Below are 126161 nucleotides of genomic sequence, written 5' to 3'. Positions count from 1 at the left end.
TGGAATTTATGGTGAGGAGAAAGCATGATGAAGGTGATAGGTAAATGTAAATAAATCTTCTGCTCTACCAACATTACTTTTGACTAAATCTATTTCTTCTTCCCTGTGTAGAAGCTGAATAGGTGAATCCTGCACAGTAGTGCAGTCTAAGATATGAGCAGCCCAACATTGTAAGGAGAACATTGGCATTTTCCATTGACAGCTTGAATCAAATAATTAAGAAGCAGTTTGCCATTTGGTCCAGTGCACGAGTTAAAATTGAAACAGTAATGATTTGGAGTTGATTATTCTGTTGAATTCCTTGGTGCGTCAGCAGGGTGCTACAGGTCGTACCTCCCTGGTTCAGCACCCTCAGGACCTCATCAATCCCAAACTAGGGAATTTGCTGGACCATGGGAGGTCAATGGTGGTCTCTCTGCTGCCATTGGTTGTGCAGCTCCACTCCAGCAGCAGCAGAGGGGTGGGCATTGATGGGAGCAAGGATTGCAGGGGAGGGAGGACGCGCTCAGGGGAAAAGCCAAAGAGGCTGTGAAGTCCTGTGGCTTGGGGCTTGGACTGAAGCTCCACAGGAGTGCACCAAGACCCACAGCTGTGGAGCTGCACTCTTGACCCCCTCACCAGGGAGCACCATTGTTGCCCCTTCTCTTCCTCTGAGCACCTCTCCTGTCCCTGTATCTCTCTCTCCCTCCCAGAGCTTGAGGTCCACAAACGAGCTATTTGTGGTGCTCCAGATGCTCTGGGAGAGCAGGGGAAGAGTTGCTGAGCACAGGACCCCTGGCTTTTATCTGTGAGTGCTCACATCCCAGTGCACCCAGAGGGATGCCAGACCACAGACGCTGCCAGACAACAGAAGTCCAGACCACACAGTTCAAATCTGCAGTGGACCAGAAAAATGTACTTCTGACAAAATGTATTTGTTTATTCATCTGGGAACTGCCAACAGCTCACTGTATATTAGAGAAGCGGGCATGGTCCCTGGCTGAAGGATTTTATAATCTAGGTTTAAAGGAAAAAAAAACAACCAACTCAAACCCAAATTATTCTGGTCTAGGATCTGAGTACCTCACAGGACTAGCTCCTCAGAGGATTGTCAGGTCCTTGGCATGCTCATATAGGTGTCCAAAAGCTTTCTAGTTTAGGGGGGCTAACTTTGGTAGATCTCACAGAAGCTATGTTTGGATTCAAATAAAGAGAAGATGATCACAGAAGTTATGCACAAGCAGGACAACAATATACACGAACAAGCTATAATTGCCAGTGGCCTTTGAATTAACTACAGGACGGACATAATCCAGAACTTTCTTGTCTAGCAACATCTGTAATCCAGCACGATATTAGTTAGCTGAATGACAATTTATCATGGGTGTGGCCAAATTTCTCCTGACCCCATAAAATTTGTTTACAGCCACCAGTCCTGACTCTCAGTGTTCTTTGTTTTCTTTAGCTGTAATTTACCCATGAGTGTCTTTTAAGAGCCCAATAAGCAGTGGAAGTATTGGTAATGCTTCTAGACAAAAGTGACATCTTTCATTTGAATATTCAGTTTGCCAGTTGCCATGCCATTGCTTTTGGAAGTTGTAACTTATGACACTTCTAGCCCCTTTCAACCTGAACAATCCACAGCAGTTTTACAAACAAAAACTACTTCATTTGGCAATAAAGTGCAGTCAACAATGGGGTAAAACAGCCACTAACACCACCACTATATAACAGCTTAGGAAGGAAAGAAAAGGACTCTGTAACAAATGCAATTTACACTGTGAATTTACAGAGAGTAGACCAAAAGTGGCTTCCCAAGATGGAATTTACTCAGAGCACAAGAGCTAATATCCCTACTGAAGCAGAACATATAAGAGGTCTTTAATGACCACAGATACTAGTTTTACTTCTGCAAAGGCATTTTTTCTCCTAATGGTACACTGGAACATTGCTTCACTGAACTGCCATACCTCTGCCTGCTGCAATCTGAGTTTTCGACAGACATCTGTCTTCCAAGCACTGACCCAGTCCCATCCTACTTAGCCTGGGAGAGCTGACAAGATCACAGTCTGAAGTGTGAACTTTTATTTCCACTATGCCCAATTTCCATTTTCTTCTCTGAAAGCCTTGAATAGGCAACACTCAGTTATTTGTACTGTAGGCTGACAAGCCTCTGCAGTGGTTTGGGAATCCAGTGTGCTAGGCGCTGCACAAACACCAAACAAAAAGACAGTCCCTGCTCCAGAGAAATTAGTTTGTGTGGCCCAGAGAGTAATTTAATAAAATCTCAGTTGCTGTCACTTGCATGTTCCCTCAGAAGAGATTTCAGTGCTGCCCAGCTCAGTAGCAGAGCACCCGCAGCTACGTTTGTGTTTCTCCTGGTCGTGCACTTTCACACATGCCTCAGCACACATCACAAAACTTATTCTGTGCATGGATGGAAAAAACCTGTTTATGGATGGAAAAGATTAGAGGGCACATTGGTCACTTGTGTGGGAGATCAGTGAACTCCTCACTCCCACTTTTTAGGGTAAACCCTCTTGGATAAATTTAGCAATTTGATTGGGGTGGCTTCTGAACAGTCTTTTGGGTCTCCCTTTCCACCCCGTCTGGGAAGTCTATGATCTTTATGCTGTTGTTCCTTTTAAACTGTTTCCTGAAATAAATTTGTCCTGCTTCGTTCCACCTTTGGTCTAACACCTTCTACTAGGATTTTTCTGCTAAAAGCACCCGTGTCCTTTAAAGTGACTATTCTCTTTTCCATCTCAGTAACTCTGTCCCTTAAATTTGAGGGGTCAGTTTTGTTTGTTTCATCTTCCGACATTCTCTGCAGCTCTTGCAGCATTCTTATTACATATATATATATATATATATATATATATATATATATATACATATATGTTTTGGCTGAGATCATTAACGGTGTTTAGGTTTCTGCAATGCCTTCTGTACCCCGATGCAGTTATTCAGGTTTTCCTTTTTTAAGAATCCCAGTCAAGTGGCTAGAAGAATAGGCACAGAGATTTCTGGTTTTCATTTAGTATTTTCTATATTAGATGCTTTCAGCTCTGGTGACTAAGTAACCATGAAATCCTAACAGCCATTCAATGTATAGACTATATATAATACTGGGCCACATCGCCACAACTGTACATGGGTACAGCATCATGCATAATATATTGGCTTCAGGTCAATGGAATTGCTTACAAGCTAAAAAGGTAAGCATGTGCTTGGGTTTTATTTTGTGTCTCTGTTGATTTTAAGGATGAAGTACATGTTCGGTATAAGAAGCCAATAGGATACAAAGTAACACATCCTGACTCACAAACGTGTGAAGAGGCTGGGCTTCTGTTTACAGTACCAGAGGTTCAAACCAGTGAAAGTGCTGGTAGCAGAAGTGAAAATTAACTTACCTTGGTACATGGGGATTCTCCGTTATTTGAAGTCTATGAATGAAGATTGAACCTGAATGATCCTCAACAGTTTTACAAACAAAAACTACTTCATTCAGCAATGAAGTGCAGTGAACAATGGAGGTAAAACAGCAAGAGACTAACAGCAACATTTTGGAATGAAGACTAAAAGACATACTCTAGCTCAGCCAGAGGTTATCAGCTAGCTGTTAGAACTACTGAGTGAGGATCCATGCCCTGTGTTATGCAGGTCAGGCTAGATATTCATAATGGTCCATTCTGTACTTAAAATCTATGGAAGACCAATTCCTGGATCAAAGCATGAGTTTACCATTGCAACACCTTAGAGATCTCATGAATTTCTCACTTGCACACCCACATTTCCTTTACATAAGAGAAAATATCTTCCTATGCCACATGAAATTCTTCCGCTGCATCAGCTTTATGCAGAAGATACCACATGAAGAAATGGCTCTCATATCAGTACATTAGTATTTTAATAAGAGGACACAAAAGCTTTACCACCTCCAAAGCATTCAATCTCTTTGCACAGCTAATGACAAACTAAAGTCTATTTTTAAAAAGATTTTGTAGTTCCATGTACTGAGGAAAAATCACGTAGCAAATACAGCCCTGGCTCAGCTGGTACCTTATGAGTCAGGCCATTATGGTTCTATAACATTTGACCTAGAATTTCCCACATTGAGACACTGCCAGACAATATGCACTGAATTCTTTCCTCATTCCCATTCTGTCAGCACACATCAGTCTCAGGAGCACAGACAATTATCCCTAGAGTCCTAAGAGTCCATGGATATCCACAGATATCTGCAGTCATGGACGTGGATGCAGATATCCACACCATGGCTTATTTTTACAGATATGGACACAGATGAAGATTTTGTATGAGAAATCCGCAAATTTGCAGATACCCACTTTATACGATGGGTATTCACATCTTTAGATGTGAACGTGGATATCCACAGATCATTTTTGCAGACACACGTGCGGGTACCAATTTTGTAGCTATGGATTTATTCCTATAATTTAAAGTTGTTGAAATATTATTTTAGAGATTGATAGATCATAAGGATTCCTTAAAAAAACCCATAGTTGTCCTGATTCTTCACTCTACTGATGTTCTCCCTAACTTATGTACCTGTGGATGATCAAATTATCTATAAATATACCTAAACTTCTAATCTTGCTAAATTCTTGGCTTCAGTGGTACCTGTGGTAATGAGTTCCACAGGTTACGAGTGTATTGTAGCCAAAAAGCATATCCTTTTCTCAGTTTTAAATGTGTTGTCCTTTAATTAATATCCCCTTATTTTTGTACTTTGAGAAAGGGAAAACAGGAATGCATGGTCCATCTTCTCTGTTCCTTTATTACTTTGAAAGAAATGTTGAACTAAGTTGCGGAAAACTTTATACCACTTACAGAGAACCCCTTTTCCCACACTTACCAAACCTAATTTTAAGCTTTGTTCTATGTTAATTTTGACGGTCACCTTGCTTTGGATATTGTTCACTCATCAACAAAATTTAGGATCACTCTTTTGGGTGCTGGATTTGCGGACAGCAATGGTTTCTTGACCTGCTCGCACTGAAGTGTACAGGAATAATCTCATTGAGTTGAACTGGGCCCTGATCAAGTCAGGTATGATGATGAACTATTTGATAGGTTCAAATGGCCCAGGATGATTTTGTAATTAATGTATGTTTCACACTAACCTATCATTTCAGTTTTGTTTAGACTATATCCAGGTAGTGTCCACATTTTGCTGCTTCATGCACAAGATTTCCAAATCCTTCCTACCTGCTCTAGCCAAACTATGAAAGTGGTACTCATCTTACTTTTTGGAAACCCTGATATCCTCCTACATGACCTCAATACGGAAAATCTGCCCTTAACTGCATTCAAAATTCTGCTGCTACTATCGTTTCCACTCTTGCTGTACTAACCCTTCTTCCAACTTTTCCACTGACTCGCCCTCTTTTAGTGCATCACACTGTTGTGCCAAGAGGGCATTGCTGGACCCCAGTGGCCCCTCCCAGGCCTCCCTCATACCCCATGACCAGGCCTGAAGCTGGGGCAGGGAGTTTTCTTTGTGCGGGTTCACCACAACAGAGGCGAGCTGGAGGGAACAGGGGGCGCAGCCCGCCCCGCCTCCCCCCCCCCGGGTTTGGGGCACACACCCACCTGGGAGGCCCCTGGAGGCAGCTAAGCCGTGGAGCCCCTGGTACTACCGTGGCCGGGTAACCTGGGGCGGGACGAGGCGAGGCAAGGCGAGGGGGCAGGCCCGTGCCTGACCCACCCCTGCTCCGGGGGTGCGTGGCTGCAGCCCAGCTTGGCTTGCAGCGGAGAGTGGGGGGGATTCCCAGCTGCGTGTCGGCTCCCGGGCCGCGGCGGGGACACCCCCCTCGCCTCCCGCCCAGCTCCGAGCCGCTCCCGGGGGCTCTTGCCCGGCCTGTAGGGCGGGGCGGGGGCACCTCACGTGGCTGCGGGCGGCAGGCAGCTCCCGCGGCTCCCCGGCCCCAGCTTTGCCGACGGACCCGCGGGCGGAGAAGGCGGGAAAGGGGGATCCGACCCGCTCTTCCCTGGGAGCGCCTGGCAGGGTCCAGCCGCGGCGGGGGTGGCGCTCAGCTTGCCCCGTGTCCAGCTTGGTGCACCCCCAGCTCCCTCCACCCACCCGGGGCGTTTAGCCTATAGCAGCAGGGACCGCGCCCCCAGGGGCGCTCTCCCACGGGGATCGTGGCCCCGGCAGCGCCCCGCCCGCCGCCCCGTGCGGGGAGCAGCTGTAGCAGGCACCGCGGCGCTTTCCTGGCCACCGAGCACCTGCTCGTCGCGGCACAACTCAGCTGAGGCTCTGAAGCGCCGCCCCGCTCCCTGACCCATTTCCCACAGCCCGGAGCCCGCGCCGGGCTTTTCTCCCAGCGCCGGGGAGTCTCCGCCGCTTTGCAGGCGCCAGGTCCAGCCCTCTCCGCCCTGCACGCACATGCCCCGACCGCTCCCAGCGCACCTCCGGCGGGGAGCCACGCGGCAGCCGCCGCGGCCCACGTGGAAGGCAACCGCCCGGAGCCCGCTGGCGGGGAGCCCCCCGGGGCTGCTCGTCGGGCTCTTGTGAGGGGAGCCGCGTGGGATTTCCTCACTGTCTCCTCCCCTCCCCGCATCCCCTCTCCCGGGCAGAGGCGCCGGCCGGGATCTGCTTTGGCTTTTCTGGAAACTTTTTTTCCTGGGGTGCTCGTGCAGCTCCTCCCCCAGGGGGCGCCGCGAGGCGACTCCTCAGCCCGCAGCGCCTGCGAAGGAGAGCGGTCGCATGAGCTGCATGGTGAGCCGCCATGAGACCCGACGACATTAACCCCAGGACGGGACTGGTGGTGGCCTTGGTCAGCGTCTTCCTCGTGTTCGGCTTCATGTTTACCGTCTCGGGGATGAAAGGGGAGACGCTGGGGGACATCCCCCTCCTGGCGATTGGGCCTGCGATTTGCTTGCCGGGCATAGCAGCCATTGCGCTGACGAGGAAAACGGACGGCTGCACCAAGTGGCCTGAGAACATGCGTCCCTGCTGCCGGAAGACGAAGGACAAGGAGGTGGTGGAGCTGCTCCGCACGCCTTCGGATCTGGAGTCGGGCAAGGGCAGCTGCCACGAGATAGCCCCGAGGGCACACCTGCAGGAGAGGAAAGGGCTGAAGGGAGAGGACTCCGTGTCCATCTGCACCACCACCACAGCCACCACCGCCACGGGAGAGGGCAAGAGCCTGATCAGAAAGGTGGACCAGGAGGAGATGCTGAGATACCTGGAGACCTGTTACCCGGAGATGCCGGGGAACGTGTTCGTGGGAGAGGCTCCCACCTACAGTGCCTTGGAGAAGAAGAGTTCTACTCCTCCCTGGGACGGCGTTGCCTGCCCTGACACGGAAGACAACATATTTGTGGCTCCAAAAGACAGCATCATTGTCTGCTCTTACAAGGAGAACAGCCCTTACGACAGATACTGTTGTTATATAAACCCTACTGGAGTCGGCTTGGACCATGAGACTATAGTTTGAATGATGCACCTTTTATATTTCTCTGTATTTCTACAGACTCTGCATCTTTCTGCTCTTGATAGGGAAAAGTATCTGATTGCTCTGCATGGAACACTCCTCACACTATTACAAATTTAATCTGGTATGTGACTGATGCTCAAACCTTTTGTGCCTGAAATACTTTCTGTAAGTAAATAAGCATGTTTAAGGCTAAAGACCTCATTTTTCTTTGCAGAAATCAATTTTGATTCTTTTTTTAAAATGTCAGTGCTGAATATGTTGTCCAGACAGCCCTCTTCCACTCCCCAGACTCCAGCTCCTAGACAAGTTGGCAAGATGAAAGCATTGACTGTCAGCTAAAATCAAGGCAAGAATCAAAAGTCTGGAGCTGGCTGTGTACAACAACATGCAATAGGGATGAGTGGCTCTTGCAAATAGTGTTACTCCTGTTAGTTTTGAAGGAATTGATAGAGGTCAACCTGCAGTTAAATTAGTTGTCTGCGTGATGTTAAGCTGTTAGAAAAGCTTTTCAGTTCAGTCACTCTAGACTCAGGTGGGCAAAAGCAGGAAGCCAAAGTCTGACTTCAATTTCTGCTCTTTGCAGAGTTTTTACATGACCTTAGGAGATCAAAGAGCAGTGCTGTAAGCTCTTACGTTTTAAGCCTCCTGAGTTCAGAAAATGAGGAGTAGGGTAAAGAGATTTTCCAAGGGCAGATACATCAACTGTCATATCAAAGGTACAAATGTTAGGGAATTTGCTTTGTTCTAATTGCTTAATGGGTCCACCAAATCTTTCTAATATATTTCCCAGTTACAACTGTACTTCACACCCTGATAGTAATAAAAATCATTGTAGAGACTTTGCAACAGCCATCATTGGATTAGGGGTTTTAAAAAATATATGCAACAACCTCTGAAATCCCTTGAGATTTCAGACCTGATCCAACTCTCAGTGAAGTCAACAGACTTTTATTGGGTGTAACAGGAGCTGGATCGGATTCTTAGTAAAATGTCATTTTCACAGACCTTTTCAACAACTCCAGATATTTGTCTATAATGACATTTTATTCAAGATTATGAAAGCCATATTTAAGGTGGGAGAAACCAGAGAAATGTGATTGGCCAGATTTTTTCACAACAATCCTGTGTGTTTGGTTAACTAGTTCACTGATTACAGATGCATGATACCTGAGTGATGCAAAAACATGGGTAACTCTTCAGAGCCTGTGTATATATGTAATACAAATTACATTAACATGCTACAGATTACACATAATCTAACATGTATATGACCGTATGAGATAGTATAGATGCTCTGTAATATATATGTATTCTCTACAGCCAGTCTGAGGGTTAAACTGTTAGAAAAAATGTTTGTTAAAGCATAGACTAATTTGTTAGCATTTCACAGACAAAGCCATTTTTCCATAACTAAACTATCACAGCTTTGAAAAGCCTTTCTGTGTCAGAAGACTTAATAACAGTCCTTACTTTAGTTAGTTTTAATAAACCATAATTTGCACCAGACAGTCTTATTGAACTATCAGTGCAAAAAAGAATCCACCCCTGGCTAACGGCAGCCTGGGAATACGCTGCAGAAACTGCTGTGGAATTTTCCACTGGCAGATTGAAAGCGGAACAACTCCTCATTATGTCTGTGCAATTATTTGGAAAATAAAGGAAAACCTCAGGTACCCTCAGGGTCCATCCATTTGAAAACTGCTCTCAAATTGTTACAGACAAGCAGCTCAAAGGAGTTTGCCAAAGGGATTGGGGAAGATTTCACAGCGTGGGCATTCTCTGCTTGTGTGTGACACTCAACAAATACTATTGTTTATTTTATGTGCTCCTTTATGTACTGATTTTTCACACAGTGCTCACTGCTGTGGCATCAGGGTGTCATTTCAACAAATAAAACAAATGCAGGTTAGTCTCAATCAGCAACAGTCAGTTAATTTTAATACAGTATAGGCCTTTCAGCTCTGTTGTGCAGTTCAGGGTCTCGTATTTGCAAAACTCAAGCTTTTGCAGGCCATCAGAGCAAATGAGTCCCACAGAGAGAGGTTCTCAACTGAAAATGTTCAACTTCCACCCCTGGACTGGGATTATCACCAAGAATAGCTCAAGAGAGCATAATCACCATATCAGGATCCTGCAAGGTGCTGTGCACCTCCTGGATGGTCCTGAAAGCCAGTTCCTGCTCCCAGAGAAGTCAAGGGCTAAAATCGAATTGATTCCCATGGTGCAGAATAAGGCCTTTGCAGTGCCTTCAGCCCCTTTCGTTAGGAGTTGAGAATGTTCAGTATAGTGCCACAGTTGCTTAGCACCACTTGAGATCGGGCCATTGGCATAAAGGAAACCTCTCAGGTAAGGGAGTCCTGAATCAATCAGTGCTGTTGAGAGTACACTGTAAATAACCCCTTACGTTGTGTTTGATGGCAAACCTCCCATGCAGAGCATGGATTGGGGCAGTTCTGTCCACATGTATGAGGAAGAAATTGACTGGTTCTTTGCTTAGGCTGAAAAGGTGCAGAAGCACACATCTTAAAAGTAGTAGAGAGGTCTCTTATAAGGCAAGTAATAAATTCTCGTGGCAAATGGCAAGATTAATACAATATGCAACGCAATCAAGCAATCCTGAGCTGTGCGCAATACACACCTTTCTTACTGTTTGACTTCAGGCTTTTGCTTTTTGTTAATGAAAGCAGATTTTTATGGCGGTATAAACTGCCCACAATTTTAAAAAATTAAATGTTAAGAACAGTGAAGATTATGAGTAGAATCCTGGCTCCAATGAAGTCCATGGGTCCAGGATTTTACATACTAAGTTTTCATATGCTTAAAAGCATTGTAGGTAATTCAGTTCTTGGCCTCTCTATTGAGACTATTAGCACAGTTTTGCTGGTGAGTTTATTTTAAATATGGACATTTATCTATCAAGCAACCATATTATGGTGGCAGTCTGTATGATCAGCTTTGACTTTGGCATAAGCAGGAGCAGTTCCATTGATTTTAATGGAGTTGGTCCTGGTCATCATAGGGCTGAATTTGATTCATGGGCACTACAAACTTGGCTGTGACTCATTATGTTGGTCATTACCTAGTTTGGAGTGTTGCTTTATTTTATAGTGGTTAGTAGGTTTATTTGTTTGTAGCATTTTTATCCACACAGATTACATTACAAAAAGGAACACATGCAATTTATTTAACAGAAAACCAGGAAACTTTCTCAACCACTCGGGTCCTCTATTAATTTTCTGGTCTCTGCTCAAGTGAATTTGAATCTTCACCTCATCATCCTCTAGAAAGGAAATAGGGAAAAAACATACAATGTGCGGCATGATCCTAAGAAGTGCTGAGTGCCCTCCACTCCTAGTTGACTTCAGTGGTGACAATGCTGAGTCCTGCTCAGGACTAGGTCCATACAACTGATTTGAGATTTTTAGAAATATGATGCTTTCCCAATGGCACATTTTCCCTTTCCACTTGAGATTTTTGCCTTTGCTTGCTAGTATAATTGCTTCTCCTTCCCTCATTCCATGCCTTTCTTTTGAACAGTCTTAATTGGCTTATTTACATTGAGCCAATTTCTGACAGTTGTGATTATGTTGAGTGGCACCTTACTCTGTGAACTGTCCTACTGTTTAGATCATGGGTGTCCAACCTTTTGGCTTGCCTGGGCCGCATTGAGTGAAGAGGTATTGTCTTGGGCCGCACATAAAATATATAATATAGTTAATGTATATAAATCACATAATAATGTTAAAAGTTTACAATCTTGTGGGGCCGCATTACTAGCTGTCCAGGGCCGCGGGTTGGACACGCCTGGTTTAGATGGTATTCACAGAATAAGGGACTACTTGATGTCAGGGTGCAGAATCTGTCCCTACATCACCAGCTGGTGAAATTAAATCATCACTCTGGTTCAGACTGTCACTCCTTTGAGCTTGGGCACCTAGTTTATGTTTATGTGAAGCATCATTTACAGCAATGCACCTATGGTCATTTGAATCACAAATTATAACTAACAATCAAAACAAATAAATAATGATCAGTAATTAAGTTACTTCGGGTTTGATTTTCAAAGTGGTCATAACCAAGCCTCAGTAGGTCATTGAATTTCTGAGGTATTACTACTGAGGACCATATGTTAGACATTGAGCCTCTTCAGTAATCATTGAAGTCACCTCCACACCTACGTATTAAGCTTGAACCATGTGGTGTTAGTAGAAACCATTGGTTTAAAGTGGCCCAGCTTTGCCTCCCCAGCTGTAAAGGGCTTCTGCAAGTTGCTAACATCAGTGCTATTAAAAGAAGTGTTTACCTGCCAGTGTAATAGAACTGTTTATAGAAAGTATTGTCTCAGATCTCTGTGTGGGGCTTTAGCTATATGCCTCACATTTCTAATCTGAGTCCAATCTGCATGGAGCTCCCATGGAGATGACTGTGTGTTCTGTTGATGTTTGTTACTCGTCTTTCCTATGGGATTACAAAGCACAGGCTGTTGCTTTCCACATGCGTTTTCAACAAGTGCAAAAATCCAGTCCAGGATTCCTTTATGATATTCACAGGCAATGTGTTTTTCTAGTGATGCCTGAGGTTACCCTGTCAGCCCCTAGATTGCAGAGGAGACAGAACTATGTTGCCTTTACCAGTCAAGTATATTCTAGGTCCGATTTTTTAAAAGTGCTCGGAAGGTAGCACACTAAGGAGCAAGCTCTGAAGGTTGTGGGTATTGAGCCTGATTCTGCTGTCAGATGCACGCATAGGCCTTTATGTCTGAGTGGAGTCCCATTGTCCCTAGGGATGTTCCATAAAAGCCATAAGGATGTATACCAGCGCATCTGTTTTTAAGACCAGGTGAGGTGTGTAAAATGCAACACAGTGACACTGGCATTAGAGATGGACTCAGGTAAAACCACCCTGCCCTGTTAGAACCAGTGGTGAAATACAGGTCTCCCTGGAGTCAATGAGAAGACTACTGTTTTTTCCAATGGGGCTAAGATTTCCCTCAAGATTTTCTAAAGGGCTTAGCACCCAGCAGCTCCCATGAAAAACAATCCTCTTATTGCCCCATGAGGACCCTGGAAGCTGCTGAATGATTTGGAAAGCCAGGGCACTTGATTTAGGGACCTGACTGGGAACTGGGCTCTTTGAAAATGTGGTCTTTAATGTACTGTCCATGTGTGCCAAAGGTGGAGTAAGGGCCCACATCCATACACTAAGGCTGCGTCTACACTTGCATTCCTCTTTTGAAATAGGTGAGCAAATGAGGTGAATAGGAAATGTAAAGGGGGTACAAGGAGGCCCCCACACCCCCTTTCTGCCGCCTTCCCCCACTTCTCTTGCACTCTGGGTGTCCCACATTTACCTACAACCCCCTGCTCTCCCAACACTTCTGGAGTGCTATGAGTTGGCTGGTTGGCGTTCCCTCCCTGCTCATCCTCTTCCCTCCCAGAGCGGATTGGTGGCATTCAAGCTCTGAGAGGGAGGGGGAGGAGCAGGGACAGGGCACAAATCAGCTGCCGAAGTGCTGGGAGGGATGGGCAGCAGCAGGGGATGCTGGGAAGTGAGGAAGATGCAGAGGAGCCAAGGAAGAGGCTGGACAGGGATTCGATATTGTAAACTGAGAGTAAATGTTTCTGTATTTTATGATTTGAAGTTGATGGTCATTCTAGATGAATAATTAAAGCACTTCTGCTTGTTTTGAAATACCCAGCATGCCATGTATTAATGTATTTAATCTTATTCTTGGGACCATGGTTAGTGCATATGCTTGATTTCAATCTTGCAGCCCACGAACACGAAGCAGGGCCATGCATGCGGCCTACACTAGCCTGAGATGCCCATCACTGGTCTACAAACCCCAAACTCTGCCAGAGGAGAAGTGCATTTGAATCCTTGGTTTCAACCTAGGGACCAAAACTCATGCTGGGAGTGTCACTACAGGCCACTTGCACAGGGAAAAGAAAGGGGAGATTCTGAGGCAAGGACTAATAGTGACTCGGAAGTTACTGAGGAGGGAGAGCATGAGTGGGGGTGATTGGGTTGAAAATGTGACATTCTACGTTTCACGAAATTGCTGAAGATCATGCTATAAAATCACCCGGCTCCAATCCTGCCAACATTTATAAACTTGGATAGTTTCACACAGACACATTAAGTAGTTCTATTTAGGATTGGTTGTAACAGTGAAAATTTTCCACACCAAAATAAATAAATAAATACCCAAAAAAAGAGTTTTTGTATTGCTTAAAAAATCAGTTTTCTATTGCACACCACACAAACCTCGTTTTATTTCTATTGAGTTAAATGGGGCAGTACACAGGAGTAGTTACTGCGGAAAAACTCTGTAATTCTCTCATGTGCTTCACCAAACAGATAATCCAGATAACATCTCTGACGCAAAATGACTCAAACCCCCAGAAAGTATAGCTATAAGGTTTGATTCAGCTGCCATGCAAATCAATGGCTACTGTCCCACTGGCTGTAGGGTTGCAAGATGAGAGGAGGACAAAGGGAGGATAATTGCACTGGGATCCAAGGTCATGTTAGCAAGTTACTTGGGGTTGGCGGGTGTGGGAGTATTCCATGGATTCAATCAATGTGGGTTTGAGACTTGACAATCATGATAACAATATCGTTCCCTGGGCGGGCAGGGAACTAGGTGACAATGCAATTTTGGCCAAATCCATTAAATGTAGTTATCAAGTGTTGTCAATGAATCCCATATAGCTACCAAATCATCTGAGAACCTTGTAACTCGTATTTCTCATCATACTGTACACCCTTTTCCCAGGGACAAATATACACATCCACAAGAGCCATGTGCATAAATGACACTAATCAAGACCCATCATCACAACTGACACTAATCAGACCCTTTCGGGATGTCTCCCTTGTCATTCAGTGAGCTATGGAAAATGGTCACAGCAGAGGTGGTCCATGCAAGACAGGGTTAAAAGCCATTGGCATGGCAACAGAAGGATGCTTGCAGTGGTGTGGTATGAGATCTTCTTCTTCTGTGAGTAAACAGCCCAATCCAAAGCCCTCTGATGTTAGTAGCAGTGTTTCCATAACTTCATGAAGTTTTGACCCAAACCCCAAAATATGCCCTCAATAGCCACCGTTGCCAGTCCAACAATTTTCCTAAGCACTGTCACCCAAACATTTTACAAAACTAATGTTGCCACAGCTGGTTTACATTTAGAATGACCTGGACTCAGAAAATGTTCATTATAATGTCCTTTAATCCTAGCAGTATACATGAATATAAAGTTGATGAGTAACACTCACAACTTTTACGAAATAGACACAGTGAGTAGTAACAAAATAACATTTCCTGACAAGCCTGTGATGTGTCCCTCTCAAACATTTTGAATGCTGATTTCAACATGAAAAATAATTGTTAATGCGAGCGTAATGCCCAATATATAATGCATGATGCGGTGATGTAGAGCAAACTGTTTCAGGAACATAGGTGGTATTAAGATCAGTGGGATTTGTCTGAACAGCAGAGGAACTCAATGTGTTAAGATGTTACAGGTTGAACCTCTCTAGTCCAGCACTCTCAGGTCTGGCACCATCTGTAATCCAGAATGATTTTAGTTAGCCAGATGACCTCTTATCATGAGTATGGCCAAGATTCTTGTGGTGCCATCAAGTTTGTTTACAGCCACCAGTCCTGGCTCTGTGTTTGGTGCTGTTATTTAGCTGTAATTTACCCCTAAATGTTTTCTAAGAGCCCAGTAAGCAGTGGAAGTGTTGATAATGCTGCTAGACAATATTGACCTGCAATAGTCCAGCAAATTCTATTGTTCGGCACCAGTCAGGTTGTGTGCCAGACTAGAGAAGTTCAACCGTACCATGATGTGCTTGGCTTGGCCTTTTAGTGTACTGGTGGTTATATTATACAGTTTGGAACATATACAGATTTAACATTTAAAGTTTAGCTAAAAGGAAAAATATACTTTAAAACAAGAATTGTCAGACTGCATATCGTAATCTCACTCAGTTAAGTCAGTTGCTATTACTATTGCATGTGCTTTCCAATTGCATAAGAATTTTAGTATTAGCAATACCTTTTAATTTCAGTGATCATGCAATACATGTTTAATTTAGGTATTTGCTAATTCCAAGGGGGCATGAGCCAGTAAATTACACAGAAATCTATATTGATTTATACTGGTTTCAGTATACTTATGTCAGGATTTTGCACTTGTGAATCTATGTTGATTTGGAATACATTTTAGTTACACCAGGGAACCTTTTCAAAGGTAGATTAGCCCTAACCTAGAGAAAATTTGATGCCATTTTAACTAAATCTGTAGTCTGGAATAAAAAGAGAAATGGTAGAGCCGAAGCAGCACACAACACAGATAGGACAGCACACTTTGCATTCAGAGAAAATAACCTGTTGGAGAACTTGAATGAGAAGTCAATCACATAAACCCATCTACCTCAGCAAACCACATATATTTAAAGAGAGAGTTTTCTCGTAAGCCTTGTCTACAGTTACAGAGCTGCAGTGACGCAGTTATGCCACTGTAGCCTTAAGTAAAGACACTGCTTATGACAATGGGAAAGCTTCCATTATTGGCTTAGGTACTCCACCTCCTCGAGAGGTTGTAACTATGTTGATGGGAGGAAAACTCCTCTCAGTGTAACCTCCTCTCAGGGGTTATATCAGTATAATTCGGTCACTTGGGGTGTAGATTTTGGCCCAAGACTGTCATATCAATATTCCAGAGAACTCTTATAGCTGTCCTAGGACATGATCTGTTTAAACATTCTTTCTCCTGTTTAATAACCCTTAGCTTTTTTCATCCCTAGCTCTCAAAGTACTGTACAAAGGAGGTAAGTGTCATCTGTGTTTTACAGATGGGCGCGAGGACCTGATGGGTGAACTGACTTGGCCACTCAGATGACTAAGGACGGAAACCAGACACACACACCCCACGTTCTTTTAGTCTGAAGCTTTATCCACTAGATGAGATTGTCTCCTCCCACTCTACCTTCCCTTCAGTTCTAGCAAAATCCACCCTTCAATGCCTCCATTCAAAGCATTACACAAAGTAATCCCACGCATCTTATCACCTCCATGCCACTAAATAGCACTGCTTCCCTTTCTCCTTCTCACCACATGAAGATTTGATCTGCTAGCACCTCCAGCCTGCTGCTTGGGCCAAGTCTGATAATGGGGGCCATTTGTGGGGCTTTCCCACTCTAAAAACCTAAGTGACAGCTGTACAGCTCTGAGCCCCATCTCTGGGTAGCTGGTGACACAGAAGAATCCATTTAATTCCATATGTATCCATACATTTGTCATCACCAGTGATTTGTGTTACTTCTTTATTTATGTTCCCATCAGTAAGGGAGAGGACTATGATTAATGACTGTCCACGCACTCAGAAAGGCTGAGAGGGAGCAGCTGCTATATTTTTTTGCTTTGCCTCTAGGCATGCCATGACAGTGAAAGCGTTCAGATACCTCCAGCCTTTCTGGATCCCATGAGAAGTTTGCCAAGTAGATCTAAGAGACTGAGAACAAGGAGAAACTGGAACAACTTTAAACATCCCCCCAGGCCCTTTAAGCTGGGCTGGAGAGAGGGTCATTGGGCAAGACTCCTGGAATCAAATTAAAAGTATTTTCATCAGGGTCTTGAGAGGTTGTGGTGGTGATGGGTGCTCTCTTCTGGATGGCTGCATTCTGCTTTCCTTCTAGCCAGTATGTCACCATGTCTCCTTTCCCCTAAGGAGGAAAATAAGCCAAGGTGTAATCATAATACCACCTAGTTCTTATACAGTGCTCTTCATCAGTGTATCTCAGAGTGCCAGTATCAATACCCGAGTCTACAGAAAAAGAAACTGAGACAGAGCGACAAAGTGACTTGTTAAGATCACCTGAGTCCCAGCCCAGTGCTCAAGGCACTATTACATTCGTATTATTATTTACTGCATCTATTAATGATGGAATAACACTTCCTCTCTGAGGAAGTTTCATTAGTTTTAATTAGGGGTGTCTCAACACTAAAAACATATCAAGCGGGGCGGGGGGGCGTGTGTGCCGTGATCACTATCTTTCCTCCTGACCCACTTCACTGATGATCTAGAGTATGGGTTGGGCTTCGTTGTGTTTTGCCATATCTCATTACTGAGGTCAGAGCCTTAGCTAAAGTTCTGAGGCCAGACCTGTATCCTGGTTGTGAGACACGGTTACACACATGGATACACATCCCCACACTACAAATTGTAACTGTGTTGTCACTGGATCAGTGGAAAATTGTGTGGTAACTTGGTCCCAGGATTCAGTTGTTCCTGTGTGCTTCAGAGAATGGCTGTGGAAATGAATTGCTTTTGCAAAGCAAAACTGTGGGACACTTCAGCATTTACCGGGCAGGGTAATTAGCCAGACAAACACAGACCCACAAGGAAAAAATGGGTTCTAGATTTCACACCCTTCAAAGCCCAGGGCCAAGGGTTTCGACACCCTTTTCAGAGTGAGAGAAGCTTCCATCAACCTTTAGTTTTCTGTCTGGCTTCAGATACTTCCAAAATGTTGTGATTATTTGGTTCCATTTTCACTACGAAGAGAAAATCCCACTGAGAATGAAATGTGATCCACCAGGATTAACCGATTCCAAAGACAAAGTTTGCGTTCCTTTATTATCACTATTTTCAAGTCTAAAGTTTGATTTTAAGCAGGCAGGCAGGCAGGGCAGCTTGCCAAGCAGTGAATCTGAGTGTGGATCCCATGTTTGGACCCTGGCTCCCAGAGTTGGCTAGGCCTGGGACCAGCTCATATCACCACTGAGCAAACTCCTCTGAGTGGTCCCTTCATGGAATGATGCTATCCAGGCTTCTTCAGCTGGAGACATGGGTTAGACTCGGTCAAGCTGTCATCTGTGAGAGGAAGGCCTGAAGGGTTAACACCATGGCTTTCCAGACAACAGTTCACACTTTCCCCCTCAGAAAAGCTGATCACAAACACTGCATATTTACCTTGACTTGCAAATTCCCACGACACACTAATAGATACTCTCCAATCTGCTCCAGCAGCTGGTATGTGTTTGAACTGCATTGTATTTTGAGAGCTGGAAAGGGGGAAAATTGGCATTTATTGAAACCATTTACCCACTGAAGACTTAGCCAGCAGTGAATACTGACTAAACTTCCACCTGCCCATCAAGCTGTGTCATTATTCTGGAACGACATGGAGCGCTTCTCATTTCTTGGCTGTCACTACCATGATATTTGAAATACTCACAGATGAACCAAAAGGTCCTTGGTCTCTTTGTAAGTCATCTCAGGACACATACGTGACTGTCAACAAACACTTCACATCACATCCTGTATCCAATATTATTTTTCTGCTCTTTATATCTGCCTGGCTGGAGTTGCTTGACAAGTGACCCTTTCATCTCCCGGAGAAGAAATCCATATGGAGTTTTAGCTAGTGGCCATTGAACCTCCCCAGCCTTCTTTGCACACTCACTTTTGAACAAAGGCTAAAGTTAAGAGAAATTTCGTCCTATCCACTGTCTCCAGGCTTGTAAATAAGTAAAAGGAGGGTGGAGGGAAGGTGCCATTTCCTGTTTAAATACTTCGACTGAGTTATTCTGGCAACATGATCTTTTCTTTAACCAAGGAAGGATTTATATTCATACAAAATGCTTATCGTCCCACCCAGTGCAGGAGCCCGGGAGCCAGAACTTGGGTTCAAGTCCCGTTTCTACCATTAATTCTTTGCATGATATGGGACAAGACACTTAGTTTCCCAATTTACCTATTTGTAAAAAGGGGGGTGTTTTGTCAGCTGGGTGGGATTTTCCCACTGAAATAATATTTGTACAAAAAGAAAAGCAGTTTCCTTAAGATTATTATTTCCCACTGTATTTAGATTCAGAAATCTCAGAATGTTTCATTTAGATTGAAAACAGCTGAAATAAAATGTTTCCATAATTTCCCTAGGAAAAATTTTCCAAACACTTTTTCCCACTAAATGTTTTGATATTTTGACATTTTGTCCTGATGAGGGACAAATCTTATGTCCACAAAGGATGAAAATTGTGGATGTTACTTAAATGCTTCCAGCCTATCACTTTGATATCCTCTCAGTTAGTTACCTAAAGAGTGAAAAGCTATTTGAAATCCTCAGAGGGATATTCTGAAAGAAGCAAGGAAAGAGATGAGGTGCTGATTAGCCTTCCACAAGCAGGTGACAGTCATACATGACTGAAGAGAAGATGAAATGTGAGGGATGGAAGAAAAGATTTGGGACTGATTAGCATAAAAGTGGTAGCTAAGGCTATGATAGCCAATCAGTTCACTCAAGGAGAGTGTAAAGGGAGAAGAAGAAGCGAGCAGAGTAGGAGACTGTCAGAAGGCTAATGAGGTCTGAGAGGAATCACTGAGGGCATAAATTGTTCTACAGTCTTCAAACTAGTGCTGATGAGTGAAAGGAAAGAACTTGTCTTGACTCTGAGATCCACAGGTGGCGTTCGCAAGGCCAGCAGTTAGGAGGTTATCAAGACACACTTTCAGTTTGCAAAGTGGACAAATTGGATATGGAATCAGTAAGGCACAAGGGAGTATTTTGATAATTTTGAGAGTCACCATTTGTAGTGGAGCAGCCCTTTAAAATGTAATGAACATTTGCCTTGTTTTCGTGCATATGAAAAGCATCGTAACCGCATCCAACAAAACTATGTAACCTTCTTTCTCTCACGGATTAGAGGAACAAACACAAACCTAAAAAAACCAAAAAGCCCAGATTTGGCTCATTCAGTGTTTTCTGCCCTCTGGAGCTAGAATCAAATTAGGTTTCAGATCCTGGGCCTTTAATTCTCAGCTCAGTTAAAGATAAAGGTTGGTAGCCAAATTCAGGACTCTATCAGCCCCTGGGAGGAGCTGAAGAAGAAGAACTCTCACCAAAGATTAGCTCATGAAGATTTCTCCCTACTCCATCGGCTGGACAGTAGGGTTTGCTTTCCCATGCCACAGAGTGTCCCCACCTGGAGGTGCAAAGCCAGTGCAGCCAGACTGTCAAACCTTCAGCAATCACTAGCCATCTCCCAGACTCCCTATTTAAGGGGAAGTTGCACTGAAGAGGGTGGGCCATGGAACATATGACAGCGCTGCTGTGAGCTCTGCTCAGTGCTGGGAAGGAGGGGGAGCAATGAACATTGCCTACTAATCTCATGTCTTTCCAGGGCCTGATTACAGCCTGCACCATCTCCAGCAAGGAACTCTGGATCCTTAGAGACCCCCCTCTTGGGACTGGAGGAAGAGGAGAGGCTGTCACACAGTGGGGTGTCCCCTTTTTCAGAAGCGGGGAAAGCCAGGCATGTGGGTTTCCCTCTGTGTGTGGATCTTGGATGCACAATGGAGCCCTGAAGTCAAGAGCCTCCTGAGGTTGGGAGTGGCACCCACGTAAACCAGGGCAGCTCTTTGCTTCCTTCACAATGCATTAAAATGCACTAAGCATTGCCTCAGCATGTGGCTTTTCTTTACCTTCACTGGTGGACTCCATCCTGGAAGCAGTGTTGACAGTGTCTCCAAACAAGCAGTACCGGGGCATTTTGGTTCCAACGACTCCAGCTACAACTGGCCCTGTTGAAGGAAAGAAAGCCCAATATTCTGGGAAATGTATTTAACTCACACTCAGAATGGGCCTCAGCCTTATGCAGGGCCCAATACCACACACAGCTCTGGTCCAGTCTCCCAACTTTCCCATGCCATGATAAGGCATTAAAAAATCCAATACTATCTACCCCCTGGATTTAACATGTTGTGCTTCATCTCCATGACTGACTTTCAGGGCTATGTAGGTGAGTCACTAGAAGCCCAAGTGCTCCATAAGCAAGGGACGGCTGGGATGGAGGGACCAGAGGCAGGCAGGTGGTGCTATGGATACCACAGAGGGGTATGGAAGGGAGATGGGCAGAGAACTAGATGGGTCTGTGATGGGATGTCGGCCCCCATGCCTCCATGTAAGAGGTTTAAAAAGGCCTAGGAAGGCTGCCTGCGGAAGTGGCCAATAGGAGACACGCTGTGAGGAACAGCCAATCTAGCCTCAGCAGGCTCATAAAAAGGACTGCAGGGCACAGCAGGGTGAATAAGTACCTGGAGCTCAAGGAGCAGAAATTGTGCTCCTAGCTAGAGGAAGGATCGCAGTACCTTGTGTGGAGCAGTGCCTCAAGGCTTTGAAGAAAGAACAAAGCAGTGGTGGGGGCCCAGGAAAGAGAACCAGGAAAGCATAGCAGTTATAAGGGGAGCTAAGGAGAGGTAGCGTATGGCTGCTATCAACAGGGCTCCTGGCCCTAGGGGTAGTGGGTGGGTCTTGGTCCTGCTCACTCATCACTGGGAAAGTTGCTCGATTACAGACTGACATTACCCCCTGAAAGGAAGAAACGTGGGTGATGACACGGCTGGATGGCCGAGTAATGAAGAGGTCTCTGCAGTACTCAGACTGAGACAATGATGGGAGAGACACCAGAAGACAGCATACTGGTTGACAGAGCTAATCCCTTTGAGGAGACCCCTCTGCGGTAAGTGGACCCATAACAGGATCTCCACAAGAGCTGTTCACACTAAGCTCCACAAAAGATAACTTAGGCTGGCCCTGAACACACTAAACCTCTGGAAGAGCAAGAGCAGGAACCATGCTCATGAACTGCTGACAGTAGCAGAAGAGCTTTCTATTCCTGATTATCTCCGTTGGATCTTAGCCTTGGTTCTGAGATTCTAGCCCATTCTGCTTCAAAATGAGAAGGGTTTGCTCTGTTGTTGAGATAACAAGGGCTAATAGTTTTGTTAGGCCACACTCTACAGCGCTGAGCACAACAGCATCTATGCTGGTCTAATCCAGACTCCGTATCACCAGCGAAATCTGCAGATGAGTGGGAAAATCAGATGGAGGCGAATGTGGGGGCTGAGCCAGGAATGTGAGAAAAGGCTCTCTGGGGTCACAAACAACTAAATGGGGCCAACAGAATTACCGTCCCCAACCTCCATTAGCATGAGCTTTCTTTCTCCTTTGTTGAGACACAGGTGGGCTCAGCTCCTCCCAAGCTGGCTGCTGGGGCGCTCTTTGCAAAACCTCTGTGTCAGAGGGATGGCGAGGGCCATTTAAAACTCAGCAGTTGCCACTCAGAAGTATTGGCCTTGTCATAGGATCTTGGAGTCTAAGGATAAGGTGATACTGCAGCTACCTGGGTCTGTGAACGTTAAATGGGATGCTCAGCCCACATCTGAAAATTCAGCTCACGTTACACAGACAAGATGCTATTATGAACCTCTGCCAGAGGGCAGCACATACACATACCTGAGTGGATTCCTGCTCGTATCTTCAGCTGGGTGTTGGGTTTGTGCGGAATCCTGAACGTCTTGCACACAGCCACCAGGTCTAGAGCCATACTTGCTATTTCACTGGCATGATGAATACCATTCTCTCTGGGCAGCCCTGACACTACCATGTCTCAAAACAAAAATCCAACCATGTCACTCTTCATCAGGAGTCACTTTAAAAAGGCATTTACTAAATGGATGCTTGCCTTATCTAACACCTGTTTGCTTTTCACTAACTGGGGTAGCTCTATAAGTCTAGGGCAAAGACATCAAGTAACAAACCCAGAAAAGGAAACACAGCACAATATTTCAAGGGATTAATTTCTAGAACTGTGCAAAACTTTGGACTTCCTTGTTACCCTCCCCCATACTCAAGGAGTCTGGAGAAGGTACACAGGGGCCTCAAGGAAAGTATCAGCTCTTTTACCTTTGGGCAGGCATCACCAAAAAATGGCAAGTAACCCCAAATCCTCCACGAATCCTCTCCCTTTCCTTCTGAAGCTGGCTTCTACACTGAGCAGCAAGGGCAGAGATAGATTATATATTGGCTCTGTGGCTAGGGAATCCATTCAAGCACTCTAGAAACCAAATGCTGGGTAAGATCCTGAAGCATTTGTTGCAAAAATAGTCTTTAATTGGTGGCCACCACCAGCAAACCTACAAAAAAAGAATGGGTGGTATCCCCTTTAAAGAACTAAGAGGGAGCTCCAAACAGGGTGAGACAGGGGATAAGGCCATCCATGCAATAAGATTTGGGAGAGGGTGTATTGGGCAGAAAGTGTGGGATGGGGTGGCTTGTTGGTACTGATTCATTCTGGATTGTCACATTTCTGCAAAGCACAAGCCAGAAGTGAACCACCCACCATTGGTCTGTTATTAGCCTCTCAGACTGGATCCTGCAGGTCATAGAGATCAAACATGGCTGGGTTTGTTCTTCTCCTCCCGCTTCTCTCCCTTCCTCAGGTTTAATGGAATACTATGGACATATGGAGTGACGGGGCTAGGGGGTGGGGAATTGAAACTGCACCTCCAAGGCTGTTAGGAATCTCCACCCTCAAAATGTAATTACTATGGTCCTGAATGTCCCAAATAGTCTTCTTATGCTTTGAACCCTTCTTTTCCTAAGCATCCCACTTGCTCACAGCACAGATGACTTACAGGCATCTCCTATCGTCTCCACCTTGTAGACGTCATAGTTGTCTATGATTTCATCGAAGGTGGTATAGAGTTTGTTTAAAAAGTCCACCACTTGGTAAGGTGTGCTAGTGCTGGATAGCTGAGTGAAGCCAACAATGTCACTGGAAGGCACAACAAGAGAACACGCATGGTCCAGTCAGATGTTTGGCATGTGCTGGTAAGACGTAGGCATAATGGCACGTCTTCCCAAGCTGCTCTGTTTTCTCAGCAGCAAGTTTTGACTCCTCCATCTCTGCTCCCTGGCTGGAAATATTCCTCTTTAAAATATTTCCTTAGTCTGAGAAGAGATCCTCCCCATACAAAAGACTGGACAGAACTAAGTCAGCTTCACTTTCCAATGGAGTAGACTTTTTTTTTATGTACAGCCAGCCTTTGTGGACAAAAAGTATTTGTGGATAAAAACTATGCACACAGGGGAAAGTGGACAGAATATCCTTCCTCTGTCATGTACTGAGCAGCTAGCTCTCTAAATCGTTTGCCGGCAACTCACCCTTGTACCTTTTACCACGTTGTTCAACACCAAAAGCCAAATAAAGTCTGTACATATATTTGATATGTTTTTTTTTTCATCATAGGGGCCAATCGTGAAATCTTTACTTAGTCCTACCTTGCACAATAAGTATTCTCTTTTAAATTCAAGAAGTGAGGTAGTCTGTGGTGTTAGGGTTGCAGTCATGATAGTTTCACTTTCTACTTCATTTATTTTACATAAAAATGTCAATTTCAGGACCTTTCACAGAAATTCACAAATTTGCCATGAGGAAAATGTTGCCGGTTTTTCCATCATGAATCACAGTTTTCATAGAAATTATGTGCCCAGAACAGAGGTTTGATCCATTGCATGTTAACAGCATTCCTTCTCACAGCAGAAAATTAGCAAACCTCATTATGGCCTCACTGAAATAAAAAGTTTAATGTTTGTCTTTTATAGACATTATTTGCTTCTTTCTAAAAGTGACTTGATTGCAATTTGTTTTGTGCTGATATATTATATTACTATATCCCATTCCCACTTACCTGAAAAAGATGGTGGCATTTACATAACTTTGGGCTTGTGCAGGTTTCCCTTGCCTCAGATCATCTGCTACTTGCTTTGGTAACATACCTATTTTGAAGCACAATGCAAGATTGTCAACTATTATGGGGAGGGATATGTGAAAAGGGGGGTAAAATCACCTGAACCTGATTTTTTTCTCCACTAGGATAAAGAAAGAAGAAAAATTCTTTTTGCATGTAAATTGCTTCATCACTGGGAAGGAACATAGGGAAAAAATCTGATTTCACAACCTGGTAAATCCCAAACAACTGTGGAAATCAATGAAGTGACAGCAATCTGACACCAGTGTAACTGAAGTCAGGGCTTGCCCCTGTGTGATGCTTGTTGTGAATTCTATTTGTTCTTACAACTGGTGTTATTACCAGAGAGAGGGACCTAATCATTCCAAGCTTCCCAGCTGGCCCATGGATTTATACAGGACTGGCAGGAAGCAGGGGGCTAAACATTACAAAACCAGAAGAAGTCCAGATGTAATCAGGCCCATCAATGATTCTTTCTTTTTGTTGAATAGTAACAGAGAGGAAGCCGTGCTAGTCTATACACTATCAAAACAAAAAGCTTTTTCTTTTTGTTGTGTCTGTCTGTTCTCTCACTCCCATCCTCTTAATGCAGTTCTACAGTGCACAGTCTATCAGGCAGCCCAGCTGCTCCAGGAGTTCCCCGGAATCCTCCAGCATGCTTACAAATGCACAAGAAGACATTCTCTGCAAAAGAAGAAGTTCTCAGACCACTGAGGAAGCTGAAATATTAGTTAGTAAATGTAAAAGTGTTTGTTTTTTATGGCGAGGGGAATGTTGAAATGATACGTTTCATTAAATATATGAATGATATAAATGAGCAGTAATAACTGAAATTTAGCTTTGTTAGTGGCAAAAATGGAAGAAACTACCTTTTTATAGGCCATCCTTTAGTATAGTTCCTCTGTGCAAGATTCAGTAGACAGGGTTGATATACTGAATCTTTCATGGAGGAAATATATTAAAGAATGGACTATAAAAAGGTACAGTAGTTTCCTCCATTTTGGCCACAAGGGAAGCTAAATTTCAGTTATTACTGTCCAAAATACCCTGTATTTTCTGTAATATGATTGACTTACTGTATAATAAACGATCGGTCTTCTGCTTTTCATGCGTTAAGTCCTGAGTTCGTTCTGCAACTACTACTTCCAGATGTTTGCTGTACTTCTCCATCTAAGCAGGACAAAGAGATTGTTCTTATGTTCTTATCCCTTCAGTAAGGTGTTAATGTCTAGAAACAGCAGGAAGCTCAACATTTGGCTAGTTCTGGTTTGGTAACTGTTAGATGGGCATTTGTCATAAGTCGATCTAGATTAGGTTTTTTTCTTACAGAATGTCTACATTAAACTCTGTCCTTAGGCACATTTGTGGCTGCCACAGGAAGCCAGTAAGAGCTCATCCTCCTGAAGGCAGAATTTGCCCCACTGCTTTTTAAAGTCTACATAATCATTGGGAACCAAGTCCTGGATATCAGTGCCTGGTACCAGCTTCAGAGCTGTGTGCTCTGCAGGGACTGTATAAATAGCTAAGCTTCAGGCCCCTACCAGCTGATCACAGAACTGCAATAAAGCATGATGTGGCTTATGGGCCACTGGCCTCTGCCAGAAGCACGGAATGAACTATAGGGAGTGGATCACTTGATGATAACCTGTTTTGATCACTCCGTCTGCAGCACTTGGCACTGACCATGGTCAGAATACAGGATACTGGGCTAGATGGACCTTTGGTTTGATCCAGTGTGGCTCTTCTTATCTTCCCTGAGAGTGGAATAGATGGTGGAGCCACTAACCCCATTCCCACCACCAAAGCCCTGCAGTAAAATTCCAGATGCCTCTGCAGAGCTGTGCCCTTGATCTATAGTAAACTGGGCTGCAGCTGGGGAGCTGTGCACTTGAGGAGGGAGGACAAGTTCTACCCATTTTGTTGTGTTATTTTTTTAATTCAACCTAAACAAATCTGAGAAAGTTTTGACCTGAAGAAAAGGGGCTAGAATGGAACCTAGGACTCAAAGTTAACAGCAGCTTTCACAATAGCTCAAGCTACAGCTAATTCTACTAGAGGTCAGTGTATGATGGCTATTCTTGGGAAACAATTGGTGTGACATTAAAGGACAAGACCAGTCTAAGTGCTGAGAAGGGAGAGCTGGCAGTAGGTTTAGGTGGGTATGTCAACTCCTGCCTGGGCGGTTTTCTGGTTTGATTAATCATCTCTTAAGCTCACCAGAGTCATCATCATGTCGACTGGACTAACTTTGTTAGGATTCATCTTGTACAACAATTTCTTGACTTGCTCAAATGTCGGCCTTTGGGTTGGGTTGGTTTTCCTGCACCTCCTGATTAGCTAAAACAGGGAAAGGGAGAGAGAAAACATGCAGCCCATAATAAATCAAGGTATAAATAGGTTTTCTGTGGAGCGTTATGTCTTCGACCATTTGTGAACTTGGGGCCAGGTCTTTAGCTGGCATAAAATAGCATAATTACATTGAAGTCTCCGGAGTGACACTGATTTACACTGACTGAGAATCTGGCCCATGTAATACAATTGGTAAATTAATGTACTAGTGGGAAAAGCACTGGAATGTTGCTTGGTTTCCTCTGTCAAATACTTTTTTAAAACTTTGGGCCTGATTCTTCTTTACACTAAGACTACATCACACTGCTGGAATGGTAGAAAGTGGCTTCAGGGCTTAGCTGTTCACTGACATTGTACTGGTTTAACTTGGCTCAGTTTAAAAATTGGTGTTGTTATATCAACGTGAAAGCCAGCAATGCTCCCACTCATCTTTTGCATCTGTGTGTGGATTTTTTTCCAACCATGTGCAGAATATATTTTAGATGTATTGAAGCATGTGCAAATGTGCACCACCAGGAGAAAGAAAAAACTTAACTGGGCACTCTGCTAATCAACTGAGCAGCATATGAATTTCTCCTTACTGACCGCACAACCGCCCAGCTTTAGGGAACATTGAAACTCAGTGGCTGAAACAAAATAGGAAGAAGGGTACTTTCAAAAATGGGGTTTATTTTCAAAAGAGCCCCATCTACAATGCTTTTTTTCGTTCAAAAGAATCTCTTCTGAAAAGAGATTATGCAAATGAAGCATAACATATGTAAATCAGTGCCTCATTGCATTTTTTATTTCCCTCATTTCTATTTCCCTCATTTGCATTCCTCTTTCAAAAGAGGAATGCAAGTGTAGACACAGCCAGTGTAGACAGTTTTATTTCAATTTAAGGGTAGCTTGCTGTAAGTTAAGTTGGCAAGCTAAATTGATCTTTGATGCTCTCAAAGTGAAATAAGAGTGCCTGCACATACACTTGAACCAGTTTAACTAAATTGGTTTAAAGACTCACTTTTTGTAAACTGGCATAATTGTGTGTGCCAGTCAGCACTTAGCGTTCATGAGAATCAGAACTTTAATCTCATTTAAAAAGCAGACATTAACTGAGACATACCTTAATTTACTAACAACTGGTTTTCAAAAGCTCACAGGAGAGCTCCACTGATATGTCGATGAACTTGACACTTGATAACAAAATCAAAAGCTATTATATCCCAATGCCTGAATACTGAAAACATAACAGCCCTGAAACTTTTGAGGGGCAAACTGAAAATCTCCAGTGGACAGAATAATGGCTCCTTCATTGGCCTGGTCACACCGAATGCTTACATTCACATTGTCACATTTCTCAGAGGTGTGAAAAATCCAAACCCTGGAGAGAGAGAATCATTCTGCAGTAATCACTGCTCAGTTGATGAAAGAATTCTTCCACCGAGCAAACTATCACTTACTGGGAGGTGGATTAACCACGGTGACGGGAGAATCCCTCACATTACTGATGTGACCGTGTACAATGGAGCACTGCAGCAGTACCACCGAAGCATCGTAAGTGCAGACGTACGTGTAATGGCTTTTTCTATGCTGGCCAATGACTGACAAAGTTTTTGTCATTCACAGGTGCTTAAATTCCCCCTTATGTCCCACAAAAAAACAAGTTTTGCTGCAGCATGTGCTGCCCTCTCTCCTCAACAAACACCACTTTTAAGTGACAGAAATATTTTATCAACAAAAGTGCCATCAAACAGTATTTACATTGTCCAACTTTCAGCAGCATTAAATCAGTATAGTGTAGATCAGTGTTTCTTAAACTTTTTGACCATTTCTACACATGCCACTTTCAAAGAAAGTGACATGCTAATGAACGGCCCAAATATGCTAATGAGACACAGATGCAAATTCCCTGCACCTCATTAGCATAAAGTCATATGATTTGGAGTCTGGAAGACGTTCTTCCAGACTCCAAAATGCCATTTAGAAGCGCGGCCCCTGGGAGGGTCTTCCGGAAGGAAGTCCTTCTTCTGGAGGCCCCTTCTTCCTGAAAACTTTTGGGGAGAAGGGGCCTCCGGAAGAAGGACTTCCGTCTGGAAGAAACCCTGGGGCCACGCTTCTGAATGGCATTTTGAAGTCAGGAAGAACGTCCTCCAGACTCCAAATCATGTGACCTTATGCTAATGAGGCACAGGGAATTTGCATCTGCACCTCATTAGCATATTTCGGGCCATTTATTAGCATGCCACTTTGAAAGTGGCATGTGTTGAAATGGCATTTGGGACCACACAACACCAGACAGTAATATTTTTTATGTGGAACACTTATGAAAATAACTCATCACAAGCCAGACGTGTATTGGCTGACATCAAGCAGCCAACTGCTAGTGTAACCACCACACTGGCATAGCGCATGCGCCACACATTGTTGCTAGCTGCTACACTCCTATGTAGATAGGAGAAGTCGATTAGAGGAGTGGGGAGGCTAGCGCAATGTTAGTCAACCCTGCTGTGTTGCCAGACTACAGTCTCTCTCCTGAGATGTAGAAATAAAATTATGTTTCGGTATTTTCCATTACAGTTACCATCATAAACTGGCTATTTATTGTAAAAGTTTGAATTATTTTTCCAAACGCTAGCAGCACACCTGCAAGTTGTCATGGAACACCTGTGTTCCATGGAACATAGTTTTATAAACACTGGTATAGACAGAGTCTAAAGCTAGAGAACACTTTATAGTGCTTGGCTTAAGAAGTCTTAGAGGGGTGGCCATGTTAGTCTGTAACTTCAAAACCAGCAAGCAGTCCTGTGGTACCTGAGAGACTAACAAATTTATTAGCTCATGAGCTGTCATGGGTAAAACCCACTTAATCAGATGGGTGGGTTTTACCCATGAAAATTCATGACCTGATAACCTTGTTCTTCTCTAAGGTGCCACAAGACTGCTAGTTACTTAAAAAGTGTAACCCTGCCTTTGCATTACCTGGGTTTTTAACTTAAAGGAAAGGCCTATGTTCCTGAAAGAAATATGGCACCAAAATCATTGTCATGTGCCTGTAATCTTCAATTCACCTGAATAAAAACTTCTGCATGAGAGACTATATCACCTTATTTACCTCCACGTAGTCTGTAGGACATGGGCAGGAATTCTCAGACTTTCCTGAAATTAATTCTGTCAGAGGTAGACAGGAGGAATGTTCCACTGAACGAGAATCATCCTTCTAGAAAACATCGTTGGAAGAAGAGAACAGGAAGGGGAGCAGCAGAGGAACGAAATCAATGTTAATTATGCAAATTACTGAATACAGCAATCAATGAAAGAGAGAATAACTGGAAAGTTTCTCATCCACCATGCTGAAAATACACTACTCTTGTAATATGTTTGGGGCATATTTTTGCCTGTCACTTCCTGTACAGAACCCTTCTGTTGTCCTCTCCCTTGGAAATGTTCCAGCTCAGGGCTTTCATGTCTGAGTACGGAAGAGGCCTACATCTCTCACGCTAGCCCAGACGGCTGTCTGCAAGCTCTCACTCAGCTGACACGATCTGAGCTCAAGCTAGATGCAAGGAGAGCAGCTCTTGAAATGACTGAAAACCTCAGACACTGCAAGTTCCACAGCCCCTTAGGAACAGTATTGCCAACTTCCTCCTCGCACAGAGCCAAACACCCTAGCCCCACTTCTTCTCCAGGGCCCTGCCTTTGCCCCACCCATTCTCTGAGGCCCCACCCCTGCTCACTCAATCCTGCCTCAGTTGCTTGCACTCCCCACCCTCACTCATGTGTTCGTTTTCACTGGGCTGGCTCAGGGAACTGGGGTGTGGGATGGGGTGAGAGCTCCAGCTTGGGATGCAAGCTCTAAGGTGGGGCCAGAAATGAGGAGCCCAAGGTGCAGGAGGGGACTCCAGTCTGAGGCAGTAGGTTGGGATGAAAGAGGGGGTGCGGGCTTGGGTGTGGGGTCAGGTGTGAGGGGCTTGAGGTGTATGAGGGGGCTCCAGGATGAGGGGTGGAGACAAGGGGTTCAGTGTATGGCAGGAGGCTGCAGGTGGAGACAGAGAGTTGGGGTGGGAGGGGGTGGGAAGTCCCAATGGAGGTGTGGATTCTGGGCTGGGCCCAGAACTCAAAGTTTCAGAGCGCAGGAGGGGGCTGGGCTGTGGCGGGGGTTGGAATGTGTACGTGTGTGTGAGGCCTCTGGGCAGGGTGCAGTCTCTAGGGAGGAGCTGGGGTTGAGGACTTTGGGGTGGAGGAAGGTGTTCTGGGCTGGGACTGAGGGGTTGCGTGGGTCAGCTGGGGCAGGTCACTGAGGTGCAAAGGGGGTGAGGTTTGGCTGAGGGAACAGGCTCTGGGATGGGACTGGGCATGACAGGTTTGGGGTGCATGAGGGGCTCTAGGCTGGGACCGAAGGATCCAAAATATGGGAGGGGTGTCAGCGTGGGAAGGGGGATCTCAGGAGTTCAGGTTCCAGCAGTTCTTACCTCAAACAACTCCCAGAAGCAGCAGCATGTTCCCCCTCTGGCTCCTACCTGTAGGTCTGCCTTGAGGCTCTGGCACTGCCCTGTCCCCAGGGGACACCCCTGCAGCTCCCATTGGCCATGGGTACCAGCCAGAGGGAGCTACAGAGCTGGCACTGGGGCCAGCGACAGTATGCGGTATCCCCGGTTGCCCCTACGTGTAGGAGCCAGAGGAAGGCCATGCCACTGCTTTCAGGAGCCATGATGGGTTGAGAACTTACCTCAGCCCTGCTACACTGCTGAATGGACTTCAAAAGACTCAGTCAGTGGTGCTGACTGGCACTGCCAGAGGCCCTTGCAAACCCCTGGCAAACCGACTGATGATGCTGGAAGGACCACACTGGGCCACTGCAATATCATTGTATGGAGCCAGAGTTGTGACATGAGTGCTTTTTAGGTCACCTTACATTGGTTTTGATGCACATCCTTTATGCCAACAGTTTGACAAAGATCATTTACCTCGAGATTTATGTACAAACAACTACTTCTCCATGGATAGGGATTCAACTGGTTCCCTGCCCCGATTTGTATCCCATCAAGGCACTTTGTAGGGTCAGGGTCTATACTGCAGGAGGACTGGAAACTGAGCAGGCCAAAGGAGGGCTGCGCAGCACCAGGGTAAGGCTGGGAGGGACATACCTCATCCCCACTTCAGCCCCACACAGCACACCCAGAAAAAAGAAAAGAGCAGAAACTGTAGTATTTTTTTCCACTGCATTTCTCCCGGGGACCCCAGGGGCTGGTGCTGCCAGGAGGAATCTTAAATTGGTAGCATGGCTCCACTGGAACAGGATTTAAACCAGTGTCACTGAAATCAAGATCTATCCCTGAGTAAGCACTGAAGATTTTGGCCCTTGACAGGCATATACCTCATTGCGAACACAGTACTGTGAGACCAGTCCTGATCCAGCTGAAGTCAGCGGGAGTTCTGAGAATACTTTCAATGGCAGCGGCATCACAATTAAGAGGAACTTCACAAAGAGCTCTTCAACTTACCGGCACAGGATCACTCCTCGTTGCGATCTCCAGTAAAATGATGGAATAACTGTAACAGTAGAGATAAACAACCATACTGACTGTATTGCATACGGAGCCATTTGTAGAACTGGACAACATTTTTTGCACATTTTCTCCCTCACTCCCCATTGATTGATTCAGTGATTGCAGTCTCTGCTCCATCCATATTTGGGTCAAATTCTCAACTTAATCAGCGGACCTTTCGGATGGCTAAGGACTGGCAGACTGAGCCCGTGGTGTTTTGGCCAGTGGTGCATGTTCGCACGGTGGGATGGCTTAGCAGCTGCTCTGAATGACAAACTCCAGTTTCTTGGCAGGATAGATGCCAAGCACCAGTGAACCTGGGCTAGAGGGGCAGACCTTGCAATACTGCAGGTGCCATCTCATTTGCAGGACTTTCCTGCTGGATTGCTTCGGCATTCTGGTGCTACAAACCTCATTCTGATTTCACCCAAGGTAAAGTTATCCACAGTGTAGCAAAGACAGACTTCACAGGTACTTGGGGTTGCCAGGCTATACTATAACAGGCACCTCAGTAATCCGTTAAGTTCACTGGTGTGTTCAGCTGCCTAAGACACAAGTAAGGTACCAACTGACACTGTTTTAAGGGAAAGCTGTGGCAAGACGTGTCAAATTGAAGGCAAAGTAGCCTACAATGGAGCACTTTGTCTCTAATGAGTGCAGCAAGCTGAATGCATATAAAATTAAGCTGGCATTACTGGGAAACATGACGCTTTTTGGATGTGAGGCAGTGGCAAAACAAGATGCATGAGACACTCCTGCCCCACGCCTGCTTGCAGGGTGCGCTGGAAGTGTGGGTGCAATGAAGCTGTAGTGAGGCTTTGCGCAGAAACAGAACGGCATTGCTTCAGTCATCGGAAGGCCAGGCCATTTGGGGCCAGATCTGTGAAAGTATTCCGGCACCTAAAAACGCAGACAGGCACCTGGCAAGATTTTCAAAACCACCCACTGAAGTTAAAACTGTCTGGAAATGGCGACAAGCCGTTAGCAGAGACCTGATGGGCCTCAGGATAAGACGATCATGATTCTGTGTAAGCACTATGCAGGAATCCATGACATATGAACTAACAAGTATCTGAACTGAATTTTTCCTGTTTGCTGGGTGTTTGACAATAAGATGGGGAGAAATTAAGTGAAATTATTTTCTCATAGCAAGATGGGGTAGACTTCCCCACCTGGCCATGCAGAAGCTCAGTTAGGCCAGGTGGATCAGCTAATTAGGTTGCAAATGGGGGAGCTTGAGCTGGAAACATCTAATTAGAGAGAACCTCACCGGTGAGGGACAGGCGGGTTGTCTACCAAAGACAATCAGAAGCAATGGAGGCCCCAGAGATAAGTCTATAGCTATTCCTTGGGAGAAGTGTTTTAGCCTAGAGAGATCAATTGCCTGAAATGACTCCCTGGAAGGAGTGAGTGAAGAAACTGGCAAATCCAGAAGAGAGTGGAGGGCTGGGGACAGAGGACAGATCTTGGCTGCTGAGCAGAGGGTCTCTGAGCTGGAAGATGGAGTGGAGGTTGGATCCAGATTCCTTCACATACTGTTGTGGGTGTGGCTTTGTAAAGCAGAAGACAGTTACAGCAGGAACCTTACAATCATAGGGCTGGAAGGGAACTCAGGAGGCCATCTAGTCCAGCCCCATGCTTCAAGCAGGATCTACCACAACTAAGTCATCCCAGCCAGGACCTTGTCAAGCCAGGTCTTAAAAACCTCTAGAGATGGAGAATCTACCACCTCTCTAGGCAACGCATTCCAGTGCTTCATCACCCTCCTGGTGAAGTAGTTTTTCCTAATAACCAACCTACTCCTCTCCTTCTGTAACTTCAAGCCATTGCTCCTTGTTCTGCCATCTGCCACGACCAAGAACAGTTTCTCTCCATCCTCTTCAGAGCTCCCCTTCAGGAAGTTGAAGACTGCTATTAAATCACCCCCCAGTCTTCTCTTCTGTAAACTAGAGAAGCCCAACCCCCTCAGTCCTTCTTCATAGGTCAAAACCTTGACATGCCTTCCTTCTGCCTGCCCATGCCACTCCTTCCACTCCCCCATAGCCCCACAATGTGAAATGAAACCACAGTAGTGTCCTGCCCAGAGGTGTGAATAAGGAAAAGGATGCCCTAGTTCCTGTAGCAAGAGAGTGTCTGTAGATAAGATTGGGAATAACTACTAGAAGTGTTGTCTGTCTGACCAAGCTGAGCCCTGGAACCACCAAGAGACAGTGCTAAGCAGAGGTGAGGCACCCTACCTGTCCCTCACAGGTGAGGTTCTCTCTGTCACAGTTAGCAACTAATTCTAAAAATGTCCCCAAACCACTATCTGAAGGCAAATGTCTGGTCAGGGCCTTCCTGGGCCAGATTAAACTGTGCCCTAGAGGTCAGAGGTTGTTTTAGAATTGTCTGTCTCCTTAGAATACAGTTTTTTAATTAACAAATAGCATGAATGCATTTCTTCCACAGGTAAAGTGCTTTGGTGTCTTACACATTCCTTGTTGCTCCAATGTCTGGCTGGGTCGGAAGAGATGGAAATGCAACAGCAGACTGCTGCATACTGAAGGTGTCATAGCCTGTATTCTGTCACTAGTCCTAATTATTTATAATTTGTGTTCCAGTAGTACCTAAAACCCCCAGTCTAGATCAGGGCTCCATTGTCCTAAGCATTTAAAAAACTACGTACGAGACAATCCCTTCCACAAAGATCTCAGTCTAAGAAGACTGTGTCCCAAAATTGGATACAGAAGAGGGGATGAATGACCTGCTCAAGGTTACACAGGAATTTTGTGATAGAACAAGGTAGTAAACCAGTTTCTAATTCCATGCCTTATCCACAGCTCCATTCTTGTGTCTTGCAATCTTTCTAGGAAACTGCGGACATGCTTGAATAGAAGGAGGGGCAGATTAAAATCTGGAATGACAGCATCCTCTGGGTCACTGAGTGATTGCAAAGTACTGCCCTCTGGGCTTGTTCAGAAAGAAAGGCACAGAATCACTCAAGCACATTCTTTTCCTCTGTGTGGCTGCTTTTTCTCTCTATACAAAATGCATCTATCCAGTGTATTCAGCAAAAATACTCTGTTCTGACCACATATGGAAATATATTATGGATGCGTTTTGCTGACACACTGGAAAACTGCTCCTATTTTAACTCTTAGTACATTGCCATTAGTTACGTCATATTTTTTTTCAAAAAGGAAAACACAAAGGAGGAAGTGATATTTTTTAAAGAAAAAACATAGACTAAGGGCTAGTTCTTTTATTTCACTTACACTGATGCAAATCCAGAGACGATCCATAAAAGCAAGAGGAGTTGCTCTGAATTAACAGTAGCATTAGTTAGTTGAGAATTTGGCTTCCTATCTTGAAAGGGCAGATCCGTGCATCTAAATTATTCTCTAAATACAAATTGATCAATTTTTAATCAGACTCCACCAAGTTCACCCCAGTATCATTTTGGAATTTAGTCAAATTATTATTGAAGACAGTTTGATTACTGGGGGATGGGCGTGAGGGGAAAGAGGGAGGGAGAGGGAGAGGGAGGGGGCGAGAGGGGGAGCGGGGAGAGAGAGGGAGAGAGAGAGAGAGAGGGAAAAATGTATCATCACCTGTACACATCTGCCATGGATGTGGGAACAAAGTCCTTCAATGAATGGGCCTCAGGAGCCAAGTAAATCTGTACTAAATGCTGTTGATATGTCCCAGCAACTTCACAAAAATCCTCTCTTCTGTAGGATTGTAATCCATAGTCTTTTGTGGAAAGAAGAAGGGAACAAGTGCTCAGTAAGGATTATGTATCAGAGGGGTAGCCGTGTTAGTCTGGATCTGTAACAGCAACGAAGGGTCCTGTGGCACCTTATAGACTAACAGAAAAGTTTTGAGCATGAGCTTTCGTGAGCACAGACTCACTTCATCAGATGTTGGTCTTGGAAATCTGCAGGGCCAGGTATAAATAAGCCAGAGCAAGGGTGGGGATAACAAGGTTAGCTCAGTCAGCAGGGGTGAGGCTTACTACCAGCAGTTGATCTGGAAGTGTGAACACCAAGGGAGGCGAAGCTGCTTTTGTATTTAGCCAGCCATTCGCAGTCTTTGTTTAAGCCAGAGCTAAGGGCGTCGAATCTGCAAATTCGAGGCCCTCAGCTCAGGCTTAAACAAAGACTGCGAATGGCTGGCTAAATACAAAAGCAGCTTCCCCTCTCTTGAGCCGTGTCTACACGTGCACACTACTTCGAAGTAGTGGCACTAACTTCGAAATAGCGCCCGTCACGGCTACACGCGTCGGGCGCTATTTCGAAGTTAACTTCGGTGTTAGGCGGCGAGACGTCGAAGTCGCTAACCCCATGAGGGGATAGGAATAGCGCCCTACTTCGACGTTCAACGTCGAAGTAGGGACTGTGTAGTCGTTGCGCGTCCCGCAACTTCGAAATAGCGGGGTCCGCCATGGCGGCCATCAGCTGAGGGGTTGAGAGATGCTCTCTCTCCAGCCCCTGCGGGGCTCTATGGTCACCATGGGCAGCAGCCCTTAGCCCAGGGCTTCTGGCTGCTGCTGCGGCAGCTGGGGATCCATGCTGCAGGCACAGGGTCTGCAACCAGTTGTCGGCTCTGTGTATCTTGTGTTGTTTAGTGCAACTGTGTCTGGGAGGGGCCCTTTAAGGGAGCGGCTTGCTGTTGAGTACACCCTGTGACCCTGTCTGCAGCTGTTCCTGGCACCCTTATTTCGATGTGTGCTACTTTGGCGTGTAGACGTTCCCTCGCAGCGCCTATTTCGATGTGGTGCCGTGCAACGTCGAAGTTGAACATCGACGTTGCCAGCCCTGGAGGACGTGTAGACGTTACTCATCGAAATAGCCTATTTCGATGTTGCTACATCGAAATAAGCTATTTTGATGTTGGCTTCACGTGTAGACGTAGCCTTGGTGTTCACACCTCCAGATCAACTGCTGGTAGTAAGCCTCACTCCTGCTGACTGAGCTAACCTTGTTATCCCCACCCTTGCTCTGGTTTATTTATACCTGGCCCTGCAGATTTCCAAGACCAGCATCTGATGAAGTGAGTCTGTGCTCACGAAAGCTCATTCTCAAAACTTTTCTGTTAGTCTGTAAGGTGCCACAGTACCCTTCGTTGCTGTTACAGTAAGGATTATGGTCACTCCTGAAATTCTTCCATGATTAAGTAGCAATATGAAGGGTTTAAAGGAATGTGCTCTGTAATGGGAGATGGGATTTGCTTTAAAAAACAGCACCCTGTTGCTCTGACTTGTACACCAATAGGGTTGTGGATATTGGAACTGTAGCCTGAACATTGGGTGAGATTGTCTGCTGAGGTATGGCTGCATCTTGCTACCCCTTTGGTGGTTTCTGGCCCAGCCTATCCAGCCACAGTAGGATCATGGCAATGCAACCAAACGCCAGCATACCTGCTTCTTTTCTGCACCACCCACCTCCCTGTTGCCCGCATAGGGGTGTACCCTAAGAAAAAGGGGTGTACCTGAGACACCCTTCAGCTGTGAGGGTCTCCAGCTGTAGTTTCAGTGCCATGGAGTATGTAGATGCCTGTGTAAGTGTGAGCAGCTCTCAGGCTCCTCCAGTGTATGCTGGGGCCTGGCCACAGCAGTGGGGGGAGTGTAAAAGGGACATTTCCATCAGCTTTGCACCCCATCTTCCAGCCTGCATTGTATGAAGCTCATCTGGACCCCAATATCTGACTCAGCATCTGGGTGCTGTAGTATGTTCAGAGAACATCAGGATAAAAATTCTCTGATTTCTATCTCCTAGGTCTAGATGAGTGATTCCCAGCCTGGGGTCTGTGGACCCTTAAGGGTCTGCGAGAGTATCGCAGGGGGTCTATGGGGAAAAAAAAGGTAAATACAAATGAGCATAGAAAATAAGTTTTAAATGAGCTGCAAAGTTACAATGAATTATTATTTTTAAATGAAATATCTTCCAATAATGTTGTTAATTGCTTTCCAAAAACCTATGGTGTGGTTTTCTTATTCATTTAATGAAGTGTACATAGCTGCTAGAATTGGCTTTGATGGAAGTCTGAGAGCAGTTTGATGGGTGATTGTGGGGTCTGCGAATGGTTTTGGAGGGTGAGTGGGGGTCAGTTCTAGTGAAAACATTGGGAACCACTGGTCTAGATGTCACTGAAATTTGGTGAGGGAGGTTAAGGGATTAGGTCTGGGGGTTTGGTACAGAGCAGTCTCTGACTGGGACATCCGATGATCCCATTCTTTGGACCGGAAGCCAAGCTCTTTACCCAGCTGTGAATGGGCACTGTGATTGTCTACAAGGAGGGTTTGCCTTACACTAAAGGATGGCACCAGCTGAAGGATTCCCAGAGAATGTCTGGGACTCTGTTAGGTCCGATGACTGACTCCATCGGATTGGTGCAATCGTGACACATGTTAAATTGGAGGCTAGACAAGGTAATATAATGGAATCTTTGCTCTAGCATAGTTTACTTTTAATGAAGACTGCTGTATTTAGCATTTCCACCTGAAAGGTTGGCTCACAGTCCTGCTAGAGCAGTGACGGGCATGACATCCACCTATATTAGCTAGCCACGTTTCAAATTATCATCTCTCTTCCTTACCTGAAATTTTACAGACCCAGCGGTCATCTATCACACAGTTGTTAGACTTTAAGTGCCCGTGATAAATTTTGTGCTGGTGAAGATAAGCCATTCCTTGGGCAATGTCTCCAGCAAAGGAAAACCTGAAAGGAACAAATTCATGATCAATAAGTTAGCATTCTACTGAACCCAACGGTTGGGAAGGGATTAATTCAAAAACTGTTGAAATCAGTGAAATGACTCCCACAGCCTTAAATGGATCAGTCCCCAGGGACTCAATCCTGCAAAGTGCGGAGGACTTCTGTGAGTTGTTGAATGCCCTCATTTCCCATGCAGTTGAATGGGTGTTGAGGGATCTGGGTCTCTTATAGGAACTCACAACTTCTTGTGGGAGTTCAAAGCTGTGTCTACACGTGCACGCTACTTCGAAGTAGCGGCACTAACTTCGAAATAGCGCCTGTAGCGGCTACACGCGTCGGGCGCTATTTCGAAGTTAACTTCGACGTTAGGCGGCGAGACGTCGAAGTCGCTAACCTCATGAGGGGATCGGAATAGCGCCCTACTTCGACGTTCAACATCGAAGTAGGGACCGTGTAGACGATCCGCATCCCGCAACGTCGAAATTGCCGGGTCCTCCATGGCGGCCATCAGCTGGGGGGTTGAGAGATGCTCTCTCTCCAGCCCCTGCGGGGCTCTATGGTCACCGTGGGCAGCAGCCCTTAGCCCAGGGCTTCTGGCTGCTGCTGCGGCAGCTGGGGATCCATGCTGCAGGCACAGGGTCTGCAACCAGTTGTCGGCTCTGTGTATCTTGTGTTGTTTAGTGCGACTGTGTCTGGGAGGGGCCCTTTAAGGGAGTGGCTTGCTGTTGAGTCCGCCCTGTGACCCTGTCTGCAGCTGTGCCTGGCACCCTTATTTCGATGTGTGCTACTTTGGCGTGTAGACGTACCCTCGCAGCGCCTATTTCGATGTGGTGCCGCGCAACGTCGAAGTTGAACATCGACATTGCCAGCCCTGGAGGACGTGTAGACGTTATTCATCGAAATAGCCTATTTCGATGTTGCTACATGGAAATAAGCTATTTCGATGTTGGCTTCACGTGTAGACGTAGCCCAACTCAGGTTAGGATTGAACCATGTGTGGATATTTACTGTATCATTCAAGTACTTGACTTTCTTAGTTTGTGTGGCTTGTCAACTTGGACCACTTTTTCCTCTGCTGTTGCCTAGAAGCAAGGTGAACATAAGACAGATAAAAGAGAGAAAATTTGCAGGTGTACAGGAAGAAGCTGTTGCCAGCTCTGTGTACTTTTGCTTTTAGGGATAGCTCTAATGATGGACTTTTCAATGTATTAATCTATTCCCTGTTGAACTACCACAAATGCAGCTATGCTGCTTTCTTATTCATCTAGAATTGGAACATCAAAGTGTGCTAAGTACAGATGGCAGCTGTGAAATAAAGAGGTTATATGGGAACCGAGGTTTTAATAAGGTGTTGCAGCATACTGGAGAGCGATGAAAGGGTTTGGCTGTGACATGGGTGGTGTTAAATTCAGGGGCATCAGAATGACCATGGGACAGGTCAAATCAGAAACTTAAATCGTCTCTTAACCAATGGGTGTCTTTCTTTTGCCTTGGTTCTGAGACGTACGGTATCCTCTGAGCTACATCACAGCACTGTCACATCTGCCAATGATTTTATACATAATTAATATCCCTCTTCAAATAAAGCATCACTGGCGAACCTATGTGTATCTTAGGTCACTGGTTTTTACCTGAAGCCCCAGTTGAGAGGAATGTCTTCATTAAGCAGCACATCCCTCAGGCTGCCTTTGGGACAGTATTCGGTCACAATGGCAACATTTGGCACTTCTGTACAGCCGCCGATGAATTTGCAGAGGTTGGGATGATCAAGTTCTCTGTGGAAATGAAGGGGAATCATGCCCTTTCTAAGTCTCCCCTCTACAGTTTTCAGAACTGGGAAGTCAGGGTGTAAGGGAGTGGAGAGAGGAGGGCCCGGCATCCCCTGGGCTAAGGAGGACTCTGGGCCCAGCTAGCCCCACCCTTCTTCCCCTGCAACCAATGCCAGGCGAGGGGGGAGAAGAAAAGTAAGGAGCCTGGCTCAGTTTGGAGCTGACTAGCAAGGACGTGGGACCCTGGAGTAGCTGTCTAAGGACATGAACCAGAATCTGTCTGTGCTGCAGTGAAGGGCACAAGTGAGCACCCACCCTCCCCCCTTTGGGAAAAGGGGGAACTACCAAGAAGCTCCAAGTAAGGGGAATCTGGACTTTAGGGGCCACGCCTGAAACTGAAGGACTTTACTAGAGAGTGGTCCAGAGTTCCTGGAGCAGAAGTACAGTGCAGGGGAGTGGCAAGGGGGCCAGCGCCCTGCTCCTTCCATCCACTTACTCAATGGCCTAGCCAGTAGGCTATTCAGCCACCAGCAACCTGGCCACACAGAGCTTTTTCACTGGATTTAAAAGAAAAGCAAAACAGGCATTGAAACATGCCCAACCAGGTTCAAAGTAGTGTATTTTCAGCAGTGTTTGAGAGAGAAAAACATGAAGACAAGTAACAAGGAGGCAGGTTCCGATCTCCATTGCACTGGTGTAAACATGGAGTGGTACCCAATGTGCAGGTTTCATTGTGTACCTCACTTGCTTTACTTCCTTGCGTATGGATTTGGACAGGGTGAACGTCTTCTTCCTTATTTTCTTGATGGCGACTATTCTACCATCACTGCAACACAAGAAAAAGACTCTTTTAAGTGCTGGTGTGTATGAAATATTCTCTATAAAGGGTCTTTGATTTGCTGGGAAGGGTGCACAGGTGTGGATTTTATTTAAATCTGGATGTGAACCGGGGCCTGAATTTCATAATGAGACCCTTCGTCAGCAATAGGCTGTGCCAGAGCACCCTTGAACTTAAAGCACCCTGGAACTGTGGGAATGTAGAAAATAAAATCTCAAAGATCATTTAAAGTTTTAGGGCTGTCAAACAATTGAAAAAATTGTGGTTAAAACTTAATCACAATTAATCGCATGGCAAAACAATAACAGAATACCATTTACTTTAAATATTTTGGATGTTTTCTATATTTTCAAATATATTGATTTTAGTTACAACATAGAAAACAAAGTGTACAGTGCTCACTTTATACTTTTGATTACAAATACTTGTACTGTAAAAAAATGTATTTTTCAATTCATATCATTCAAGTCCTGTAGTGCAGCTTCTTTATCATGAAAGTTGAATGTACAAATATAGAATTTTGTATAAATTATAACTGCATTCAGAAACAAAAGAATGTAAAACTTTAATGTTTACAAGTTCACTCAGTCCTACTTCTTGTTCAGCCAATCACTCAAACAAACACGTTTGTTTACATTTGCAGGAGATAATGCTGCCTCCTTCCTGTTTACCATGTCACCTGAAAGTGAGAATAGGCATTCACATGGCACTGATTCTCTGGCATTGTAAGATATTTATGTGTCAGGTGCACTAAAGAATCCTATATCCCTTCTTGCTTAAACCACCATTCCAGAGGACATGAGTCTCTGCTGCTGATGGGTTCTACCTGATAAGAATCCATGGAGACTGATGCATGTTTATTTTCATCATCTGAGTCAGATGCATCAGCAGAAGGTTGGGTTTCTTCTTCGGTGGTTTGGGTGCTGTAGTTTCCTCATCAGAATGTTTCTGTTTTAAGGCCTTTGAAAACATGCTCCACAGCTCATCCTTCTTAGATTTTGCGTGGTACTTCAGATTGGTCGAATGATGTAGATAGCTTTAGTAATCTTACATTGGTACCTTCTTTGTGCTTTGTTAAATCTGCTGTAACGTGTTTAAAATGACCATGTTCTGGATTATTGTCTGTGTCTGCTATAACATGAAATACATGAAAAAAGCATGTAAAACAGGAGACATACAATACTCCCTCAAGGAGCTCTGTTACAAATTTTATTAATGCATTATTTTTAAAGAGTATCATCAGCATAGAAGCATGCCCTCTGGAAGGGTGACTGAAGCATGAGGAGGCACATGAATGTTTAGCATATTTGGCAGTTGATGCCTTGCAATGCTGGCTACAAAAGTGCTGGGCGAACACCTGTTCTCACTTTCTGGTGATGTTGTAAATTAGAAGCAGCATTAGTATCTCCTGTCAATGTAAACAAGCTTGTTTGTCTTAGCAATGGGCAGGACAAGAATTAGGACCGAGTAGATTGCAGGCATTTTGGTTCTGAGTGCAGTTTACAATTTTTAGGTAACCAAAAAAACTCTACATTTGTAATTTACACTATCACAGTAAAGAGATTGCACTTCAGCACTTGTAAATATACTATTTCTTTTGTTGATCTTTTTTACAGTTCACATGTGTAATAAAAATAATAATATAAAGTGAGCACCATAAACTTTGTATTCTGTCTTGTAATTGAAATAAAAATTGAAGCTGTAGAAAAACATCCAAAAATATTAAATAATTTTTAGTTGGTATTCTACTGATGAACCATGATGAATATTTTCTGAGTTAATAGAGGGACTTAACTGTGCTTAATCAATAACCCTAGTCAGTTTATCCCTGGGTACTAGAAGGTTTCCCATTTTCGCTCAGAGGAGTGAAGTCTGTTTTCTGCAAGGAGCGCCAGACAATTATGGAGTAGATGGAAGTGGAGTGGGGTAGAGAAAAGAACCAGTGGAGGCACAGAAAGCTGCATACCCCTAACAAAAGGGTGAGACAAAGTAACAGCTGATTCCTTGAAAGCTGTCACTTTCCCTCCCTCTCACCCTTAGCAATTTCAAATGAAGTCAGCGGGGGAGTAGCTCATGTGTACAGGGCTGCAGTTTAAGGCAGCAACCTGCCAGTCCAAAGCCGTCGGTGGATTCTTGCCTCCTTGCAGGGCACAGCCTTCCAGTGAGTCAGAGTACTGGGGCTGGGGAGTCTCTGTGGAAAGGGGATGACCTGCTAAAGTAGGAGAAGCAAAACACAAGACGGAAGGTTAAAGGAAATAAGGAGAGAACAGAAAAGAAAAAGGAGTGAGAAAGAGAAACTGCTTCACAAAGGACAGATGGCAGCACCTCTTCTGGGGCGTGATGGGATTTTGCGGAGAGGGTTGCAGTGTGCACCAGTCTGGTGGGAGCTGGTGCTCTTCCAGAAAGAGTTTATTCGTGCTGGGTGTACCTATTGGTTATGAGTATGGGTAGGACACTACCAGCTAGCGATGCATTCCCGAGCAGAGATCTAGAGAGGAAATGTGCCCTGGTGTCTGGTCTGGTGAGCTGCTTACAAGGAACAAGTGGTACAGGACATCACACCCTACATCAAAGAACGTACTTGTTTTTTACTTCAACATTAGAGATGGGCCTGACTCAAAACCCTACCTCCATAGAAATGAACATTGTGGATGTTCAGGAGCGGGGCTGAGTTGGCAGTCCCATCCCACAAGCACTGAAATCTCAGGAAGGGAAGGAAAAGGGACATTCAAAGATAGTCTCAGACACGCATTGGTATTTTCTATCTTCAGCCGGCTTGTGCTCGGAGGGCCAAGCTAGTCCCCGCCTTTCCTAGCCCTGACCCAAGCTGAGGAAAACTAGCCTTTCCATTTAATTCCAGCAGCTAATACAGCAAGAGATGCAAGTCCCCCCTTCGTGCAGGTGTATACGACACACAACATAATACAGAGGCTGACGGATATATAAGCCTACTATATCCCTGTCTGGGTGAAGCGTTGTTTCCTGGACACGTTGACAGCTGCTGTGCAAGAACTCAGCGTGGTGATACAGCTGGCGTTGGAGTCGCTGGGGGCATGGCTCATACTGATGATGCTGCCCATTGCAGTCCGGAGCCTGGGATCTAAATAAAGCAAGACATTGGGATACACATTACACACAGGTGCACATGGAGAAGACTCCCAAATCGTATAAACTCAGGAAGCTCAGCTGCCCAGGGCACCAGGCTCATTTGGGCTTGCAGTGCTGCTGCTTTAATTTAGGGTTCAACTGTTAAAATGTAACTGGGTGACTGTGGCTGACAGCCTTAGGTATTGGTCTCTGCTACTAACATCAGTCAGCGCCTCTGCCTTCAAAATTATCAGCTCTCAATGGAACAATTTCAAACTCAGTGAGTGTCAATTTATGCAAAGGGGCAAATCCAAAGAAGAAAGGTAAAGTGAAACCTCCCAACTCCAGGTTATTTTTTAGGACTCTTGGAAGAATTCAACGTGATTCTCATGGGAAGTGAGTCTGACATTAAAAGGAACGTAAAGCAGAGCAGCAATGCAGCTGATTGAAAGAACTGGAATAGCCAAGTTTTTCACATCTTTTTGAGGGGGTCGGGAGATGAAGGGAGGGGTGCATGTTTTTATCAGCTCAAGACAAAAAAACTACATAGGATGTGGATTAAACTGACACAGAGAGGATACTATGCTGAATAGAGCTGCCGTGAGAGCTAGAGAGAGGGATTATAAGTATGAATTCTGCCCTTCGCTACTTGAATCTAGAAATGGAAGAGACCTGTTAGATTTCCAGTCATTTCTATGCCAATGGAGGAATGTTCTCTCATGTATCTTTACTAGCATTCTATTATGTTTCATTTTAAATGTGCCCATGTGATAGGTGATTATTCCTTTGCCTGATAGATCAGTCACAAAGGCTATGTCTACGCTATCCGGCTACTTCAAAGCAGCCAGCACAATGTCGAAATAGCACCCATCGCATCTACACGTGCCTGGTGCTATTTCAACATTGAAATCAATGTTAAGCTGTGAGATGTCGAAATCGCTATTCCCATCAGAAGATGGGAATAGCGCCCTACTTCGAAGTTGAACGTCAAAGTAGGGTGTGTGTAGGCGATCTGCGTCCTGCTACTTCGAAATAGCGGAGTCCTCCATGGCGGCAATCAGCTGAGGGGTTGAGACATGCTGTCCAGCCCCTGCGGGGCTCTATGGTCTCTGCACTCAGCAGCTCTTAAAGCTGCAGGGACCCAGAAACCCTGTAGCAGGAAGCTGGCAGCGTGCACACAGCAGCCCTGCCATGTGGTGTCCCTGAAGTGCCAGAGGGACATCATGGCAGCCAGCCAGCCTCACAAGCACCCCCAGAGCTCCCCCTCCGGGCCATCCCAGGGCTCCCAGGCCTCCAGCCAGCAGGGTAGGAAGCGGGGCCCCTCCTGGACAGACCCTGAGCTCCGAGACCTGCCGGGGGTCTGGGGGGAGGAGGAGGTGCTGCATGTCATGGGGAGCAAGCGGCGGAACGTGGAGGCATTCGCCCAGCTGGCCGAGGGCCCGGCTGCCCGGGGTCACCCTGCCTGCACTCCTGACCACGTCAGGAGCAAGGTCAAGGAGTTGTGGCAGGGTTACGCCTGGGCCCGGGACTCGGCCAGCCGGTTTGGTGCTGCCCCCGCTGGTTGCCCCTATTACTGGGAGCTCAGGGCTATCCTGGGCCCCTGGGGCACCTCCTCCCCCCCAGCCACCCTTGACACCACGGCCAATGAGCACCAGCCGGCCTCGGAGACTGGGTCAGGACCGGAGGCCAGCCCTGCCCCCCCAAGCCTACAGCCGGGACCCTCCACCCCAGCCACGGAGTGGTCCAGTGAGGAGGGGGAGCTGGTGCTGGACATGCCGTCCCGCAGCTCCAGCCGGGTGTCTGCCTCATGGGCATCTCCGGAGCCTGGCAGTGCACCGTCAGGTATGCACCCCCCAGGGCACAGACCCCCTGAGCATGGGGCGGGGGCACCACTTGACCGAGGGCCCCCCACATCCCCACAACACCCCAGCCTGATGTGGCCCGGGCAATCCACAGCACAGGGACAGTGCCACAGCCACCAGTGCCCAGCAGCACCTCCACCCATGGACAGTGCTGTGTCCCACCCCCCGGTGGGAGGGGAGGGGGAGGACCACTGGAGGGAGACACCCACAGGATCACCGCACACACCAATGGGGGATGGATGGGGCGGGGACACAGGCCCTTGGGGGGACGGCGGGGGTGGGCCACCTGTCAAGGCTGGGTACTCATGTCCTCCCTTCCCCCTTTCCCCCTATTTCTGCAGCCACACCATCCATCGTCCCCGACAGCCCTCCCAGACCACTGGAGCACCAGCTGTCAGGGACACCGCCTGCCCCAGTCCGGGTCCACTCCCGGGGACGACACCACCACACCACCACCACCTACGACCCGGAGGTGGCTGCCTCCCTCCGGCGCCAGGTGGACCTCATGGAGCAGAGGCTCCAATTCGAGGAGCGGGAGGCCGCCTGGCGCCGGGAGGCCTGGCGCGAGTTCATGGCCACCTTTAACCGGGTGGCCAATACCCTTGAGGAGCTGGTGGCCCGTCTGCCTCCCCCCAGTGTCCTCCATCCTGCCCTCCCCACTGCCCCGCCCGCTGATGTCCCACCCGCTGTCATCCCGCCTGCTGCCCCACCCACCAGCTCCTCAGAGCAGGAGCCACCCGGGGCCATGGACCCACCTCGGCCATACCTCCCCGTGCTCCTGGCCCCGAGCCAGCCTCGCCGGGGACTCTAGCTGAGAGGGGGACCGGCCAGCCGGACGCAGCGGTGGTCGCGCCCTTCCACCCCCACCCCAGAATGATGGGCTGATGGGTAGCCTGCCCCCATCTCCCCCCTGTAAATAGTTGTCCCCACCCTTGTATATAGTTATTTATAGTTGACCCCCCCGTTAGAGTTTGTAGAGATGTCCCCACTTGTACATGTTATTATTTTCATTAATCTGTTCTTTTTGCTAATATTATTATTAATTTGCCAAAAAGAGGTGACATTTTTGTTTTTCTTGTAAATAATGACAGTTTTATTTTTCCCAAAACTTGTGTCCCATGTGCTTTTGGTGAGGGTGAGGTGTGTGTGCTGGGGCAGGGTGCAGGGATGGCTGGGGGGGGGTGTCACTCACTGGGCCCCCTGGTGAAAGTACTCCCTTAGGGCCTCCCAGACCTGGACACTGTCCTGGTGGGCCTGGCGGCTCAGGACAGCGGCTGGCCGGGGGTAGGCTGTTGCGGCCTCCTGTGCCCAGCCCTGCACGAAGGCCTCCCCCTTGCTTTCCACCAGGTTGTGAAGTGTGCAGCAGGCCCCCACAACCTGGGGGATGTTTGGGAGGCTCAGATACAGGCGTGCCAGGAGGCAACGCCAGAGGCCTTTCAGGCACCCGAAGGCTCGCTCGACCACTTGTCGGGCATGGTTGAGGCAGGCATTGTAGCGCTACTGGCTGTCAGAGAGGTGGCCTGTATAGGGCCGCATAAGCCAGGGCTGGAGGGGGTATGCCGCATCCACCACAAGGCAGAGGGGTACGGTGGTGGTATCCCCCAGAGGAATCTCCCTTTGGGGGATGTAGGTCCCTGCTTGCAGTCGGCGGCATAGTCCCGAATTCCAGAAAACGCGGGCGTCGTGCGTAGAGCCAGGCCAGCCCCCGTAGATGTCCTGGAAGCGGCCACAGCTGTCGACCATGGCCTGCAGGACCACAGAGTGGTAGCCCTTCCTGTTGACATAGCGGCCACCACTGTGATCTGGGGCACGGATGGGGATGTGGGTCCCATCAAGGGCTCCGAAGCAGTTGGGGAATCCCATGGCGGCGAATCCCTCGACGGCCATATCCAGGTCTCCAACTCGGACAACCCTCTTCAGCAGCAGGGCATTGAGTGAACGCACCACCTGTGGGGAGGGAACACGGGTGCCTGTGAGGGTTTGCAGAGTGTGACCCCCTCACCCAGGCCCCCCTCCTGAGGCCCCCCTCACCCAAGCCCCTCTCCTGAGGCCCTCTTCACCCAGGCCCTGCTCACCCAGGCCCCCCTCCGCAGCAGGGAGTTCAGCCCCAGGCCTCCTTACCTCCATGAGGACAGCCCCGACTGTGGCCTTTCCCACTCCAAACTGCTGTCCCACGGAGCGGTAGCTGTCTGGAGTGGCCAGCTTCCAGACAGCTATTGCAACCCTCTTCTTGACAGGGAGGGCGCGCCGCATGCGGATGTCCTGGTGCCTGAGTGCAGGGCTGAGCCACTGGCAGAGCTCCATGAAGGTCTGCCGGCTCATGCGGAAGTTCCACAGCCACTGGTCATCATTCCATTCCCCCATATCCAGGTGCTCCCACCACTCGGTGCTGGAGGGGTAGCTCCGGAGTCGGCGGGGCACCCAGCGGGGGAGGGCGAGGAGGGCCCGATGGTCGGGGGCGTCTCCTGGTGCTCCTGGGGAGGGCTCCCATTCCAGAAGCTGCTGGGCGGCTGCCCAGGCAGCATCTAGAAGGGCGCCTGCTCTGCGGGAGACAGCTTGTAGGGCTTCCAGCTACTGCTGGAGGTTCATGTCTGTGGGCTCGAGGTCGGTGAGGCTTGTCTCACCAACGCAGGGCTACTCATGCAGTGCAGGCCAAGTATGTCTGGCAGGGGCCCTTTAAGGGAGCGGCTTGCAGCTGTCCCGGAAGGGCTAGTGTGCTCTGTGACCCAGTTCGTGGGCTTTCCTGGCCCCTTATTTCGAAATAGGGGGCTTGTGTGTGTGGACGCTCCGCGTTTCCCTCTGGGGTGGCTCTTTTTGATGTTCCCCAGCGCTACTTCGATGTTGAACATTGACGTTTGCCAGCCCTGGAGGAAGTGTAGACGATAATCGTCAAAGTGGCCTATTTCGAAGTTCTTACTTCCAAATCGGCTACTTCGACATTGTGTCCTAGTGTAGACATAGCCAAAGTGTTTCCTGGGATTCAGGCTAAATATTCCCTTCCTTGGTTTCATTCCATTATTGTAACAGACGTTAACTTTCTCTTGCCTTGAAGTTTGCACTCTTCAAATTGGACTGTTAAATGTCTGGCCTCACTTAGCTGACAGTTAACCCTTCTCTTGATATCTCTTTCACTCATAAAATTTCAAAAAAAAAAAAAAAAAAAAGAGTCAGGCTATCCTGCCACTTAATCACTTTTTTTTAATCTTCTCTCAACTTCATCTTGTGCTAGTCTTTCTGGTAAAGGATGACACGGAAATGTGCTCTGAATCCCAGCTGAGGTCCCCTCAGAGCTGGAGAGAGAGAGAGAGATTATTATACAGAGGCATAATGCCTTGGAAGAGGGACCTGTCAACTCAGAACTGCGCTGGCGCTTTGTAGCTACTGGTACTATATCCCACAGCAAACTCAGGCCTTTTCACTTCATTTGCTGGAGGGCACTTTCAGCATCGTTGCCCCCTCCCTCCAGGTTTTCCTCTACAACTGATTACCAGTGTTCCATGCTGGCCCTCTTCTGAGCAGAGTCTAATTTTGCTGTTTGCTGTCCATGCTTCCAATCACTTGGTCCCTTTGCATTGTTTCTCTGCTCTCTATGGAATTCATAACAACCCTTCCCAGTCTGGCACCAGCTGTGAATCTCATTGAGGAGTTATTTTGCAATACTCATTTTAAAATAGTAATTCTGTCTCAGGAAGATTTTGTTTCCTTTCCCCTCCCTCTACATACAAATGCTCTTGGCTGCTTTTAATCAAATCAGACTCTTTATTAACGTGACCATGAGTGTATTCTATTGCATTGCTTAGAAATGAATACACCCTTCCAAATATCCATGCTATAGTAGTGCAATAATATCTTACCCTATTCAGCTGAAACATAGAGATATGCACATCTCATGGAGTTGGAAGGGACCTTGAGAGGTCATGGAGTCCAATCCCCTGCACGCACAGCAGGATTTATCACCATCCCTGGCCTTTTTTTAAAAAAAAAAAATTTAACCTGGCCTACACCCTTGGAAGGCTGCCTTGGGGATTTAGCTCACAACCCTAGGTTTATAAGGCTGGTACTCTAACCACTCAGCTATTGCACCTCCTGCTTATTTGTATTGAACATAATAATATATATTTAAAGCAGATTGACGTTTTTAGCAATCCTCTGTGGAGGCAGGACTACAAATACAGAGGCAGATTCTCTGCTAGTGTTAATCAATGTAGGGGCAGTGACTTTAGTGGAGTGAGATTGATCTACACTGGTTGATGATCTGGCTTCTTTATTTCTCCAAAATATGAGAGCAATAAATGACATGGTGATTTACATGCTGGACAGCTAATGTACACACTTTGCAGTAGTGATCCCATGTTAAGTGATGTCCAAGTGTAAAACAGAGCAATCATGGTTTTACACATTAGTTAAACTGAAGAAAACTCAAGTCATGATGAATTACTCCAGGTATGTGTAACACACAGTGGGACAAATTAAGCGCTCACTTACATCTGTGCAAATGCAAAGTAACTCCACTGGAGTCACTTATAAAAAGCATGCTAGATCATAAATTGACGAGGGCCACTAACATCTGTTGTGCCCATTTTCACATATTTCCAGAGGGAATTTATGAGTTTTTGATCTATCTCTTTGTCTTTTATTTGTAAATCACCATGAATTACAAGGGAAATGTCCACCCCCAACACATATTTTTGCAAACCCTGACACTTAGGTGTGGCCTACCCCACTCCCTATGTTGGTACAATTTATGTTGCTCAGGCAAGTGAATAAGCCACCGCCTTGAATGACACGAATTATACCACCTACGTGCCAGTGTGCACAGTGCTCTCATAGGCTGAGTTTACACTCACCCCCACAACACTTCTGGAAAGGGCATTGTAATGAGCAGAGTAGAAGATGCTACTGGGGCATGGATTAAAATATCTCACACTCATTAGCATATCCCTGCGAGATCTCATTCTGGAAGATCCCCTTCCGGAAGCAAAGCTGCTGTGTAGATGGAGCTTCTTCCGAAGGACATGGGAATCCTCCTGAAGGAAATCTCCCTTCCGGAAGACCCTTTTTCTGGAAACCTGTCTTTCGGAAGGAGCCCCGTCTACGAGGCAGCTATGCTTCCGGAAAGGATCTTCCGGAAGCAAGATCTCACGGGGCTATGCTAATGAGATGCAAGATATTTTAATCTGTGCCTCATTAGCAACTTCCATTCCTCTCATTACCATGCCCTTCTGGAAGGAGGGGCGAGTGTAGACATGGCCATATGGGCTTAGGGTATGTCTGCAGTTACCTGAAGATCAACCCCAGTCAGCATTGATCTTCTGGGGTTCAATTTTAGCACACCTAATGGGATGCGCTAAATCAAACCATTACGGCTCAACAGTCAACCCTGGTACACTTCATTCTCATGAGGAGCAGAGGAGCTTGATGGGAGAGTTTCTCCCATTGACTCCCCTCTGTGAGGACAGCTTGATAAGTCAATCTTAGATACGTCGATTTCAGCTACACAATTGTCATAGCTAGGACTGACTTTCAGGTCTAGCACAGACTGCCCTTAGAGTAGCTCCACTAGAAATGCTGAAAGAGGTGGAGCAACTGTGTAAACCTTCTAATGTAATAAAGTGAAAATAACGCCCTCAAAGGAGATGCCAGTGGTCAGCTCCCAGGTGCTGTGCAACAGGCCCCTCTCAAAGATAGATCCTCTTCCTTCAGGAATATGGGCATATTTCTGTGTGTGGTTCATTCACAAAACAGGATGGACACTGATGATAACAGCATCAAAAGTACAGTACTTACACACCTTGCTTGATGCAGGCGAAGTCTATAATCCAGCTTTCATCCCAAAACATCTTTTGTTTCTGATACTGAAACCACTGCAGAAAGCATAACAAGCCAAATTCACTCCTGGGTCAACCCCAATGGCTTCAGTGGAGTTGCCCTAGAGGTGAGTATAGCCAATAAATGATTAGTTATGTGGAAATTTTCAAATATAAAATCTATAGGTGTGTGAAAAAACCGCTTCACTGTAGCCTCCTTCTCTTACTGACAGATTGAGAAGTAACAGATATGGATCTAACACCAAAATACAAACATCCGGTGTTATGTAAATGAATACCATTCCCCCTCAGATAAGCAGCAGTGACTGGTGACAGGGTCCAGATCAGCAAATTAGATGGCACATTACTAGACAAAGTACTGTGGGATTCATAACATTAGATGGGACACTGTCACTATTTTGTAACTAAGGTACATTTCTAATAGCTGACGTACCAAAACATTGTCAAGTACAATAAACCCATTGTATACAAGCACATGCTTGGCCTGTCGATTAGATGTGAAGATTAGTGATGTTAAAATAACACAAGGCAATTTAATGGCCAGCAATTTGCCCTCCAATAATATCTTCAACATTACATGGTGGATGATGAAAAGTAACAAAACCCCAACTAACACTAGAATTTTTGTGACATTCTTGGGAAGTGTGGCAGCATTTTGGGAATGCTCTGGCCTGATTCCAATCCCAGAAAATCAGTGGGAATCTTTCCACTTATTTCAATGGACTTGGGCTTATTTTAGTGTGCAAGGACCATGATCAAATGAAAATTAGGGTACTGATTCAATACCCACTGAAATAAATGGGATTCTTTCACTGACTGGAATGAGGGCTGGATCAGACCATATGGTCTTGCTGTAAAGTGGATAAAAGTGACCTTTCCTGTTCTACTTGTAAAAACAAGCTTATACAATAAGAACCTTGACTAAGCAACAAACAGCAGAGAATGCTCGGTAGATCCTTAGCATGCCTGTCAACAAAGAAAGAAAAACAACACAGGCCCTGCAAAACAAAGAATGCCTGAAACAATAGGTAAATTTGGTTTATTCTGCAGGACTCACAGCTAATAAATGCATAGGTGAGAAGAGGGCCAGCTGTTTCCCTAACTAGTATATCGACTTTGAAGTTCTCCACTGAAATCTAGTTGCAGGCTGGGGGGTCAGTCAAGCTCCTGTCTTGTGAAGGAAAGGGAAACAGAGGCTGAAGTGGTCTGATATGGATTATATGTTGGAAGATCTTCCAAAAAAAGAAAACGTTTAAGTAGCAAATTGATAGTGAATCAACATAAGGGGTGAGATCCTTCTGCTGGACCTGAGCAGCGTTTATCTCCAACACCTGGAGAAATAGCCCACTGTAGTTTGTCTTAGGAAATCTCTAGATGCTCATCTAGTTGCAATAGTTCCAGGGTCCATCAATTTTCCCTCTAATTTTGTCCATCTGTGTACAGAATAAATTTTGTTATGTGCACCAAGGCATACGCACCACTAGAAACACACGCTGCTGGCTGTTGGTGCTCTGCTAATCCTATGCATCTGAATCTGAATCTCTCTGAATCTGAATCTCTCCTAGGTGGCCACCCAAGCACTCAGCTTACGAGAAACACTGGGTCCAATCCTGTTCTGTGTAGTGACCCTCTCACTGTGATAAGAGTTTTGTCTAAGAAAGGCAGGCAGGGTCCAGTTTACTTTATGTTAATACAATTAATATTGGAACATGTACTGCAATTTAACAGCTGTATAACTGATGCTTTTCTATTATTTAATTCATTACATTGGGGTGTTTTCTCTCAGAAAGTGAAATATTCAAGTGCCTACGAGAGACTCTGTTTATATAGAACAACAATTTCCTTCCATGGAAATGCTCTTCAGAGAAGCAGTGATAACCTTCCAGTTCCTATCCAGAATCTCTCAACACTCTCCTGAGCAATTTCTCTCTTTTCTCAAAAAAAAAAAAAGGTTTTGCGTTGTAACTTGAAAGGTAAAAGGCCAGGGCTGTAGCCATCTGAAGCAGGAAGATAATTCCATAGTTTTATCCAGTGCTTTTTTTGTGCTGGTACTTAATGGTACTAAGTACTGGCACTTCTGCAGCCCCAGCCATGGGATTGGTTGGAAGAAGATGGCAGGCAGCACTGGTTTTGTGTAATTATGTGGTCTTCAGCAGGGTATTTTTTCCCAGGGCTGTGACTTTAGATTTATCCTCCCAAGAGCACAGCGAAGGAGGTACTTATTATCCCTGATTTACATCTAGGGAATTGAGGCACACAGACACTGTGACTTGCTTAAGAAGAACATGGTAGAATGAAGAACTCAATCCCAACCTAGTGCTTTTGCCATAAGACCATGCTCCTTCCCCAGAGTAAGAGTATCCTCATTTCATTCCTTCACAGTTAATGAGGGATGTGGGGTACAGGGCAGATTAGGCTGAGCACTCCATGGGCTGCGTCTACACGTGCACGCTACTTTGAAGTAGCGGCACCAACTTCGAAATAGCGCCCGTCACGTCTACACGCGTCGGGCGCTATTTCGAAGTTAACTTCGACGTTAGGCGGCGAGACGTCGAAGTCGCTAACCTCATGAGGAGATAGGAATAGCGCCCTACTTCGACGTTCAACGTCGAAGTAGGGACAGTGTAGACGATCCGCGTCCTGCAACGTCGAAATTGCCGGGTCCTCCATGGCGGCCATCAGCTGGGGGGTTGAGAGACGCTCTCTCCAGCCCCTCAGCTCACTGGTGGCCGCGTGGAGCGGCCCCTTAAAGGTCCCCTCCCCCGCCCTGACTGCAGGAGGCTGAGGCAACGTGCAGGCTCCTGCCTGCACCCGCGGCGAGCCTGCACAGCCCTCAGCCCCTGACACCGGCCATGGCTGCCCAGCAGCCCCCCCAGCGCCCCCAGGGGACCCCCCCCAAGGGCAGCCAGAGCAGCCAGGGCAGCCAGAGGGCCACGCAGTCTGGGAAGCGGCAGCGGGGCCCCTCTTGGATGGAGGCCGAGATGCGGGACCTGCTGGGGCTCTGGAGCGAGGACGAGGTGCTCCAGGTAATGGGGAGCAAGAGGCGGAATGCGGATGCGTTCGCTCAGCTGGCCGACGGCCTGGCTGCCCGGGGTCACCCTGCCCGCACTCCTGACCACGTCCGCAGTAAGGTCAAGGAGCTGCGGCAGGGTTACGCCCGGGCCCGGGATGCGGCCAGCCGATCTGGGGCCGCCCCCGTCACTTGCCCCTTTTACAGGGAGCTCAGGGACATCCTGGGCTCCCAGCACACCTCCTCCCCTCCGGCCACCCTTGACACCTCGGCTGACGAGCCTGAGCAGGCCCTGCAGCCGGACTCCGCCCCGGAGGCAAGCCCCGCACCCCGGGGGCCCCCCCCGGAGGCCATCCCCGGGACATCGCGGCAGGAGGAGGAGGAGGAGGAGGAGGGGGGCTCCTCCTCCGCAGAATCCAGCCTGCAGATCCTCCTCCTGCCATCCCGGAGCAGCAGCAGGGCCTCCGACCCCCGGGGATCTCCGGACCGTGGGAGCGGACCCACAGGTAGGTACCCCTCTCTGGTGGACACCCCGGGGCTTGAGGGGCGGGGGGAACAGAGATGTGTCCAGGGCCCCCCACACGCTCACATGGCCATGGCCCCAAGGACACCAGGCCCATGGCCCTCACAGCACTGCAGCCATCAGCCCCTGCCCCCCGCCACCCTGCATGACAGTGCCATGCCCCATCCCCGGGCCAGGGGGGAGCAGAACCTCGAGGGGCCCCCGGGCGGAGGGGGTGGGACACCCCGCAGCAGCAGCAGCATGTGATGGAGTTGGGGGAGTGCCAAAGGAAGACTCAGGCTACATATGAGCCACAAGAGCCGAAGAGCTCCCAGGGCCAAAGGAGGATCCTGGCGCTACAGCTGGCAGGTGACACCTCTGCCCTGAGCAAACAGGAGGGAGGAGCCGAGCTGGCTTGGAATTGGGGGGCGAGGGCGGGGGCCACAGGTAGAGGCTAGGGGAAGGGAGAGCTCGTAGGCAGCCAGCCAGAGGAGGGGGAAAGCTGCATCCCAGAGGGGCACCCCTTGGGGTCTTCTTCCCACGACGGGTTGGAAGGACTGTCTCTTCCGACAGCTGGTGCTGTCACTCCTGCCAGAAACTGGCCATCTGTGGCCTAAGAAACCTCTCCTGCTCTCAGACCCTGCGGGGTGAAGTGAGAATCGCTCCCACCAGGGGATGGGGTGCAGGGCAGGGGGACCCCTGAACCCCATCCATCACAGCAGCATCTCCCGGGGACAGGGATGGGGAACCTGCAGCACAGGGCGGGGGGGACCAAGGCCACGGCTTGGGGCCCACACTAACGCCTGTCTCCATTCTTCTTTCCCCCCTCCTCTCCTGTGTCCTGCACCTGCACCTGCACCATCCGAAGGACCGGAAGAGAGCGCCGGCGAGGCCTCGGTTGTCCCGGAGAGCCCTCCGGGACCCTCGCTCCAGGGCAGCCCCTCGGCCGAGGAACGACCGGCCCCGCGGAGGGCCAGACGGCGGACCCCGCGCCTGCTACCGGCGGCGGCCACGGACCCCCAGCTGCTGGCCATCCTCCGCCGGCAGCTGGAGGTGTCGGAGCAGCACCTCCGGCTGCAGGAGCAGGCGCTGGCCTGGCGCAGGGAGGCATGGGGGGCCTATATGGAGACCATCAACCGGCTGGTTGACTACCTGGCCCCCCATGCCGCGCCGGCCGAGCCACCGCCTGCCATGCCCGCTCCTGCAGCCCCACCACCAGCTGCTCCAGCTGTCGCCGGGCCGTCCGCCGTCGCCCCACCACCTCCCCGCGAGGGCCACCGCGCCGAGGGACCCCTGGAGCCACCCGAGACTCGCCGGCGCCACTACCTTCCGGTGGAGCCCGCTCCCACCCAGCCGCGGACCAGACTGCAGGCCCGGCGGAGCTCCTGGCCAGGCACGCCCAGTGCTGGGCTGTAGGGGCGAGGGGCCCGGGACGTGGCCCCCACCTTGTTGGACATACTTTTGTTGGACTGCTTTATTTTGGTGCCCCTGTTTGCCCCGTCCCCCCTCTGTAAATAGTTCGCCCCGTTCTCCTCCCTGCTTTGCTTTTTTGTTGATGGTGCACACTTTTTTGTTTGCTTTGTGGTTGTATTGTTTTATTTGTGCCCATCTTGATTTGCTTGAACGTTTGTCCCTCCTTCTTTTTGGTTTCTGTGTCAGATATTTATTTTAAAAAAAAAAAAAAAAAATTCGTTAAGACAAAAAAAACGTTTACGTTCTCCCACAAGTTCGTGCTGTCATTTCTCCTGGACAAGTGGGGGGGGGCGCGGTGGGGTGCTCCATGGTGTTGGCGTTGGGGCAGGAGTGTGGGGGAGGAAGGGGCGGGCAGTAGGGGGCCTGGCCAGAGTTCACCTCGCGGCCTGTTGCTCGAAGTGGGCCCGCAGGGCCTCCCGGACCCGGGTCCCCTCGGGGTCCACCTGCCAACTGGGGGCAGCAGGTGGCTGCACATGTGCCCTGGCGGCCTCGGCGGCCCAGCCCTGAAGAAAGGTCTCCCCCTTGCTCTCCACGAGGTTGTGCAGGGCGCAGCAGGCACCCACAATCTGGGGGATGTTGTTGGGGCTGGCATCCAGGCGGGTCAGGAGACATCGCCAGCGTCCCTTGAGGCGGCCAAATGAGCGCTCCACCACCTGGCGCGCACGGTTCAGGCGCTCGTTGAAGCGCTCCTGGCTGGCGGAGAGGTGGCCCGTGTAGGGGCGCATGAGCCACGGCCGGAGGGGGTAGGCCGCATCCGCGAGGATGCAGAAGGGCATGGTGGTGTCCCCCAGAGGGATCTCCCGCTGGGGGATGTAGGTCCCCGCCTCCAGCCGGCGGCACAGGCCCGAGTTCCGGAAAACCCGGGCGTCGTGGGTGCTGCCAGGCCAGCCCACGTAAATGTCCTGGAACCGTCCATGGCTGTCCACCAAGGCCTGCAGGACGACTGAATGGTAGCCCTTCCGATTGAGGTATTGGCCGCCACTGTGGTCCGGGGCGCGGATGGGGATGTGAGTCCCATCCAGAGCCCCGAAGCAGTTGGGGAAGCCCAGGGTGGCAAAGGCGGCGACAGTGGCCTGTGGGTCCCCCAGCCTCACGAGCCTGTGCAGGAGCATGGAGTTGATGGCACGCACGACCTGCAGAGAAAGCACATGGGACAGCCCCAGTGAGGGGTGAGCAGGGTGTGCGTGGCCCTGCCCTGCCCTGGCCCCCCTGCCCTGCCCTGCCCTGGCCCCCCTGCCCTGCTCTGCCCTGCCCTGCCCTGCTCTGGCCCCCCTGCCCTGGCCTGCCCTGGCCCCCCTGCCCTGCCCTGGCCACCCTGCCCTGCCCTGCTCTGGCCCCCCTGCCCTGCCCTGCCCTGCCCTGCCCTGCCGTGCTCTGGCCCCCCTGCCCTGGCCTGCCCTGGCCCCCCTGCCCTGCCCTGGCCCCCCTGCCCTGCCCTGCTCTGCCCTGCCCTGCCCTGCTCTGGCCCCCCTGCCCTGCCCTGCCCTGCCCTGCCCTGCCCTGCCCTGGCCCCCCTGCCCTGCCCTGCCCTGCCCTACCCTGCCCTGCTCTGGCCCCCGTGCCCTGGCCTGGCCTCCCCCTGTGGGTTCTCTTACCTCCATGAAGACAGCCCCGACGGTGGCCTTTCCGACACCAAACTGCTGGCCCACGGATCGGTAGCTGTCCGGAGTGGCCAGCTTCCAGACAGCGATGCTGACCCGTTTCTCCACAGGGAGGGCACGCCGCGTGGCAGTGTCCCGGTGCCTGAGTGCGGGGGTGAGCCACTGGCACAGCTCCAGGAATGTCTGCCGGGTCATCCTGAAGTTCCGGAGCCAGTGGTCGTCGTCCCACTCCCCAAGCACCAGCCGCTCCCACCAGTCGGTGCTGGTGGGGTAGCTCCACAGCCGCCGGCGTGTGAGGCGGGGGGTGGAGCGGGGTGCTGCAGGGGTAGGGGCTGAGCCCTGCTGCCCTGGGGGCATCTCCTCCCCTGGGGCAAGAAGGTGCTCAGCTGCCCCCAACATGGCATGAGCCAGGGCAAGCCCTGCTCCTGCCGGGAGGGCTGGGTGGACCTCTAGCTGCTGCTGCTGCTGCTGCTGCTGGGGGTCCATGACTGCGGCGCTCGGGGTCTGTGTGCCTATATGGCTCCTCAGACCGCGTGCTGTGCAGGCTGAGTGTATGTGGGAGGGGCCCTTTAAGGGAGCGGCTAGCTGTTGCCCCGGAAGCGCTAGTCCGCCCATTGACCCTGTCTGCAGCTGTGCCTGGCATCCCTATTTCGATGTGTGCTACTTTGACGTGTAGACGTTCCCTCGCTGCGCCTATTTCGATGTTGGGCTGAGCAACGTCGAAGTTGAACATCGACGTTGCCGGCCCTGGAGGACGTGTAGACGTTATTCATCGAAATAGACTATTTCGATGTCGCAACATCAAAATAAGCTATTTCGATGTTGGCTGCACGTGTAGACATAGCCCATGTGTCAACCACGGCAGTGTGACTCCAGGAGAGAAGTGATCCCTGCCATAACACAGAGTCAATGCACCTCCAGGGCTGTTGGTTAAAACCAAACAAGTTATTCATGATGTACACAGTCAAAACCGTGCCTATCCGTGTGACAATATTTCCCTGGCTCCAGCTTTCCATAACGTTCAGAAATTAATGTATGTACCTTCAGACACAGAGGAATCTATATGAATGCAAACAACAGAAGTACCTATTCTCAAGAAATACAGTAAAAGAATGAGTAAAAATAATACATCATCTTATATTTATCTGGCACTTTTTACCCAAAGGATCCCAGAGCATTTGCCTTAGATTGATCCACACACACACACACACACACACAAGCCTTTCTGTATTCCCCCAGTAAGTGACTCTGTTATAATAACTACTGTACTACTAAATCCCATGAATTGAAAAATGTCTGGATCTTCTAAGTGGAGGAGAGATCTCAGGTAGTCTTAGGATATACAGACAGGCAGTCATTACGGGGAAGCTTTCAGCCCTTTGTGGGCTATTCTCCAGCAACATGGGGCTGCTCTACCCTATGCCAGAGCTGGTGTGGAATTGCATCCAGAATCAAAAAGCAAATTTTCCTCCCATTTCTGTTCTACTCCTTAGATCCACCCAGAGGATATGGGGTGTAGCAGAGAACCTGTTCTTATGCTTGCCCAGAGCTGTGTTGTAACCAATAGAACAATCGAGAAACAGATGTGAACTAAAAGAAGAGAAAGGAAATTTCATTTGACACTCACCACTATCGTTAGGATGAAGCCGGCACAAACTACACATATTGGTAAAGCAATTGCCAGCCTGGTGTTGGCTGTCAGTGGACATTCTCCACAGTCAGCTGGACATTTGGAGCAGCCTTCTTCTTCTTCACAAACATCATCTCCGCAGACTGGGCAAAAAGGGATATAGAGAGCAAAATACTCAAAAACAGCTCCAGCCACACACAGAAGTCAATTCAATAGTGAATACATATGGGTCCTAAGCACTGGGTCCCCAGGGGAGGCACAGAATAGATGAATGAACAGGTTTTGAGGGCTTCAGAGATCTTTGTCCTGCATTTGAAAGTTGATTTTAATTGCAATTTAGGGACTCTGAAATCACACTGACCTGAGTGGACAGTGGACATCAGTGCTGTGGTCTTGTTGCTTGGTTGCTACTTTTGTTGGTTTATTTGCCTGTTTAGACTGTAAGCTCTTGAAAGCAGGGACTGTTTCTTACTCTGCATACTCAGCTCAGTCTCTGAGAGCCCCAGGAGTTAGGCGACTGCACAGCCGCCTTTGCCTCCTTTCCTCTCAATCAGCAGGATTGGTATTGGAGATTATGAACAACTTCAGGCAAAATGAGCACACCAGCCCCATGCCTGGCAGCATTTCAAATGAAAGACCACGAAAACTCAGCACCTATATCAGATATAATGTAAGATACATGGAAGTTTCTCTGTTTGAGAATCCTAGCACCAGCAATGATTGCAAAGCTCAAAGTACCCTTGAAAGACAAGAACAATATGTAAGAGATGTTCAAAGAGATGAAAGTGAGGTAATGGCTGTCTACCTTGCGTTGTGGGCAATAAGGCCAATGACAAACAGTAACTTCAGACAATAATTGTTTTTTTCTCATCTCATTTACTGAAATATAATCCGCAGTGGGAATTTCCTTAGCTACTTCCTAGTGAAAGCCAATGGTGTGTATCTCTCTCTTGTACATCTTCACTATACGAATGTGGTACTTCAGATTCTCAAGCAAAGAGGTGACTTAGTGCCATTGAGCTGAGCGAAAGCACAGATCACTTTATGATCCAAAATAGTTTGGAAAAAAAATTGGTAATAATTCTTCCTGCATTAGTTCTAGTCCATTGTAATTTGTGTTCTCATACCAGGCCCATTGCAGAGTTCTCTGAATGCTCAACAGTCACGTTAAGAGCACTGCACTGGACAGTGGTTTTGAGGTTTACATGAACAGTAGCACCAAGTTCAAAGATCACTTGTATTTGCACCTTAACTGTCATGCCTCAGGCTAGGCTGCTTCCTGTCTGATGATGAACGTCCATCTGCCGGAAAGTGACCTTGTGGTAGAACAATTTCACATCCGTCTAACATCACAGAAGCCTTGTCATGCCTGAAGCTGCTCACTCTGGTATTGGATTTCAGCAGTTTGACCACACGCAGCCTTTTATAGTTCTCACATCCTGCACAGGCAACCAGAAGCTAGAAATCCTTCAGAGATTTCAAGTAGCTTGATAAAGAATTGTAGAGACAGTTGATGGGATGCATTTACTTGCAGAAGGGCCAAGATTGCTTTTGTTGTTTTAGGCTATCAATCTAATACAAAGGGCAGTGTAGTTCCTGTTTAGTATATGAGGAGTCTTTATTTCATACCATACCTACTGCTGGGAGCACAGTGGTTTTGGTTTCCAGAGCAACTTGCATTTTCCCAACCCTGATGTGTGCGATGAGAGAGGTCACACCCACATGAAACAAAACCACCTGCCAAACAAACAACCATTGCTTTAAATCTTCATGCATTGGACTTTTTCAACAGCAATAATCTAATCTCCTTTCTTGTGGATTTACTATTTCACCTTCTTCCTATTTCCAGGCAATGGAGATCTCATAATTTTACCATCAACACTTGAGACAAGGTGATGAATTGTCTCCAAGACTCATTAGGTGCTGTTACCAGAATAGGTTCTAAATGACCACTAAAGATCTGTCTCTCCATGAGGGAGTCTGCAACTCCACCCAACCCCACTGCTATATCTGCAGTTCTGTTGAACAGGTCAGCCTCTTCAAGAGTCTGTATTCTTCCATGGCTTTTAGGCTGCAAATAGCCTCAGCCATTTCCATATATGTTTTAGATACATACTGGCAACCCTCATGGAGCCACCATGAAGTGAGCTGAACAGAAGTCTCCAAAGGACTGGATTCTACAAGATGCTAAGTGCACTCAATTCCCAGTATAGGCAGGTGGGAGCTGAAAACACTCAGCACCTCACAGTATCAGGTCTTTATTCTGCAGCCTTTGTATTCACATAACTCTGAATGAAAAAAGTGGGAGGATTTCCTACATAAGGACTGCAGAACCTGGCCTGTTACTACAGGTCTGGAACATAATATGTTGTAAATGTACTATACCTTGGCAGTCCAGTTTGTCTGACTCATTTTGCCAGCTGTAGATAAGGTGTGAGTAAATATCTGGCCGTCATCCGGAATCCATGGACCACATATTCCACCTTTCTCCTTTACCAAATAGATCAGTTATTTCAATAGACAATAAAACAGGGAAAATTCCAGTCCTTAATAATCTTAAACTTAATTCTTTTGTGGGGCCTTGTGCTTTACTCCTATAACCTAGCAAAGTATTATTCATTATGACAATGCTGACAGTATGATGCTCAATCATAAATGACACTCTTATGTGCTAAAAATAAAACACGAACAAAAGAAAGGAGCACATAGACTGATAACCAAGTTTAAAATTCCACAGAACTCTCATTCCCTTAAAGGCCATGAACCATAGTCTGTCCTCATCTCATTTGGACACACAAACCTGACTCTATTGAAGTGAATGAAGTTATTCTGAATTGACTTCACTGCAACTAAAAGTAGAATTTTGCTCACAATTGTGTATTCTCTTCAGGGTGGATTCACTGCAGCTCTACTTTATATGTGGGAAGGGACTTTATTTGGGCAAATATGGAATATGACATTTCTTTCCTGAAAGTTCCTATTTTTAGAGTGTTTCTCATTAAAATTGCATAGACTTTAATTTCCCAGCAGCTGCAGCCGTAGAGGATTATAATGGTGGATGGAGGATTTTTGAATGGCTTAGTCCTCATTGCTAAATTTCAGATATTTTTCAGGAATTTCTCTTCACGCACTTTAGAATACAGTAGGCAAAAAAGAAATGGATTGTTCTTGCTCGCTGAGGTAAAGCATAAAAGTTGACAGCTCCTGCTTTTCATGGAAAGCTCTTTATGTATAACCATCTATTCAGGATCACAAGCCCACTTTCCTGCAGCAGTTGTGCTCTGCAAGGTCTATGTTGCAGAGGCTTGTCTTGTCTAAGCAAGCAACTCAAAAATAGTTCAAACGGTAAAAGCAAGAGGCCGGATGGCACCTTTGTGCTAGACTCCCACCCAGATCTCACCTGGCTCATGAGGATTTGGGTGTAGAATACCCCCACATGAGTGTACCCTCTCTCTCCCCATGGAGACATGGGTGTGGGAGTGATTCTGAGGGTGATGGAAGCCAACAGGGCAGACTGCAGGAGGAGAAGGCACACTGGCAGCATGCTTATTGCGCTCTGCAGAGCCCAGCCAAAAGGTTACATGGCCCCAGCCTGGATGATATTTCTGTAGCTCTCTTCTTTCAAGAGGAAGCTCTGAGGTCAGCTGCAGTCTGGGGAATCCCTAGCACTGGGGTTCCAATAGCACTGTGCTAGCAAGGAGCTGGGCCGCAGCTGCTGCGGAGGCACTGGGATGTGGATGCAGCAGGGTGAAATGAACATAATTTATGGGCTCGACGTGTGTTTTCCTCTGTCAAGCAGTCTCTCCTACTGCAAGAATATATTACAAATCTCAGGAGGGGAATGTTGGAGACCTTCCTGTCCTTCTGGTCTGGTGGGCACAAACAGACCCTCTGTAAATACTCATAAAGTAAACTGGCCTCACATATCATTCTGGAGGCACCATTTTAAATAAGTTCAGTGGTCAAAATGCAGAACAGACCTTCCCCTTCTGCAGTTTAGCATAAACACGCCCAATGACTTCAGTTAGGACAGGGTTTTACAGTCCTGGGCGTTTGGGTACAAATACTCTAATGCAGTCCGGTAAACATGGATGGATTCTGCTTGCAATGCAGAGTCAGCCATTGGGAGCTTACGGTCTGGCCTCTGAATGTTCTTTCTGCCTGAATCAAATACTTCATCTAGGGCCCCAGCCCTGCATGTCACTGAATAATTCCCATTGACTTTAAAGGAAACTGCTGGATCCCCAGAACTTCTTTTGTTTTGGTCTCAAGTAGCCATCTCCAAAGCCCCCTTCATTGGCTTTCGTGAGTTCTGGACCAGGCCTTAAGAGGGTGGCCTTAGTTTAGGCACCCATTGTTTACTGTCTTGACCCTGGCTATGAAAGAGTCTCCTCTAGCACACAGAACACACTCGCCAATTGTACTAACCATAAAGGCCAAAGGGCAGGAGTGGATGTTGGCATGATGAACGCAGCAGTTCTCACCGTTTGCATCTTTCCAGCTGGAAGGGCACTCTTGCTCCTCACAGAACTTCTTGGCTGCGGCAGCATTGCTAACCATTTTTAAAGACAAAAAGATGATTTTATATTCATCTCTCATGCAAAAAAAAATTAAGGGGTATGTAGTGTGTGTAATCCTGTTCTTTATGTGGCACAGCCACAGACAGGAGCAGGTACACTGCTCTTTCTTTGTACTGTTTTCCTCTGTGTGGAAATAGCCCCACAGCCATGGATCACTGCTGACAATTGAACTATCATCTCGTCCCAGGCAGGAAAAAGTCTGGCAGCTAGTTGTCCTCCAGCAGCTGCCAACACCTGAGTCTGGCCCTCCAACCTCACTACATCACCACATAGGGGATCTTGGTTGCATTGGTGCATGCAACTCCTGGTGATGGAACCAGGGTGGCTACATCCCTGGCCACTTTCATCCACACCTTATTGCATGTGTGTAAGTGATTTCCTGAGTGACTACAGGGGATCACACATTTTATAGCTGTATCCAAATTAACCATGGATCACTGTTATGGTACGTATATGTAAAATTTCTACTATGTGAAAGTGTGATCTCAAGTCATTCCGATCTAGAAGTGGACTTTGTGAGTTGAGCTGGGAACTGATTTGAGGCCTTTGAAACTCTGAGGTGTAAAAGTTTCAGAAAAGACAGACAAAAAGGGATTCCCCTCCAAAAAAGTCAACAGTTTTTCCCATCTCATTTGCCCATTTCTACTCTCAATCACTGACACATCTCAAATGAGTGATTATCTCTCTGAACTTCAGGACGCTCCATTATAAACATTCTTTACTTCAAAACCATTTGACGTATTTCTTTCAAACTTAGCTATGACTGAGACTTAAAATCTGAAATCTTTATACAGTGTATTGTTACTGTATTCAAACCTATAGGAAAAATTGCGAATTATATTAACTGACAAGTAATTTGTAGTGTTATAAAAGGAGAATACATTTTAAGGGAGAGAGTTAAGCTTGACCTACAGCCAACTTTTCAAGAATGTCTTAAGGCCACATTTATGAAAGAGTTTAGGCACCTAAGAATGCAGTTGGGTGGCTAGTGGGATTCATAAAAGCACTGAAGCAGGAGAGGCACCTAAGTCACCTAGCTCCTCATAGGAGTTAGGCATCAGGCCTGCATAGCCACTTTTGAAAATCCCACTAGCCACCTATCTGCATCTTCAGGCCTGTAATTACCTTTGAAAATATGTCCCATGGGCACTTTTAACCTTTAATCCCTGAACTCTAAGCTCTCCATTCAGCAAAGCACGTAAGTACGTACCTCATTCTGGACCCAATCCAACGCTCCTGGAAGTCGATGGAATGACTCCTGTGAACTACAATGAACTTGGGACCAGGCACTTTAAGCAAGGCAGAACCCCCTGATGCTAATGCGGCTACTTTCCCGCTTGAAGAGAGCCACATATTTAAACACCTTGTTGGACTGGGGCCTCAGGTGTCTCTCTTTGAGTGTTCAATACCTGTATGTATTATTGATATAGCCAGAGTTGAATTTTCAAGCATTCTTAAATCATTTACTAACTAGGGAAGTATATCCTAGACAGGGCCATGATAAGGTAGGTGCATAGCTGATTGGAAAACCATTCCCAGAGAGTAGTTATCAGTGGGTCACATGCTGGAGGGGCATAGAATCACAGAATCATAGAACACTAGAACTGGAAGGGACCTCAAGAGGTCATTGAGTACAGTTCCCTGCCCTCTTGGCACAACCAAACACCATCTAGACCACCTCCAAAAGATGTCTATCTAACCTGCTGTTAAATATCTCCAGCGATGGAGATTCTACAACCTCCCGAGGTAACTTATTCTCGTGTTTAATCACCCTGACAGTTGGGCAGTTTTTCCTAATGTCTAATCTAAACCTCCTTTGCTCCTCGTCCTATCCTCAGAGACCAAGGAGAACAATTTTTCTCCCTCCTCCTTGTAACCCTCTTTGAGGTACTTGAAAACTGCTATCATGTCCCCTCTAAGTCTTCTCTTTTCTAAGCTAAACAAGCCCAGTTCTTTCAGTCTTCCCTCATAGCTTATGTTCTCTAGACCTTGGATCATTCTTGTTGCTCTTCTCTTGACCTTCTCCAATTTCTGCACATCTTTCTTTAAATGTGGTGTCCAGAACTGGACACAATACTCCAACTGAGGCCTAATGAGCGCTGAGTAGAGTGAAAGAATGACTTCTTGTGTCTTGCTTGCAACACTCCTGTTAATACATCCCACAATCTTATTTGCCTTTTTTGCAAAAGCATCACACTGTTGACTGATATTTAGCTCATGGTCCACTATGGCCCTTAAATCCCTTGCCACAGTACTCCTTCCTAGACAGTCACTTCCCATTCTATATGTATGAAGCTGATTGTTTCTTCCTACATGGAGTACTTTGCATTTGTCCTTATTAAACTTCATCCGGTTTACCTCAGACCATTTCTTCAGTTTGTCCAGATCAATTTGAATTATGACCCTATCCTTCAAAGCAGTTGCAACCCCTCCCAGCTTGGTATCATCTGCAAACTTAACATGTGGAGTCCTGCAGCCATCAGTTCTGGGTCCACTTCTGTTCAATATCTTCATCAGTGATTTAAAAATAGCATAAAGAATATGCTTCTGAAGTTTGAGGATAATGCCAAGTTAGAAGGGGTTACCAAGTGCCTCAGAGGCTAGCATTATAATTCAAAATTATCTGGACAACCCAGAGAAATGGTCTGAGGTAAACAGGATGACATTCAATATGTACAAATGCAAAACACACCAGTCATGAAGGAACAGTCATTTTTAACACATACAAATCACTGCCAAGGAAGGAGTAGTGTGGAAAGGGATCTGGGGGTCACAGTGGACCAGAAGCTAAACATGAGTCAACAGTATAACACTGTTACAAAGCAAAAAAGAAAAGAAAAGAAAACATAGTTCCAGAAGCTATTAGCGGGTGTGCTGTAAGTAAGACATAAGAAGTAATTCTGCTCTATGCTGAGTAGGCCTCCACTGGAGTACTGTGTCCAGCTGGGGCAACATTTTCGGGAAAGATGTGGACTAACCGGAGAAAGTCCAGAGAAGAAAAACAAAAATGATTAACTCTGTAGAAAACATGGCCTATAAGGGCAGACTGGGGGAAAAAACTGAATTTATTTAGACTGGAAAAAAGAAGACTGAGGGGGAACATACTTGTTTTCTAGTACGTGAAAGGTTACAAGGAGGAGGGAGAAAAAATGTTCTTCTTAACCTCTGAGGATAGGACAAAAAGCAATGGACTTACGTTGCAGCAAGTTAGGTTTAGGCTGGACATTAGAAAAAAGTTCTTAACTGTCATGGTCGTTGAGCACCAGAACAAATTACCTAGTGAGGTTGTGGAAACTCCATCACTGGAGAGTTGTAAGAGTAGGTTAGACAAATATCTGTCAGGGATGGTCTAGATGATAGTCCTACCAGCAGATGGGACTAGATGACCTCTTGAGGTTCTTCCTAGTGCTATGATTCAATGATTTAGGAATACAAATCCCATTAGAAAGGCTGTAGCAATAATTCTACTTTCAGCTATTGGAGAAAGTTTATTTTGTGGCTATGTCATCACAATGCTATAATTTGTTGCTATGACATTATAGCTGTAAATATTTTGGGGGAAATGTAAGAATAGTTTATCTATTACTGAAGTTGATGCAAAATCCCTCAGTACACAAATGAATGAAATATGTCATGATAAAGCCACCTTTACTGTCAAAATTCCAGCCCACCTAACAATCATGACTGGCAGGTTTAAACATTAAAGAAAATATAACAAATAAAAAGAATTCTATCTGAAGAACAACTCTCACAAACTGAATCTTTGAAAAAGGACATCTTGGAGAATAAAGGAACATTTTCTGTGTATCTGATTTTTTTTCATTTATCATCTTTTTAAATGCATCAAAGACGTAAAAACAACATAGATGATGGTGAGATGAGAGTTGCTGATCCAGGGGTGGGCTGCTGCTTTGCTTGTATCACAATACATGAGTGGGACCTAAATATGCATCTCAGTGATCTAATGTGGCAAGATGATCGGCTTTTATATTTGTCATTACAGTGGCATCACGTTAATCCCTTGGTTTTGCTTTATTATACCCAGTTACATTTGTAAACATTTCTGTAAGCGTTCTGAGATAGGCACACTAGAACAATTTCTGGACCCATGAAAGTCTGTCTTTGGTTTCAACTTCCAGGCCAGATTCCATACTGTGTGCAATGTGCATTAAAAATACTATTGTTATTACTCATATTGGGATCAATAGGCTACAGCCAAGTGTGGTCACAGTGTGCTGGACAGGGAACAAACCTATCCGTCGCCCAGTGCGCTCAGAATGTAAATGGTAAGACACAACAGTGGTTTGAAACAAGCAGGCTGGGTTGAGGATGGGGGAGATGAGTAACCAAGATAATAGTAAGTGTGCCACCCAACTGTTCAGCAGCAGCAATTGCTGTTATCATTGCAAATTATTATTTGTGGTACTGTAGCATGTGCAAGCCCCAGTCATGGGCCGAGCCCCTGCTGCGCAAGCACAGGATAAAAAGGTGGTTCCTGCTCCAGAAGACTTACAGTCAGGCCCGCAGATGGGCTGGGGAGTGGGAGGGAGGCAAAGTAGGCAGCTGCCCCTAGGCCCAGCCATTTAAAAGGACCTGGGGCTCCCAGCCATTGCTGCCACAGTGGCTGGAGTCCTGGGCTCTTTAAATCATCGCCAGAACCCCGAGAGGCACACATAGAACGGCGCTGAATGGCTGCTGAGGCCCCACCCCTTTCGGGGGCCCAGAACCACCCCCACCCCCACCCCCACCCCCACCTTGCCCAGGGCCCGACAAAGTCTGTCATCAGCCCTGCTTACAGTGTAAGTATAAAACAAGAAACAAGGGATGGAACAGAGAGTCTGATGGGGAAGTGCTAGTGAACAATCAGACAACATTGGTCAACATGATCACCAGTGATATTAATACAGTGGTCTAAACATTGGCCAGGACTGGAATCCACTTATACCTTGTCTATACACAAACTTGCATCAGACTGGCTCGATCAGTTCACTTAAATTGATGCAAAACCGAATGTAGACACTTCTGCTTCAGCTGAAGGTGGCCCATGTTGATTCAGCCCAAAGCAGAAAGGAGCTGATGTAAACTGAACCAACATAAGCCGTTCCAAAACCAAGCCAAGAGTGTGTTCATTCAAACTTGCACTGATTTAACTAAACTGAATTAAATTGGCTTAGTTAAATTGGTGCAAGACTGTGTGTAGACAAGACAGTAGCTTCCCAGAGAGAGAGACAGAGGGAGAGAGGAGTGGATTCTGTGTAACTTGAAGTCTTTAAGCCACGACTTGAGGACTTCAGTAACTCAGCCAGCAGTTACAGATCTAATGAAGGAGAGGTAGGTGAGGGTCTGTGGTTTGCAGAGTGCAGGAAGACAGACTAGGTGATCACGATGGCCCCTTCTGACCTTAAAGTCTGAGTCTATGAGACTTAAAAATATGTATGTTGTAGTAATGTCCTGCACCTAGCCAGAGAGCAGCAGGGAAATTGCCAAAGGCGGGGGAAATGCTTCCAGAGCCTGTGACAGTCACAGTATTGAAAACATCTGCATATAAAGGAGTATACAGGTCACTACGTTTCTCTGAAAACGATGAGGGCCTCCAGCAGAGGCGGTACCTGTGAGAGAGGATTCCGTTCTGCACAGCATAGTGGTAAAAGCGATCTGAAGCAAAGACGGCGTAGGTGACATTGAAGAACTCCCCACTCACAGCCTTTTCGGGAGGTCTCTGGACCCAGGCCATCTCAAGACCTAGAAATAATGTGCAGTTCTGGGTCACTATGTTTGATTTAACCTACTGTAGCTGCATGCTGCTGGACAAATCGGTCTGGAGCAGAAATTCAATTGAAATGGAGATGTTTTCACAAATGTTCCTGCTACCGCTGCTGGCCAAATCATTCCCCCTAGTATAGTATACAGGCGGGTCCAAGATAGCACCTAACAGAGAGGAAGTGTTTTTTGATTTTTTTTGTCTACAGTATTTAAGCTAACTAATGAAAGAACTTGGAAATTTAGGACAAACCCTACTTGCTTTGCTCAGCAAGGGCTAATCTTATTCTGACTTGTACCAATTTCACTCCAGTGTAATACGGCTGACTTCAGGAACATTATTCCTGATTCACACTGTTTTCCTGCTAGGCACAGTTATTTATATCAAGCTGTACATAAAGTCTATCTTTTTCTAAAGATTTCATTGAACAAAGCAGTGGGAATCATTAGTTCTCATAGAACCAGTCCCTGAAAACCCTTAAGCACATGAATAGTCCCAGCTTCCACAAGTAGTCATCTTAAACAGGATTACTCACACAAGTAAGGGTTTCTATTCTGTAGTGACTTCCTTTCCATTGTACTTAGATGTACAGGTTGAACCTCTCTCATCTGGCACCCTTGGGACCTGCCTGGTGCTGGATGAGAGACTTTGCCAGACCACAGGAGGTCAAAGTTGTCTAGAACATTATCAACACTTCCACTGCTTACTGGGCTCTTAGAAGCTATTTGGGATAAATTACAGCTAAATAACAGCACAGAACACCGAGAGCCAGGACTGGTGCCTGTAAACAAACTTTATGGCACCACAGGAAACTTGGCCACAGCCGTAAGTGGTTGTTTAGCCTCCTAAAATCATGCCAGATTATGGATGTTGCCAGAGAAGAGAATTCCAGGTTAGAGAGATTCAACCTGTAATTAGAACTTCTTTCCTATTACACTGGAGTTTTCTTTTATTACAATATTCTTTACTTGACCACTGTTGGTGATTTAAGTGATTTGTTTCAGCACAGAATTCCCTTTTTTATATAAAAAGGGGCATTTTCAAAAGAAACAACCCTTTTGGGGCAACAGACTAGAGGAACAATCATAACAAATAATTAATAATCAATATGATAGAAGAGAAAAAAATCCTAAACTGTATATAATATTCTAGCCATAGGTGAAAGGAAGCTGGTGAGCCTTTGTGCGCAGCTCTGGCTATAGCTGGCTAAACCACATCAAAAGCCAGCAGGAAAGTACTTAAAGGGCTGGCAGAGACCCAGGTTCCATTAGGACAGGACCTCTAAGAAATTTTAAGTTACTTTCACCCCTGATTCTATCCAGATTTTACAAGTAATTGGCAGGTAAAATAATTGCTTAGCTTGAGAGCACTTCATGGCAGCTATGTGAGAGGTCAAAATAATTTTTGCAGATTAAAAGGCTTTTTTTTTCTTGAAAAAGATTCACCACAGCAGCAAAGCTCTGTGTTTAATACTATTCCCACATAAATGCATTTCCACACCAAAGAAGATGGTTTTGTTCATGATTTATAGCAGTAAGAGACATAACATTCTGCCTCTAGCCCGGTTTTCATCACATCTAGAAGCTGTTAAAGGCATTTTACGTAAACTGTACAAAACTGAACGCTCATTCTCATATTGGTTACAAGAGCACAGATTAGTGTAATAGCTTTATTCATGAGGGTAGCAGGAAACAACCTGTCAACTTTCCCCACTCCCTCATCTATTCTTTATTTCCTTTTACATTCATTTTACATTTTGGTTCACTGTTTCAAAAAACTTGAGTTGCATTACACTTATTTGAATCATGGGTAACAGATGGTATATACAACAGGGGAGAGATCATCCAGGTGATAGTATTTGAACTTCACCATTGGATTTGAATTTTGAGGCAATGTTAACACTATCATGTAATATTCTGAGCCTGAACATACAGTCCATGCACAGACTTCTATGGGAGTTTTACCAGCACATAGCTTGTAGGATTGGGTCCCATAATTTCTCTTTAAAGCAGTATGTCAAAAGTTGTTGCATTTCATCCTAACCTTTTCCAACATGCATAAAACTATTTATTTGCAGACCTCAAACAAATTGCCTTTCCATTTCTGATTCTTTTGCACCGGAAACTCATATTTCAAAGTATTATACATATATGTGCAAGATCTGAGAGTCTTTATTTGTGCCTATTGAATAGAAGTGGAGGGCTATGGCATCAAAGCATGAAAACGAATATGGAGAATTAGTTGGCTTAGTGTTTAAATGAAGTGTGCCCCCCACCATCCAACCTGGAACAGGAATTGCAGAATTGAAACGAGTACTAAATACAATCTGGCTGCAATGAGGGGCTGACTGTTTGCTTTGTTTTGATTAGGCTGCTTTAGATTTTTCTAATGCTACACAAAATTACTTGCTTGAAGACAATGATTTCATCTTTTTTAATCATCTGAATTATGTTGTCTTTAGAACAGATGAGCTCCAGACAAATATTTATTCTGAAGTGTATATGTGCTGGCCAGTGCCTTTGACTTAATTCATCTGGAAAGAGACGTTGCTGCTGATTCAAATACTTTCTGCTAGGTTTGAGACCTGAGATATATTAGGAATTATTCTGATTGACTTTTCAAGATCTTATCTGTTTTCTTGCATGCAGAGACGATCTTCCCTAAGCAGGTATGGGGAACCACTTACCTCCACAGTCCAGCATGTTATACTCATCTGGTTTCTCCAGGGGCCAGCAATCATAGTCGCTGTTATCCAGATCATGCCATCCCTCCACTAATATGACCTGCGATGGAAAAAAAACACCCCAAAAAGCCTGAAACACATGGGGAGGGGCATTGACTACAAATTACGTACCGAGAAAACAAAAAGCAAACCACAAATACTTTTCCTTGTCACACCAACTTTCTGAACAAAAATCACAGCCAGGAATAACCTAAATGCTCAGAAACTAGAGGATAGGTTCATTACATTCGCACATATATCCCCGGAAATTATTTCTAAAACAAAAAGAGGAATTCTGCTAATCCAGCTGTGTGTTTGGATTAAACAGAGCTCATTTTATGAATGCTTTTTAGATGTCGCTGTCCAGCCAAACCCTCTTTTCTTTTCCTTTCCTTTTAATTTTTAAGACTTTTTAATAATCTCCTTTTTTCTTAAGGGCATTTTTATACAAAAATATAATATATGTTTGAATGTCAAAAACATGTTTAACTATAAATTTGATTAATAGTCCTTTAGTAATGCATACTATGTACTAGTAAAAGTAAACTATAGTAATCACAACAAACAGTACACAAAGTATATAGCAGAGAAAGCAGCAGGATATGTTATACGATATATTTTATATAGTGAAATCGATTAGAAAAATTTATTCTGCTTTATTTCTAGGTATTAGTAAAGGAATATGATAAATAGCAGAGTACGTTAGAGGAACACGTTCTAAGTATTGGAAGTACAGCACAAAATAGAAGAGGATATATTCTTCTTATATCTTCTGTTATAGTCAACATATTAGTAAAACAATGACCAGCATATAGTCTTCTAATGCATTCTCTGTTTAGTGTTCCACTCGATTGATAGCATTGAATGCAACACAGCCTCCTGATTTTCCTATTCATTACAGAACAGAATGCTTTCTGCTAATCGATTCTGCCATTAGTATCCTGTATGCAAGTGGAGGAGAGTAGAGCCAATTGTTCCTAGGCATTTTACACCTATTATTATTGTTCTCTCTATTAGTGAAAGAGACTGTGTTAGGACCAATCAGTAACTAAGAACTATTAGTCACAACAGCACTGTAACAAAATATTATTAATCTCTTGACTATTTGCTGACTCTAGGAGCAGGAGTTATGCAGTTTACCTACCAATAAACTGAGGAGGCTTCGGAGCCCAGGGGCAGGTGTTTTGGCAGCTCCCATGGTCCCAAATAGCCATCAAGCCCAGTTAGCCTCAGGACTGCTGCTGCTGTTGCAGCTCAGCTGGGTTCTCCCCTTCCCACAGGTTTCTAGCCAGCCAGGTGTTTATCAGGGGTCTAGCTGCTGCAGCTATTTGTCTTCCCTCCCTCTTCCCTTTGTGGGTGGGAATCTCCCCCTCCTCCATGGCAGGGCGGCTTGGCAGCCAACCTCCAAAAGCCCAGGTGCTGGGGGGGGAATGGTTTCTCCTTCTCTCAGAACTGGACAAGAATAGGAGTGTGAGGTTTTTAGTCCCTAACCCCTGTTGCTCCTGATTGTCAGGTCTTCTCTGTTCCCTGCTAGGAAATTTCCCAGGGGGCAGATAAAACCATTGCAGGCAAATTCAGGCTGGGGCTGGGGTAAGATGGGTTCATCGATTTTAAGCGCGGAAGGGAATATTCTGATCTGCTCAGACTTGCTGCATAACACAAGCCACAGAATTCCACCCAAGCACCCCTGCCTTCAGCCCAGCCACTTGCGTCTGATTGGCAGCACACTGCCTCTGCACATCCAGGACGTGGTCTGTTGGTTTGGTAGGCTTAGGCCAGGGGTTGGCAACCCGGAGAGCCATTTTTTTTTCAAATTCGGTGAAAAACTCAGTCCTTCAAGAGCAGCAATGCGTTGAGACAGTCCTTAATAAATAACATCAAACCATACTTTTGTAACCCCTATTTTAAGAACAGCACACGCTGAGCCCACAATGTACTGCACATATCAAAGGAGGAGTTAGCGTTTCAAGATCTCATATCATTCGCAGTTTAGATATGAGCTGTTCATTGCTGGGCTTTTGGACGTTCACCGACATACCAAAACTAATCAGGAGGGTTTTCTCTTATTTTTACTTTGCAATTATAGCATCAGGAGCCACAAAGAAGACCTACAAGAGCCTCATGTGGCTCCGGAGTGGCAGGTTTCTTCGGTTAAAAGCTTGCACCTCCTGCACTTTGTTTTATGCTGCGTTTCACTGTAAATCTGGATTGCAAGCCCAATAGGTCAGGGTGAAATTAAGTCCTAAAAGCCAGTGGTGCACAAAGTCTGCGGGTGGGGAAGCATAACATTTTGTAAAGGGGGAGCAGCAATGTCCTGCTCCCTGCATTTCCCGCAGTTGCCATGTTATTACCAAGGGACAAAGCCAGCCCTGAGGGAGGGAGCGCAGGTGACACATGGGCCCCACCCACTCTCACTTGCAATGGGACACTCCCCCTGTGAGCCGGGGATGCACATGTGCTGCTGTCACTACCTTCCTGCAGCCCAGCTCCCACCCCACTCCTGCCCCATGCATGGGCACAGCCCGGTGCACAGCCCACCCCTGTGAGTCCTGCAGCTGCCATTTGCTGGGCCGTGGGGCAGCCTCCTCCGCCCCCTTCCCCACTCTGCCAGGCTGCACTCGGGTAACCTGTGGGGTGCCAGTGGTACTTTGCCTGCCCCTGCCTGTGCTGCCACTGCTGCTGCTCTAGGGACCCCTACTCCCCCAGCACAGCAGCAAGCTGGAGGACGGTGTGCAGGGTGGGGCGAGAAGAAGCTCCTTTAACCTGGCTCCCCAGCATTGGGCTGTTATGTTTCACTGAGACTTCTAAAATCTCACCCCAGACCAATGATCCCACTAATCTTTTCCATCCCTTCCCCACCCCCATGGCCCCCCCCGCCTCCCTCGCCGCCACGCTGGCCTCCTTGCCTCCCGGCCCACCCCGCGGCCTCCACCGCCACGGCGGGAACACAGCGCATCACGTCTGGGAGACAGTCACTCACTTCCAGGGCCATCCAGGGGGACCCTGCTAAGTGCAGGGACGAAAGGAGGGGCCTGGCATAAAAAGTTTGCTCACCCCTGCTCTAAGCGTTGGAAAGTCTTACAAGGAAATGTGCATGGGCACAATCTCACAGTTCACATTCATACTTGATGTTGGGAATCAAAAAGAACTTGAGAGAAATCTCGAAAACGTACCTCAGATATAGCTTTATTTATCCCTTTATAAACAAAACAGAGAGACTTGTATTCAGTAGGATTGTTTAGTCAATGCATTTTGCTCCTTATTCTATTGCAAGTTATCTGTAGACGAGCCTGATTTTTACTAACTTATTCAGGTTGTTTGTCACTCAAAGCTGATTGATTTTCTGGTGTGAATCAGCAGGGAACCGCTGACTTCATTTAGTGACACAGGTCACTACAATACCCTATTGTAATATACTCACTTAGCTTGGTCTCTATAAAGAGCGGCTGAATGATTCAATAGAAAAAGAAGCTCCGTTGACTTCAATGGAATTTCACCAATTCACACAAACTGGCTTGTAGGCTGACATATTTATGTCTATGGGTTGTTTGCAAACTGCTTGGGGTGTCTTTGGGTGTTAACTGTATATTATTTGCTGTGTGTGTAGCTGACCATTTAAGTAAGCCACATAGCTTTGCTTCAGTTTCCTAACTGGTTAACTAACTTTTAGGATCCCACAGAGAGTAATTACAGAGATTTCCAGACTCACGTATGAGGAAGTCCAGTTTAAATCTTTGTATGAGCACATTCATATCAGTATTCATGAGATTCTGAATATTTTAGTAAACAAAACAATGTGGACACAAATATTTGCAAAAAAAACAATAAAAAGAGTTATAAATATCCATAAAGGATGTTTGTGTTCTTTACTGAAATAAATGTTTGTAAATATTAGACTGTGTTTCCCCACCAATACACCCAGACCAAAATTCCTGATGTGAATCCTCCATCCTAAACATTGGGTATGTTTGGTCTGATATACAAGCTTCCGAGATGACTCCTGTGTTGATAATAAGCTGAAAATCAGTAAGAGCTGGGCAGCATTAAAAAAGAGGGTTTCCCACACTTACTGTGAGGGTTTAAAGCACATGTAACTGTTTGGTGAAGACGGATGGCTCATGAAACAGGTAGCTGAGAACTTCCTTTTCCAGAGTCATACGCAGGATGGTCAAGAGTAATTTTTAATGTATGAGGAAAATAAATTTCTGGATTTAATAACAAAAAAGGCACCATTAAGAAACCCAAGAGGAAGTAGCCTATATTCCTGTTAGCTATATCCTAGCTGGCCCTGTCACAGGATATATAAATCCTGCACTAGCATGGAAGACATAAAGGAGTTACTTTGTCTTGGAGTGGCCTCACCCTCCTGCACCTGCTAATCCAGCCAGGACTAGAGGAGGAATTAAAAGGAGGGACCCCCCCACCCAGATGGGCACAACCCTAGGCACAACCCTAGCCCTGAAGAGAGGGCTGACCACTGGTATTGCTCCTACCCTTGCAGAATCCAGTGTAGTTCTCCTATGTTAGAAGAGGGATAAAGGGTGAGACTGTGGTGGGAGTAATTATGGCTCTCTTAAGGGATTCTTCCATGGTCCTCCCATTCTTCCCTACCTAAGATAATTCCTTGCCAACACTGTCCCAGTTTCCTTAGTGCATTGCTCAGTTTATTGCACTGTAACTTCCGAGCAACACTTCTGGGAAATACGTTCCTCACCCACTGGGGTGCCTGGGTGGACAGACACCCTGTGGCAGAAGCCAACACTTCAGTATTGAAAAATAAGAATACAACCGAGCCTTTGGATTCTGATAAGTGAACAGCTATGCCACCTTATTTGTTACCCTGGATGGATGGCCTGCAGTGAATGCCTGGATATGTACACTGGCTCGAGGGGGCTTCTGGATTGGACCACCTCACCCTGGTCCATGGAGCTGGCAAATGAAGTGTCCTCGCTGAACTCTCAGAGCACTCTGGGGACGTCCACAGTCACATGCTGGATCTGAAGTGATGCCAGATCTGGAGGTGGCAGTTGCTGTCTCGGAAGTAAAGGGCCGGATGATTGAGAACCTCTAGCCTTTGAAAAGAGCAGCCAAGTCCTAGATGCGTCTGCTGAGGAGGGCTCTAAAGACCACCATTCCATGAGGTCCTTTCCCTCAGGAGAGGATTTTCTCTACTTTTCCTACTTTTTCTTCTCCAGTCTATCTACCCCACCTCCCCTTCCATGGGAACGTCACTCATAATGATTGTATTAATCATACTCATGCTCACTTCACTTGACAGTAGGGTTGGATGGGCCACCCAGCCTATACCTTGCCCCAAATAACCCAAAAAAGAAATCCTGATGGGGTTTCATAAAAGGAGTCCTCTGAAGAAAGAGAGGCTGATAACATGCAGAAAGCTGCCTACAAGTTTTATCCATGCTCCCTTTTCCGTTTTTTTTTTTTTTTTGTCTAACCTTGTTTGCTGACCCCTGGTTGCTCCATTGTTTAACCCAGGACTCTGAGAAGAAGACTCACCCAATGTATGTGGTCCCTCTAGCTCCTCAAGGCTCCTCCCTCTGGCTCCACCACAGCCACAGCCTTGCTTGTGTGGCCCACAAGACTCCCCGTAAAAATGCTGATCCCTGGATTCAAACATATTTAGAAAATGTGGAAAGTGTCGCACATAATTTCTTACCTGTCTCCTCGCTCTAGGCAGGATAAAGTCCCTGGATAGAAAACAGATAAGCTTAAGCTGTAATTAGAGAAAATTATTTTGACAGAACACTTAAAAAGAAAGACAGAAATAACTTAACAGATTGAAGGGGACCATTTGAGAGAGAAAAAGGCAGGAACACGGGAAGAGGCACGCAATAAAGCAAAACAAAAAGCAGTCAAGTAGCTCTTTAAAGACTAGCAAAATGCTTTATTAAGTGAGCTTTTGTGGGACAGACCCACTTCTTCAGACCATGGTCTGGCTATGGTCTGAAGAAGTGGGTCTGTCCCACGAAAGCTCACCTAATAAACCATTTTGCTAGTCTTTAAAGTGCTGCTTGACTGCTTTTTGTTCTGATCGTGTATAGACTAGCACGGCTTCCTCTTTGTTACTAGCCAATAAAGCAAGGGTGACTTGATAATCAATATTAACAAAAGGATTAACTGATGTGTTTTAACACATATGTTGTCTTTCCTTGGAAGGTCTCTCTTGGAGGATTTAGTTGAAATAAGACATGCTAGGCTGGTACATTCAAGTTCCAGAACATTTGCAATTCATTTAGTTTGCAGCTCGCCTGGTTACAGTTGCGTATAAAAGAAAGTGGAATTACAGTCTTTGGATTGTTCTGATACTCCCGCCTAGTGGTTTTAGAGCAGAACGACAGCACACAGAAAAGCAAAGATTGGAGCTTCCTGCTGCTGCTGCAAAGAGGACTGCAAATGGAATGATTAGAACAGGGTTGTCCAAAAGAAATTTAACAATCGCTACAAGCCCCGCCTCCTCACAGAGAGGCGTGCAAGCTGTCCCGTGACCCCGAGCGAGTAGCAGGAGCAGCCGCCTCTGCCGCCGCCATGACATGCTTGTCCCACCACGTGGTGGGGCGCGTGGGCCAAGGGGCAGCGAGCGCTCCACATGTGTGGCGCTAACCAGCCGCTTCGCCACCCCACGCGGTGCAGTTGGCCACATGTGGCGAACAGAGAGCGTATTGGACACCACGGCATTACAACCTCAGCTGGAAGTGGTAAGAGCCATCCCGCTGGACCACTGCGGGATTCAGCCAGGTTGCACTTAGCAGCTGTATGGCGTACATCGTGGAGAGGCCGGATGGCCCAAAGCATTGGGCACTGCACTGGTATTTAGGAGACAAGGTCACATTTTCAGTCAGCTAAGTGATTTAGGAGCCCATCGAAAGTCAGTGGAACTTAGGAGCCTGGATGTCTTAAGTCCCTTTTGAAAGCAGGAGTGAGAATCCTAAATCATGTTAAATTATTTCGGAATTTTTGCCCCAAAACTCTATTCCTGACTGGCGTGAGTCCGTGCAGTTCTTTGTGCCTCTCTTCCTCTCCCCCCTCCACCCCCTTCTCTGTCCTGTTGATTTAGGTTGCAAACTGCTCAGGAATTTCTCTCAGTGGAGGACAACACCTGGCGCAATGGAGCTCTTGGTTGGGGCCTCCAGATACAGTTGAAACAAAAATAACGCTGAGAGCTAGATTAACAAATGTGGTTAGGTTTCTCACAGGTGTCTCGGTAGATTCAGTTCTAAAAGACTCTGTAGATTGGGACATATGAGCCGTGTCTACACGTGCATGCTACTTCGAAGTAGCGGCACTAACTTCGAAATAGCGCCCGTCATGGCTACACGTGTTGGGCGCTATTTCGAAGTTGAAATCGACGTTAGGTGGCGAGACGTCGAAGCCGCTAGCCCCATGAGGGGATGGGAATAGCACCCTACTTCGAAGTTGAACGTCGAAGTAGGGCACGTGTAGACGATCCACGTCCCGCAACATCGCAATAGCGGGGTCCGCCATGGCGGCCATCAGCTGAGGGGTTGAGAGACACTCTCTCTCCAGCCCCTGCGGGGCTCTATGGTCATCATGGGCAGCAGCCCTTAGCCCAGGGCTTCTGGCTGCTGCTGCTGCAGCTGGGGATCCATGCTGCATGCACAGGGTCTGCAATGAGTTGTCGGCTCTGTGGATCTTGTGTTGTTTAGTGCAACTGTGTCTGGGAGGGGCCCTTTAAGGGAGCGGCTTGCTGTTGAGTCCGCCCTGTGACCCTGTCTGCAGCTGTGCCTGGCACCCTTATTTCGATGTGTGCTACTTTGGCGTGTAGACGTTCCCCTGCAGTGCCTACTTCGATGTAGTGCTGCCCAACTTCGATGTTGAACATCGACATTGCCAGCCCTGGAGGATGTGTAGACGTTATTCATCGAAATAGGCTACTTCGAAGTAGGCTTCACATGTAGATGTAGCTATGGTGTAATAAGTGGATAAATCAGGTCTTGGTCCTACCAAGTACTAAGTGCCCTCATTCGGCAGCAGGTGCTGAATTACTCACAGGATCAAGCACCAAGAATACTGGGGGGTAGTGAGCATGCTTATGCCCCTCGTAAAAAGCACTTGGCCCCAGCTCCACAACAGGACTTTAATCCCCACTTTAAATCTAAAATCCAGGTGCCAATGAGATCATCAAGACACCTCAGCTGCCATCTCACTCTGGCAGCATCTACACTTTGCTATAAAGGTCCCCTCCAAGTCTGTATTTCTGTTGAGTGGCAAGGACATCACACCTCAGTCAAGTCACCACTCCTGGAAGCACCCAGCCCTTGGCCAGACACCCCTCCACTCTGCACCCAAACCCCCCACCTGACCCCTCACTCCCTCCTGCAGCCCAATATGCTCCCCCAGCCTGCAGCCCTCTCCTGCACCAAACTCTGTTCCCAGAGCCAAGAACGCCATTTTGGGAGGGTAGTGTGGGGCAGCTGTGTGTACTGGAACACCATCTGCTCTTCTTTCCGGTCCCTTGACTGTCAGGGAGTGAGAGGAAAGTACATGGCTTGTGTGAATGGCTCCTCTGCCCCCACCTCTCACCAGCCAGGAACAGGAGGCTTGTGCACCAGCCGTGTACTTTTCCCTCACTCCCTGTCAGTCAGGGAATGGGAAGAAGAGCAAGCAGCATCCCACTATGCACGGCTGCTGTCCGCCCCTCCCCGCCTCCCTTTGCTCAGAGGCCAGTTTATTCCATTGCCTATTTAGTTTACTCAGCTCAGGATGTGTTTATCTGTTGTATACCTGCAATCTTTCCGCATGTGCACAAATAGCTTTGCGTGTGACATGGGTCTCCAAACATTTTGGTGAAAGACAAAAGAAATAAATGGCTCTTCTTCTCTGAAAGGTTGGCAACCCTTGCGGTAGGCTCAGACGCCCCCCGCCCCCACCATCTAGCATATGACTTTAGTGTTTCCCATTCTTTGGCCCTCATTTCACTCCGTGCATTTAGTCCTGGGGGAAATCTGCAATGGTACTAGGGCTCCAAACGCAGCAATTGCAAAATTCCCTCTGGACTCCATTGTACACTAAGCGAGACTGTGTGCCATTGGGTGGCAGGGTACCTAAAAGTGAGGCCTAGTGATACTCTGTCCTACATCTGCAACACTTGGGTCTTTGTGCGGATTTGGCCTTGAACAATTAAACTTGCTGCTTATTTAAGTCTCTCACACGCGTGTGTGGGCAGATGCCTCGGGGAAGTATAAGGCCAGAAGCAAACTTAGCCAAAAATAAAAGCAAACCCACCAAGGCTCCCAGTTGTTCCAAGAGATCTGAAATCTTGGTTTTAGCTGATTAATATTTGATGACAGTTGAACTCAACTGTAGCAGAAGGAACTGAGTACTTAATCAAGCTTGCAAACAGTACATGTTTTACACGAAGGCATAAAGCTGACAGGCAATAAGCCAGCATGGCAGCTCCAAAAAAGGGCTTATGAAGAGATAATTAAGGAAGTTCAAGATTTTGTGGGAAACCTGAACTAAGCAAAAACAAAGCAAAAATGGTAAAGATACAGTACTGGCTCCCAAGATATCATGTATATGTATTTATGTATATCGTGTATAGTTACAAACATTCAGACTTGGACTTGCAGTGGTATGCTTCACCAACAACTAAGACCAATAACATAATAATAGCTAGCTCTGGTCCAACTTTTCAGCCCGTTATCCTCAAGTGCTTTACAAAAAAGGTAAACAGTATTATCCCCATTTTACAGATGCAGAACAGGACACAGAGAGTTGAAACAACTTGCCCAAGGTTACCCAGAAATCCAGTGGCAGAGCCAGTTGTAACTGAGATCAGTGCTCCGATGTGCTAGGCACTGTTGAACATATGATAGGTGGCAGCCCAAGCCCTGAAAAGGTCACAGTCAAAGTACCCAGGATAAACCAAAGGGTAGGAGAATAAGATCCCACAGTGTGTTTGTGGCAGAGCCATAAATGGAGCCCAGATCTTTTGAACCCAATCTAGTGTCTTAACCACAAGACTATTCTTCCTCTTCATGTCCAGTTTCATAACTCAGATTCCGTCCTGGTGGTCTGGTGGCTCTTTGCTCATGTACATGAGATAAATGTGTGGCCTAAATTATTCCCTCACTCACACTGCAAAACTGTGAACACAGCTGGTACCATCTGGCATCCTTGTAGGTAGTCTTAGCCAGGCACTGAACTTGCCCAGGATACTGATACCCTGTGTCAACTGGTTTCTCATGTGAGTGAGGGAGGCATTGTGTGGACGTTTGTTGTGCCACTACAGAGGAGGACTTAACTCTCCAGGGTGGTCAATGCGCTCCTTTGACGTGGCATTTTATTCACTAAAAATTTTAGAAAAAACACTCCACGAGACTCAGAGTATTAATTTATAGTGCGAGACGCTGAGGACCTTTCCTGCATATTCTTCTTCCATAGGGAGCACACCGTTTTGGACATTTTTGCCTGTCAGGATTACCAGATTAATCTCTGGCATGGAAAGAATGGATTCCAGGCTTTTCATGGCTTAGCACAGGGGTTCCCAATCTTTTCAGCATCACACCCCTCTTTTGATTTTTGAGAAACCCTCACGTGCCCCCCACCTCTGTTTTTAACCACAGGCCAGCCACCTCAGCCGCCTGTCAACTGCCTGCCTGACCCCTCCCCTGCCCCAAAGCCAGGCATCACCAGCCCCTCATCTAAACACATCCTCCTCCTTCCCCCTCAACCCACACTCACGCACCTTCGCAGGAGGCAGCTAGCTCCACATGGGCCTTTGCCAACTGCCTGCTTTTTATAGCAGCTGAGAGCTGGAAGCAAGGGCCAGCTCTTTCTTGGGGTGGGAAAATGACTGGTGGGGGGTTGGGTTTCCTCGCACCCCCCCTTGGAATTTCTTCACTCCCCCCCCAGTTTGGGAAGCCATGGTTTAGCAAGAAATCATTGTGTTTTTTGTCATTTTGGGGCTCTTGACATATTGTCAATGGGTGCGATGGCCAATGAATATTAAACTAACCTCTCTGAGAACATTGACAGCCTAACCCCTGGGCTCAGTGTGAAGCTAATAAATAGCAAGAATGCTCACAGGGCCAGGCATGAGGCAGAAGGCATGGGGTGGCATGAAAAGGGGAATGGGCATTGTTGTTACCAATCTGGTGTAAGATGTGTCTGCCCCATTATGCTGGTGCTGTAAAGAATGAGGCAGAAAAGTAAATGAATACTCACCGAGGACCCTGTATTAAGGTGAAGACCTTCAGCTCCCACCAAACCCATGAGCAATTTACCTTTGAGTGGGGACTTTTGAAAATCCTCAATGGCTGTGGTACGCTCTAGCAATAAGCCAGTGTTAATTTTAAATCCACCTGCTTGTCCAAAGCCCTGAATGAAGAGCGGCATCTAGGACCAAATATCTAATAGCTAATCACTGACACAGGAAAAGTAGCAGCAACGAAGGGTCCTGTGGCACCTTATAGACTAACAGAAAAGTTTAGAGCATGAGCTTTCGTGAGTTAACTCACTTCTTCAGATGCTGGTCCTGGAAATCTGCAAGGCCAGGTATAAATAGGCCAGAGCATACCTGGCCTTGCAGATTTCCAGGACCAGCATCTGAAGAAGTGAGTTAACTCACGAAAGCTCATGCTCTAAACTTTTCTGTTAGTCTATAAGGTGCCACAGGACCCTTTGTTGCTGCTACAGATCCAAACTAACACGGCTACCCCTCTGATACTTGACACAGGAAAAGTTTCTGGAATCGTCTCGCATATGAAAAATTCCCATTTGGAAAAAACAATTTTCTGAATTAAAAATTGGAATCCAGACTTCTGACAAGACTCACGGTTAAAAAATTAACATTCGTCTTTGTACTAGCAAAAGGTACCTAAATGACTAAACTTGATTAGAAGGGTCACACTGACTTATAGATATCCCAGTCCAGAACCTACATGTGAAATACATCCAAGTGGTATCTCATAACTAAGGCAAATCCTTTTGTTAAATTGTAGAAAACCACATAGTGTATTGAGGGGGGAAAAGGTCAATAAACCCACCAGTGGCTTAGAAAAGATATTTCTAGATACTACATCTATGAAGTTTAGATCTCTATTCAAACACTCCCAAATGTTGGCTGGTGTTAGGTACAGTGCAAAGTTTTAGTTCAATTTACTTAATTATGGGTTTAACTTCAGAGAAGGATTTCTCCTTTTCCCCCAAAGATCAGATAAAGGAACGTCCAACCTCAGTCTCCAAATCCCTGCTCTCTTTTAAACGGCTTGTAACCTTGACTAAAACGCATTACAAGGATCTCAGTAGGTTTGGCAATTTCTTCTGGAGAGTCTGTTGCTTTCACATCAGTTCCTTGGGTTTCAAAGGGATGCGAAGGCAGAAAAAGGCAAATACTGGAGGAGCCAGAAGCCTGGACAGGGCTGCTGGGCTGGTGGCCAGGGCCAGGAGTGGAGCTGGGAGTGTGGCAGGGTGGTCAGAATTGAACTCCCCTTGGCCAGCAAACTTCCTCAGTTGGGAGCTGGATACTGAAGAAGAGAGTTATACATGGAGGAGGAGAATTGCCCACATGGGAGCAGGTTTAGGATCTGATCCTACAAGCTACTCTGTGCAGCCAGATTCTTATGGCCACATGCAACCACCTTGAAACGAATGGGGCTCTTGAGAAGTGCAGATGCCTATCCATGGAGAGCAACTTGAAGGTACAGAGCCATCACCGTACTAACGCTGAAGCAGGGGAACTGGAACCAGCTGATGCAAATGGGTACAGTGCCCTTGATTTGGGTGGAGTTACGCTTATTTCCACCAGCTGACAATTTCAATCTGCTTCTGTTTCTGAAACCTACAGAACTATACTGTGTAAATAGCAGAGAAGAAAGAGCTCTACACTCTTCTCGTAGCTCTTTGCTCTATAGTCTGTCTCTTGAACAATCCCTTTAGCATTCATCTAGCCTATCTACAGTGGTCATTTAGATTTGGACAGGTGTCCACAGGGTGCTCATCAGAAGCTTCTGCCCTTCATCTGTCCCAGGTTTCTGGGGGTACTGCTTTCTAATGGCTTTTCTTTTCCTTCAGCCTTACTATGATTATAGCCAGAGCTGTATCTGGTATACATCTGTGCTGTTCCATTGACTTCAGAGGTACTATGCTGATTGACTCCCACGGAGGATGTGACTGATTGGTTTACTCTTTGGTTTTGTCAACACCTATTTACCTGCAATGCTTCCTACACCCTTGTGCATTAGACAGCCCCAAAAGCCGAAATCGCCTATTTTGAAATAAATATGAAATAAGACACGCAATTTATATATCACAATTTGCGTATCTCATTTTGTGTTTAGGATGCCTTGTAGACACAGCCTCTGCGGCCTGGATATTGCTGGAGCACAGCCCACTTTGGCCATACCATTTCCCCGATGCCCCCACTTAAGCCAGTGCTTGAGCACAAATGCTCTTTGCTGCAACACTTACTGATGTGCAGCGAATTTCCCTTTCAATTAAGAGTGGTGCACGAAGAAGGGTGTGCTTTGCTGATGCATCTATTAAAGCACCAAGCAGTCACTCAGTTTACTGCTGCTTTCCTTACAGCCTTAGAGTTGCATTCCTTTTCTCTGCAGGTGAGGCAGGATGGTATGAACCAAGCCCTGGATACTGAAGAAGCAGTTGGAGGGCTTCCCTAGATTTACTGGCTTTGAGCTGAAGGACGCAGTGCTGCCAGAGATAAAGGAATGAAGCCAAACATCACTGGAGGCCAAATTCTTCTCATCTTGGCCATCCATTCCCATAAGCAGAATGTTCTGCAGATGCCTGCAGTGCACAGGAGCAACGCGACTTCGCTGGCACATTGCCCTTGCTTTTCGGCAAATCCACTTGGGCAGATCTGCTTAAGGGCAAGATGCAGAGTGTGAGGTAATTCCCTGTCTCAATACATTGTGCTAATTAGCGCCAGCTGGGCAAATTCATCCCCGATGTAAGTCCCTTCACTTCTGTTGCATTAACTCAGGGATGAATGTGGTCCAATGTCTCAGTTTAAAACCATACTTTGCCCTGATGTGCGCTATCCCTTCTGTACACAGTCTGCCTCACTCTGGCTGCAAACACTGAAGTTCTACTGAAGTCTTTACTCAAAGCGGTACGGGCATTCTCTGGGAAAACAGCCACGGAAAGCACTACACTGAACCACAAGACTCCCTGCTGCCTTGAGCAGGCTACATTCATTGCCATGGCAGGCACATTTGCCTTCTGTCAAATAACATTTGTTCATCAACAATTTCATGTCCTGGCAGACCTAGCACCCCTGAGGTGACCGTATTAGTCGGACAATAATTTGGATGGCACAAGCTGTGGCTTGGAGGGAGATTGTGAAGTGGGGAGGGTGGAACATGAATTGCAAATACTTGGCGTGGCTGGGGAGTTAAGATTGGGACAGAGAGAGTAAGGTGCAGCCAGTGCTGAAGCAGTTCCATTTACATAAAGGAGGCCCAACCTGTCATAGAGATGAAGGTAAGGACACTTTCTTCAGACACACAAGTAACTATCCTTTCCCATTAGCACACAAGCCCTACACTGCAAGTGGTGAAACCACAGACCCTGCTGTTATAGGAGCAGGTTCTGGGGATTATACTTTATTTTTAATGAGGGTTAATGGAGCCAGTTTTTTTAACTTTCAGGATTATCCCCACTCTAAATTAGCTGCTGGCAGCCATCTGTGATTTTAATTACATCTAGTAAATCTACAAAGATATTCGAATTCTTTTCAAATGTTAGTTCTATATCAATGTTTTTAAAATGGGTTCATAATGTCACTGTATTCTCATTCACAAAGTCTTTCAGAAGTCTGAAAGCGAACCTACCATATCAGTACATGATAATCAGACTCCTGGTAGCCTTCTAACACTTCTGGTTTGAATTTGATCATAAATCCTAATTAGTTAGGCCAGATTCTCAGTTAGCATAAAAGGGCATAATTCTATTGCAGGCAATAGAACAATACAAGCTTACACCAGCTGAGATCAGAGGTCTTTAGTATAAAGTAAGGAAACAAACTTGCTTATTGCTAAGGCACAAACTCGCCTGCCTACTTGGTGGGTCACCTCTCTGGACCAACACGAGAGACTCCATCCCAAGCCTCACTCTGGCCTTTTTGCAGTGCATATTGCGCAGGCTGTTTTGCCAGCTGGCAAAAGTGCCAAGTGAAGCGTTTCTCTGACATCGAGGAACGCCTGAGTGGCACTGAGCAGATGTTAATCAGCAGATGTTAATTACGCCACTCTTCCACTCCACCGCCCTGTGCTATCTGGGGCGCTAGGGAAGGGCACAACCCAACCCACGGGTAGGTGCAGCTCTAGGAATTTGCATGGGGTGGTGGCTGAAGTGTAGTAGGTTATAGGATTCCTGCACCAGCCTCTTGAAGCCACGGCCAGTTTTTAGAGCAGCAGTGAGGTTCCCTGCTCCCAGTGCTCATTGTGTATTCTCCTGAGGACTGAGTCAGAAACCTTTCAGCCCAGGCTAGCTGGGTGTTTTACTCAACCCATCACCAACACACTGTGGCAGACTTTCTGACAGGTCCTGCTCTCTGTAAGCTGAGCGCTTGGGCAGCCAACCGGCAGGGAGTCAGTGCTGCCCAGCTGATTAGCAGAGCACCCACAGCCGGCAGCGTGTGTTTCTACTGCTGTTGCTCATCCGCATATGCCCAGGTGCAACTAACAAAATTTATCCTGCACATGACTAGAAAATAATAGAGGGAACATTGCTGCCAGCTAGTCCAAACATGGACCCTCTGTCAGGAAATCAATGTTTGAGCTTCTGTAGGATATTTATTAACTAATATCATGTGCTGGGGCAAGTCCATCCCACATGTAATTTACAAAAAATTGCCTCTGCCTTCCCCCTGTTTTCAAGCCCAGGAAGCTTTGTCAGAATGGAGCTGGATCATAGAACTGGACGGGAACCTCAATATGTCATCAAATCCAGTCTCCTGCACTCACAGCAGAGCCTATTAGCATCTGCATCGGCTTTGAGAGATATTTGTCCCCTGTGCACTTGAAAACTGTTATTAGGAAATTTATTTGAGGCCCCAGCAAGGATCAAACTCACAGCCCCAGGTATAATAGCTGTGTTGGCTTTCGTCTGACAGGGTTGGGGAAAGCCAGAACCTCATCTTCTCAGTAGGTGGCTTTGTTTCTTGAAGGCTGGAAAAATTGCTCCATCTCTGACAGGAAAGCCTTAGAGCTCCTGACAGCTGATTGGCCAGAATGGCTGTCACAAGTCTCTTGCTCTGGGAATGAATGGCATGCCAGGATGAGTCATGGGGACCTGGATATGTACCCTGGAAGTAAGGTGACCATCCGTCCTGTTTTCAGCAGGACAGGCCCATATTTTGGGTGCCACTCTGGCATCCCAAATAATTTTGCAAAAGGGGATAATTGCCCCGTATTTCACAGTGGTTCACTGGATTCCCACACCTGGGGGAGCGGGGAGCCAGACAATACGGCAGCTCAGGTGGTGCCCAGCTTTCCCCAGCGGGGGCTGGAGCTGAGCCAGTGCTGTGGGGTTGGGGCCAGAAACATGGGAGCAGGCTGAACCGGGGCTTCAGTGGGGTTGGATCTGGGGCTGCGGGGCTTGGAACAGGAGCCAGGATTGGAACTGGGGCTGCAGGGGGGGGTTGAGCCAGGCTGCGGAGGTTGGAGCAGGGCTGCTGGAGCTGGAGCTGCAGCTGCAGGCAGCTTGAGGGTTGGGGTGAACTGTGACCAGAGTGGGGTTGGGGTTGGGGCTGGAGCCACCCAGCTTCCCCTGGCTGGGGCACTGCTACAGCTTGGGGAAGCCAGGAGTGTTGCTGAATGGGTGGTAGCCCTGTTCTGGGCACGCCAGATAGGATGACTTTCCATCCTGTTTGGGCCCAGCCAGGGGTCATTCCATATGCCCCACATATGGCAGGGGGAGATATGGTCACCCTAACTGGAAGAGGAGGTTCCCTTTCATCTCTGGCAGGGCTGTGTCTGAGATTAATTATTAAGGCATGTTTCAAATCACTTTCTCTGTGGTGAAGCACTTATAAAAGAGCTGTATGTTATAATGATATCATAAAAGGCTAGCACTAGCCTCCTGCCCACCCTCAGGGTCAATCGTCCAATGAAAGTGGGCCCTGATTACCTAAGACACAGCTCAGTGGCCCTTTGGAGAGCTCTGCAGAGGTGAACCCAGCAGAGCTGATGGTCTCTCTTTCTAGACCACTTGTGCAGCTTCAGCCACACTCAGCATGACCCTTCCCTGCTGCTTCATCAGTTTCCAGACTCAATCCTGGAAGAGGATCTGAAAATCGAACAAAAATGGAGTCGAGTGCATCACCGAGTTAGTACGAAATAGCTACGCTGTTAACCAATGCACCCCCCCACCCTCTGAGGCCACATTTGAAATGTGATATACTTCTCCTTGTGCAAATGACTCCCAACCCCCGACTTCCAAGCACTTTCTTCCCAACACATGTGTGAAGGGTGTTCTCCCCACTCTGCCCAGGAAAGGGTGAGTGTAGACTGAGAAGGGGGCTAATTAACTTGCTGGGCCACAGCTGAGAGGAATCCAGGAGCTAAGCAGTGCCCTGACTCAGCGATGGAGCTCAGCTGGGGCAAAATGAACAGGCAGGAGACTGGATGCAGAGTGGGTGGCTGTAGAAGTTTGTGCTTTGGAGGCTGTAGGGATAGGTGGTCAGCACTTACTCCCTTCGAGAAGGGAGCTGGAAGCAGGCAAACCTGGCAAGTGGGCACTGGGGTTGCTGGCAAATGAGGAAAGGGTTAAGAGACAGTCACTACTCTCCAGAAGGGAAGAGCCCTTGACTACTTATTGGGTGGGCCCTGAGCTGGAATCTGGAGTAGAGGATGGGTCTGGTCCCCCTGCTAGCCACTGAGGATGTGTTACCATAGGCATGAGTGCAAAGACTGCCTAGGACTGAGTAAGTGACCATGAATGGGAACATAGGTGATGAAAAACTTTGAGACCTGGATGGGGGATCACATCTAATGCCCTGGCTGGACTGGCGAAACCACAGAGAAGGAGCAGCAGTTTGTGGAGCAAGAGGAAGGCTGCAGACCAAGAGAGAGAAGTGGAGAGGTTGTGTGCAGTTATGGGATGCAATGCTGTCCTCATTAAGCTAATTTCAAGAAGGCCAGGAGGAGGCTCCATCCTAACAGTAAGTCAAGCACCTCTGTGTCGTTCGTCCGTCCCACCGTTGCCCCCCGCCCCGTAACTGTCAGTACCATGTCATGGCAATATCATTGTGGGGGAGAGGGGGAAGCAGGAGAAAAGTAATGAAAATAAGATCAGTTACACAAATAGCTGTTGTGTAACTAGTGGTTCCTGATGCTTTGTCTTGGTGATTTAGGATTTTTTTATCGGCTCTTCCTGGCTAATCTAGTACCAACCAAACACTAGAATCCTAGATGGGTGACTTCTTGTAGGCATCACCTCAGAGGCTGAACTTGAGGGGTAGTGGTCTAGTGCAGTAATTCAGATAGGGGGCAGTACAGAAATGGTTTTGGGAGAAACTGACAAGCGGATGGATGCAGCTGGCATTGCTGAGGGAGCAGGAGAAACAGACAGTAGGGGAAATATGGATACGTGTGGAAGTGCAGAGGATTAAAGGGCCTTGAAGAGACTGAGAAGTTTCAGCTTGAGTCTCTGGAGAAGAGAGACAGTGGAGGGACGCAAAGAGGGGGCTGTTATCTGAGCAAGAGGCAAAGGAAGATGGTACCAGCAGCCAAGCTCTGAGAAAACAGAGGGGAATGATAAGTCTTTATAAAAGAGAGGCTCAGTAATTAGACAGGCAATGGCAAGGCCCTGAACTAGAGCACTAATGTTGGCCATAGAAAAGGAAAAGAATGAATTTATGACATGCCCTGCAGGGAGGAAGAGACAGGATTTGGACTCTGTCTGGATGCACCACATAACGGAAAAGGATTCCTGCAAGTTACAGGCAGTATGGCTCTGCTGACAGCAGAGACAGAATGAGAGACAGGCAGGGCAAGGGGAGGAACAGAAGTTCGGTCTGTAGTACATTACATTTAAATTGCATCTACTCTTACAAGTAGCCTTGTATCAAATTGTTTTTCTCTGTGTGTTGTTCTGGCACTTCCTACTTTATGAAGGAGCTTCTTGAATGCATTGTTAAGTGTCATGCTGACTGAGTTCCAGGAGGTTCAGAGACTTAAACTTAGACCTTGTTGGCTTGTTGAACTGTGGAGACTTGTAGCTGGCCAGTTCTCAGCTCGGACTCAGCTGCTGCCTTTGTACCTTTCCTCTCCAGAGCATCTGCTGCTGGGTAAGCTCTCCGTTCCCTGCAGTAGTTGTGCTCGCTCTTGGAGTTCTTTCTGAATCTGTCTCTAGTCCTTGGCACTGATGGAGAGCAGATACCGAGGGCCCCTCTCAGGGTTGCAATGTCAGTCTGCTGAAAACAGTCTGGCATGGGCGTGACGAGAGGAGGAGAAGCCAGTCGCTCCCTTAAACCAGTTTCCTCTGGGTACTGCACTCTATCCATCTCTCACACCTTCTCTTCTGGGGCAGGCTTCCCCTCCTTGTTGCCAATGTAGTACCCAGAGGCACTGAGACCCCATCTGGGGTGAGTGAAGTCTCTGCTCTCAGCCGAGGCTGTAGAGCAGAGACTTCACTCACCCCAGATGAGGTCTCAGTGCCTCTGGGTACTATACCAGCTTCAACTTTCTCCTCTGTGCGCACAGGTACTGATGGGCACCCCATCAGAAGGCCAAACAGCACCCCTTCCTAGCACTAGCATTAACTCCGTTGTTTTGTTAGTGTTGCTTTTATCTTCAATTCCATTTTTGGTTGACTCCTGGAAAAAAATACTTATGGACTAAATTGTTTATCAACTTGTATTGTCTCTTCTCTTCAGGACAGTCCTGCATTTGTCAATCAGTTCTCAGCCTGGCTTTACGAATTGCATTTCAACCAGGCGTTAGCAATTTCATTATGGCTGAGATTCCTCCTGCCCCAAGAGTCTCAGAACTGTATTTTTCATTGCAGCTGCAGCCACATCCCAGTAGTACTGGGGGACAAATTCACTGCTTGGTCTTCAGATTTCTGCTGAGAGAGACCTCAGTAGAATTAGTGGCTTTTCAGAGAGGAGAGCTTCAGCTCCAAAACACCTGAGGAATCTTCCTAGGACAATTAACACGGCTTTGTGGTCTGTTTGCATCACTGCTGCAACACAAAGTCCAACGCCAGGTCAATGGGCCACCCATAGGCTTATAGCTCTGTGGGAAACATTGGTCTTCCAGTTCCTAGCAATCCCTCCTAATCCTGGCTGATTCCACATCTCCAAGTCCTTTCTTCCTTCAGAATGCAGCAAGGTTTAGGCTGGTGGCTCAAGGGCAGAACTGTGAGTCAGACTCAGGAACTAGTCCTGGGTCTGCCATACACTTGCTACGTCTACACTAGAGTTTTATTGACAAAACCCCTGCCATGAAGCAGAACACCTTTCTCAATAGAATCTGTCAATGAAAAAGCTGTGCAAAGGTTCCAGGGGGCCCTCTGTCAACAGACAGGGCTTCCAAGTCACTGGGCAGCCCTGTGTACTGTGCTTTTTGACTGGCCGTTCTGTCAAGAGAGCAGCTGGGCAGTCCAGCCGCTCTCTGGCGACAGAGAAATCTGCTTTCGTTTGTGGGTGCGATCTGTTGACCGACGTTTTGTGGGAAGATACCTTCCAACAGTAACTGCTGTTGACAGATCACTGTAGTGTAGACATAGCCCTGGGGAGTCAAAGAATTTCTCTGAGTTACAGATTTGCCCATGCACTTCACAGATGAGAAACTGAGGCACAAGTGTTTAGTGGATTACTAATAGTCACGGTCTACACACAGGGATGTGTCAGCTGTACACAGATCCTCAGATGAGGCAAGATGACGAATGAGTGGGTTGCCCCGGTGGCATGGTTTAGAGGTAAGAGGACATGGCATGCAAAGTACCATGGGGCGTATGTGTGCAGCAAAATGTTTGTTTTTTCAAGGGGTATTTAATTGTTAGAACTCATCACCGTGCCTGTTTGAACAAGTCCCTGGAAGCCGCTTTGCGCTTGACTACAGGTGGAGACTTTTAAAATAAACCTGTCATTGAAATCACTAGTGTCCCCAAAGAGCACTGGGGCTTGCTGTACTCTGCCTCTGATCTCACAAGAGAGAGATCAGAGCACCAGTGCAACACGCTGCTCAATGGCATGCTGCTACCTCAAATCTCATGAAAAGCTGTGTTGGGTTCCAAAAGGTACATTTCCTATTGTACCAAACTTTTACAAGTAGTTCTCCTCAGGCATGCTCAGACTCTCCCCAGCCAGTGTAAATCAGCGTAGCTCCTTTATAAGAATCTGGCTCATTTTTTATTTCTTAAATATCTACTTACCGAGATGAAAGATCACTGCCCTTGACTTTGGGCATGTTTGCCATTAATTAAAATCAAAATAAAACCAGGAGCCAATGTATAATGGGGAAGATTCAGCAAACAAAACTCCCCATGCCTGCAAATATCAACTTCGTTGAGTGCCTCCATCTTTAAAGGCACACCATAAATACATGTCTCTTGTAACGCTGTGGACACGCTGGAGACAGTCTAGAGAAGAGTAATACAACTTAATAAAGGTCTAAAAAACATAATCTGTGAGGAGAGACTGAAAAAACTGGGGTTGTTTAGTCTGGCAAAGAGAATACTTGGAGGAACATACCTTCTCAAGGACATAGAATGTTACAAGGAGCAAGGGGGAAAAGCTGTTTCTCTGTAGTATTTGAGGATAGGACAAGAAGCACTGGGCTTAAATTGCAGCAAGGGAGGGTTAGGTTGGACATTAACCACACAGACAGTTGTTTTTCCTAATCACTGGAATAAAGTTGCCCAGGGAAGCTGTGGAATCTCCATCATTGGAGATTTTTAAGAGCAGGTTAGATGAATGGTGTCAGGGATGATCTACTCCGGGTATTACTTAGCCCCCATTAGCACAGGGGACTGGACTAGATGGCTGCTTGAGGTCCTTTCCCATCCTATGTTTCTGTGCCACCACATAGCACAGGGAATTAACGGGTAAACCTGTACTTTTGCACCCATTACTTAAAGGTAAGTGTCTAAATGAACCAGAGCTGGATTAGCTAATGAGCCAATTAACCCATCAACTCAAGATGGATAGAGGCACAGGAAGGAAGTGCTAAAGGGAGGCAAACGCACCTAGCTGAGGTTTCAGTTGGGGGAGATAGTCACACCTTCCTCAGGTCCTGAGGAGAGGGCTAGAAGCACAGGGGCATTGTAAATAGTACTGATGCTCAGGACCATGGAGGGAAGGCTATAAATGGCCTGGGGGATATACAGGGAGCGCAGTGTGAGCTGGTTTCTATGGGATGAAAAGTCAGTTGTGGACGCCGAGGTGGAAGTGGGCAGGTGCAGTGCACTGGTAAGAGGCGGCTGCTGGTGTTAGCTCATACGTATCTGATTGTAAGGGGCCGCAGCACTTAAACATTCAGGACTGAAGGGCTGGTTGGCTGGGGCGTGCAATTATTTCTGGGAGCTGCTGGAAGTAAGATTACCCAGAGCCCACATCTGTGACCCCCGCCACGCACCAACCCTGCTCTTCCTCCTACCCTCTGAATCCGAACCCAGAGTTCCCTCCTGCCTCCCACACCCCTCATTCCCAGCCGCATCACAGACTGTACTTCCAGACAGAGCCTCCAGATCCCTCTCCTTCGCCCCCACGTCAGAGCCCACACCCCAACTCCCTGCCCTAGCCCAGTAAAAATGAATGGCGGTGGGGAGAGCAAGTGACAAAGGGAAACAGCAATGGTGTAAAGAGGAGCAGGGCCTCACAAGGGGTGAGGTGGGGATGGGGTCACCAGCTTTTCGTTGTTTCAGAAAAAGCAAACCTCATTCTGAGATGCATCAACATCTCAGTGTCTGCAAGAAGACATGAGAAGAGATTCTTCCACTCTACTCTGCACTTATTAGGCCTCACCGTGTCCAGTTCTGGGTGCTACATTTCAGGAAAGATGTGGAAAAATTGGAGAGGGGCTAGAGGAGAGCAACAAAATTATCAAAGGTCTAGAAAACATGACCTATAAGGAAAGACTGAAAGAATTGGGTTTACTTAGTCTGCAAGAGAAGATACTGAGAGGGGACATAATGGCTTTCAAGTACCTAAAACGTTGTTACAAGGAGGAGGGGGATAAGGAGAATAATTTAACCTCCGAAGACGGGACAAGAAGCAATGGGCTTAAAATGCAGCAAGTGGGGTTTAGGTTGGATATTCGGAAAAACTTCCTATCAGAGCAGTTAAGCACCAGAACAAATTGCCTAGGGAGGTTGTGGAATATCCATCCTTGGAGATTTTTAAGAGCAGGTTAGACAAACACCAGCAAGGAATGGTCTATGGTTCTTGGCCCTGCCATGAGTGCAGGGGACTGGACTTGGTGACCTCTTGAGGTTTCTTCCAGTATTAGTATTCTATGATTCTGTGAACTCCTAGAGGGTGAACAACACTCTCCCTTCCAAGAATGGGCCATCCAGGTAAGAACTGAGGTACATTGGTGGGAAAGGTTTGTATTGCCACAGCCTGTGTTCTACATTGTCCATGGCTTGATGATCCCTGAAGTGAGCATTGTCAGTCTGACCCCTCCCATATACATTACAGTCTCTTTAATACCCTAGCCAGAAGGGGGAATTCACACCTTGCTAGCCACATTGGCTAAGTCTGCTTTGCATCAAATGTAAGGCAGCTTGAGAGGACTGAGAATCTATCCCATTATCTTCAGTACATTTACTCGACTGTACAAAAAGGTAAAACTTGTCCACTTTGATAACACAGCAGCTTTTTTTCTCCTGGCATTCACCAGCAGATGGCCGACTCACCCAACATATTAGTTCATAGAGTGGCCCATTGAAAACCCTCCTCCTCCAACAACACTTGAAGTGCAGGACAGAAACTCATGCTGTTTCAGAGTTTCTCAGCCGAAAAGCAGGTGCTTTTCTCCCTAGTAAATTACTTTATATTCCTTCACAGGTTAATACTCCAAATGGTAACCCTTCCTCCAGCAGGAACATGAAAACAAAGGCCTGAACGAAGGCTGAAGGGAGGGGAATTACAGGACTCAAACACCCTGAGGAGAATGTGAGCTGCATCCAAAGAGACTAGGAGCATGAGGGGGAGAGTTTCACTTCGAAAGCAAGAGCATCTCTGGGAAAGAGGGAGACTTGAGGTCTCTGAGTGCAGCATTACCCTAGATGCATCTCTGTGCTCGGGGGTGAGGGGTAAGCCAGTGCTTAATTTGTACCAGAGCTTGTAAGTTTAGGGGCTCAGGGCTTGCTTGACATTGCAATTATGGGAAAAAAAAAAAGTTTGAGCCATGGCACATTTTACCTTAGAAATCAAGGGGTGGGTGTCCAATGGTCCTCCGGCCGGGAGTGGATGGATTTGACATGCTGCTCCTCTAGGTTAACATAAAATAGCATTAAAAGCAGAGGTGAAAATAAGGCAGTGGGCTCTGGTGCACCACTCCACTGAGAGCTGGCTGGGGCACTTCGCTGCAGGAGGGCAGGGTGCTCCTGGGGCCCTCCCACAGACTGCAGTGCTAAGCAGCAGACAGGTGACTGCCACTGGCTGGGGGAGCACCCCAAACCAGTTTGGGGCTGCCCCAGCCCTGAGCTGACCCTAGGAGGCCCTTCAAGGAGGGCAGAGGGGGCTAACGCTGTCTCCCCATTCCTGCTCATGCTGCTTGTTGCTTGTTGTTCCCCTTTGCTGTCGTCTAGCTCCATGACAGTGACCACACAGTGTCGCTGCATTCCCCTCCCTCCCGGCTGGGGCCGTGAGGGGTCGAGTTGGGAGTGACCCAAGCTATGCGCTTTCTTCTTCTCTGACAGCGGCAGAAAGGGAAGAGAAAGCAACAAGCAGCTCTGGCAGGAATGGAGGGGGTGGTTCTTCAGCTCTCCCAGCCCCTTGCCCTGATTCCAGCACTGCCACCCCCACCACTTCCTGCAGTCTGCCCCACACCTGTATTTCAGACCCCTCACAGTCCCCTGTCCGGAGACCCCCAGGAGCAGGGGGCAACGTAACATTACTTGTCAGAAATTTCAGTTACTTTCACCACTGGAAGCACAACTCACCTAGTCACTCTTTGTTAGGTAAGCTGAGTGACCCTCCCCCCATTCCCAGCCTCTGCCCTCTTGCAGCTGCTTCTTCCTTTCCCACCTCTGCTGGGCCCTCTGGCAGCCTGTTATGTGGCCTTCCCCCTGTGGTCAGCTCCTAGGCTGCCTCACACACAAAGGCCTGATCCCTTCTCCTCCAGGATAGCAATTTCCAATTCTCTAAGCACCAAGGAAGCACAAGGCAAAAGAGACTCCCTGCCCATCTCCTTCCTACGAGGACCTAGTGCTTAGTCCTTTCCTTCATCTCCCTGCAGGAGATCCGCTACCTAGTCATACACCAGCAGCTCCTTCATTACACTGTGAGGCAGGTTCTGTGGCCTACTGCAGCCTCTTGCTGCCATTCCTGGGTGGAGAATTCCTCTATGGACACTGAGGTTAGGGAGCTGTATGCCAGGGACCGGAAGAAGAGGAAACATGCACTTGTACTCTGGCTGTGCTCAGTTAGTAGGCACATACTGGTTTGGCCACCATGACCCTCCAACCCCTCTGGGTAGTCGTGCGTTCTCCCCATTTTGCACATGGGGAACTGAAGTATAGAAAGACTAAGAAACCTGCCAAAGATTGCACCAAATGTCTGCTGCAGAGGAAGGTCTCTGTAATCCAGAACTTCTGCTCTAACCCCTTGTCCATGCACCCTTGCAGGTTGTTGACAGCTGGCTCAACTGAGAGCAACTGGCTGCACCCCTGCCAGAGCTGGAGCAGAAAAATTAGGGGCTGCTCAGCTGGTCTTTGAAAGTCAGGCTTCCTGATTTACTCTGCCTCAGACACTTGAAACTTTTGCATGTAGCTCATAGCACAGGAGCTGTGCACACACACCCCAGTAGGAAAGAGGAAAAATTACGTTTTTTTGTTTTGTTTTCTTTAATGACCTCCTGAGGCTAGAGGGAGAGATGCAGTAATGGGAGGGGATGGACAGATGTAATATTTATTATAATACAGTTAAATACTGTGTTTTCATCCCCATATATTATCTGGACGACATATACAAAAATGGAGGCTATGAACTGCAGTCTATTAAACATTGTTTTGGGGGAAAAACATTCCCAAGGTTCAAAATCCTGAGTCTTTATCAAATGCTACAGCTCCAACTGAAGGAATCAGTCAGGCGAGCCAATACTAAACATAAATTGTGTAGGTTATTGAATAAACAGATATTACTGCAGGACCAGTGCACAATAACTGGTTCTCAGTGGAGGTGGCCATCAGTGTTCCCTGTAAGCTGGGCACATGAGGGGCCATTGGGAAGAGTTTCAGATCCTGCCCAGCTGGTTAGAAGAGTCTCCACAGCGCATACGCCTTGGTGCACATAACAAAATTTATTCTACACATGGATGGAAAAACAGAAGAAACACTGGTAATGAGCTAAAGTAACAGCATGGTAAAAAGAAAATCTGTATTATCTGTCCAATGCTCTTGTAAAGATGTTTTTTAACCATGTCAACAACTGGATTGTCCTTCAGCTCTCTTGTTCTGTCAATTTTCCAGACAGAAATGTCCCATAAGAAGAAGAAAGATTACTTAAAGAAACAAGCCCTCTATCTCCCTTAAAATAGAGACTTTTAGACTCTCTTATAAGGCCATGGTGTCCAACAGGCTAGCCAGTAACCACATGTGGCTATTTGGCTGGTTGAGTGTGGCTAGTTGGCTTAAACAATTAAATATATTTTCAGAATAATGTGGGTAGTTTGCCATAGCCACACAGTTCACTTCAGAACTGATTGGATACCATGGGTTAAGGCAGGCCACCACATTGTTAGAAGAGCTCTGCAGATCATGTTGTCAAAGCAATGGCTTGGAACTCAGGAAATCAAGTATCACTTCCTCTCTCAGTAGGAGGCTTCCTGATTTACCTTGGCCAAGGCATTTAAACTCAGGCCCTCAAAGATTTGGGTCTGGGCCTAAATGATTCAAGATTTCAGTGGCAGTTAGGAAACTACCCACTTCCAAGGAGCTGGGCCTTAATCGCTCTTTCGCTCAGTTCCCTGCTCTGCCGAATGACTATAATACTATGTCTCTTCCTCACAAGAGGGTTTTGAGGGTAAATGTCTAAGTACAAGGCACTCGGTCCATTTGCTTGTGTAAAAATCTTACATTCTCAAGTGGATGCCAGGATGAGATCCACTTTTGAAAATTTGGAAAAAAAAACCTCAATAAAATAAATACTTTTATAATAGCAGCAGTAACCCATTTAGTAATATATACCGGCCCTACAAGGCAGTTTAACTTAGTGGTAAGATCACTAGACTGGGATGTAGGAGAGCTGGATGGCACCGAGTTCAAATAAGGTAACTCGAAATACCTTATGCAATTTGTGTTGCGCAAATTGTGTAAGTTATTTCATATTATGACTTCAGAGTAGCCATAGCCCTAGCAATAGTTTACTGACATTAGCTGCTGGTGTTTCATCCAAAAGGAGCTTTAAAACTTAATGCTATACTCAGCCAATTGCAGATTGCGCTCCTTCAAAGGGCCACACTGCAATCTACACAGAAGGTAGATTAGGACATTTTGCATAAAGTGCATCTATAATGTATGGGCCCCAGCCCTGTGGTATAGTGTTGCCAGGCCATGAGACGACTAAGGGTTAATTAAGGGAATTGCAAAAATTTCCCAAGGCTGTCAAGACCCAAAAGCCTTTTCTGGAAATTCTGTCACAGCAGAGCAGCGATGTAAAGCCAAGGGTAGTGAGTGAGCTGCATGAATGGCCCTCCTCCATTTCAGTGGGACACCAGATTGTCATAATCCAGATGGCTTCGCAGGAGAGGATCATCTTGCTAACTGCATTTGCAGACCTAGAATTTGTGGGGTGTGCTGACTGAACTGGAGCAGCACTTTGATTGGGTGCAGAGGGAGCACATGGCTCTCACAACATGGGCAGTCAGAACAGTCCTCACTTCATGAGTCCTTGCTTTAGAAGCGTGTCACTGTTGTAATACCGATAGGGGAAAAAACTATGTGCACAAAAACCAGCCAAACTGGGCAACCCTGTGTATGGGCAACAGTAAACAAAATGTCTTATGGGCCCCACATAGAACTCCAATGGGCCACGTGCGTCCCTCCAGCCTCAGGTTGCCCACTGCTGGAGTAGAGTGTTGAATCAGGCCTAGGTTTAGTCATGTTTGGGGCTATTTGACTTCACTAAGCTCTCCATGTTCATCCTGGAGTCACTTCTAGTCTGCCTTACATCATAATATACACTAAGGCTGCATCTACACTAGCAAGTTCTTTTGAAATGTTTTTCAAAAGAAGGGGGTCTTTTGAAATATCCCATGGAGCATCTACGCACAAAGGGTTCTTCCAAAATTAAATGACAAGAACACAGTATACCTGTTGAAAGCACTCCTCCACTCCCCTTTCAGGAAAAGGGCCTTCTTTTGGAAGAAAATGTGTGTAGCTGGTCTATGGGCCCTGTATTCGAAAGAGCAGTCCTCATGGCGCCTAACTTTCCAATCCATGGTCCGTTCTTTCGAAAGGAGCAGATCACTCTTTTGATCCGCTTCCGGGTCTGTAGATGCGCTTTTTGGAAAGAAGCTCTTTCAGAAGAGGTCTTGCAGAAGGACTTCTTTCAAGAGACCGTTGTAGTGTAGACGTGGCCTAACTGATAAACATTGACGCTTTCCAGATTGACAGTTCAATGCTTACAAACCTCTGCGCATTCAGGTGCATCTCTATGTACAGATTAGAGTTTAGAAAATTAATAAGCAAATTATTTTATAAAATAGCAACATTTTTTTCCTGCACTTCTTCAAATTCATTTGTGGGGTGTTTGATAACATTCTGTTCTACCTATATATGAAAAGGTCCGGCAGAGCTATGAAAACACGGCTGTCGTTGATTCCTTACTGCCCCTTTGTTGTACTTACAGCCGCAGATTTGACAGCTTCACAGCATTGCTTGCGTTGCATAGTAACTCAGTGCCAGTTGTTATATAACTTCAGAGTTGTGAGCAGTAGGTGTAATGTTATGCATGGCTGTGTGTGCCTATCTAGATTGCCCTTTCAGGTTGAATAGTATAAATCCCAGGAGAATGAAGTTAAGAAGTTGATTATGAAATCTGGCTAAGTCAGAGTAAAGACTAGATCTGCCTTATATCCTGTTTTCCCTTTTGCCAGACACTTATCTGAGATATAAGGAGAATGCAAAACATACTACATGCAAAATACTCTGCTCCTCTTTGAAGGCTTGCTAATGTGTATGCTCAGGCTGTCCTGAGTTACTGAATGGAACACAGAAACCCCAGGGTGGAAAGAATCCTTTCCTTGTGCTCTGGTAGGTGCCCTCTGAGGGAAGCCCAACTAAGTCTGAGTAAACTTTGCATCATGGTACCAGCACAAGCAGAGTTCACTGTACTCTTAAGTAGGTGGCATGTTATGAAACTCATTATGTGCTCTGTAGCCTTCAATGATACCATTCATAAAATGCATTGTTCCAGTCAAATGCTTTTCCTTATCTGTCATCTGAAAGGCTTAAAACCATTCTTGAAAATCAACTGCAAGAACTGTAGTAGAAATTCAGTTGGTGAGTGTGAGAATTGCTTTTAGATAAGAGTCCAAAGAGTGTATTTTCAGCATATTATTACTGCACATTTTGACCATTTCCCTGCATACTCAGTACAAAAAGCTAACATCATTTTTCTCTGTGCCTCTTCTAGAAGTGAAAAGGTTGTTCAGTTTTCACAGCCCTTTCAGTTCTGGTCTTTCCAGGAAGAATGCCAAAAAAGCACCAGTTAATGATAAACTGTGGCAATTAGTTTCACATGGATCAACAGGCAGCCATTAACTGATAACAACTTTCACTCTCCGCTGGGCTGGACTACCACTAACACCCTTGAAGGGAAAGGCCTTTTTCAAATGCTTCTTTGAATCTGTTCACAAGAATTATTTTAGCCATACTGGACTTCATTGTCCATAGTTCTACATAATCATTGCCCCAAAATGTTTGTTAGCATTTGCACATGCAAAGATGCACTTAGGTGTGCAGCTGCTGAATTTACGCACCCAAATATGGGAGGGTGTTAACCAAGACAATAGACACAAAAATACTGTGAATTTGATAGTTTGGACATTGTCAGTTTGACAACTTTATCTAAAGGAATGTTAAAAAAGGATGCTGTGAGCGCAGTCTTTTGAACTGCTGCATACAGAACTCCCACAGGCATAAGTGGGAGAGCCTAGTGTGATAGCCAACATCTTGGATCGGAGCCAGAACTGGATCTCAGGAATTAAAAGTATGTGCTCTTGCATCTTGAGCTACCGTGCCAAGCTTTTTCTAGATGAGGCTATTGTAACACCCACAGGCAGAATTAACCTGGGACCTCTGGAGCTAAGAGCCTCTACTGCATGCACTAAAAGCCAGCTGACTAGTAACTAAGGCTGTACGGTTAGGGTTAGGGCTGTAAGTGGCCTCTGAGTCACTAGATGGGACAGTGCACCACATCCAGAAGGTGTGTGGGTTCCACTCTGACACACGTTTTCTTCTGCACGTTAGGCATAGAGCAGAACCTGGTGCACACACTCGCCAATGGGTTACACTAACACACAGAGGAGCTGGCCTTTGATGGCAGCTTTTCATTTGAAGAACAGGTGTCAACATGAGAATGTTCTGGGGAGATCTGCAGTGGTGCCCGAGCTGGATCCTCCTTGGAATATCAGAGGTGTCTTCTCTAGGACCTCTGGAATGAGCCTCCCCACTTTAGCTGGGACCCATTGCCATTCAGAACACACAGCAGGGAACAACCTTGCAGGCAGAGTGCTGAGGAAGGAAATATTCACAGTGGGGATGGGAGATGTAGATGATTTTCCTCTTGCCATTTAGGACAAGGTTTCAAAGACAGTTGAAGGCTGAGCACGAGACAATCTGGCCTCCAGTGACATTGCTATACACACACCTCCTAGAGCTGGGAGAGACCTCAGGAGGTCATCTAGTCCAGTCCCCTGCCCTCTTGGCAGGACCAAGCACAATCCCTGACATCTATTTGCCCCAATCCCTCAATGACCTCCTCAAGGATTGAGCTCACAACTCTGGGTTTAGCAGCCCAATGCTCAAACCACTGAGTTATGCCTCCCCACAACCCAGTGAGATGTTCTGGAGCAACACAGTTACGTTCTGGCGTTGCTGTTCATTTCAACATATTGATTCACTGTGTGGTGAGGTATATGCCAGGGAAGTAGAGTGTTCAGATAGGCCATCCCAGTCACCTCGCAAATCCAGGTAAATAAAGATGTAATACTGTTCCCTTCATTTGTACGTGCAGCAATCAAATTTTGTAGTTCAAACCTCTCCTGTCAGGTGGGTTCTGTTTTTTCTGGGGAGGTAGAAACTTCCAAGAACATTGGTTCTAAAGGTTAATGTTTTATGACTTTATCCACCACTGAAATGGGATAATAGTATTTTAAATGTATGCAAGTCAAGAGCACTACCTATTACATTGCATTACAGACAGGAGAAATTACTCTGAGGATGGATTTGTCAATCAGATCAGTACTGCCTGTAAGCTGAGCACTTGGTCAGCCACCCAGGAGAGATTCAGGGGCTGCCCAGCTGATTAGCAGAGCACCCACAACCAGCAGCATGTGTTTCTATTGGTGGTGCACATGTGCACTTGCTTTGGTGCACATGTGCACTTGCTTTGGTGCACATAACAAAATTTATTTCATCCATGGATGGGGAAAAAAATTAGAGGGAATACTGCATCAAACTAGAGCTTTCCTGTTATGCACATGATGCTTCCAGGAACTGAGGGTGAAAAGGTGAGCTAGTGGCAAGAGGCAGTCAGGGTGAGGCTGCAGGGCAGGAAGGGTGAGGGAAGCCAGGAGCTGGGCTCAGAGCCACAGAAGTTGTGCGCCAGACTTTTGTTTCCTGCAGAATAGCATCGTCATCCCTATCTCAGGACCAAACTGTTAGGAAAATAATGTCGGAGCAATGGTTCTTCCCCAGAGCAGCCAAAGAGCAAATTACCCATATTGTAGCCCTGATTCAGGAATAAGTTCAGTGCAGTACGTTGAGGGGAACTGAAGAGAGACGATCAAGTTCCAGGAGCAACGTAACTTCATGTTGCACCAGACACTCGGGAAAGCATGGCCATGGCAAGGCAGCCACCACTGAACCAGCAAAGGCAAGAGCATGTTTCAGGGTGTTTATTAAAGCTCTCTCTCCTACCACTCTCCCTGCCTCCATCCTATATTTTTAATGAAATATTAAATGCTTAATTTTAAACACACACTGTATATAGATCAGAGAGATAGCAGTGTTAGTCTGTAGCTTCGAGAACAACAAGAAGTCTTGTCACACCTATAGACTAACAGATATTTTGGAGCATAAGCTTTCGTGGGCAAAGACCCGCTTCAGTTTAAAGACTTTCCTGAATCAGGGAAACCTATAGATGGTGTGAAAGCCAGTGTAAGACTCCTGATACCATGTAAGGTAGAGTCACTTATTGGAAAGCAGGATGCAGGAATTACCAAAGCATGAAAACTTCTGCAATTCTGCAATAAAGAAACCCAAAAGCTTGACTCATAGACAGAAAAATACTAAAAGCACTGACTCAGAAACACATGCTCCAGATTCACTCATGATAAATGAATTAAAAAATAAAGTCTCTAGTAAGTTTTTCCTCAGGGCCAAATAAACCCAACAGTAAGTCTCTGGGGGACTATGATAAAAGGATATATCGTAAGGTTTAATTTTAATTTTTTTATTTCATTCTGGTTTTAAATTACTGTCTAGACAATATGAAATCAACCCCATGCTCAGCAGTAATGAGACACAGAACTAAATGGCACACCAAAAAAACCCCCGTTTTTTTTCTTGCCACTAAATTTGTGTCTTCCTGAAGCTGCATGATCAGACAGTAATAAGTCAGTCAGTTGTGTCATTTGCGCAGAATCAGGGCCTTGTGCATCCCAGTGATTACTTGCATTGCATTTTGAGATAGATACCAAAATTTTTAGATGGTCCCAGAAGGATGTGTAATAATAACTGTACAGTGAGATACAGCCCCTCTGGGATGAATAAATAAGACGTTAGAGTCAAGTTAGGTGAAATGGTTTCCATGAAACTATTTTATACAGAAAAACATACGTTTGGCAACACTGAACTATTTAATGTCTCCATGTTGATGCTACCAAATCATTTCCTCTGAAAACAAAGCAAAGAAAGAGTCCCAAAACATAACATTCGCTTTGATGTTTGAGTATGAATGACTTTTTGTTTAGAAATGTCCTTTACTTTTATCTTTAACATATCAAAACCTTTAAAAATGGTTGACATGAAAATGACGCATTTAATTTGGGGTCACACACAATATTCTGTAGAACTTCTAATGATTTTTTTTCCATTTTTCAATTCGCTCAAAATTTAAAAGGAAATCAACCCCTAACAATTATTTAGCAAGCTCCATTCCAGAGTTAAAGCAGGCAGTGAACTAGCTAACATGACATACAATTGTTAATTCTATACTAAGTTCATCAAGTATGTTTCAAAATTTAGGTGTAAGATACTTCCCAGTTTCACTGAATTTTACACACTTATGTCAGTCACCTTCACTAGTGAGCACTCCTTCAAAGGCAACAGTATGAGAAACTTCCAACGCATGTAAGTTTTCCTAAGCCCCTGTATTAACCAAAACCTTAAAGGAAATCTTTAAATGGCCAAATGACAAATGTAGAATTTTATACTTAATGTGGATTTGTATTAAAAGTAGGAGACCCCTTCAGGTTAGTTTAAGAACCATATTTTCATAAAGTTGAGGCTACAATGCACAAGTAATAGAGGTAGTTATACATCTATGCTGCCTTAAGAGCCTCAGAGAGCGAGCCTTGGACTGTGGCTTTTTGTTTTTTTTTTTAATCTGGCAATGCATAATGATAATTTGTCAAGTACAAGTTAAACCTCTCTAGTCTGGCACTCTCAGGATATGACCAGTGCTGAACCAGAGAATTTGCTGAACTACAGGAGGTCAGTATTGTCTAGCAGCATTACCAAACACTTCCGTTGCTTAGTGGGCTCTCACAGAAGCAATTAGATGTAAATTAGAGCTAAATAACAGGAAAAATCCCTGAGAACCAGAACTGGAGGCTCTAAACAAACTTTACGGGACTGTGGGAGACTTGGCCAAACCCAGGATAAGTTGATATCCAGCTAACTAAAATCATGTTGGATCACAGATTTTGCTGGGCCAGAGAGTGTGGGACCAGAGATGTTCAACCTGTAGTTTGCTACAAATTCTGATACTTTCTTTTAAAATTCCCCTTGTAACTCAATTACAATATTTTGTACGATTTTTGCACACCCATAGTCTCCTCTACTCAAGCAGCCCAAAGTGCCTTACAAACACCCTGACACACCCTGTGCTCCAATGGATACCCCATTTTGCAGCTTGAGAATTTGTGGCACAGAGATATTGTGGTCACCAAGTAATGATTCTTTGTACTTACTTGACAAAGATTTGTTAGACTGACTCCTTCTTTATGGAATGGTTTTGCTGCATGACATCAAAAGTATTTTGGAGAGAATCACCCACTTTGTCATGAGAAAACAGTAAGACTGATAATCTGTGTAGTCTGTATGTCCTTGAACTGCCAGTCTGGTTAGTGCTAAACAGAATTACTACCTTTGAATCTGATCCAAAGCCTGTTGAAGTCAATGGAAAGCCTTCCAGTGACTTGAGTGGGCACTGGCCCAGCCTCTTGGTCACCAACACAGAACAGCAGCGTGACTTGCTATACAAGTAAAACAATAGATTCCTTTTAGTTATTGTCACCTAGATCTGATTTTTTCAGTGACCTTCAGAACTGGAACTACTTCCAACTGCATTGTTCTTTGGACAAAAGCATGGTGGCATTGTTTCCCTACAAAGATAAAACTTTCACTCGTTTCTGAAAGTGTGAGGTTGGTTTTGTTATTTGCCTGAAGATTCTAATCTAAAAGCATTCCATGACACAGTCTTGGGTCCGTGCTCCAGTCCCGTTGACAGCAAGGGGACGCAAGCTCATGCTGAAATACTTTTCCGAATGCAAGTGGAGTGGAGCACATTTTAAATACTTTGCTGGACTGGGACCTGTGTGATTACCCCCGCTACCAGGCATTGGCTATTAAGGTAGTTTGCTCTGCTAGGACACCTAGGATGTTGACCAAAAACCCAACACTTAAACCATGCAATTTATAACAAAGGCACTTGAGGCAATTCCTATATGCAAATGAAAGCAGCAAATACAGCATCTATTCAGATTTTCCAAGCGTGCACTGTGGTTTTGACAAGGTATGCCAAATGAATGTGTTGTAAACATGAAGACATCTGATCTTATGTTCCAATGATATTTAATACAGTGAAGTTCTATAGACTCAAATACCAGTCACACATGAAAAACAGGGAAAATATTTACATTATTTTTGTAATTTAATAAAATGAGTATGTGTATATGATGGGGATATTAGTGGCTTGGAAAAAGGCAGAGGAGGTAAAATGTGACGTGATCAAACCAGATAATGGACTTTTCTGACCTTTTTGCCTGTGGCAGTTGAGTTCATAATACTTTAGGTTTGGAATACAAACCGTTGTTCTGAAATTTATTGTGGTTATTACAAGCTATTTCTGTGCTTAGGGAAATAAATTGGGACATCATACTGGTAAAAACAACGAGGAGTTCTGTGGCACCTTTATAGATTAACAGATTTATTTGAACATAAGCTTGTGTGGGCAAAGACAACAAAAGCTTATGTTCCAGTAAATCTGTTAGCCTATAAGGTGCCACAGGACTACTTGTTGGTTTTGAGGATACAGACTAACACGTCTACCCCTCTAATAATTGTCAACCCACTGGTAATGTACTGGGAAACAATAGTGCTTTGTGACTGCCTCTTTGAAAAATTTGAATAGATCAAAAAAGTATCATCCTCAATGTTCTAACAAATATAACCTCATATAAAACTTTATAGTTGTTTTTCCCTCCTACTGGAACACTGCAGTGTTGTTTAGTTTTGGAAAAGTATGTAAAATGATACAAGCTGACTAAAGACAGGCCTTAATTGTAACAAAAACAGTGGCAGCAGCAACAATTAGGTTGCACAATCTAATTGTTTTTATAGAAAACAATCAGATTGCTGCTGTGATAACTGGCCTTGCATATTACCCTGTTCCGTGAAATGTGAAAAGTCCATAAAGCGTCACCATAGACTTTAACAACATACATTGATGAGGAAAGGTGCAACTGAGAAACAAAAAGACAAAGAACTACTGCAAACAGGATGGGCCACTGATATAATTCAAGGATGGTGATAAGACCATGTTTAGTAAACAAGAAAAGTATGGAACCGGAAATCAATGAATCCAAACTGGTGTGAGAGAAATGAGGCAAGATAATGGACAAAATCATGAGCAGAGAGGCTATTCCACCTCCTTTCTTATTGGGGTTCTTGAAAAGAGGCTTTGGAAGAATGAGTGCTAATTTTGACAGAGTGAAGGAGAAGGGTGGGTGGGAGCAAGCTTCGGCATCATAGTTACCACCACCTACCATCTCCATGGTCCCTGCACCTTCTTCATCCTAATCTGGAGACACATCCTGACCAGACCAGGCTAGTGAGAGGAAGACAGGTGACATCACTACCCCCACCAGCTCCACGTAGATCCCAAACACCACATAGATACTATGTCTCTCCTCTTGCCCCATACATCTTTCCCAATCTTATTTCCTTTATTTCCTCTCTCTCTCTCCCCTTTGGCCTTCTATTTTAATTTGTCTGGCTTAGCTGTCCAAGACATGTTGCACCACCGCTGTGAGCGTGGGACCATGGAGACCCCTCAAAGCAATGTCCTGAATAGTCTGATGGTGGTACAATGTTGCCAAGTCTCTGAATGTCAAATACAGGGGTTGGCAGCTGGTTAGAGATGAAGAGCCAAAACAGTCATGGATAGAGTGTGAAGAGCCACGTATTACATAGATATAGATAATCTAGATAGACAAAAATAAATACATAGTGTATGTGGCTCAATGCCCTCCCCCTACCCCAGAGTCAGGTACCCCAGCACCCCCACCCTAACCCAATGCACCCACCCCTACCCCAAAGCCAGGCACTCCCAGCCTCCGTGCTCTAACCCAATCCCCCTTTGCTCCCCCAGAGGCAGTCATTGCCCCCTCTCTAATCCAGTCTCCCTCCCTTCCCCCAGAGCCAGGCGTTCCCCACCCCTCCCAACTTCTGGCTGTTGCCCACTGGCTCTTTCTATTCCTTTGCAGAGAAGCCAGCACTGGCTGGTGTTCTCAGTTCTGTGTCCCCCTCTGCTTCCCTTGTTTGGAACATTTGACTGCACTTGCATTCTTGTTTTATTTTTTTGTCCCAAGGGATCCTTTTGTTTTCCAGCCTCGCTGCCCTTCCCTCATCCAGGGCCTTTACGTAGGTGGGCTCCTCCTGGACATTATAAAGGCTCTTCTGTTTCATAGGAGCCTCTTCCATGTGTGCAGGTGTAACCCTGGCAGAACCAGGTTGCCAGCTCCAGCGACTGAACCTGTGCTCAGAGGGGGCTAAAGCCCCACGCTCTACTGCACGAGCTAAGGACCAGCTGCCTGTAAACCGAGGCTGTAGAGCAGAGACTTCACTCACCCTAGTAGGAGGTCTCAGTGCCTCTGGGTACTACACAGGTATCCAAGCAGAGTTCCTCTGGTAAATGGCCACTGCCCTCTTGTTTTCCTCTCAGAGCTCTGGGCACTATTCAGGGCCCTCATTTTAAACTATTGACCTGCTTGCTTGTTCCTTGGCTTGGTTGGTTGGGTTTGTTTTTTTTTTTTTCTTGTTCCCAAGCAGGTAACCAGTTAGTTCTGGAACATTTTGCTGTATGTGAACATAGGCCCACCTCACCAAATTGAAATTGACAGCCACCAGGGGAGCAGGCAGCATTGCTGGCCCACTGGGGAAGGCAAGGGGGGTGGCTCTACTTTCCTGCAAGGGGCAGGGCCTCAGGTGGAAGGGTTGGGTGTGGGATGAAGCCAGCTGTCGGTGCCTCCTGGACTGCAGCATGTCCTTCTCCCCACCACCAGCCGGGCCTTTAGCATAGTCTGTGGTGCTCTGGTGGTGATTTAAAGGGCCCAGGACTCTGGGCACTGCCTCTGCAGCAGCAGCAGTGGTTTTACAGTGAACGCAGTCACCCACCACTTGTTTACGCTGTCGTCTGCACTAGCTTTCTCCTTCTTTATTAATTCTGCATTCCATTAAAAAAAAAACAACACTTTCCCATTAAACAGTGTTATGTGATGCAGAGAAACAGCCTGAGAACGTGTTCTGAAAACAAATCAAACTGCTTTTAAAAAACGTTCCTCCTTTACGGTACCTTTACAAACGTTACAGCTGCGTTTTGGCCATCGGTAGTTTATCAGCATTTGTTTAAAATAGTGTTTATATTTTGCATAGTCTTTCTTTTTATATCCAGGAGCCTTATGAGTCTTGTCAGGGAAGAGCAGAACTAATTTATTTACAAGGAGCATGGGTTCGGTTACAGGCACTTTAATTGTTTCAAATGGAATGGGCATATTACACTTAATTTGGCCATTATTTAACACAGGTCATGCCCAGAGGTACTGCTGATGTAATTAGTAAGTCTGAAATTTGCTGATGAAGGATCCAAGTAGGTGCCATAAGAAAGTCTACTAAGTAAAATTGTATCCCTGCATTTGCTAGGTTGCCAGGAACTTCAGTGGCAGCTAAATTTGGTCCTCAGGGACTCCATGAGAGGGTTTTTTTTGTGTATGACACATGATACAGCAACCAAAGAAATCAGTATAATGTAAGTGGGATGTTAATCTTTGCAACCCTGACCCAGATCGCGTGAATGTAGCTAATTAAATTTAGCTTCTTGCTAGGACTCCTCGATATCAGACCCTTCGTACAACACAATTCTGGCAAGTGACATAAAATAGGGTTCTTGTCAAGAGAGTATAAAATAAACATTACAAAGCCAGGCCATTTAATTAAAATAAGGATTCACCTTAACGCCAGTGACCAGGTATCCCTGACGTTCCTTTCTGGGCCATCGTGCTCAAAGCCATCAAAAGCAACAGCACGGGGAACCATTGGGGGACGGTTATTTGAGAAGAAAAGCTCATTTTAGTGTTGACAGTAAATTGATGAACAGCAATAATCTGTCTCAGGGGTGGGGAGTCGTATTAATCTTCAGCTTCACACAAAAAAAAAAAAAAAAAGAAAACAAGCAGTCCTGTAGTAACTTAAAGACTAATAATTTTATTACCTAATAAATAAAATTGTAAGTCTTTTAAGGTGCTACAGGACTGCTCATTTTTATCATTAATCTGATTAATGTAACCCTCCTTTCTGTTGACAAATGACAAATGTAGAATGACTGGATGACTGAACTCTTTAAACAGGATAGTAATATATGTAGGACACACAAAAACACTGATTGCTGCTAGGAGTCAGGTAGCCATATGGGCATGCGGCAGTATTTGAGAACATGTTGGCAAACACTGAGTAAAGTAGAAGACATGCAGGGTTGGACTGAACTATTACTATTCCTCTCACTGTGTCTGAAGTAGAGCGGATTGGCCTTTTCTCACACTACACATTATTTTGTTGAAAAATGCTCAGACCGTCAACATCATTGATATTTTTTCATTACATTTTCCATGATATTTGTTTACTGATGTGCTTACCAATTTTTAGGGAAATGTTTCATTGAGCCTGCTGCCCTTCCATAATGATCATTTTTTAACATTTTGAGACAAAAAAGTTAATGAAAAATGAAGAAAATTTCACAAAACCCAGAAAAATGGGGCTAAGTACAACCCTACAAGATGGAAACACCTCCAAAATTAGGGCTTCATCCAGTTTTCCATCCAGCTCTCATCTGCAGCGTTTAATTAACCTGACACTCAATGGCCTCTGTCCCTTCTCATTTATGGAGATCTGTTTTGGGGAACACTTTGCAGCTCACATTGGCTGCGTCTACACGTGCACGCGACTTTGAAGTAGCGGCGCCAACTTCGAAATAGCGCCCGTCACGGCTACACGTGTTGGGCGCTATTTCGAAGTTGAAATCGACGTTAGGCGGCGAGACGTCGAAGTCGCTAACCCCATGAGGGGATGGGAATAGCGCCCTACTTCGAAGTTGAACGTCGAAGTAGGGCACGTGTAGACGATCTGCATCCCACAACATCGAAATAGCGGGGTCCGCCATGGCGGCCATCAGCTGAGGGGTTGAGAGACGCTCTCTCTCCAGCCCCTGCGGGGCTCTATGGTCATCGTGTGCAGCAGCCCTTAGCCCAGGGCTTCTGGCTGCTGCTGCAGCAGCTGGGAATCCATGCTGCATGCACAGGGTCTGCAACCAGTTGTCGGCTCTGTGGATCTTGTGGTGTTTAGTGCAACTGTGTCTGGGAGGGGCCCTTTAAGGGAGCGGCTTGCTGTTGAGTCCGCCCTGTGACCCTGTCTGCAGCTGTTCCTGGCACCCTTATTTCGCTGTGTGCTACTTTGGCGTGTAGACGTTCCCTCGCAGTGCCTATTTCGATGTGGTGCTTCCCAACGTCAAAGTTGAACGTCGACGTTGCCAGCCCTGGAGGACGTGTAGACGTTATTCATCGAAATAGCTTATTTCGATGTAGCGTGAACATGTGGACGTAGCCATTCAGTGCTGTTTGTTAATCCCAAACTGACGTGTGGACATCGGACCTTCTCCTGCCACTTGGGACAACCTAAAATGGACAACTCTTGAATACTTCCGGCAGCGTGGAATGCTTTCATGGTCCGCCTGGATGGCAAATCCAAATGCCAAGCATTTCTATATGAGGGTGGCACCCTGCCCAACATCGCATATGGCAGAACGTTTGCTTTCCAAGCTGTTTCTGACGAGCGCCCCCAGGAATGGCATAACTTCTTTAAGAAGGAAAGCAAGGAAAAGGGGCTTGGAACCCAGCCATATGCTTTAAATAATTGGACCTGCTGTGACAGTGTTGCATAGACATCTACACTTCCTGTAAAAATGTCACCTGCTTTTATTTCAAGTTCTCCACCGCATGGCCTATGGTGGTGTGTTAGAGGCATGATAGCAGTCGTGCAAGTTATCTACAGCTCAGAGAGTTGTGTGATGTGGGGAAGGAGAAGAGCATAAAAGAAACATGTCTTAATGCTACACTCAAGTGGTTTAACACAGCAAAGTAACTAGACAGAATTTGCAGCCAGCCTGCTGCTGAATTGCCATAGATGGTCCCTCAAGGTCTGATTCATTGCTCTTGAAATCGGTGAGTTTCTGCACTGATTTCAGTGGGCATTGTCTCAAGCCCTAACTTGTTAAATACAGTAAGCTGGGATCCTTATACATGCAAAAATGTGTGCAGTTGCAAGCCAAGATGTAAGACTGTTTTTACAGCTGACAAATGGTCATTAAGACACCTATTTACGCATGTAATGGTTGTCATTGCAGAAATAACAGTGAGCATATTTCAGGCTATTTTTGAACTGGAGGTTAAACACACTGAAAAATTGGTGCTGATGATGTGCATGGGCTCTTTGTACAGATTCAGCTTTGCATTTGGAAAGCTGATGACATATTTGACATCTGCTCCAGTTTTACCATCAAAGGTGTCTAAAACTAAGCCACAAGGGTGAAAGGTGGGAAAGAAGCCAGTATCCAAGAGGATCTCTACTGTGAAGCCAATTTCTATTGGCTGTATCAAAGCGGAGTTCCACTCTTAGGTTATGTCTACACTACAGCAATCTGTCGACAGAAGTTACTGTTGGACGACATCTTCTGACAAAACTTCTGTTGCCAGATCATAGCCACACATGAAAGCGGATCCCTCTTTCGATCTGCTCTGTTGACGGAGTGTGGCCAACGTGCCCGTCCTCACTCTCAGAAGAACGGCCAACTGGAAGCAGAGCAGAGAGAGCTGCCCAGTGACCCAGAAGCCCTGTTTGTCGACAGAGGGGCCTCAGAGCACCCACACAGTTGTTCTGTCAAAAGATTCTGTCAAGAAAGGCGTCGACAAAAGTTCCGAGTTCTTTTGACAGTATGTTGACAGGACACATTTTCAGTGAGTTTTGAAGACAAAACCAGGGTTTTGTCAATAAAACTCTCTAGTGTAAAAGTAGCTTTTGTGTACTGTAGAGCAGAGACTTGTCAGTGGTCTCAGTGCCTCGAGTTATAGATGCATGAAGTGAAAACTTCAGTTTGGCAGGTATATGTACCCATGCAAAGATGGATGCATTTCATTACTATGAGGAGGACCAGTGCTAATTCAGTCAAGGTGGATGTGATCTATTCCCAACAGCTGATGAGGTGTGAATACCAAAAGAGAGGGAAAAATACTTCTTGTAGTGAGCTAGCCACTCCCAGTCTCTATTCAGAGTCAGTCTGCTAGGGTCAAGTTTGTATGTGAATTCCAGCTCTGCAATTTCACACTGAAACCTGATTTTGATGGGTTTCTTTTCCAATTGCTTTTGTTTTTTGCTAAAGTCTTTTTGGACTGAGCCATCGATCGACAGATCTCATCTTCTGTGATGCTGTTGGTGAGTGACTAAACCAATCCTTGATCAGCAGAGCTGATTATAGCTGTCGCATAAAAAGCCACCAACTGCAAGCATTGTGCATTCTTTTCAAATCCTATGCTTTTCCTGTAGTGGTGCCTGGATACGCTGACTCTCAAAGCAGTTAAGAGCCTGTACAGTGGTTTGCCCCCAGGACAATCTGTCCTGAACTAGAGTTTCCAGATGATTGGGAGATATGCCGCACGACTTCACGTTGGCCTTTAAGGTGTCTTTATAGCACTTATACTGACCACTGATAGCATGCATATGGAGACTTTCAAAATAGTTACTGGGTATCAAGGGAGATTGAAGTGCTCTCCTACTGATTTTTGAATGTTACCATTCTTCATGTCCAATTTGTATTCATTTATTCTTTTGCATAGAGACACTGCAGTTTGGCCAAAATACATGGAGGAAGGGCATTGCTAGCACATGATGGCATATATCATATTAGTGGACATGCAGGTGACTGAGCCCCCGATGGCATGGCTGGTGGAGTTAAGTCCTATGATGATATCATTTTAAGTAGATATGTGCACAGAGCTGGCAAAAGGGTTTGTTGCAGAGATTGGCTGCTGGGTTAGTATTTCTGTTGCATGGTATGTTGTTGCTGAGTATTTGCTTCAGGTTTGGGGCTTGTCTCTAACTAAGGACTGGCCTTCCTAAGGACTGTCAGAATGAGAGGTCATCTTCCAGGATCGGTTATAGAACAGGGACAGTTGAGCTATGGACTGTGGGCTGGATCTGGCCTGCCAAACCACTGGATCTGGCTCACCACCATCCTGCAACCCCGTGGGAGGCTTGGGCAGGCTCTCTGACTTCTACAACCCCACGCGCTGCTGAAAGCAGCCGGCTGTGGCAGCAGTGTGCTTCCCCGAGCACTGAGAACCTGTTGGAGAAAGTGATCCAAAGTATTGAACATACACTTGGCATTCCACTGGCCTCATGTTTCTCCCTCTCCGATGCTAGGCCTGTTATCGTGCCAACCGACACATTGCCAGTACCCTCTCGCTTCAGCAGTGTGGGAAGAAAACTGCTGGCAAAAGCACACGTCCCCTGCAGGCTGACTGCTCCTCTGTAGTGCAGAAGGATATGAATCAGAGGATGGTGTGCCAGAGATCCAGATCCCTCTGTCCCAAAGAGGTTTCATTGCCTGTTGCTGGCTGTGATGAGCAGACAGAATGGGGCTCAGGCATCAGCATTTTTCAGTAGAAACCTTGACAGGCAGGCTTGGCTGCTGTCAAAAGGGGAGTTCTGGTACCTGGGCAGAATTGCACCGGGTACTGCCTTCCTGCAGGTTTGTTTGCCAAAGCTCACTTTCTCTTTGTCTTTGCAAGGACAACTCCAGAGGCCTCCCCTGGATGGCATGAGGACGAGGAAGATGCAGTGTGACTTAAAGACCTCTTTGCCTGCGCGTCCCCTCGGCCGACCCAGGCAGTTCTCAGCTGCTCTTCGCACAGCGCTACCATTATAGCGAAACACGTGCATGTTTTCAAGGGAGGAGCACATCTAAGCATAGAACAAGAAACACTTTTCCACCCAATGCATGGAATTTGTTGCTATGAGATATTATTGAACCCAAGACTTCAATGGGAGTGATAAAAGGCCCTGGTTGGCCATGTATAGTACATAGTAACAACAACATAGGACAGCGGGGTTTAAAAGTCCATCTAAAAGTTTTGGAAAAGATGTAAAACATCAGGTTCCAGCACAGAAGACCGTACATGCCTAGCAGACCTATATAGGCATAAGAAAGGGGCATTAAATATCTCATACATGCACATTTTGTGGGTGCAGTTTAGGAGGCTCCTTTAAAAGTCTGGTGCTCCATCAGAGGTGCAGCATTGAGCTCACAGCCCCAGGGAGGACGGTGGGAGTGAGGCGGCTTTGTCCGGCCTGAATCTCAGCAATGCCGTGCGCTCTGGCGGTGCTCCTTACACACCTGTCCGCTTGTCCCATTCCCTGCGTGTCATCTGTACCAGGGCTTTCAGAGTAGCCCTGAAGATGTTTTTGACAGCCCCAAATAAGGGAATCCTCTCACAGACAGAGCCACGTTAGGTCTTTTTACCCAGATACAGAGGCCAGACTGGTGTGTGTACAGGAAATTTATGTATATGTCTGCCAGTTTTCCTATTATACAGAAACTTGAGCTTTTAGGGATTTACAACCTGACTATAAAAGTTACTACACACCCTAGGAACTCAGTCCACAAATAACTGTTTTTTATCCTAATTTTACTTTCGATTGAGTTGACCATTTCATCAGAGGTAAAAAGGTTCTGTGATATGAAACCTCTTCCTGGGGTTTTCATAAAATTCACCGGCTGCCGTTGAGTGCAACATCAAAGTGTTCAGGCTGCCGGTGGCCACTTATGCTCTATGGTGTTTTGTTTTCTGACAATGTCCACTCCCATGGATGCAGGTGATAAGCCACCATGGTTTATTGTGTCAGTCATTCACAGGGACTATGGGAATGCCTCAAAGTTCCCTGGAGAGCTTTCTCCTTTTTCTTTTTTCCTGAGATTTACAAGAACAGGAAATTATGAACCCTAATAATTATATTTTGGAAATACTGTCAAGCTGATTGAGAGTGATACAAAGCACAAAATTCAGACTCAAGTTGCACTCCGCTATTGGCCTAATGACTGCAGCACATATAAGGCCTACAATGATGTAGGGCAAAGGGCAATCCGGAGGTTTCCTTCGCTTGTGCTTAATGCAAAGGACAGGCTGCTCACAGCAGTCCTAGCGCTTCAAAGGCAGAAGAGGTGCTTGCTCCTGCTTCCCTCTAGGAGCAGGGTGCTAACCAACAGCACGGATGTGGCCCCATCCCCCACCATTCTTCCCCATTGTGGATAGTTGCCTCATAGTAGGGCAGATTACGCCTCACATCCAATCATGAAGGGGTTAAATGGCTCTTTGTGGTCATAATCAGTTAACCCCCAGTCTGTGGCATCTTTGAAGCTTGTCAGGTCTGGGAGCAAGTCCTGTAACTGGAGGACGCTCCAGCTAGCTGGAGCAGAGCTAGGGTTCCTAGGGTTTGCTTATGAGGTGGTACTAGGAAAATAGGGCTGTAGTTGTTGTGATGTAGTGGGGGAAGTATGTGTGTGCCTCATAGAGGGTATGGAGCTCCTGCTGAGGGGAACCTAGGCCACCAGAACTGGACTGCAGAAGAAGGAGAAGGTGGAGCCTGAAGGGTGTGAAGTGGAACAGGGAGTTGGAAAGCAGTTAGTCTGGGCTGGGAGAGAGAGAGAGACAAAGGAGGGGGCAAGGCCCCAGCTCTGGGGGCCCCTCGGGGCCTCCTCTCCTCAACGTGGATTAGACTAACTGTCCCTGCCTGCTGTACTGACTCCTCTGTAAGATGCTGTGCCCTGTCAGCTAATAAACCCGCTGCTCTCCTGCAAAGCGAGAGTCACTCCTGCCTGCGGACGGGGTGCAGAGCCTGAGGGACCCCTGAACCCCGTCACAGTTGTCTCAAACTGGACTCCCAAAATCAGTGGATGCTTTTCACTTTACTCATTGGCCTCTGTTTCCCCATGTGCAAAATGGTGTTAATACCACCCCTGATCTCGGAGGCGTGCTGTGAATACTAAATGGCTGGGAAGCACTCAGATGCTATACTGATGAGCACCATAGAAAAGTCCAGGAGGAAACTAATCATGATGCCTTCAGAGCACAGTTTGAAAGCTGTGCTGTAAGAAAGAGGAACTAAAATGCTGCCGAACAGCTCATTAAGTGAGCGCCGCTCACCTTGCGCAGTGAAGGAGGGCAGAGGTCCTGTGGAAAAACTTCTCCTGTAATTAAAGACTGTCTTATAAAGTGACCTTAATTCTGGCATTTCCTAACTTCTTAGTCTTTGACTTTACAAATGTAATGTTCTTTTAATGTAGGGTTATTTTGTGTGTGTGTGTGTGTGTGTGTGTGTGTGTGTGTGTGTGTGTGTGTGTTGTGATAATCCCTATCTCTTTCTTCTGTGGTGCTCAAAGTTCTTTTTAAAAAAAATCCATATTCTCATCTGTCTTACATATAGAGATCCTGAAGCACTGAGGTTTATTGACTTGTCCAGGGCGCTTAGAGTCAGGCACAGAATGCATAACTCCAGTGTCCCCATTCAGGGCTGCATCCACTAAACCATATTGCATTGATCTGTGTATGCTGATGCCCAGAGAGGGTAATTTAAGTGATTTTATATTAGTATTGAAGGGAGAAAAATTGACTGAAAAGTAAGCCTGGCCTGATAAACACTATCAAATATACATGTTTGCTATGCCCTGTTCATGAACAGTTTATCCATGCAAAATAGGACTCTGAGCCTATCACACAAACCTGCTTAGAACAATGAGCTCTAATGTGGCAAAGTGGAGGAATCCAATTCAACCCAATACTAGTTGTGAGAACTCTAGAGCTTGGGCATTTTTAGAGGTAAGTAGAACCTGTAATAGCTGAGGTCTATGGGAAATGCAGGTGCCCAGCACCTCTGAAATCAGGCCCTTTGCATATGAATTGTGGGGTGAATGTTGTTCTGTGTTACGCTTGGGGGTGGCAAAGGTCTAACAGCTCCAAAATATTTCTTCGCTTTGTAAACAGATGGATGAGAACCCTGCACATGTTATGCGCTCATTTGGAGCAGTTCCATTTGTTTTGCTTACATTCTCCTTCCACCTCTGTTTCAACTGTCAACGTCTCCCAAGTTTCCTGAGCCGGCGCCGAATTCAGAGAGCAGGCACCAACGCTATAATTTACTTGATGAAAGAGCGCATCTCCTTAGGCTACCTTTTCATTAAGTCATAAGAAAAGCCGAATTGCAGGGAGGAGGTGGGATCAGAAAAGGATGAAAGTAATGATGCAGAATTGACTATGGGTTATAGTGTGCTGCATGTATGGCTTGGAGTTGTGGAGCCCTTACCTTCTCTTACAGGCACTTCAGCAGCCCTAGCTGTGGGATGCCTGGCCAGGTGGCAGGGGACCTCACCAGCCCCATGGTTGGGAGCCAGTTGTGGTACAAAGCCTTGTTGGCAGCCTGAGCTGCGAGATGCCTGGCCAGGTGGCAGGGGACCTCATCAGCCCCACGTCTGGGAGCTGGCTGTGGCGTGGAGCCCCATCGGAGACCCGGCCAGGGCTGGGGAATGCTGGGATCCCTGAGGCTGGGAGCCAGCCAGGATATGGAGCCCCACTGGCAGCTCCAACCCTACGGCCCAGCCCTGATAGCCCCACATTAGGTAGCTGGCTGGAGCATGGAGCCCGGGGACTGCAGCAGGGAGAAGAGAGGCTTGAGGAGCCAGCTGAGCACTGGCTTCTGTTGTGGTTTTTGTTTTTTTTTAAACAAAAAAGCATTGCTTATAGCACAGTGCAGGCAGGATACATGTGCCCTATTTCTCCAATATGCTTCGTCACTGGGACTGTAGATGAGATACTCAGTCTTGGCAGTGGGAAACTCTGACCCAGAAAAAAGAGAGAGTTTTCCTGGCGATTTTTGCACTGGCAGTGCACACTCATTTGGCAATGCAGCCTGGTTCAGCAAAGCTGTCCAACAGATGAGCACTTCCATTGACTTTGCTTGGACAGTTCACATGCTGGCGGTAACGTACGAGCTAAAGTGCTTTGCTGGATTATGGCCTAGCTTGGTTCTGGTGTCACCGGAGGCTCCTGCCAACCTCTCAGGAAGAAAATCTCCATGGAATACACAGCTGGGAGCTGTAAAGCGTCCTGTCAGAACTGAGACTGAGCAAGGTCACCTGTAGATTGTGTTCAGGCTTACCATAAGCATCACAGTTCTGCTGCCCTGGCATGTGCCAGTTGCCTTTATAGTCACCTGTCGATCTCTGTGCTTGGGCAAGCGTAGAATGCTGCCCTGCAAGTCTGTCTTCCCAAGGCCAAGTATTTTTGGATCACTTTTGTTAGTCATCACTTTTCTTTCTGTTTTCGTGCCTGTCCTGGTTGCTGTCTGAACTACTTCCCAAATGTAAAAGACAAGCTCCCTGCCCCAGGCACCTTCTAATCTACCTCAAATGCACATGACACACTGTGAAAGGAGAGGGCGGAATTATGCGGCTACTAAATCACCTGCCTGGCTTTCTTTCTCTTTTTTAACCATTCCACAAGAGTGTGTCTTGGGCCAGGAGGAGGAAACGGAATGGAGGTGGGGTGAGGGGAAGTTAATGATGGGCTAGAGATGCCCTGGGTCTGAAGAGGGGGAAGGAAAGTTGCATAGAATAGGATATGGTTTTGAAATCATTGATTGTAGCTCCTATTTTAAAATAAGAAATAAACAATTAAACACAATTACTTTCCAGTGAACTAGCTAGACACATGCCAAACCCACAACCCACTTGGCCCTGAGTTAGCTAGGTGTCTGAGCGTGTGCCAAACTTTAAGCCTGTGCATAGCTCCATTGACTCAATGGGATTACTTGTGATCTTAAAAGTAAACATAAGTACGTTCCTGAACTGGGGCCTTCATAACATTTAGGGTGCACCCCTCCCAGGGCTCTGGTCCTGCAGCTGGAACCAGTAGGCTGATATTTGAATGACTCTCTTCAAAAAACAGGTGCTGTCTATTTTTTTCCCAGTCCTTTACAAACAGGTCTGCTCTGGTTTTTGGCAACTTGATTTGCATTTAATACAGATTGTTCCCTCATTTATGGATCTTGAGGGGAGTGATCCACTATTAGTCTCAAGCGAACGAAATCTAAACCTAGATGTCCTTAAGTTTAGTCCATGAAATAGCTACATCTTCTCATAAAACTTGCGCTGAAAGTCACATTCAGCAAAACTTTTCCAAAATACAAATTTCAACCCCTTCTTAAAAAACAGAATTACTTCAGAAGGAATTAGTTTTATTGAGAATGTGGTTCCTTGTTTCTCTGTACATTTCAAAAGCAATGGTTCATCAGTGATCCCTCAGTGACTTCAGTGGAGCTCAGAAACCTAAGTATTTTTGAGATTTGGGCCTCTGTGCTGAAAGAGTTTATAAGGCCTCTATTTCATTCCGTCCCTGTCGCAATTGTCTAATGGATTACCCAGCTGTTCAAGAGTTTGAAAGCACATAAAGCTCTGCATGATTACTCAGCACCACAAAGGTACATCACAGAAAGTGAAGGCCATTGGAAGTTAATGGAAAGACACTAACTTCAGGTTGAACCTTTCTCATTTGGCACCCTTGGGCCCTGTCCAGTGCCAGGCAAGGGAATTTGCTGAATGATGTGGGGGGTACAGTGTTTTCTAGCACATTACCAACACTTCGGCTGTGGTCACACTTGGCCAAAGCTTCGAAATGGCCTTACAAAGAGCTGTTTTGAAGATTACTGATGAGGCACTGAATTGAATATTCAGTGCCTCATCAGCATTAGGGCGCTTCTGGCCGCGGTGCTTTGAAAGCCCGTGTAGGTGTGCCAAGCCGCGTGCGTTCAAAAGCGGCACTTTTGAAGCGCCGCAGCTGGAAGCGTCCTAATGCTGATGTGGCGCTGAATATTCAGTTCAGTGCCTCATTAGTCATCAATTTGTCTCATTCAAGTAATTCAATTTGTCTCATTAGTAATCTTCAAAATGGCCATTTGCAAGGCCATTTCAAAGTTTTGACCAAGTGTGCCCACGGCTGAAGTGTTGGTAATGTGCTAGAAAATATTGACACCCCCACCCCCCACATTGTCCAGCAAATACCCTTGCCCAGAACTGGACAGGGCCCAAGGGTGACAGATAAGAAAGGTTCAACCTGAAGTTAGTCTTTCCATTAACTTCCAATGGCCTTCACTTTCTGTGATTTACCTTTTGTGGTGCTGAGTAATTCTGGGGAATAAGCGGATTTCAAAATGTGCCGGGTCCTTTCGAAAAGGACCCCTGTGTAGCTGTGCCGAGCTGTGCACGTTTGAAAGCAGTGCTTTCGAAGCACCATGGCCAGAAGCGTCCTAATGCTGATGAGGTGCTGAATATTCAATTCAGTGCCTCATTAGTAATCTTCAAAATGGCCATTTGCGTGGTCATTTCAAAGTTTTGGCCAAGTGTGGCCACAGCCTTCCACTGTTTAGGGGGCCCTTAGAAGACATTTAGGGGTAAATTACAGCTAAATAACACCACAGCACACGAAAGCCAGGACTAGTGGCTGTAAACAAACTTTATGGGACCACGGGAAACTTGCCCATACCCATGATTAGTAGTCATCCAGCTAACGAAAATCATGCTGGATTACGGATATTGCCAGACAGGAGGGTGCCAGATCAGAGAGGTTCAACCTGTACCTTCAGTAGAACATAAAAATGATGCTTTAGAAGTAGAGAACCTGCATTGCGCAGGTGCAGGATAATATGCTCCTGTGAAAATTTTCCTCCAAACACTATGGGCAGTTCTTGGCTTGTGTCCTGAAACCTGAGCTTCCAGTGTCCTTGGGTTTGTTTGTTTGTTTCCTGTTATAATCCTCGATTTTATTTGTTAGCCATGTAAATCGGTCTGTATGAATCCGATAAGTCTTGCTCCTGTCGCTCCAGATCGTCTCCTTGTCATGGTGAGTGGACTTACGCATTCCAGTGAACCCAAGAGAGATGCTGTAGGGAGTCTCATGGTTGCAAAGTCAAGGCGGAGGGTCTAGACCACGGGTGTCCAACCTTTTGGCTTGCCTGGGCTGCATTGAGTGAAGAGGAATTGTCTTGGGCCGCATATAAAATATATAATATAGTTAATGTATATAAATCACATAATAATGTTAAAAGTTTACGATCTTGTGGGGCCGCGTTACTAGCTGTCCAGGGCCACATGCGGCCTGCGGGCCGCGGGTTGGACGTGCCTGGTCTAGATGAAGGACAATACTAAAAGTCCTCAACAGCAGACCAGGCGGAGGATAGTAAATGTAATGCTGCAATGACTGTGAAGGTGCAAACTGGAAACTCCCAGTCCTTGTGGATCCCATGCCATTGGACCTGAGCCTTATCGCCATCAAGAACCGTGGGATGGCTGCAGTGCAACAGTCTCCATATGTTAAAAGTCACACATAGGCGTCTTCCTCTGCATACTGCTCTCCTAAACTTAAGCCCTATGGTGATGGGTAAATGGTGACAGGATCAGGACTGTGAAATCTGGAAGCTTTTAGTCACGGACCAGCATATGGATGTATGTGTCAGTTGTTCCATTTCGAGGACTGACGTGGTAGAATGGTCCAGCTGCTGCATCCACAACTAACCGTCATAGGCTGTTCCTGAATGTCACAATCTATTCCTTT

At 46.4% G+C, this 126161-nt stretch overlaps 2 protein-coding genes across 2 annotated transcripts; one reads left to right on the top strand and one right to left on the bottom strand.

Annotated features, from left to right (window-relative positions):
* Positions 1 to 6734: 6734 nt before the first annotated feature.
* On the top strand, positions 6735 to 7445 carry TMEM215 (transmembrane protein 215). The gene has a single exon (XM_074994043.1). The coding sequence runs from the start codon at positions 6735 to 6737 to the stop codon at positions 7443 to 7445; it is 711 nt and encodes a 236-aa protein (XP_074850144.1).
* Positions 7446 to 17012: 9567 nt separating this feature from the next.
* LOC142013394 (atrial natriuretic peptide receptor 2-like) lies at positions 17013 to 85653 on the bottom strand. The gene is made up of 24 exons (XM_074994713.1): positions 85542 to 85653; positions 77403 to 77473; positions 74242 to 74338; positions 71404 to 71536; positions 65643 to 65766; positions 63600 to 63704; positions 62849 to 62951; positions 61212 to 61357; positions 52962 to 53034; positions 45174 to 45321; positions 42123 to 42209; positions 41246 to 41389; positions 39496 to 39617; positions 36510 to 36651; positions 32875 to 32923; positions 30486 to 30587; positions 27263 to 27382; positions 26122 to 26215; positions 24986 to 25073; positions 23930 to 24069; positions 22749 to 22901; positions 20936 to 21034; positions 18425 to 18516; positions 17013 to 17174 (listed from the first exon to the last, which is right to left on the bottom strand). The coding sequence occupies exons 1-24, from the start codon at positions 85651 to 85653 to the stop codon at positions 17013 to 17015; spliced, it is 2706 nt and encodes a 901-aa protein (XP_074850814.1).
* Positions 85654 to 126161: the final 40508 nt, after the last annotated feature.

This window comes from Carettochelys insculpta, chromosome 5 (genome assembly GCF_033958435.1).
Source record: "Carettochelys insculpta isolate YL-2023 chromosome 5, ASM3395843v1, whole genome shotgun sequence".
NCBI classification, from domain to species: Eukaryota; Metazoa; Chordata; order Testudines; family Carettochelyidae; genus Carettochelys; species Carettochelys insculpta.
This window is presented reverse-complemented; position numbering and strand designations above follow the sequence as displayed.

Excerpts from the sequence above, each read along its gene's own strand:
- TMEM215 (XM_074994043.1), top strand. The coding sequence starts at position 6,735 with ATGAGACCCGACGACATTAACCCCAGGACGGGACTGGTGGTGGCCTTG.
- LOC142013394 (XM_074994713.1), bottom strand. The coding sequence starts at position 85,653 with ATGCCGCTCTTCATTCAGGGCTTTGGACAAGCAGGTGGATTTAAAATT. Across the intron at positions 27,383-30,485 it reads GTCCTACAGACTACGTGGAG|CTAATCAGGAGGTGCAGGAA; the intron begins GTAAATAAGGTG and ends TCCCTGTTTTAG. Across the intron at positions 21,035-22,748 it reads ACGAGCAGGAATCCACTCAG|GGCCAGTTGTAGCTGGAGTC; the intron begins GTATGTGTATGT and ends TTCCTTCAACAG.